The sequence below is a fragment of the Amia ocellicauda genome, chromosome 21, assembly GCF_036373705.1.
Source record: "Amia ocellicauda isolate fAmiCal2 chromosome 21, fAmiCal2.hap1, whole genome shotgun sequence".
Lineage (NCBI taxonomy): Eukaryota > Metazoa > Chordata > Actinopteri > Amiiformes > Amiidae > Amia > Amia ocellicauda.
Window position 1 is genome coordinate 21,730,245 of NC_089870.1, and position 144,179 is coordinate 21,874,423.

Here is a 144,179-nt window from a genome sequence, read left to right on the forward strand (position 1 = left end):
GATTGAAAGAGTCCCAAAAGAAAGCTACAATGATCAAGCAGGTTTCTAGCAAAACAGCATAGCGGGACCTTCGGGGAATATAGCGTATTTCCATTTTGTTGTGACCTTTCTCTCCAATCACCTTAAGTCCCCAAGACACCGAGTCTCTGCTTAACAGACACTTGCTGAAAATCGTTGGTGCAGTGTGTGAGAGTGAAGGGGTGAGGGCAGTGCGGCACGACACACTGCTCTTGCTCAATTAATAAAATAAATCATAATTAAGTCATATTGTCGTAGTGTAAATGTTACTTACAATGATAAAACACTATCATAACCAAAGCGAAAAGTGTGGCACATTAGTCGATTGAATTGAAATGACATGTACAAATACTTCTACTGCAGTGGTTCTCAGTCCTGGTCCTGGGGACCCCCTACCATGCTGGTTTTTATTCCAACTGACCTCTCAATTACTTAATTGATCCTTTTAATTATTTTAAACAGTAAGGCCCTTTAAGTATAAAATTGTATAAGGCATGTACAGTGAGGGAAAAAAGTATTTGATCCCCTGCTGATTTTGTACGTTTGCCCACTGACAAAGAAATGATCAGTGTATAATTTTAATGGTAGGTGTATTTTAACAGTGAGAGACAGAATAACAACAAAAAAATCCAGAACACATTTCAAAAAAGTTATAAATTGATTTGCATGTTAATGAGGGAAATAAGTATTTGATCCCCTATCAATCAGCAAGATTTCTGGCTCCCAGGTGTCTTTTATACAGGTAACGAGCTGAGATTAGGAGCTCTCTCTTAAAGGGACTCTCCTAATCTCAGCTCGTTACCTGTATAAAAGACACCTGTCCACAGAAGCAATCAATCAATCAGATCAAACTCTCCACCATGGCCAAGACCAAAGAGCTGTCCAAGGATGTCAGGGACAAGATTGTAGACCTACACAAGGTTGGAATGGGCTACAAGACCATCGCCAAGCAGCTTGGTGAGAAGGTGACAACAGTTGGTGCGATTATTCGCAAATGAAAGAAACACAAAATAACGGTCAGTCTCCCTCGGTCTGGGGCTCCATGCAAGATCTCACCTCATGGAGTTTCAATGATCATGAGAACGGTGAGGAATCAGCCCAGAACTACACGGGAGGATCTTGTTAATGATCTCAAGGCAGCTGGGACCATAGTCACCAAGAAAACAATTGGTAACACACTACGCCGTGAAGGACTGAAATCCTGCAGCGCCCGCAAAGTCCCCCTGCTCAAGAAAGCACATGTACAGGCCCGTCTGAAGTTTGCCAATGAACATCTGAATGATTCAGAGGAGAACTGGTTGAAAGTGTTGTGGTCAGATGAGACCAAATTCGAGCTCTTTGGCATCAACTCAACTCGCCATGTTTGGAGGAGGAGGAATGCTGCCTATGACCCCAAGAACACCATCCCCACCGTCAAACATGGGGGTGTTTTTCTGCTAAGGGGACAAGACAACTGCACCGCATCAAAGGGACGATGGACGGGGCCATGTACCGTCAAATCTTGGGTGAGAACTTCTTTCCCTCAGCCAGGGCATTGAAAATGGGTCGTGGATGGGTATTCCAGCATGACAATGACCCAAAACACACAGACAAGGCAACAAAGGAGTGGCTCAAGAAGAAGCACATTAAGGTCCTGGAGTGGCCTACCCAGTCTCCAGTCCTTAATCCCATAGAAAATCTGTGGAGGGAGCTGAAGGTTCCAGTTGCTAAACGTCATCCTCGAAACCTTAATGACTTGGAGAGGATCTGCAAAGAGGAGTGGGACAAAATCCCTCCTGAGATGTGTGCAAACCTGGTGGCCAACTACAAGAAACGTCTGACCTCTGTGATTGCCAACAAGGGTTTTGCCACCAAGTACTAAGTCGAAGGGGTCAAATACTTATTTCCCTCATTAACATGCAAATCAATTTATAACTTTTTTGAAATGCGTTTTTCTGGATTTTGTTGTTGTTATTCTGTCTCTCACTGTTAAAATACACCTACCGTTAAAATTATAGACTGATCATTTCTTTGTCAGTGGGCAAACGTACAAAATCAGCAGGGGATCAAATACTTTTTTCCCTCACTGTATATTATTAGCTAAACATTTTTTTTTCAGTTACACCATTTACAAAGTCAGATGTAATTAAGTAATTGGGAGCTCAGTTGGAACAAAAACCAGCAGGGTAAGGGCTCCTCCAAGTATTTTTAACTTGATCTCTAGTGTCAGCTCACTATATAGGTCTACAGCTCTGGAAAAAATTAAGAGACCACTCCAAGTTCAGAAATCAATGTTAAGTGGTCTCAATTTTTTCCAGAGCTGTATACCGACCCCAGTCCAAGCCTGCATACCATTAGTTAGCTATATATTTGAATTAAATCACAATATTGTTTATGTGATTCATTACCTTATTGCATGTTAGTATTGCCTTTCAAGATTTCATTGTTGTTTCTTTTTTGTGCAAATTAGATTAGATTCATATTAATATGTGCCCTCGTATAAAATAACACAGATTGTTGAAGATGCTCCAGAACTCATCGCACTAATATCATTTTCTGAACACAATCTCAGGCCTTGTGGCCCACGGTTCCCCTCCTCTCACTGCTTCATGATCGCGCTGCTGCTCTGACACCCGCTCTCCGGTCGCCTTGGCAACGGTTTTTCCTCTTCTTCTCAGTGAGTCAATTTTCCATCACGCCCCTCTAAAGAGACCGAGTCCTGCCTCCGTCTTGCTGTGTACTTCACACACTGTGCTATAACATTTGTTCGGAGAGAGTAATAAGCTAAGTTCTTCGCAAACAGCAGTGTGTATTTATGGGTTGTGTGCGCGGTGCGTTCCGCGTGTAGAGGCTGGGGTGAGAGAGGAGGAAGGATGTGGAGTTTGAAAAGGAGCAGGTAGGATGATGAGTGTCTGGGACAGGAATTGCTTAGTAGAGTGAAGATATAGTTTTTGGCACTAAAAGGAAACTTACTGGAGGTGATGTCACTATCCTGTGCACATGTGTACTTTTTACAAGCTTTAAAGTGTGGAATTGTATCCCTAACTTGCTTCAGTAAGAAGGATGAGCCAAATTGTTTCACACTAGGAATGGAATTAATTGGAGTCGTTTTTATTTCAAAAGCCTTAGCATTTGACATGTTTCTTCAATATGAAAATCAGTTTTTCTTTTTTACTAACATGACATTCTCTCGAAAAAAAGATTCTGAAACTTAGTTTAAAATTTCCCAAAACTCTTCTGCACTTCGGTTTTGTGGCCTTATAATTGACTACTTAACTGAAAGCCCACTGCATAATCACGTATGGTTCATTTCTTTTTTTAATAACTTCAGTTTAATAGTATGGTATATGAGTCACATTTAAATTAAGCCCCTTTCAAAATCTATTTAATTAAGCCTGCTTGATAGTCAGGGGGTGTTAATTTAATCCACATGAAGTTGTACAGAGCCTCAGACCGGATCTAATAAAATATTTAATTCATGAAGCAGGTTCTTTTTATGCGCCGTTAAATACATTGTAAGGAAACCTGATCTCCGTGCGCTAGTCTCGTATGTCATTAAAGTCTATGGCTCCATATCCCCTCCGTGGAGCTCCCGGTGATGTTCATTGATAAGACAGAAACTAAAATAAATAACATGCCTCACCACAAATTACATTCAAACAAACCTGGAGGAGCGCAGAATGAAAGCTGACAAAACTTCCTATTAGATGTCAACGTGCTGCCGAAGATACTTTTGCATATGGTCAAGGTGACAGTTTAGCGGATGTTAAACAAATAGAGAATAACACAAACTTTTTTGGCGTATGCAGTTTCACGTATTTTGCTTCACCGTTTGTGCCAGATTTCTTCTTAAATTCTATATAGAGATACCACAGAGCTACAGGGTCTGCTGACAGGGCAAAATACACACAGTGCACAAACACCTAGAAAAGTATCTGTAAGTCCTTGACAAGAGTTTATGTTTTTCTGTTCTTTGTTTTTTTGATGTTTTATTTTTTTAAGAGTATGAGGGTAAAAAATTGTTTTATTTAAACTATAAATGTGTAATAAGCACGTGGGTGATGTCTGCCTGGCCACATACATTGAAAATGACTGCCATACAATCTCTGAAGACATTGACAGAGACAAAGATTGCATGCAGAGTTGCAGAAATTCAGATAAATCATTTAATTGCAAATGTACGCTGGAGCCAGCCGGTGTGTTGACAGGAGTTGCAATTTTATGGGTGAATGAGAAGACAATCTGTTCAGTTTTTAAAGGTGAATCTGAAAACGGCGGTTATGGCCAACATTATTTCAATGATGCGTTTGCCCGATCTATTATGACATAGCAAAAGGAGATAGTCTACTGTTTAATTACACTGGCTGTTTTTGGTTGATTGATTCTGTGAAACTGTTTAGGATTATTTAAATGGCTTTATTTCAAACATATTGTTCCTGTGAATGGCTTCTCACAGTTTTGATGTATGTAATGGTTAACTTTGTCACACAGTTATGAGAAAATAACAGTACAGGGGTAGGTTAGAGTTCAGATTTACAAAAGAATTACAATCAGCAACAGTTTGTGCATAAGAATAGATTTATAGGCTAGCGTTACATTTTAGGGTTAGAGATAATGTATGTCCTGTCGAGATTAGGTTTGTGATAGTGTCACCAGGAAGGGATAGATAGTCAGGTTAGGGATTCGTTTCTGATATGTTTGTAGTAGATAAGGGGTGATATGGGCGGCATTAAGATTAGGGGTTATATTTTGGATTGATCAAGGATATGACTGTAATAGGATTTGGGATATGGATTGGGACAGAGAAGTGCAGCGAATATGAGGGTAAGGTATAGGATTGGATGGGATGGGATTAGGTTTGGGATAGCATGTGTATTTGGAGCAGGGTTAGGGTAAGGTTCGGCTGAGGTTGACCATTGGGGCTACCTTGTTGAATTACAGTAGCTATATGGTTGGCACGGGCTACAGTTTTGTTAGGGACAGACTAAGGTTGAGGTTAACGTTAGGGTAGCTTGTGACAGATATAAAATAAGGGATTTATTTTTGTTTTGGTCGGGGTTAGCTATTGAGATAATTGGTTAGGTCTATGGTATGGGTTGGATTAAGGTTTTAAGTTCTAGGGTACTGTACTGTATGTGCAAAGGTTAGAGTTAGGGCTTGGTTGATGTATTAGTCATACAGCAGGGTCAAATTATAGTTTTCTACATTTTTGCAGCTTAAAACAGATTCTACCAGTACAGCCCTAGCATGCTAAAACTGACTTTCCTGCCAAGTTCAGACACTTCTCAGCAGACCTCCCGTTTGTTTGGCGATGTTAAAGCTAGTACTCCAGGTACATCAATGTGATACACTCAATTCTTTACCCTTGATTCCAGTTAAAGACAATTAGATATTGTGTGGGGAGTACTGTATTTATTTCTGTGGTCAGCACAGGGGAAATCAGGGAGGAAAGTGAATTTCCTCAAAGGCGCATAGCCTCCTCTCTGTTCTAACTCAGGCCATTAGCTGAGTACTCCAGCTGCGATTGAAGCCCCGCAATGCAGCAGAGAGAATCTGCATAGAAAGCAGAAATAAAATACTAAATTCTCATAATAAAATGCTCCTGCAGCTATTTCTGCTCTGAACCAAAGGGGGGTGGCCTTAATTAACAGACATGCATCCTGCAAAGATGGACGTGCTTAGTTATTAGTACGTGTTTATTATATAATATATATTTCACATGGATAAAAAACACAATGAATGATACTGCCTGGCACAACTTTCTTGTCCTTTGAGTGGCTCTTCCATCTGTTTTTCTACTCTGCTGAAGTGTCTTAATCTGAGTCGCTTGCCCTTTCCGTATAATACCTCTCTCCTCCCTTTTCTGATCTTTTACTTTTGCCTTCTTAAATGCTTCCTTGTAGTCTACACAATTAACAATTGTGTAGGTTAAATTTGTTGTTAACTTTATACATTGTCTGACTGCACTGAAAGCAGTATGGTAAAATGTTAAAATAATCAGACATGAAAATGACATCCTTATGTGTACAGTCAGCAGTACAGTATATTTTAAAATGTTGGTGATATTTAAACTAATATTTTATTCAGTAATTTAGTCATATATCAGACATGTAAATCAAAATGGACAGGTTGGGTCAGATGTCCGTTTTATAATAATCCATGGTCTAACTGGAGCAAAATGCATTACTGTTGCTAATCTACGGTTCCAACAAAGCTTCTCCCATTTCTTTCCATAAACTATACACAATTAACTTACAGCTTCATCTTTAATATGTATAATTCATACTCCTGTGAGATTGATTGATGTCCCGCTGAATTGTATTCAAATTGTATTATTCCCCCACTCTTTGCAATATAGTAAAATATATTTTCAATACCACCAAATTCCCACAACATGTCTAATTTTAAAACCAAATAAGGACCCCACCTTGTTCTTAAACATTATTAAATCATTATTAAATGTAGACACTGGCATAAAAATTAGAATCTGTAATTCCATACGTAATACATGATGACTGGACTGGATTTATCAAGGGACAGCATTCCTCTGACAATACCAGATGGTTGTTTCATTTAATAATTTTTTTAGGACAAACTGACACTCCCACCGCAGTTGTCTCCCTAGATACAGAGAACATAAGCAGAGTTGATTGAGTTAATTATTTGTTTCTAATACTTGAACAATTTGGATTTGGTGACAGCTCTGTAAAATGGATCAAAATATTGTACGACATCCCACCCACATCAGTCATTAAATATGGAATGATATCACAACGATTTCAGTTATTTAGGTGAACTAGACCTATTATACCTCCTGTGGTTTTCATTCCTTATTGACCCACTAGCAGCCTCCATACGTAAAAATAATTGCTTGACAGGAATTCAAACAGAAACAATACATCATAAAATCAGTCTATAGCTGATACACTTATTTTCATACAAAACCCAGAGGTTTTTTTTGTCATCAGTTTTTAATTTCATCAGTAGTTTTAGCAACATTTCTGGAAATTCAATGAGCTGGTCCAAAACTAAAGCTTAACATGGAAGATTCTCTTGGTTGAAGTTAGAATAACTGTATTAGTGAAATGATAAAGAACCATTTCAATAATCCAGGAATCTCAGAAACTGGAAAAATGGAAACATTTCGGATTTATTAACCACCATTGGGTACTGTGCTACTGTGGTGAAACTGTGGAGCTCGTAGATTCGAATCTCAGGTGGGGCTTCTCTGACCTGCACCTGCTACATTTACATTGACCACTTCATAATACGTTGTCTTGCTATGTGTCAGTTTCCTTTTCTCTAAAGCAGAACAGGCCCAGGAATATTAAGCATGTTCTCTGCCTACTGTTGGAAAAAATCACCCTCCTTTTGGTTATAAGTATTGACTATCGACATTTTGAAGAATTTACATTGTACATTAAAAATGGAACAATAATCCAACACTGTAAAGAAATAGCAGTTATAGGTATCTGCATGCGACTCACATCTTGAAACTCAGCATGGGTGCAGTAATGAATGCAAAAGGCTGTTCCTAATGGCAGAGCAATAAGTGCTGTGGATTGATTGTCGCTAGAAATCAGAGATGACTTTGCTTGCACTTATCCAGAGAATAAAATAATGTGTTTCTCATCACAATGGATAATCTTCCAGCCATCAATCCCTTGAGCAATGGGGATTGCTGGTATTGAGGAGCAATCTGTCATGAAGCAGGAAAGAAAGGAAGAAAGAGGAGAAAAAGAAAGGGGAAAAAATGGAGTATTCATGCCGAAGAATAAGGGGGAGAGAAAGGCAGACATGATTCACATTCCCGGCACTCTGATATGATTCACATCAATCTAATCAAGAGGAGCAGCGGCGTCTCCGAGTGATTTAAAATTCTGTTTGGGTTACCTGTCGAATACAGAAAAAACTAAAACAAACAGAAAAAAACAACTGAACATAACCTTGGTGACAATATAGATCGCCCGTAGGTATAAACGTACACGTCTGTTACAATGTACATGACCTTCATTCACTTATACCTTCTATATCCGATTTCTCTGCTCTATCAGATAAAAATAGACGGAACTTTATGATTCCAAACCAGTTCATCTGCAAAGATGTGCAAGTAGGTTTCCCTATGAGATGTTAGGATACACCCGGTGAGTACTACTTCATTACCTTCAGTCTCCTAGAAGAACGATCCTTGTTTTTGAAAAGCATTTCTTGCCTCTTTAAACCTGAAATCATTTCAGGCAGCTTAAGCAGAGAGGAGTAATTCAATTATTTCAGGTGTGTCCTTCATGCAAGTATTAAGCAGTGACTGCACTTACAATCGCTTTAGTTGGAGGAAAAAAAAAACAGATTGGTTTCTTTTATGATTGGCAAGCCTGCATAGATTTCAATTTCGAATGGGAGAAATGGGCTTGGTTGTCAAACAAAACAGATTCGAGTATCCTTGGTTATTCCTGCACAGACATTCATGGATTGTAGAATTTAGGATGGGCCATTTCAGGGCTCAAAACCCAGTTCTCTAGCTTGAACGCTATCTATTGCAGGGATCATTCACCGAAACTGATTATGACTTATGGACACCGACTACGGGACCACCTGCTTACACTTAATTTCCTCTTTTTCCCGTGGCTTTCCCGGGACACAATTGTCCTATGCCCCTCGAGGTGTCACAAAAAATAAAAATGAAACGCAAAAAACAAATCCAGAACTTAAGTACAAAAGCATTGATTGATTTAAAAATGTTATTGTTGGGATCTTCTGAAGAGGCACCAGTGGGTTGTGCACTTCACTTCAGTAGAAGATTAGTTTTGTGTATTACAAAGCACACAGCTTTGATTACACCAGGCATGAATAATTCCCACAGGGAGGAATACTGTGGAAAGCAACACGCTGTGAAGAATATACACGACTTCCATTTTAATCTAGCTAAGCCATCCCAATATTAGTATTTGTTGACACCCTGTATCAGTTTTAGGATACTGAGTTTTTGCTCAGCTCTTAAGCACTTTTATGGGGTGAACCTAGTATTTCTGCATGACCATTGTTACAAAAGCAACGTGTGTTACAGTGTATGCACATAGCCATTAGCAATGCCCCCCTCTGTGTTAAAAGAGCCATTTCAATACCTATTCGAAAGTACTAATTAGTCTATATAGGAAATAATGAATATCTTCCTACGAAAGCGTATAACTGTAATTAATATAACTCTCATGACATTATACATAAACAAACGCCATTCAAAGTATGTTTGAGCATTAAGTAATGGTCTTAATGAGCCCAAATCAAAGCCTTCAGCAACCTGCAATCACACATCACAATGACAATACTCGACGGATGCTTTTTGTTTGGCAAAGGGTTCTGCCTTTTACATAACCGGAAGACTACAGTTTTGAATTGTGATTAGAAGTAGTTTTAAAGTTTTGATTTGATTCGGGTCTTGGTATAATATTTTCAAGGCTGATTATAAGGTTGATACAAGCCTCTACAGTTTAATTTTCATCAAGGAACCTCCTTTTGATTGTGCAGAGGTGTCTCTCCGAAACACAGGTTCAATGACCTTCAATATTATTCCAGCTGCTTAACTTCCCTCCCGGTGAATGCGGCAGCTCTCTGCTGTTGCCTCCTAACGATTATCAAATTAGTGAATTAGAAGTCAGTCATACACATTATGCGCAGCTTAAAGTGTTTACATGATTGATTGGCAAATCGAAAAACATTCTGACTCAATTTAACTGGCAACAGGGTTATTGCAAATACAACCAATGTACGTTAACTGGCAAACCCAAGACAAGAAACCAGCTTTTTCAACAAAATCTCTAACAATAGAAATAATAGTGATGAATAAATATCAGACCCTGACATTCTATCATCGGATTAATTCATGAATTGAGATCCGTTTATCAAAATAATAGTTTAACTCCAGTTTGTTACATGAGATCCCCATAAACGACTGCATTTGGTTAATGTATACAAAAAATTCCACTGACTTGTTCTAAAATGACCCTGTATAATTGTTACACTTTATATAGTCGCATTATTTAGTTAATTAAAAAAGAGGTTTACTTACGATTGCAATGAATAGGTAATTAGTTCTGTTTCTGCATCTGACTCAATCACCTCTTATGGCTACAGCCTGGCCCCTAAGTAACTAAACACACCTTAGCACACCAATTACAGGCTATAAACCTTTGGTTGTTAATGTCAGTCGGTGCAATTTCAGTAAGGATCTCCTCAAACGTTTTTAAATCTAGGCTAAAAGGAGCGGGAGGTCTAGAATTCAGTATTTTATAAAGTACCTGCATATCGAGACTTCAGAGTTTATGTGGATGACACAAACGGATATAAAAATGTTTGCAAAACAGCCTCACTGTTAGTCCCTAAACACATTTGGCTTCTGAAAGGGCACACAGAGAAGTATGGAATAGAAATGTTAATGTGTATTTTGTAATATCCTAGGTAACTTTGTAATGCAATTCAATAAAATATAAAGCAACCAACTCAAACGTCAAAAGTAATGTAGGAAGCTCTTGAATTATTCAGTAAAACTCAAATATACTGTCTGTGCGTTTGTGCAGTGGAATCTTGGGTTTTGTTCTGCGTTTGTTTTGCACCTCAGCACTGTAAATAACAAAAGCACCATCATTTACATCATCTCCCTGCTTGTGTGTCTGCTTCCCTATGACTCTGCCCACTTAACGAGCCAAGCACCATTGCAACCCCCAACAGAGCCACAATATAGTATACATATATATACAACAGTATATATATATATATACACAGAATATATTGAAAACTAATATTCGCCCTGCTGTATAAACTATGCATGCAAGTTATCAATGTAGAATGTATGTAAAAATCACATTATTATATTAAATTAATTAAAATGCTTCACTTTAACGTTAAGATATCGGAATATTGATTTGTCATGCAAACACGGTAGCTATCCATTATGAGTGAGGAACAGTAGAATAAGATGCTATCTAGGGGGTTTGATTTGCATTTTCCATTTCAACCACCTAATGTGTTTCATTATATATGTTTTTGAACCTGTATCAGTCGTTAATGCGATTCATTTTGCATCCTTGAAGAACATATTTTGCCACTTTACAATCGGCTTATTTTATATTTCCAGTATGAATTTAGCAAATTATATATTAGTTTTATCCCTTCTGACATCCCCCTTTATCTGAAGGATATTAATGAAAATAAAAAGTAAACATCTCTGAGGGAGGAAAAAAAATCAAACAGATCCAATACAGAGGTGATTTCATATTCTGATTGTTATTTACATAATATGCCTGATTTATTGTAGTATGAAATTAGTTTGTTCGTTATGCCGGCTTCCAGCGAGTCTGCAGGGAACTGGCTGAAACAATGCCATCCTTAGGAGAAGCCCATTAGCTCTTGAGGGATGAGAGCTGCTCGGTACTTTGTAGACCGCTATTTCCCAACCCGGCAGGAATAAATAAAGTTCCACTAAGGGCTCAAATGGATTTTAACATTGCATATTAGACTATAGTTTCATTCAAATTAAGTACAGTTCAATCACATCATTGGTCTCTGAGCACAATTTAGTCCTGATGCGAACACTCTGCCCTAGGATAAAATAAAACCTGACAGGAGATGTTCTAGCGTTAGCAACCTGCTGATGAACACAGAGAATATTAATGCAAATCACAGCGAATGGGCTTATTCCACTTGGATTCTCTGCTGAATTCACTCCATCATTTCAACTTCTGGAATTATACACAACCCTCTTCACAAAAAATATTTTTAAAAGGGAAATACCCCTACACCCGTCCACACTTAAAATAATATGTTTTCTAAACTAAAAGACACATTATTTTCCCCTTGCTCACTGAGAATGGCAACAGGAAGGTGTTATATTGTGCTTTATGTCTGCGTAGATCCCACATAACTAAACCATGAGATTACATGGAGTTACTGGAGCTGAAAGGAATTTATAAACCATTCAATTAGACGCTATTGTTCTGTGACACATGTGCAGCAAGTCGGATTATCACATACAATTGATTTTGTTTTAATTGACTAATTAATATCACCTTCCCTTGAGAATCTGTCAATAATGTGATCCAAGTGGGAGAACGCAAACTGGGGTGACAGGATGAGATATAAACAACAGTACCTTGATAATAGCTGAAGGTCCACGATTTAATTGTCGCCAAGTATAGTAATATGATCCAAATTTTATCCTACCATGTGATTCTCTTACTCTGTCCTTAAAATGTCCTTAAAATGTCTACATTGTGTGCGTCTATATTTATCAACATGCGTTAAGTAGAATTGGAGATAAAGTAGCAATATATGCTGTAAAAAACTATGTATTCAATAATTAGTCAGCAAAGGCACAATAAAAGCTTCAATAAAACAGGAAAAGTATAGCCCTTCACTATAAAACCAGAGTGTAGGCCTCTCCTGCCATCACTACCTTCCCATAACGCTATAATTAGCACTGTTTATCCACATCTGTGTCTCAATAAAATGAAAGAGGATTGAAGACAAATCACACCTTTATAGCAATAGTATTCAGTTGAAATGACACTCTTTAAACTTCAGTTGGGTGATACCGGCTAATGAGTGAATATAAGTGTGAAAAAACAAGAGTTGTCGAGAGCTTAGTTGAGTTGTCTTTGTATTTTTGCTCTCTCTGACTCTTTTCACAGGAAGAATTCTGCGTTGGCACAATGACTTGTTACCGACCAGAGGGTACATTGCTCTTTAACACATGATTAAAGTTTAACAAGTATTGATTTAATAGAAAGCGTTCACAAATAACTGCATAGTTCGTCTGATCTGATCTCTCTGATAGAACCAGATATTGCTGAAAACTTTACTGTTGTGTAAAGACAGAGAGTGCCAAAAAAACACTGAAAGATGGTAGCGTTGGGTTCTCCTGACAAATCGGTACCTTGGGACCTCTTTTGCACCATTACAAAGTTGTGCATTTGCTCTTTACGACCAGCTGGCAATCTAAAATCCTCATGTTGAGAATCTGATTACCTGAGTTAGTGGTGGACGATCAAAAAGAATGCTGTACAGGTATGCTGTACCTTGTGCACATGGAAAAAAAATCTTACATATTTTTTACACAAAGGCTTAGAATCATGCCTCACTTCTGTGGATTTATGTATTCTCTCCCAAGTTTATGGTTTAATTAAAGCATCCTGAATACACAAGGGTGCTTGCCATTTATAACACAAGTCTTTAAACTTTCAAATTTCCCATTGCCTGCTTAATATACACATGCTTTAATGATCTTTCCTTGAAATTTCTACCCTTTATTGTTGTGCCTGAAATATTTTAAGTTTCTTGCCTACAGTTGACTAGTTCTGTAAATTATGCAAAGTTTTTTTGACGGCTTTACTTGTTCATCCCGGGATTTTTTTCCCCCTCTTTGTCATCATTCCTGTAGGCTTGCTGGCTCAGCTATTCTTCTTTCTTTCTCTTCTATAAAACTGTCGCTAGGAGCGGTCTTGAAATAAAATGTACATTAGTTCCTTTGTTTCTTTTTGATTCTGTTCTTCATTGCTTTGCCCTTACAGGTCCTCATGGCTTGTAACACATTTGGCATCACTGTGCTTGAAAAAGATCAAACGGTGTCCTTGGGACAATCTTGAATGCAGAAATTAAATACATTGAATTAAAACAAAAGATTAACATTCCAACCATCCCTGTTGCTATATATTATTTTCCCTATCTGTCCAAGCAAAGTTACCAAATTCTTAATTGCTTTGTTAATTATTTAAGATTTAGTTTCAATGCACATCATGGAAAAAATATATATTTATGGTATCATAGAAAAAGTAAACAATCACATTTAAATTATCTATAAAATACGTACTATTGTTGTTGTTATTTATTTTTTACGCGAGTTAAATCGCTTTACCAAGTTTTGAAACAATCATAATTTCCACATTATAGCTACAGTTTATGTAGAAAGGTACTTAATTTGCATTTATTTCCTTTCAGTTGAGTAGACCCTGAATTATCTCCAGTTCCTGTCAAAGGAGAACCAAAATGTGTTGGCGTCATTCCGGAATCATCGGAAAACCTCATGGTGTCCGTTTCTTCGCGTGATGCTAAGCAGGAGGACTATGACACAATGAACACGAGTAATTTGTATCTGAAGTTCCAGGTTTTCAAAGCGGATTCCAACTTTACTGAAAGACGTTCAAAGCTAAAACTCTGAATCGATTCTTCTCCTCAATGCGAAACACAGAAGAGGTAGAGAGTGAAGAATATCTCATCAGTTCAGGAATGAAACAACTTTCTATTCAGATTGATCAATATAAAGAAGCGACATTAGTAAATTGGAACATGGGGAGACTTATGAATAGCAAAAGAGCTCATCTGGCCTTGAAAGTAACAACTAATACGTTATTTGTAGCAACGACTGAATCAGCAATGGCATTTCTAGATGACCCAAGAACAAAATCTTGAATCTGATTAAGTTTTCTAACCTACATTTGCAATGCCAGATAGATCTGAGAAACCATATGTTTTCACAGCATGTGTTTCTCAGTTGTGGCTTAAGAATTTGGGCTCTTCTCTTCCTCAAATGCCACACAACAATGCTGATGTATATTCATGTATTTAACCATTCATTCAGAGCACTTTACATATCTGAAGGGAGCAGACCCAGCTGATTCAGAATAATGTGGCCCATCTGCGTAATCAGTGATCATTCAGAAGTCATAATAGATCTATTTAAATTAATCGTAATTAGGTACAAGTTTGTTAGCTCACTAGGCAAAAAGCAAGACGGCACAAATATTTGAAAACACGTACATATGTTATACAGGGGTGTAAATGTTTAAATTAAATTGTCACTGTAATTAATTTGACAATTTACTGTAAATTAGATGTTTTTAAATCAAAACTATACTTGCGAAGGAAATTAAAGAAACCACACATTTTCTAATATTATATTATTATCTACACTATATTTTTGTACTATACTTTGAATGATATCTGACTAGTGATATGTTTCACAGCCTAAACATTTTGGGCAGATGCAGAGATCCTTTCAGCTTGCACCGTGCATTGAAGGTCATATCTACATCATTGATTAAATCTGCCTTAATTCTATGTGCGTTTTCTTTTTGGTCTTCTCGACCAATCAGCTTGTCTATAGCCTCAATAGTATGTGTGTAGTGTGACTTTAAAATGGCTTAGGTGGGTCGTGAGAATGTGAGACACGACAAAAGCTAAGGGTCAATAAAGTGTAGGGGGTATTATAGTATGCATTAATACAAAGTAAGTGGAAGCCAAATGTTAAGTAGTAGTAGAGGAAAAATCCCCCACACGATCTTGAGAATGTCAGATCTTCCTAGGTGAGCCGGTTTCGACAAATGCCGGCAATTCAGCCTAGATGCGATATGTCATTGTCAGAGCTGGGCCTGCAGCAATGATTGGCATTAGGGAGAGAGTGAACAGTTTAATGTGAAGAAGTTTCCATCTACTTGCACAAACCTGTTAAGAAAAGTACTCTTTTAAATCTGGAATCTCATGTCAATACCCAACACCGATGTTGTGTGTCAGGCAGTTCTCGGCAAACTCTTGTCATTTGTGAAAGAGAGGTACAGTGTACCATTTTAGTTTGAGTGCCTTTAGTTGTTTATAGTTTTACATTTTAAGATGCCATGTGTTTAGGCATTTAAAGAATATATATTTTAGTCAAGTTCTTCCTCACAACATTAAAGCAAAACCTTGTTATTTATTAAAACCATGAAGTTTGAGACAATTTTATATTTGTAGGTTGTCCTTAAAGAACAGTAAATTGTTACAGATCAGTAGTGTAAAAGTTAGATATACAGATATACATCATGAACAGTTATCAGTGAGTCTCTAATCTACTAATGTCATAATGTCATCTGTTTATGTCATCAACTTATGATGTCATCATATTACTCCTCAGCCAAACCACCTCCACTCCTCCATTCCGCATGCCCTCGAGCTGAAACGCAGATGAAGGTGAAAGCAAATTTTAAGGGCAAGGGCATCTTGTACATGTACTTAATTTGAAAATTAAACGAGACACTGTGAAATGACTGCGATAAATGTCGGGGAGAATAAAAACCTCAATATCCTGGTGTGTAAAAATCTAACTAGATGTAAAATCGTTACAATGTTCTCTGCCTAACTTTGTACAACTCTACAACCAGAAACACATCAGGGTTTAATGCTCACTGTTTTCTTAATCAGAAACCATTTTTCTATAACAATTCAACCACATCAAACCAACAGTTTAACATGTAATTTGTACAAGTGCATGTTTTCCCTAAATGGCTGGTGTTTTCAATGTATAACCGTTCTCCCTCTGCAGCCGGGTTATATTGGCCTGTATGTCAGTTGCCTCCTGGAGCTTCGTCTCTTTCAGCTAAGCAGTCGACACATTTGCATTAGGCCTAAATGCTCGAGGTTTCATTCCCACTCACGACACTAGCAACGGCTTCTAATACAGACAGACCCTGGCAAACTTAGGAATCCATCTACAACACAGCCAGCCATGTCTACCATGCTGCATCTGTCAAACCTTTTGTCTAATCCCCATTCACTGTTTGTAACCAATGCATTACAGAAGTTTGCGGTCCATTGTATTCAGTCAAGGTCTTACCCTGTGCTTCACATTTCTTTTTGTTCTGGTTTTCTCTTCTTCTGAAGCGTCTGAATCCCTCGACTTCACTCGACTCGACCAGACAGGCTGTCACCCATACAGATTCCTGTAAAATTCGCGGCAGTAGGAATGTACATGTTTTTTATTTTTGTAAAGGTATCTGAGAAGTCTTATGTGCAGCAGGTACACACATCACTTCCTGATCTCTCTTCTTTCCAAAAGGACACAGTTTAGGGTGCTGGTTTTGTGAAGAGACTTGATGTCTAGCCTTGAGTGGCAGTCGTTGGGATATGTTTGGATTTACTCTCATCATCTTTGCCAGCTGAGTCTACTTGTCTGTATATTTTTATTTCCTCCCTCTGAGGATATTGTTGGATTCAACTTTATATTTCCTTTAGATGCCCTAGGAAGAACACTGGGCAAACAAAAGTCATGATATCCTAAATAGAAACAACTTTGGAAATATGAAATCTCAAGTGCTGTCTACCCTAATTTGGTTATAGATGATCTATAGAGCAGTAATATTATAGTAATAAAAACACATCTAGCACTGATGTAAACCCAGCAAGATTATCTGAAGTTTAGTGCAGGTTTATCCCACTGTATCATTGTGGAGCACCACATAACATCCGCAAAGCTACAACATCTGACAATTCCTGAGGCTTGACAACAGTCTGCCTTTAGTGGCGCAGCTGTCAGTGTGATTGGCAACACGGCGCAGCACACATCGTCTCCTATTAGTGTCACTTGTGTTTAGATTTAAATGGAATTGGAAATTACATGTCACTGGGGCTGAGCACATTTTAAAAGAGGTTCGACAAAAGGTGTTCAGAAATATATTTATGTCTGTGTGTTGTGTGTGTGGCAGCGAAGTCAGGGCCGATACTTGTGCTTGTTGAGTCTAATCATGAGAAGGAGATGTCCACAGGTTTAATAACATGTTTGGAGATTCAAATTGCACTTTATAAGATTAATAATAAACTATAATTAACACCAAATTGTACATTGTTTTAAAATTTTTCTGAGATATTTTTGTTTTCCTCTCAACCCCAGTCTGTTTGAAATTTTTACATAATTAATTGTGTAATGTTGAATTATCCAATCTGAATTTGTAATGTGTGCTAGTTTAAGGTCATGTGATCAATTTCTGCTCTACTGTGCACATGGTACCACAAATATCTTATTATGATGCCCGCTGAGCAAAATGTTGCTCGCTGCTGGGTGGTTAATTCAGAACGAGTATTCCTGTTGCTGTCATAATAAATGCAGATCAACTTTTGCAATGGAAGGCAAGAAAATAGCTCTACTCAGTTAATGTCCAGGCTACGGTGGAGGTAAACGGCGCTAGCAAACTCCAGAGTACAGCTTAATGTTCAACTGTTCCTCTTCTTCTTCTATGTATTGTTTTCACTCCTTCATCTAAATGATTGTGGTCTGGCAAATATCGCAGCACAACTATTCAGATTCCACCTGTTCAACCAGTAAGTCGTTCTTCTGCACTTTGGGAAAGCCGCGACAGGGTTTTCAATAGACATGAGTTTCTCTGACCAGATTGTAATTGAATTCACTCCAGCCCAGGCGACAGCAAGTGAAGGACGTCCACTGTGGGACAAGTCACTTTTTATCTGCACCGTGTATTGTTGGATGCGGGATAGAAACTTGATACACAGCCTTGGCACTTTATTCCATTCCAGTGTGTGCTTGTTAATTATAAATTATCGAGGTGATCTACGGCGGTGATTCACGGCCAGTTTGTCATTAGGCAAGACAGAAGTGTTAAAGAGAAGTCACACACAAAGAAAATGAAAGACTAAACTTCTCATTCGTTTAGATGAATAATGCCCTGCCAGAAATACACAGAGATTGGTGTGCCACGAAATAAGTGCTTTAAGTTTACATTTAGTAGCTGTGCCTTGTTCAGTTAATGCAGGGATGACAAATTATTAACCTAACCTGTCAAAAAGAGTTTAATAAGCTTCATTCTGAAATGTAAATGTATACATATGCCCCCGATTGTGGTTTATAGATAGAAAAGAAACACTAACCTTAATGAAAGCCAAAGTTCACCGGGTCTTTAAGCGTAACCATTCTTACCTTCACATTATAACATTATAACGATAAAGTAGCCATTTTCTTACAACTCGAGTCAATCAGTGCACATTAGATTGCCATGAAATTGCGCCAGTGCTACAGGGATTCGTAGTATAATATATTAAAGGGAGATGATGAATATAATATAAAACCATCCAAGACTTGCTGCAAAGATTAAGCAGAAACTCAGACTTGCTTTTCTTTCTTTTTTCTACAATTTTCCTTTAGTTAAATCCTCGCAGCAGCCTCCGGTCACGCAGGTGATTCATAACGGTTGCACATCGCAGCGCAGGAGGTCCCTGCATGTAGGAGACCTATGAGGTTGATGGTGATTTCCTTCAAATTGGTCCTTTTTCATTACACACTGTTTTGTGCGTCAGGCTTCAGGGATTCTTCTGTCACCTCTTGTCCCTGTCAAATATACGTCGGAATTCCTTATAGCTTTACAATCAAAAAACTAGGCCTCTGTTTAATTCAGCCCAATTAACCCCCAACCAAACTGAAATCCTGTAGCAGAATTATATTGGCTCTGCAGTGTTTTACTGTGACCCATTTATTGCTTTAGATCCGATGTGCTATTTATAGTGCAAGATGCAACACTCAGGAGAAAAATCTCACTCGGCACAGGGTAGCCATTTAACACTACCTATAAAGAGACAGTGGTTTATATCTGTGTGATCACATTTAGTGCCTAAGCTAACATTAGTAAGCAAACTGTTTGAAAGCAATACATACATGCTACACCAGGATGTCTATAACAATGAAGCCATTTTATTTTATTATGTTTTTGATATGCTTGTGTATTATTAATGTAACTATCTGATCTATTGTAGCCAAATACAGAGCACCTTTTTGAAATGGTTATGTTTCTGTAAACTAAATTACTAAATTACTGTAAGGACATTTAAAATAAATTAAAAACAAATAATGTTGATTTTGATGTGTGTGTTTTTCCAGACTGCAAACAATCTGGTCTATGCAGCAATTGCTATATTGAAGAAAATAAAAAGGGAACCAAGTTGAGCAGCACCTATTAGCAGTTAATTTTTACGAGATCTTTATTGTTACTTTGCTTCTGTGTGATTAAGACCATATGCACATTCTTCCAAAACACAGCCCAAGACAAATCACCCTGGCGTTCAGCGAATGAAGCACTCAGTTTGCCAGTTAATGGAAAGGCATTATTCAGTCGAGCAAAAGACGGGTGTGACGCTATGTCTGTTTTAATCTGTCTGTATACTGTGTGTTTACAGCTAGCATGTGTTGTTTGTTCTGATTTTTGAGTTGATAAATGGAAGAAATGTTGCGCACAAGGGTCTGTAATCTGACATCAATGCAGGCTGTTGTGTTGAGTCTGCATGTGCTCAGTGCCTGATTTGATCAAACTGCACTTAGCTTAATTATACAGTGTGTGATAGAAGATATGACTAAAGCTTTTCTTGGTACACACTGTGGAGGGTGATACTGGTCAAGATCAATTACAAGCTTGAAAGTGGATAGTAATGTGAATGCATAATACAGAATGATGCTCGCTTCTCATGGGGAATAACCCAGAAAATACATTTTGCACTTATAACAATAGGAGGCTGTCATCACCTACTTTTGATTTCCACCTATTTTACGTTCGAACATATAACCTCTGATTTATAATAATATGTAAACGTGTGGCATGCCATAACGTGTATTTTTAATATTGATTTGTATTATTAAATAAGAAAGTTAGTTACCAGCAAAGAAACCTTACTTTGTTTCACTACATTAATTAGCAATATCTAAAGCACTGACTCATACATATTGATCTTTAAATAATACATATACTCTATAATTTAGACCAGGGATAAGAACATAAGAACATAAGAAAGTTTACAATTGAGAGGAGGCCATTCGCCCCATCATGCTCATTTGGTGTCCATTAATAACTAAGTGATCAAGGATCCTATCCAGTCTGTTTTTGAATGATCACAAATTGTCTCTTCAGCCACATCGCTGGGGAGTTTTTTCAGATTGTGACGCCTCTCTGTGTGAAGAAGTGTCTCCTGTTTTCTGTCTTGAATGCCTTGAAGCCCAATTTCCATTTGTGTCCCCGGGTGCGTGTGTCCCTGCTGATCTGGAAAAGCTCCTCTGGTTTGATGTGGTCGATGCATTTCATGATTTTGAAGACTTGGATCAAGTCCCCACGTAGTCTCCTCTGTTCCAGGGTGAAAAGGTTCAGTTCCTCAGTCTCTCAGTAGGACATTCCCTTCAGACCTGGAATAAGTCTGGTTGCTCTCCTCTGAACTGCCTCTAGAGCAGCGATATCTTTCTTGAAGTGTGGATCCCAGAACTGTCCACAGTGTCCAGATGAGCTCTAACTAGTGCATTGTACAGTCTGAACATCACTGCCCTTGTTCTCAATTCTACACTTATATACCCTAACACTAACATAATATACCCTAACGCTCTGTTTGCCTTTTTTATTGCTTCCCCTCCTTGTTTGGATGGAGAAAGTGAGGAGTCCATGTAGACTCCTAGGTCTTTCTCTTAATTCATGAGATAATTCATCGAATTGAATTGGTTATTTAAATATTTGACGATTTGTGGGTATTTGATTCATTGTATTAATGACGTATGTTGATGTAATTAGCTTAATGATAGCTTTGATGCTTTGACTTCTTAATGCAAACTAAGTGTTTACATGTCACTATGGTAATGTAGTGAAACGTAGAGAGAATTCTGCAATTTTGGCATTGGACTCATGGGCCGTTTTAGAGTTACGAGCAAATTCCGTGAAAAAATAAATAAGGGGTACGATCCCAACTGACTTTGTTGCATACGTATATATTTACATGAAGGCATCTTGTGGACAAGTCACATATATGTGTGAGAGAGACAGTTTTACAAAGTGCATCATGCCCTAAGCGCCGATTCTGTCACACTTTAATACGGACCAATCAGGCAACGCGATATAGATCTCATGGTTTCGAAAAAAAATGGTGTCAATCATGATTATTGTGAATCTGCTTGAATACAATGAATCAGTTACACTCATAGGTGTATCTATGCTTACACTAATTATATTTTTTGTCATTTGTGCATGTGATGTACGTGTGGGCTTAGATAGAATTTTACGTGTACTAATGGAATTGAAAGTCTTAAATTTTAATCTAGATCTAACAGAACATTCACTAAATTATGATTTGCTTAAGCCCTATTTATGTATTTTATGTATTAACATGAAATACTATTAATTATAATTGTAATACTCAATATACCTTTAAGCCAAAATCTGCTTTTTTTACATATACATTTTATAGTAGATTTGTTTTATTATTTTACAACAGCTTCCTCTTTTGAAAAGTATACATTATTTTTTTAAGGTTCTAATATGTTTCTTGTTACCTTATTGTAGATGCATGGATTTAGAGCCGACATCTTGTAAGACAAGAAATGCATCAAACCGCCAGCCCTGAACTGGGAGTAGTTTTCCATTCTTGAAAAGATTTGAACAAAGAGAAACAACTCTCTGATTAATGTACCTCATTTAAATGTAAATTGATGTCATGTTTTCGTGATGAGTTAATACTTGCTATTTGGATGGAGAACATGAACAGGGTGAAACAACCAAATATATACTGGAGAGTTACTATTGCAGAATATTATCTAGTAAGGGTGCCACTATAAGGACCTAAGGACCTACATATATATATATATACAGTAATTGATTAATTGAATTCAAAAATCGCCCAGCACACCACTAGGATCAATATTCTATTGTCATTCTACCCACAGCCAGTGATATAAAAACAGGATGACACGGGATGGGGACTGAATACGAATCGCTCTCAACCTGCAGTCTGGGTGTTTCAGCCTGTGATGGGTAGAGAAGGAAGAGAAAGGCCTTAAGCAATAGGACTTAAGAAATATTGTAATTAATCTGATTAAGCTTCTCCTCCGGGGCTCAGATGCAGCTGTACTTCTGCTTCAGGGTCCACTTTCATATCTTTGAATGTTCAAAATGAGTTTTGCCGCATCCTTGAATATTACTTCAAGTAGGATTTCTAGTGGGGCCCGGCTGAGAGAGGATAATACCACTCGGAGAAAATCATTTGACCAACCCAGAACCGTCTCAAACCAGATAACACTTCCTGGCACTGTGTGTGTCTCTTGTAGCCACATTTTAGTCACAGAGAGTTCAAGCCTGTGTTAGTCTAGGATATTATTTACATAATTCAGTGTACATTAAGGTCCAGTGGCTGTCTCCATTCTGAAACAAAGTGTGATTCATGTAAATTTCTGAGAATCGAATAAAGACATCTAATAATAAATCAAAGCCGTGGAAGAAACACAAATCTATCTGTTGTATTCAAATACCGTGTCTGTGTTTTACATATATATTGTAATGCTGTAATATATTACAAAATATGAAGTTTTTATAAGGCACATGACTGCACCTTTCAGCCATCCGAGGATTAGGCAACATGTGCTCCAGACCAATTTGTTTTTAATGAGGATTTACCACTTCCATTATCACTGTCAAACCCATTAACAATAATCTTCTTACTTGAGCTTTTTTATGAACTGTTTAAAATGCAAAAAAAAAAAAAACTCTTTTGGAAGCTTTTTGTCATTTGTCCTACTAATACTTAGATGTCTGTTTATTTTTATCCCATAATTATTCCAACCATCTCTCATGTTTTTGCTTTTAATAATTAAACTCTTTTATGTTATTCTCTTATGGCCTCTTTTTTTCTGCTGTACAGATGTAATTACTTTTTTTCCATTTGGTTTATTTTAAAAGTGACACTGACTGTAATGTTTTACTGTATAGAATTTGCTAAAACTGAGGGAAATATTACAGACAGATCAGTATCACATGTTGGCTTTGTCTCTGACCTGTTCACACAATGTTTACTTAAGAACATATATTAGTGACATCATTTTGAAAAGCTGACGACTTTTAAAATCCAGAGCTGTTATATCTGCCTGCCATCTTTCCAAGTTATTTTACAGAATATAAACATAAAGAAAAGAAATTGGTGACACACAGTTTATAGTTTTGCTTAATAGAAGTCCCACAGTTTGTCAGATGGAGGTTTAGATCACAAATTGTATAATTAATCCTCACATGCTAAGTATTCCATATATAGGAAAATATATCAGTATGTTCTTCTCTTTGGAAGGCCGTAGATAAAGTGGGCGGGTTATTAAATTGGAAATTGCACATACTAAATTTAAATCAATAATGTATTGCATCTGTTTCTTCCATGTGTATTTTTAGAATAAGCTCGGAAAGCTTCCCACTCCAAAGACAAAGTGTAATACACAATATGTGTATATTAATATATGCATGTGTGTGGATGGGTGAAAGTATAGTTATTATTGTTTTATTTTTGTTCTGTACCAAATGGTTTTATGTTATTGGACAGCTTTCTAATCTTAGTGTTGATAACAACCTATAACTTTGGTCTAATCACATGATTAGCCTTATCGCCCTTGTGAACGGGTCTCCCATGCTGTGACTAATGGGCTGACCTTTGGCTCGTGTTTAAGAAGGCAGTGTTTACTCAATTAGGCTGCATGGCTCCACCCCATTAAGGCAGATTTAAAGTAACGCTGGAGTCTCGGACATCACTCTCCTGGCTTCCTGGCTGCTTTCAGTCTGGATTGACAAAGATGAGCCCCACGGTGTAGCTGGGCTCTTTCTCTTTTACGGGTCTTGAATGGATGTGTTTACTGCACCTCGGGGGGGTGTGACTCGGGTTTTGTAATGTCAAACGGATTACTGACACACGCAGCTTATTTGATTTGCACAGGTATTCTCTCACGAAGACTGATAGTAACCAGATTCCTCAGCAGAGAAACAAGAATGGTGCAAACAAATCGAATGTATAAACACCCGCTAGTGGATAGGCAGACAAATACCTTCTCTTTGTTCCAATCAGTATGGGAAAGACATTGGGTTGGATACAAGCTGGGGCAGCACAGAATTACCGCCAGAACCAACCTGAATTTCACTGGAAAACCTGGCATGAAAAATCATCCCAATTCAATATGCTTGTGTGGCACAAGTATCATGGATTGAGCTAAAGATCCAGAAAGTTTGACACAGCCTCACTTAAAATAGAAACTTAGGGCTAGCATTGACCTACCTGCATACATAAAGTACAATAAAGTACAAATCTGTACCCTGTTGTGGTTTAATTTATTGTTGGAAGCCATTTTCTACTATTTACAAATCCAAACGCAATAGGGGACAACGCTGTAACTTGTAATTCGCAGGCGGTTTGGATTTGATCCAGCTCTTAGTCTAATGTCTCTTCTGGATGACAGTTTAGCAGCAAGTCCTATGTATAACAGTTTAGATATTTAATCATAATTGTTGCAGCAGAATGCATAAACATGGTATTAACATGGAATACATTAGCTGTACATAATTTTGCCACTGTTAACAGCATTAATTTTGTTAATAAGCAATCCCATGATAAATGGTATTTAAACAACCAATTTACATACTCTGCTAAGCCTTGTTCATGTATGCAAAACAGTCAGAGAAGTCCATTTGCATCCCAGATTGGTGCGTCTGGATGTTTGTTTGCATCACCGTCAAGAGAAGGAACCCCTGTCAAGTCTAACATGGAATAGAGTCATCGATACACATTCTTAAATGATGTCTTTATTTTCGAGGTTTTCATGCAATTCTGAATCTTCTGTCACTGAGGGTTAGTGTGCCAGCATCCGTTGGTTTTACATTGTTGTTCATGGTGAAGTAAGATTGATACGACTGCTCCTCGGCAGCAATTGCAAACATGAAATATACAAATTGGTTTGCACATAAACACAGATGCAGATTGCTTATCAGTCCACTTAAAAACTTCCCTGAAGTATTGAGGCTCTCGCCGTCTGCAGGAATAACGAGAGAAAATGGCAAAATCGCCTGGGAATATGTTAATTTACACAAGGCAACCCAACAACACAAACGTTTGTTTGCTATAACCTCTTTCATGATGAAATATCTCAAGGAGAAAGGAGTGGAATTACATGGTCTGAGAGCATAAATATGCAAGGATACAACTCTCAATTCATTGTATACTCAATGAATCTGTAATTTACAACATGGGGATTCATAAGATATTATACTGCAATGCAGATGGGATCAACTTCAGAAAATGTAATGGTATATATTATTTTGTTGCACTGACAATACAATTGTTTATTGATACACAATTTTTTAATATAAAACACCTATTTTTAGAATAAGATTATAAAAAGTCAGGTGTAGACAGCTTTGAATTTGGCCATTGAGTGGATATAAAACCTGTCCACTTCCCATTTCAAGTGTAATCTTGACATCACTCACGCTGGAAGCACTTTCCCCTGGGGAAGAACTTTTTGCACAAACATGCTGTCAATCAATAGTGGATGCTTGTTTTACCAGATATGAAAAAGAAAAAGAAGACACAAACAGACACGTCATAAAACTGTTTACAATGCAAATATAAATATCTCCTGTAAATAAATTCACTGGAATTTCATTAGTTTAATAAACATGCTCAAGGATTGTCTGGGGGTGTGATGTGTTCATCAGCATTGTTGAATACGGCTGTTCAGATAAAATATTGTTTAATCAATACAGCCTGAAATTAGTGTGACTTTATGCACTTTTTCTGATTCCTGTATAAATACAAATATACATATACATGCTGATTTATAACACAATGCACCCAACACCGAGCGCCTAGCGATTCAATTTCCACATGGAAATTAGAAAATGGTCCTAATCCAGTTCATTTAAAAATCTATAATAATAAATAGACTGAGCAAGGAAACCAAAAACAGAAGTTTCACACAAACCATTTAGCTCCATTATTAGTATTATTTCTTCACAAGGACAATATGCAATTGTCATTATTCTTCATGGAATGATATCTGGATTTAAATTAATTAATTTCACACTATTGCTAGAGCTGAAGGATGCAAATGTAGCTTCAGTTAAAATTCTGTTTTTTGTGATTCTGTGGAGAATGTCTTCTTCAGAGCATGAGATAAATTACATCCATTAAGGGTTTTATAGACATCCAATAACAGGATGATCTAGTCATGCTTGGATATTTAAGATTGTGTTCATGTATCTCAAATACCAATCGCCAGTGGGCGTCGATATTAGAGTGATAGACCTCATTTACACAGTCCTAGTCGTGCAAATTAAACATGTGCCAGTGTGCAGGGATTGGTGGAGCAAACAAAAACCCCAAATACAAAATTCTAAATAATTAAAAAGACACAAGGACGTAGAATCATAGAATTGCTATAAGATAGGAATTAAATATACTTCAAGTTAGCCAACATTGAAATCTAACTCTGTGTTAAAACAATTCAAATAAATGGCAAAGCAATTTTATGTCTATTCCATTGAAACTAAAATGTTATAAATGCATGATGCTTATCTTTTCAAATGATGCAGCGAATCGACTCATTAATTAACAATGCTGTGTCATTTGTGTGCAGAACCAGTTGCCACACATGGAAGAAAAACTTTATTTTTAACCTATAGGCTGAGATTTTGTATTGACAATTGTAGTCAATTGTTTTTTGGCTGTTCCCATTTAATTAATTACTTACTGACACACTGCTAATCACACATTGCAGAAGTTAAACCACGTTTATGCACTAAAATCCATTTAAATTGTAATCTCGATAAACAGATAATGATGGAGAGAACATACATGACTTTCTTGGACCTCCTAGATCCACAAAAGAACTTTAGTTAATGAGTAACCGATGGAAATCTTCAGATACCCTGGTCCTTCTCATCTGACCTTTACCAGCTGTTACTTTAGTAGCGGCTGACATTTGTTTACGCTTGAACAGACTGCCAGGCAATCTAGGACACCCACACCGTTTAAAGAATGCCCTATTATAATCTGCTTTGCTTTATGAAAACGGATATTCGGAAATCAAACATCATCGTCTCGTTGGCAGTAATGGAGGAAGGAGGATAACAATTCATGGTTTTAAAGATGAGATGTGTAGAAATTTAACTGCACCCCAATAGAGAGATAAAGTGGGCTTCTGCTCTAGAAAGGAAGTGTCAAGCAAAACCATAAAAATAAATGTACAGGTACGGCAACCAAATCAAAATCATAGCTTGCGATAAACAATAATAGTTTTGGTGTTTGTAGTTTATGGATAATGATGTACTATCAAGTTTTTATTTACTGGAATTGTTATTTGAGATGTTATTTTCATGTGGGTTTTAATTGTTACTACCAGTGCTGCTTTATATTGCATTAACCTGTTGCAGTGTGTTTGCAGTGTGATAGAGGTATTCAGCTCATTAAAGCCCCTGATTAATTGATTGTGTCTCTTAAGTGGATCAGGTCTGTTTTTCTTGTTTGTTTGTTTGTATTTTTGTAGTGGTATGTGGCAAATAACCCAGCACAGGCAGTTGTGTAGGAAGACTTATCACATTTGCTGACAGAACTGAGTTTGTCCGACTGCTTAAGAGATCATTAATACAGTTAGTAAGGATAAAACAGACTATCACATACATATGTTAAAGTACAAGATATGAGATTAACCCATTATTTATTTCTAATTCACCGTACTGTTCACGATTCCAATAAAATACATCATTACCTCTTACAAACACAAGTAACTCATCACTTACTGCAGATATACTCTCACAATTAGTTTGCTTAAGTTCGATCTCCCTGGGGAGAACAAATGGCATTTATCCAAATAACAAAAACGTTGCGTTAACCACATAATCCAATATCGCATTTGTTGCCCCGAACCAACATCCAACAGACTAGACAATTCATTGACCTTTTGCTTCTCGATAAACTTGACTGTTACTATAAATCACGTATAATTACTTGGTCCAGAATTTGCTTTGAAGATCATTAATGTAATTTTCAAATTAATTACACTGGGTAATATGGATTTCTAAGCTGTTTCTGAGTGCTGTTTCAGAAAATAAATAAAAAACTCTTAATTTCTTTCATTGTAGACTTTAATAAATAACAATTGTGTTGATGGGACCATTATATCCAATAGATAAAAAGAGCAGCAAATATATCTCTTTATATCCTATCAGCAGTAGCTGAGGAGAGAGGTATTATTAATTTATTCCCTGTGGTGTATTTTGTTATATGCCATCCACCCCCCCACCCCCGAAGAAAGGCTAAAAGGGCCACATTTAACACCGAAGTTCATTGCATGTGTAATTAACACCATTTTAAAGATAGGCAAATCAAAACTGTTAATGTTATGCGCTAATAACTATGAATTATACACCCTATTGTGTGTCTAAATTCGAGACCATTAAATCAAAACAGTGCACAAGGAACAGACGAGATCCAGGGAATGAGCTCCGGGAATCGAAAGTGATATTAGTTTGGTAATTATGCAGAGATGATGTAACACCCCCTCAATGCTAGAGGTCTACAGTACTGTCACAGAAACAGAGACAGTACCCGACATAATTGCAGTAAGTAGCCCGACGACGGTGCAAAAAAACACTGACTGAACACAAGGACGGACTGGGCTGAACATTTAATCCAAGCTTCGTTTTTAAAAATGTTCATGCCAAAATAGGCATGAATCAGATCATAGTGGAGGCAGGAGGAAGAAGCAACAGAGAGTCCAGTCCTCCGATTAGCAAAGCAATGCCATGGATGACTCGGGTTGAGAGCGGAGAGTCACGTTTCCAGTCATTCCTCACACGTCTCTTTTCTGTGAGTGTAGGAAGTGTGGCGGCCAGGAGCTTGACAAGTACAGCATGTGTTAATGAAGATCAGAGTTGCTGTTGGTCGCATCCCAGCAGAGCCAGTCCAGGGAACGAGAACTTCATGACTGTAGTGAATTGTAGACTGTGGGTTATGTGCATTGGTTGGCTTTAGTGGTTGGCTTTAATGGCTTTCACAGCAGGTTAAACTCTTGAAGTGTAGATCTAGTTAACTATGATTGAGCACCTCAAAATGTGTTGAGAAATGCAGTGATCTGTGTATGTCTGTATATATAAGGGGGTGTAGACTTTCTATAGGCACTGAATAAATATTTATGTATATTTTGTTTAGTTACCAATTAGCAACTAAGGTTCACTGAGAACCCCAAAGATATTTACATATATTAAGAAAAAAAAACATGGGGCTTAATGCATTGTTAATGTGGTTTGCAGAAGCAACACAACTAAAGTACTTAAACACTTTTTTATTTGAGTAAACTTTGACAGTGTGTGAATCTCATTTATAATGGCTGTGTGTAGTTTTATGTGGATTGTGGGATCAGTTGGATATATTCCTGAGGTATAAATCACAGAAATCACAGTAGGAGCCAAATAAGACAACAACAGATTATTTCCATGTTGTTTCCATTTGAGTCTTAGCTGACATGGTTTTGAAGGGCTTCAATCAGAGAGTGTTGTGTTTTACGTGGACAGGAATGGTTCTTAGTGAGCTACTTCCTGTAAAGCGTCTACAAAGCAGTCAGGGGATAACTTCAATTTGACCAATCCTTCCGCGACTTTGAGTGAACGACTCCTGGGGAATAATAGTGCAATGCTAATGTGTGGGAGCGAACTTCATTAGAAGAAGAGAAACCTCTTTAAAATAACAGGATGTAGAATGACTTTAATCAATTAAATAAATAATGGGGGCATATTGAGACATATTGTCATTATTGAATCAAGTTATCGAGTGGAGTAGTGATAGTTGGATTTGGACAGCTAATGGGATAACAGCTGCCTATCTAAAGAGCTGAGCAGTAATCGATTGTAGACCACAGGGCTTAAATAATTGAATGGGGCACGTTTAAATCACCGCTCAGGCCCATATAATCCATACCAACTGCCCATCGCCTCACTTTTACTAGTAGTCTGGAAGTGTCACATTGTATTGCCCTTGATTCCCTTTACATATCTGTCCTTTGCACGCTAATGTATATTGCACACGCATGGTGGCATATGTTCGCCTGAGAAAGTGGCTCTCTCAGCAGAATGAAAATAAATGCATATTAGGAAAATCTATCCTCAGCAAAGTTCACCCTGTTACCAGCCCGGCCTAATACTAAATATTAGATCAAGCATTGCAAAAGGGGACAGGAAATTGAGATAAACTGCCTTGAAGGTGTTGTGAGGATATCTACTCATGACACGTCCTTAAAAGACAATAGTTTACACCTTAGCACAAGCGCATGACAAACAGCCCTTACGCAAACAGGACCCGCCTCTCCGTATTGTCTGGGAACGCTTGTCATTTATATTTAATGAGGATGTCTGCAGGACCAGGAGAAAATCACGAGCTACCAAGGTCAGGTTGCAGAAATGATAAAACACTGAAATCCAGACAGAGAAATTCAAGGCTGAAATGATAAAATGAAATGGCTGTATTGTCGGGGCCGTAGATCTGGAGACTGGTCACCTACCATTTCACAATTTGTGACTGAGGGCGTGTGTCAACATTGTAACGCTGATTTACCTAACTGTTGCGTGCTTCAAAGAGTCTGGACGCACAATGGTGAGGTAGATAAACTATTCTGGACGAAGGGAAAACAATTCATACATTTTTAACTGTTTGATTTTTCTCTTTAAAGCATAATTAAATTAATGGCATTGTTTGTTATTACAGTATAGAAGTCTGCAACATTCAAATGAGTAATAGTACAGTCCAGTTTATTGACTGTGCCCATAAAAGAAACATCAGCCTGTGTCCTATCACAAAACACAAGGCCAAGGCACCAAATGTGTTTGTGTCTGCTTGTTTTGTGCTTGGTGTTGTGCCAAATGTATTATCTCCAGTTGAAGGCTGTTCATGTACAGCACAAATTTCTCATGATTGATATATTATCATGCTTCTTTTTTGATGACACTGTATTCATTTTCCAGTTGTGGGGGCGGCGTTGCATCATAGCTATTGACTTTAAATCATAATGTAATTATAATGTTCCTTTTCCAGCAATTCACGTAGCTTGGTCATTTTTGAAAGCCTTCGTTCTGTGGTTACCAGAGCAAAGCAAAGTCAGTCACACAAACTTGGTAAATCCTGTTTTTCCCCCTGGTCCAGCAGTACCAGTACCTACATTTCTGCTCACAATGAGACTCACATTATCCTCAGACAGGCAGCTCCAGAAACGCTCTAATCTGCAAAACTGATATTGTCGTCGGTTGCAGGTCTGAATGCACAGAATTCGTTTGATGCACCTGGCAGTTCTGCGTGACTGAACAAGACCGCCGCCTGTTTTAATTGCTGCTGAATCAGTCCAAAAACTAAAGTACCATGTTTCAGGAGAAAACGTAGCCATTTAATAAGTATATATTCTAATTTCATTACCGTCATGCGACACCTTTGGGTCTTGGTTAAGTTAATAAATACTATAATGACTTTGGCAACATCACGTCTGTGCACATGACCCCAGTGGCCACTAGTCATGAAACTCATTGTCCACCCTCCCAGAACATGATCTTTTACAAATGAAGTTCTGGACTGCAGTGGGAGATTCATATTGTGATTTCCTCCACTCAGTTTTCAAAGCAATGTTCCTCTGTATACTCCATTCCCAGAAACAACTAGGGAATCTTGTATTTACTTGATAAAATTCAACGTGTGCCCCAGTCTCCCTAATTTACTTAAATTATGTCAGGTAAATAACATCATATATTAATTCTTTCCTCAAAGGAAGATTGATTGATTCAAGTAGTGTCAGCTCAGTGGTCTGAATACCCTTCCACAACAAAGGAACACAATATTGAGACTTTCTTTAGACTCGGTGGGTCAAGATAACACACACACCAATCACTGTTGTGTGCACACGTCTATGAATAGAACACTCCTTGACTTGGACACAATCTGCATCTAACATTAAGGGAATAATTGAAATAAATTGCCTTGAGCATCAGAAGGTGAGCGGAGGGCATGCTGGGATTTAAATTGAGCATTCAGCATTTCTCTTTGCATGTATCCGCACAGTGGAGAATTGAAGTGCATATAGGATAAACGGATTGTGGAATATAACCTCAAGTACCTTCATCCATCCTCTGAAGCATCAGGAATTGGCAGCATACATTTTTTTTATATGTAGCAGAAAATAATAATTGTGAAGTATTTGATATAAAAGGACCAAATTTTATTGGAGATTGACTCCAAATGGAATTTGGGCACTTTTTTCTAGATGTAACGCTTTCCATAGAAACACTTATTTATTTATTTTTATATTTATATTATTTATTTTGGCTTGTAATTGGGTGTTCATTATGAGAAATTAGTGTGAGTTTTGTTCTGTTAATTAAGAAATATAAAAATGAAATTAGTTGAGCCAATGGGCAGGACTCTTTTATTATCACTTAATCTCACTCCAATATCACAGATTACTTAGCTGTGTCCAAAGTATTTTAAACAGCATATTCCTCTTCACTGCATTTCCATAGTATTAGCCTGAATCAGTGTAATCTACACTTCCAGTTACAATAAATACAATAAATTACTGGATACAAAAATAATCTCTGTTTAATTCTGGGACAATACACGGTTTCCGATTCTCCTTTTGAAAAACTAAGAATAAATCGACACTTTTGTATAGATTTTTGGACTAATAAGCTAATAAATAGGAGTGTGTGTGACAGGAATTAAAGTAAAAGAAAAAACATTTTGTTTTGAACTTTTACGACAGCTAATCTGTAATTAGGCTGGCTGTTAACTCACTGTTTCTGCTAGACTAGAACTATTCACTACTGGAGCTACAGCCAGCTTTAAATCAATCAATTTCATATCACTGATTCTGTCTCGCAATTGATGTTGATCTCTACAACTTGAAAATAAAGTAAAGGATAATTGTGCTGTCAGAGACCAGAACCCTCGAGCTAATAAATAGGTCAAAAAGAAATTAGAGGTTTAATTATTTAGCAGGTTTTCAAAGAAACTCTCTGGGAACCAACCTCTTGTTTCAGTCCCAGATTTCACAGAGACAAACAATCACGGTTTGATTTGATCCCAAACAGTCAATCCTTGCCGACTGTGAATCCAGAAGCATCTCTGTAGTGCGTGCCTTTGAAAGCAGTCAGCATCTTCTGAAGTAGTGCACTTTTATTCCCATTTGAAAATATTTGTGTGCCTTGTTTCTCATAAATCAATTTATTTTATTTTTCTCCGCCCCCCCTTCTTATTAAAGAAAGATATCAGCGCTCTCACTGGGGAAGTTAGTAATCAAAAAATGCTGCGTCTAATTCACACGAACAACATACCGAATGCATTAAACATTTTGATGGGTAAACATAAAGCCATTTTAATATCTGAGATCAAGACTGCGATTAACTATTTATTATCTGCCAATGCTGATGGATGTGGAGATGGGAAAAGGCTTAGGTAAAGAAGTGGAGGTGTAAAGGTTATATAACTACTCATATTTAATCCAACTTTTTTTTTTTGGGTGATTACTACGACTAACATTTAGGTAATCTGGCGTTTGTGTTAAATATGTTTGAGCTGACCTGTATTGCACACAACAGTAAAACTTGGGGGAAAATAATTACTCTGTCCTATAATTTAATAAACTAGTTTGAGCCTCTGGCTTTATACATTCACTTAATCATGCAAAGATATAATGTGGCTACCATTAGTTTCAACTGTGGCCTTAAGGCAGGGAGAAACACAGCTCCATGAGTAACGTCTGGTGAAATGATCGCTTCTCCGCAAAAATCATTCTCAGCCATGCCAATATCAGTAAATTGCTTAATTACCTGCCTGCCTTAAGGCACAGGAATATAAAACCACTATCTCTATGCAACTGAAAACAACCTTGTTACACATCCTTATTTAGCATCAGATAAATAGTAGCCAAAGTAGTAGTGTGTCATTCACCTTTTCCACTTAACATGATATATAGAGTTATATCTGGGCACTTATGCTTCCAAATAATGTCTCTCACCGTACCTGCATCATCTGAGTGTTGTTTTTCTAAGTGTGCATTTCTAAGCAGACTCTGAGCTTTGAATCGTGGTGTTCAATCTATCCAATTCCAAAAAGCAATTACTCTTCTGATGAGAAAAGCTTCACGTTCCCCAATTAAGACACATCAAAGTGTATTATCATGTATATGACAATTATCTCGATAATTAGTGCTTTGTACATGTGGACTGTGTTTGATTAGCTATTGATTATATAATCCTTTATTTCTGCATTTGTAGATGTATGTTGTATGTTATATTTGTGTGTGTTTATACGTGAATATGTTTGAATTAAGCATATTACACCACAGGTTATTTCCAAGTCATGCAAAACCATTGTCTTCAAAGTGCTGCCAAATCGCGTAAACACGTCTAATTCCTTAAAGATCTACGTGACACTTCGCACACACACACACATATATACACTCACCTAAAGGATTATTAGGAACACCTGTTCAATTTCTCATTAATGCAATTATCTAACCAACCAATCACATGGCAGTTGCTTCAATGCATTTAGGGGTGTGGTCCTGGTCAAGACAATCTCCTGAACTCCAAACTGAATGTCTGAATGGGAAAGAAAGGTGATTTAAGCAATTTTGAGCGTGGCATGGTTGTTGGTGCCAGACGGGCCGGTCTGAGTATTTCACAATCTGCTCAGTTACTGGGATTTTCACACACAACCATTTCTAGGGTTTACAAAGAATGGTGTGAAAAGGGAAAAACATCCAGTATGCGGCAGTCCTGTGGGTGAAAATGCCTTGTTGATGCTAGAGGTCAGAGGAGAATGGGCCGACTGATTCAAGCTGATAGAAGAGCAACTTTGACTGAAATAACCACTCGTTACAACCGAGGAATGCAGCAAAGCATTTGTGAAGCCACAACACGTACAACCTTGAGGCGTATGGGCTACAACAGCAGAAGACCCCACCGGGTACCACTCATCTCCACTACAAATAGGAATAAAAGAGGCTACAATTTGCACAAGCTCACCGAAATTGGACAGTTGAAGACGGGAAAATTGTTGCCTGGTCTGATGAGTCTCGATTTCTGTTGAGACATTCAGATGGTAGAGTCAGAATTTGGCGTAAACAGAATGATCCATCATGCCTTGTTACCAATGTGCAGGCTGGTGGTGGTGGTGTAATGGTGTGGGGGATGTTTTCTTGGCACACTTTAGGCCCCTTAGTGCCAATTGGGCATCGTTTAAATGCCACGGCCTACCTGAGCATTGTTTCTGACCATGTCCATCCCTTTATGACCACCATGTACCCATCCTCTGATGGCTACTTCCAGCAGGATAATGCACCATGTCACAAAGGTCCAATCATTTCAAATTGGTTTCTTGAACATGACAATGAGTTCACTGTACTAAACTGGCCCCCACAGTCACCAGATCTCAACCCAATAGAGCATCTTTGGGATGTGGTGGAACGGGAGCTTCGTGCCCTGGATGTGCATCCCACAAATCTCCATCAACTGCAAGATGCTATCCTATCAATATGGGCCAACATTTCTAAAGAATGCTTTCATTACCTTGTTGAATCAATGCCACGTAGAATTAAGGCAGTTCTGAAGGCAAAAGGGGGTCAAACACAGTATTAGTATGGTGTTCCTAATAATCCTTTAGGTGAGTGTATATACACATAATGTAAAAAATGTATAACTATCTTTAGTTTACAGAGAGAGGGCCATACAGATATTATTCTAGCCATAGATTATCACATTATGTACATTCCTGCGGTGGTGTAGTTAGAAACGTACATTTTCATTTTTATTTCCTCTTTACTTTATTAATTGATGCTGATGATATTTGCTGCCTAAAGCTACCTTGATCTTGTTCAATAAGCATGACAATGGCAGCGTACATAACTGCAGCCTTTAAGGTACTTCCTATTCATGGCAAGTGGATAAAAATCAGTTTTTGGAGTCATCCCACTGCAATCACACGACTTAACGTGGACAAATTCGGCGTGTGTGTGGAGACAAACTGCCTGAGCATAGATGAAGCACACACTCACACACACACACACACACACACACACACACGTATGGCCCGCGTTTGTGTTTGCCATTTGTCAGTGGTAATGATGTTTCTATTATTATGTGTTCCATCAGCAAAACATTAAGGCCCAGACAAGGCATCCGCTTGCGTATGGTAATGTCTTTTGTTTCTGCTGAGGAAAAAGAACAGCAACAGCAGATCTGTCAAGCTGCAGAAGATCCCCGAGAAGCCCGATGCTCCACTCAAAGGCTGAGATGGTCTTTGGTGAGTTTCAGAATGATGTAGGCATGCTTTACACGTTTATTTATGGTGACCTGACTCGCTCAGTCACTGACAGGATGTGCTCGGCATGCATGTAGGCCGATCCTGCGAACGTGTTGAATCACTTACGGTCAAAACAATGTTTCGGCGGCCTCGAAGGGACAGATTGGGAAATAAAGTCTGCGGCATCAAGACCCCCTACAGAGAGTGATCGTAATTAATACGTGCAGACAAATGACAGGTTTTTAATGTCAAAAAGAGGATTCATCAGAAACCCCTTCATTCTTTTTAATTTCCAGAAAAATTAAATTGATTTAGAGTGATGTCAACAGCTAATTAATTTATAAAAAGGGTAACCACAAATGTTTTTCTTATTCTAAAACCTGAAATTAACTCATTGGACATGTTAGGCTTTTAAATTCAATGCTGTTTCATGTCCATTTTAACCATGTCTGTCTGTAACAAACCATAGTATATTGTAAACTATATGGAATATTTTGAAATTCACCTTCATGTCATATAATTCAGGTCACAATACCTGAAAGCAATGGTTCGGTCAAACATTGTACACAGACCTTTGTACACAGAGAAAGATTCACTAAAGTATTTATTACTTTTTATCATAATGAGCTGAAGGAGAAATTAACTAAAGGATGCAATTAAAGACCAAGTTTGTGGACATGCCAGTATCAGTAAATTGCTTAATTACCTGCTTGCCTTCAGGCACCACAATATTAAACAACCATCTCGATGCGATTGAAAACAAACTTATTTAGCATCAGAAAAATAGTAGACAAAGTAGTGTGTCAATCACCTTTTCCACTTAACATGATATATAGAGTTATATCTGGGCACTTATGCTTCCAAATAATGTCTCTCACCGTACCTGCATCATCTGAGTGTTGTTTTTCTAAGTGTGCATTTCTAAGCAGACTCTGAGCTTTGAATCGTTGTTTTTAATCTATCCAATTCCAAAAAGCAATTACTCTTCTGATGAGAAAATTTCATGTCCCTGAATTAAGACACGTCATTGTTTATTATTATTGATATGACAATTAACTTGATAATTAGTGCTTGTGGATTGTGGTCTGAAGGAGACATTATCCAAAGGGTGCAATTAAAGACCGAGTTCATGAACACAATGGCTCCCACGCGCCTGTGTTCCCATCTTCATGTGATAACAATACTTCATGTTTGTTTAATATATTCAGAAATAACATGTTCAGATGGTGTACTTTAAGGTGTTTCCAATTAGAGAGAATCCACTGCATGTGAAAACCAGGGACAACAGGTTCCTTCAGTCAAAATAGACACTTGATAATGTTTAACACATTTCAGTTATATAACCAATTATGTAATTTATCATAATAATTCATATTAAAAAGTAAGAGGAACATATGCTACTGTTTCTTAGTTTAAAAATATAAGATGGAATGTTAGTTTCTGGAAATATCTGTCAGGATGAAGGACAGAGAAATGGTCAGCAGAACAAAAACATAATATAAAACTTTACTGACTTAACCTTGGTAGCTGTTTCTCAGAGAGAGTCAATATGTCACAATTTCAAGCTGATATAAATTGTCTTGGTAAAATACTACTAAAATAATACTCACAGATTAGCTATAGATTTGAAAACTGCAGTAGCTAAATTGTGGATTTACAATAGTCATTTAAAATAAAATTCTAACAGAAGTAAAATATTGACTGTGGAAGTGATTTATGTATCATTGAAATTCAAGGTATGATTTTAAACCCAGATGCATTTTCTTGTTATTGCAGACAGGGTATTTATTATCCATAAGCACGATTTTCTGTACAGCTTTTATTTTAATGTACATTTAGTTGTCATAAAACAGCATACATAAATCCAATTAAGAACTAAACATCTCAAAATGCCTTTCAACAACGTTTCTACATTGCATGCATGAATATATGATTATATGTTTTGGGTATCCCATTATGCCACTTAAAAGCAATCTCCCCTGTGGACCCTTTATATCAGCACTGTTTGTTTTGACAATCACCGTAAATGTTGATTAATGGGAAAGTACACAAATGAGTCCCACAATACTATAACTGGTTGCTTTTCATTGCTATCATTCTCAGGTAAATGCCGGTGGTAAATAAAACCAAGAAAACATGAGAATTTGTACATGGGGTTTGCTGAAGACTGCTGCTTGTAAAATATTATTTGTTAGAATGTATTTTTCTATGGGAAATATCTTGCTGTCTGGTTTGATACAGGAAACTGACATCTCACTCTTTTTGCCTAGTTCCTTAGACTCTGAGGGCCCTGCTAGCAGTTAAACTAGAGATAAGAGAAAGCACCCAAAAGAGGCCAAGCAGTTAGGTTTCTTACTGCCATATCAAAATATTTGTATCACACACCCAAACCATGGTGTGATGTTGGCAAAATGTGATTGGCTAAAGAGAAACCTTATAAAAGAAGGAATGGACAAAGAGAAGAAGAAGAGAAGATGGAGACAAGAAGAAGAATAGCAGGAGGAAGAGAGAGAGCTGCCCTGTGAGGAATAGGGGTACTATCCTATCCTTTCTGTAATCCAGCAGAAGCTTAATATTACTTATGTTCAGTAATATAATTAAATTATATTAGTTTTCTATTTTTGTCGCAATAAATGATTATTGCACAACTGTGACTTCCCTCTAAAATGAATCTTAAAAGAGAAACCAATTAACCTATGAGTTTTCAGTCCAACTGTTTATTTAGATTGGCAGAAAAACCGAGTACATGCAATTCTCTTACATGCTGAAGACTGAGATTATATTTTTCCTCAGGCTCAGGTTAAACTAGGTTGTTATAAACAGAACATCTTGATGAGAAACTGTTGAAGATCTTACGTCTGCTCTTTTATACTTTTCAACACATAATGCTTAATTGAAAAGTCTGAGTTTCATTTACCTTACTGATTATGAGATGTGAAGGTCTGTTCTATAATCATTATTCTTTTAAAATCAGCCTGTACCATTTTGTGAATATTGATAATTCATAAATCCCTCTGAGACTCTCAACAGTTCTAAAAAACAATAGCATTTTTTTATTTGATGCCACCTGGTGGTTGAATTACATCCGTGAAACATGCAATATATTACTGTGATTAAGAAATCCCCCAAAACAGATATTTAATATGACCAAAAAACACTCTACCTTATACTTATGTTACTAACATACATTTGACATCATATTTCACTACTCTTCTATTTTAATTATATTTGTTACTCTCACTTGACACCTATTATTATAATTATTATAATTATTATAATTATTATTATTATTATTATTATTATTATTATTATTATTTCTTGGCAGACACCCTTATCCAGGGCAACTTACAACATAAGCGCAATACAAAGTGCAAGAATGCAGTTAAGTAGAAGGCATCAAACATTACAGTATCAAATTTACATTACACAAAGCAATTTCAGATTTTACCAAACCTCCACCGAGGTATGAAAATAAGTTCTCATTATTCATAAGAAGCACGTTCCAATCATTTTATTATTTGGAAGAGTGCTAATTTATTTCTCAGAACACAGTGCTAACACTTAATTTAAGCTAAGCTCTTAGTTTGACGATATAAGACAATAAAGGTTGTGCAAAATGTGAATGGTTTCTATTATTCGCTTCTTACAGTATATGCTGAGTGTTTTATTTCGCTTTTATTCTCTCCATCTGTGTCGATCTCAACTATCAGAGATACCAATCAATTCCATTAACATTTAGAACCCGTGCCTTAGATTATGTAATCGAATTAATCATCAGCTAATCAAACCGTTAAGGGTCTGGCTGGAAAGGTTTGGTATTTGGCTTCTTCCCACCCCCACCCCCCACCCAAACTATGATCTGCCATGCTGAATTACTGCTCCATTACAACAGCTTCTCAGAACACTTTACCGGGCTTCCTGACTGGAGCCTGACCATCCCCATGGGTCCATTTGCAAAGCAGGATTTGTGCAGAATGTTTTTCATACGAGATGTCATGGGGCAAAAGGGTCAGAGTCATGATTTGGTGGTTTCGAGGAAAACAGGTTTGAAAAGCAGCTCGTTCCAAAATTATGCAAATATTGTATATTATAGGATAGTACGCTTGGGATTTAATGTATCTTTAGGTGCATTACCAAGCATTTAAATGTACTAACTCAGATTGCTTGTGGCGTCTCCATATTTGATTCCTCACATCATTCAGCTCTCAGAAACCTTGTTAAATTAAAGTAATTGCAACAACTAATCAATTAAAATGGCCAAGGATATACTTATGAAAACAAATCAGTTTGGTCATACTGAAATGTACTTCAAAGGCACACCAATAGACTAATTATTGAATTGTAAAAGGTTAATAAATGGATAACACCAGCTGCTCCTTTATAGTTGCTTTGCTTTATGTTCCTTTTAGATAATGTATTGCTTGAAAAGAGGCGATACAAGAATGAGAGTGACTGACAACATCTGTGTGCAGATTTAAGGGAAAATAAATAAAACCGCAATTAATCAATTCATTGGCACACTAACTGTGTGGTGACAGTTTGTAGCTTTTGATTCATGGTCTGAGGGTTTTGTCAACCGCCCGTCAAAGAATCAAAGTCCAGCCAGAGAGAGATGTCTGCAACAGGCATTATAAGGACAGCAACAATATATTTCTCAGCTCCATATCAAAGGCCATCTTTGTGAAGGTACCGCGTGCTTAAATGCTGTTTTCCCATGTAAATCAAGGTCTCAAGGTGTTTTCATGCAAATAAATGTAGTGGTATTAACTTCTGTTATTTCAGACTACCCGCACTTTCCTGCCTTAACCACCGAAACACAAGGACGCAAAACAGCTACACAGCTATGCAGATGTGACACACACTTACACAGACGCTCTTTATATTTTAAGTGACGAATTGGCATCAGTGCGCGTGTTGTTTTCCACGCAGCCATTTGCTTCACAGACACACGCATAACCTACATGTTGCTGGGCTGCACCACTCTACCTCTTGTCACACACTATCTCGTCTGACGGTATCTGGGTCTGCACAACTTCAGCTGTGTGAAAACGAGCACTGGTTTCTCCTCCCAGACATATGCTCCGGGTCAGCAAGGAACAGCTGTCTCTCAGGCCTCGTCACAGGCTATGTTCTTGGCAAGAATGTTCTCATTTCCAATTAGCCACGTCACGAAATCTGGTGGCAGAAAACTCATTACGAGAAAAGCTTCACACCACAGTCGCTTGTCTCTATTCAGAAGGCACTCTGCCAGTCTTCTCTCCTTAGTTTCTTTTTTCTTCCTTTCTGCATAGCCTAGCTTGTCCATGAGAGCTTTGTAACTCATCTCCATCCATCATGTTAATGACACTGTCATTATCTCCCTCGGCCAGGAGTTTCAGCTTGGACACATCTTTTTCGAAATATAACACAGACGAGGTCGGGCTGGGCTAACCTGAAACACTGTGCTTAGATGGCTCTGACAAGCTCTCTTTTGCAACGATGGGCATGCCGGAGAATAAATGCCAGTGCCCCCGGATTACAGAATCATTTCATTCTTACTCTGGAGCTCGTGATGCACCCCATCGACAAGGAGCCTGTTTTATGCTGATTTGAGCACCATCAAGTGAGCAACAACTTTGGATCAATTCTGCAAGCCCGTTACATTCATGACTGGAGAGCATTAAACGTTTTAAATGCAGAAAACCTCCCCCCAGTAGCCAGCTCTCGAGAAATGCCATGTTTCAGCTAAAATCACAATGTATTTCACTCCATTTTAGGCTTCCTAGATTTCATCTGGAATAGATAACGAACTTCAAACCCATACGCACATTGTCTTCAGGGTGCTTTGGGGCTTTGAAAAGCCATGATACGAGAGTGTGATTGATCCCATGATAACGTCAGTATTCTGCACTATCATGCTTAGCTCATGTGAGATTTGATCACACTTTTGTACCAATTCACTTCTTCATGTATCCGTAAAATGAAGATATAACCTTTACCACCTGTAATATGTATCGCTCAGATGAAATCACTGGCAATAGATATGTTGTATTGAAACATCCCTGTAATATCAGTATTTTGACAGTATCTCGTTGCTTTCTTGCTACGGTTGTCTAATTCAAACCTGTCGCCAAAGTAAATCGACGCACAATAGTCACAAAGCTTCCGGTGTCTAATTGAGACCCACACCGGAGCCAATGTGATTTAATCTCGACGTGACTGTGGGACTGAAATCTGTATCTTGTTTTTAACTTATAAATATATACACACTTCACTGTGGTTAAACTTTAATGAAATGTTCACCCAAACGTATTCATTTCCACACAAAAGCTAATTAAGAGATTCTGTCTGCTTGTGTGACTCAAAGACTCCTTCTGTCATCCAATTATCAGATGTAACTAATTGATGTGTTATTGTTGCTTTATCTTTACATTTGTGAAGATGCCTTTTTCCAGACAGAAAGAGAGAGTCAGTGAAATGATCATTATTTCACTCCGCCCGCATGATTTATTACTTAACAGTACTATATTACACATCCACTCCAAGAATGTGTTATTATTTATTTAGCCTGATTGTCTGTATTGTGTGTAATACTAAAGTTTCCCCTTTTGCCTAATGCTATACAGTCTCTATAGGCACAGAAGGTTCATATGTCTGTGCCAAATCAACAAACATTAATGTTTAATTGAATTAGAGATTAAATATAGGAGAACATGCCATTTGAAAATGAATAAGGACTCGATATTTCATAAATATTAGATGATATAATGTTTGGGGGTGCGTGCTGTGCAATTTAATATCGCTAAGTGCGCCCGAGAAGGGATTGGACATTTAACACCCCCCCTGTTGTATATGTAGGTGTTGCTGCGGTGCAAATATTACCTGGATGCTACAAGAGCAGTGTCATTAAATTGCTCGGGAGTCGGAGCAGGGATGTTAATGGTGCCATGCTGCATTGCTCCAGGAATGATATTGAAGTGATCTATGGTCATTGTGCTGATGTATAATTGCTAGAGAATACTTGTAATGTGCTGTAGTAAAACTGCCAACAGATAATTAAGGATAGTAATGAGGACAATTATTATTATTATTATTATTATTATTATTATTATTATTATTATTATTATTATTATTATTATTATTATCATCAGTCTGCAGTGCCTTACCTTTATCATTACCTTTCACAATAACTACTGGTACAATATGCCCCTGAAAACGAAAGCAGATAACCTAATTTGCTAAATACATTGGTACCCAAGATTAGATCAATGTTCCTTCTTTCTAACAAGTGGGGAAATGACAATCCACCGAGACAATGCAACGGCAATCGCACAACTCCAGGGATCTGAGAGAGCATGCTTTGAATATTACTGATTTTTACTTCAATACATTTACTCTGGTACCTTACAACCCAGTTGGGACTTCAGATTATTTCCCTAAACATCTGTACTTGTGAAACATCTGCACTTAATAAACTTGAGGAGAGAAACACAACTTCTGTATGTATGTTTATATATTTTAAGATTACCAACCAATGTCTTCTTATTTTACGTGCCCATTTTATCTTAGCTTAATATGAGACATTTGAGACAAAGCCAGCTGTCCCCCAAAAACATCTTCCATGAAACATATATAGCATTAAGCATTGTTTGTTGGTAAACACAGCGATGAATAATAGTCTTACTTCGAGCGAAAATAGCCGCAGCCTCGGCACGATGAATATATGTGAAATTAGCTGGCTTCAAGTCGGAATTCTATTAGCATAATGAATTACCAGGAGTTGGGGGCTTTACTCAGTGGATTCAACGGCTTCATTTGTTGTGATCAAAGCGGTTTTGTAATGAAGGAACAATGTCTCAGCAATCCACTATTAAATTGCAGGGTGCCAGGTACCTTGCAATCTGCAGGGATTTCAAAAACACTTGCATGTCCGCATACAGGAATTAGGCATTTCGTGAATATTAAAACCCAGAGATTAAAGAGAAATATATTTGTCTCAGAATCAACGTGAGTCAGACTGATTGCCTTGACATATATTGCACAATGTTCAATGCAACCATTTCAATAACTGCTTTCTTATAGATTTGCATGACCTGAAGACTTGAAGAGCAATTTGCCACATTTGAAGGGATTGTTCTCTGATAGTTAATTGATGAAAAGGTACACTGTGTGTTGCTTTAATTATGCCAATCTATTTTGATCCACTTTTTTTTTTTTTACTCTGTTTCCAGTTAAATTATCCCAATGGAGGTGAGACGTTCTTGAGATGAAAGGAAACTTTCAAATTGTTGTAGATTGCTACTTAAAGGTCTAATGAAGTATTATTGTGGTCAGGTCACTACAGTACTCTGGACTAATTATTACACAATTAATGTAATAGATGGGTCTAAACACTTTTCTTTTTAAGTTCAAGACATTAAGTTCTACAGATCAAAGTGGCTGAAGCTATTAACATGCAGCGGCTGTGGTTTCTTTCTTATGAAAGCACAGTTATTCATCAAGCCTTTTAAACATTTTGCATATCCCAGGAATCTATATTTAGATCCTGAATAAAAACATTCATAATGTTCACTAGATCAGGAGCACTTGTGTAACTGGCCATTTTTTTAATGTTACTGTTGCAAGGAGCAGTTTCAGGATTCAATTGGGTTGATGATCTTCTTATCTCTACACCGATTGGTGCCAGTCTTTAAGGGTGGCAGGAGAACATCCCCAAGCAAAGATAGTGCTCAAAACACAAAAGTGGATCATATCTATTAGTGTATATGATATGCATGTGTTTGCATGTTTTCTCTTTCCTGTCAATTATAGTTCAAATTCAGATTTACAATTTACATTCAGTGGATAAATTACTGAGTAATTACTTACACTTTGTTTACATATCAATAGTTAATAGGTAAGTAATGTGTAATTATGTATATTGTTATGTAAATAAATATGCTGCTGCGAAATATTAGAAACACTTTACATTGTGTCCTTAATTACTGTGTATTTACAATGTAATTACTTGGTAACTGCCAGTGTAATTATGCCTATTTACACTGTATTTACACTGTAATTGTGGATGGTTACAATGTTTTTACTGTGCTAGTGTAACTTTACATTGTGTCCCTAATTACTGTGTATTTACTTGGTAACTACCACTGTAGTTATGCCTATTTATACTGTACTTACACTGTAACAAGTAATTACAGTGTAAATACACAGTAGTTAGGGACATAATGTAAAGTGTTAAGAAATATATAATGACATAAAATAAAACAACAATCTGTAATGGAAATTGAATGTAAACATCAAAGATTTCGGAAATACAAATGTGTTACTTGTGTTACTTGTTAGTGCTTGTTATGAAGTCACAAGCAACATTGAAATAAATGTAATTAAACTGGTCTGACAGTTTTTCTAATAATTACTTAAAGGATAAAATCAACTTTAAAGCACAGCTGTGTGACTGAATTACATGCGTCTCCGAACTACTAATAAATAGAATTAAGCAGATCCTGTCTGTAGTGGGTCACTTGCTGTGGTCAGAAGATTCATGCAACTATTTTTAATATTTTAATACCTTTTGGGTTCTTCTTCACTGGCTCTGCTCTGCTTAAACCAGAACAGCTCACACTATAGCCTCAAACAAAACAAGAATAGTTATTAATAAAAAAGGGAAAAAAATATTTAAATTAATTTCACACAAGAATTAATTTGCGATATTCCCAGAACTACTCCCTTATCACATAGCTTTGTAAGTCAGTTACAGTAATTAATTTTATTGTATTTTTTTTCTTATTGACTTTAATGCTAGCCCCGGGTATTTTTCAGATCCAACTGAGATCTCAGTGCAGCAAACAACATCTAGGCACCGTTTCACAGACTGGAGACTCTTACAAGTCAGAGCAAAATGGATTTGTTTTTTGTTTTTTTGTTTTAGCCTGGCTTGTCAAATTGGTTATAATTGTACATTGAATCCAGTCCCAGTTGGGGGGGCAGAGAAAATATTGACAGCACAAGCACAGACAACAAAAGACAACAAAGATATAGATTTTAATAAAATCTTTACAGATAATCCCTATAATATTAGTAGAGTAGATACTATAAATATTGTAATTCACACAATGGATGCAACAAGGATGTTTGTGACCCAGGACATGGAACAATAAGTAGTCAGGTTAATGTATTTGTTGGTTTTATACATTTTCTTCAAGGTTTCAATAACTACTTTCAAATGAGTGTCTATGGATAATAAAAGGTGGATGCATAGGATGAAAATGGTCAGTATTATTACTCCGGTTCTCTAAAAGGTAGCTTTGAGATCAATGCTTTATGCTGTAATGTAATGGAAGATATATTTTTATTATAGCTACAATTGTAAGGTTCCAGAGATTGCACTGTAGGTATGGATGGAGTGATACAAGCCCTTCAAAATAATTCTCTGCCCCTTTAATTCTCAGTCAAAACCACCTCTAGCTGCAGATAGTAGATGTGTACCAGAGTAGCTTCCTGGTCAGTGGCGATGACTTGCATTGCATGAGAAATTATTAAATATTAAAGCCTACAGCTGTACCTGACAGTAAACTGAAATAGATACAAAGATACGATTGTTTTTTTTTCATCTATAGCCAAGTCAAATAAAGTGACAGGGAATACCAGTTGAATACTGAACTTGTGGTACATTTTCTAGTCATGGAATTGTGAAAGTGATGCTTTATTTTGGAATATTATAAAGGAATGTGCATTTCTGTCCCATAATAACAGAATAATAGTTTTCATTGGTGCTTGTGTGTTTTATTTCTTAAACATAAACCATATTCTGCTGGACACTGGGAACAATGTTTTGAGTGAGCTAAACAACTCCTGGACCCATTAGAGTTCCCTAAACATATCAATATGAATAAGTTAAGACCCTGTGCTTTAGCAAATAGGGGGTCGTGTTCATTCCCAGTTTCCATCCTTGCAGATGTGCCGGGATGTGACAGTCAGTGGGTTTCAGGCTAGGGTTGAGGTTGTGGTCGCAGGGCAGAGTCTCGTAGACCTTATAATGTGATGTGACTACACCGACAAGAGAAGACAGCATCGGGAGAAGTGTTATACGGCAGGCATTGAAAACAGTGACAATCCCACCGGGAGGAAGAGTCCAGGGGAAGGCAGACAGCACACACTTGTTTGAACTAACTTATATTTTCCCGAAGTGCTTGTGACAATTTGAAACAAATAACAGACTTTGCAGTAATTTAGAATGAAGCCTGGATGCATCAGATGCTGACCTTTTTAACTTGTTAAGTTAACCTTATTTGTAACACAATGGGCCTGTCAGATTTTAATTAGCACTCCCGGGGCCACACTGAATTTGGGATAGCCCTGTAGGCAGGTATATTGAAATTAAGAAAACCGTAATTGTACTGACAAGGAAGTCTGGTCCCAGCTGTTTGTGAGCATGTCAGTCTTCCTTAATGCATAACATGCCTGGCCCACTGTAGAGTACATACGTGTTGCTGTACTCAATTAATTCAGTTCAATTTCTTCTACAATCACATAACCAGGGAACTACTGTTTATGTGAGTTATCAGTCTGTATTTAAAAAGTTCTGTATGGTATACTTATTATAATAGCAGGGCTTTTTCCTCTTTGTGAGCTAGAGGGAAAATATTTGTGACACATTTTCCAAATCATCCATTATTTATAAAACTAAAACATGTTATTGTGGAAAGTCGGCTCTTAAGAGAACAATTTAATTCCTTGTCAATGCAGATATTACTTTCACTGCCAGTAAATGCCTTCATATATTTATTTTATTCTTTTAATATCCATTCTGTTTGACTATCAATTTTGCCGAAATTAATGTATGGGATAGTGACTCAGTTTAGGTGCATCCGACTGTGAAACAACTTCAATTGAACCCCAGTGATTGTAAATTGCTAGTCTGAGAATGCAGGAATCACACTATCATTTCTAAATTTACAAACATTGCAATATATTTAAAAGTACAAGTGACATTCAAACATTATTTTCTTTAAAAAAAGCAGAGTAGAGATTATGTATTCATAGTTTTATTTGAAAGCTAAACGTTTGTGACTTTATATGTTCTGAGGTATGAAAAGGCCGACGCGGTTTGAACATCGTTCTTGTGTTTGTTTAGTTTTATCTTTATTAAAAACACAGCTGTAAGCCTGATCTAGGCTGATTAAAATAGGCCACAAAATGCTGCCATGAAGCATTTAACTTCTCAGTGCATCCATGGAGTGTAAATCTCCCCCAATTTGTGTGTGTAATAGTGGAGCATCTTTTCACTTCAGTGGTACCAGATGTCCAGCCAGCGGGGTTGCAAAGGATAGATTAAACTTTGGACACGTAGAGATACCCGAGAACTGGCCAACAAGAGGCGAGGATTCATTGACTCTCTATCAAATAGAACTAAATTATGGGACCAACAATCTTAATTATTTCCATTAAATCTGATTATTAAGGTTTGCTCTTGTCTGAAGACCCCTAAACTGCCCATAATGGAATAATACGCAGTGTTTTGTACTTTGTGTTATTTATTTCACTATTATTAGAAGTGAAGTTGTATGTTGTATGTTCTTGCTCATGGTTCTTGAAATGTATAGACTATATTTTGTGTATGATGTTTAGGATTGGTCTGCTTATAAATAAATGTATTCTTCTTTTTCTTCTTTTATTATTATTAAACATGTAAACAATATTTTTTTCTACCGAATGTAGATTAGTTCAGGTTATTTTTTAATAATTTATGTGAAAGTAATGAGACACAATAGGCTTGTGCTGGCAAGGCTTGTTTATAGGCGCACAATTACATAGTTGGGAAAATAATGATGTGGAAAAAATTAAATTATTTGGTCACTCAGGCAAGTTAATAATGCAAAACAATTAAACACAGCCAAGAAATAACAAGCAAAGAAATTGCCTGGGTAATATCTACAACAACCTTCAAGCGAACGCAGAAAGGTCATGTTGAATATTCAGATTTAAAACTTTTGCTACTTGAATTTAAAAAAATAAACAAACAAGACAAAACCAAAAAACAAACATTAAAGAAAATAGTTGACCAGTTTACCGTGAGAGCAAGTGTTGCCTTGAGAAATCGTGTAGCAAACACGTGTGCACGTACTTCAATTCTTAACTTCTGTCTCTGTATTATTTCAATTAATCCAGTTAATCCCGGTAAATAATAAATTTGGCAGTGCAAAAAAGTTGTATTAAAGGCTAGGCTCAGCATTTATGACTGTGGTTCGCTTGCTAAAGTGTCAAGGGCGGCTGGTTTCTAGGCAAATACTTTAAAAACACACTAGAAACCAATTGTCAACAGCCTCGCACTCCGGACTCCGAGAGAGCAGGAGCGCGCAGCCTGTGTGTCGGCTGAAAGAGATCCTCTCTCCCGAATTACACCGCTGACGGTAAGCCTGCATTAAAATGATAATGACTCATTTTATTTCCCATGGGTCCTGAGTTACAATCCCCCCCTCCCGCCAATCTTCTTTTAATATGCTGCAAGTCATTCACCCACTGTGAAATGATATGCAAAATCCAAGGATTATCACATCATTGGATGCTTTCAGGACACCCTTTGCCAAAATCCTTGTTTCACTTCTGAAGCACACACACGGGATTACTGGCGAGTCACGCCTCTGGAAAGGGGTTTGAGTGCATGTTCCTTGCGCCCATGAAAGTGCGAAAGCTGCCCTGTTTGTTTCCCCGAACGGAAATGGAAGAAATATATGGTTGAGTTGGCTTTTGAGGACCCCCTCATCATCGGAGAAGCTTCAATCATTAGTAGAACAAAAGAACAAAAAGGAAGGGCAAAGGTGTCATTATTTTCGATATAAAAGCATAAACACAAGTTGTTCATTACTGACATGTTCCAAGATGTGAAGAAAATCACTACATAGCTTTGGGCCATTCATTATTGTGTATTAAATAATAAATTAAGGGTCTAATCCTGCTTTTGAGAAGAAACAAGAGTAGTCTCAATTATTTGGCACGGGAAGTACAAGTTAACCTTCTCACTCTTTTGTTTCCTCTCCTAGTTGGACAAAAAGGATTGTCTGCTGAGAAGCTGTACTGTGACCGCAGTTAGCAGGTCTCTCCTTACCCAACCATGCCAGGGGTTTAGAATAACAGTATCCGATATCCTGTTTGGAAGTGTGTGCATTGCCCTTAGGAGCCAATTAAGGGGCTTGAGATTTGTAACTTGGCATGAGTTATGATTGCTGAAACTGTAGTAGATAGTGTGGTAAACAGTCAGGCAGAGATGCTGAAGTCACAGATCAAAAAGTTCCCCTTCAAACGAACACAGTGCACAGTGCTTCCTCTTCATCATTTTTGCTCTGCTGCGTTAAGATAGAGAAAGAGTGTCTTCAGATTCCGCTTACCGAATACAAATCTCACAAAAGAATGTAAACAATGCTCTTGTGGGTCCAGTTTGATCATTTTGTGTTTTGTTATTGGTACAATTTCAGTGGCAGAACTGGGGCTTTGGGTAGGTCTTCGTTAGGCCTAATGATTTGATGGTGTTGGGGTTGGCAAGGGATCAGGATGGTCCAGAAGGTTTTGAATTTAAGGTGGTAAAGGAAGTGAAGCTCGGTGGGAGATTTCAGCTGGAGTGACGGCTTAGAAGCCCATCCCAACCCCGTGAAGGAATCTGCATGATTACCTACACGATTATCTCTAAACTCATTGCCTCTTAATTAACCCAGTAGAAATGTATGTTTCACTTTTATGTAAGCCTACTGGAATATCTTGCCAAGCTGTACTCCAATTGTATGTAATTTTACAAAGATCAAGCCATGTTGAGAATAGTGATGGTGTAACTGTCATCTCATATAACCAATCAAGGTCACACATGCGATGCGAATGTTCACCTACAAAAGGCCTGCTTCTGCTTCTGTAGCTAGTGTAAGTAATGTGCCTTTCTAATATTGATGGATGAGTTGGTGGAGCGATACAATAAAGCACAATCCTGAAGGCTATAAGACGTTTACAGAGATGATACTATGAAAATGGCCATGACTTATTATGAAGCAATCGTGTATACATGTTAGAGTGTGTTTAGATTACTTTACAGCAGCGTCCATTAATTTACCCATCAGAACGGAGAACGCACCTGAGCTGAGAGTAGGATCTAGCGCTTTATAAATGTAGTCGTTTTCAAACAGAATTTTTTAAATGCACAATGCCTTTGTACCATCTTCAGCTGCATACATGACATGACTTGATTTGCTTTGGAGACGGCAGTAATGCAGGCTCACGGAAAACCTCAGCAGACTTCTTCTGATAGCTTAAACCCCGCATTACTCTCAAATTATTCTTGTCACAATCGTTAGTGAGACATTTATTTTTAAATGGTCTCTTGGGATTTTTGTAAACCGGGAAATTTATATTTGAAAGCACCTGCACCCCCACCCCCCACTAAAAACAAAAACAAAACATAATACGTCTTCTATGGGAAATGTCACTCCTGTTTCAAGTCTGTACTACCAACACATTCTAATTTAAAACCTAATTAGGCATTTGTTTTTTTGAACTAATATATTGGCAGCTTAATGTTCTTGCTAAATCAGAAATTGTATCCCACACTTATTGGAATGAGGTTTTTAAAAATGCACTGGGTTGCAGTAACTGTTCCCACTGACTGACTGTGTCTAGCAATGGCTTTTGACTAAAAATAAATTTAAAGGATGCTGGAGAGTCATATTATTGGCTTTCAACAGTGTTATAGTGCTTTTGAAAAACAGTCCTGATTCCAGATCTTTCTACAGTGAATCAAATACCTATATCCATGTATATATCATATTAATGAAAGGCTTGGGACTTTGTTTGTTTGATTAATAAGCATGCTTAATATCATAGTAATGGTTTAAGAAGTAATTTACATTTAAAGTGTCACAATTAAGACAAATTCATTGCATTCACCTGATTGTTTCGAAGGGTTTAATGTGTAATAAAACTAAAGGCCGAATTGTAACAAGATGAGGATCACATTGTGTCTTGCCAGGAAACCACTGGATTCAATTAACCATTAATTATGGGTTATTACACCTCAGGTGACATTTTAAGAAACAGATTTTGTCACAGTAATACATCTGAGTTACCCATAACTTTTCATTTGACATACTCTGTCCTATTAAATTCAATTTCAGGGGATGGATAAAGATAGTAAGTCAGATAAATAGATAGATACATGAATTAATGAATTGGGTTCTGAAGAATATGTGTGAAAATATGTAGCACGAATAGAGCCAAGTAAATACATTTAATCTCCAAGAAACTGTCTTCTTGTATCTGGGGGATATAATAAGGAATATTCCATTAATACAAAAGTACATTCTGTACAGTTAGAAACATGCATTTACCCCCAAAACAACAGAATCCAAAACCATCAGTTGTGTATTTGTAAGGTTTGCTTGATATGAGCTGTTTTACTTGATGGCCCGCTCTAAATTGAGTAGCACGGTAGGCTGGCTTTTTTTCTTCATTCAGATTACTGAAGTGAAACACTGACTGTTCACTAAATTGAAAAATCCATTCCTAACTGAATTAGTGAAACGCCTTCCCTCTTTTCAAAGAGAACATCTGTTTATGGCTAACGCATATTGATTTCCAAGCATCTAACAGGCTTTGATGGCTTTCGTAGCACTGCAGTGTTCTCCACGTACAATAGAAAATACAGCAAAACTTTATGGCCTTGAACCCGTAATTATTTTTGGCGTACAGCCTAAAAATTAGAGAATAAATCTTCAGAATCTGCTGACTGACTTTTCGTTTGTTTGCCTTGATATTTCTGAGAATTATCTGTACCTGCCAGCTGTTTTCTGCGGGAACAGATTCATACTCCATATCAACACTGTGATATATATTTTATATGTCAGCGTAAAAGTCTATTGATGTCCTTGAAAATTACTTTTGTTTTGTTATTTTTCATAACCGCTTCAAATTTAGCGTAAGAATTTGCATTTTGCACATATAGAGATTGTAATACTCCTAAATATGTATACATGCTAAACATATTGTCCCAGTCCAGGCAAAAAGTTATACAGAATGAATTCAGCACTAAGATGCAATTCTAAAAAGTGGAAACAGCAGGAAAGTGACTGTGTAAATTCCATGCAGGGCTAATTGAAGGAGTCAGCAAATACAATTTTTTTTTTTTAATAAGGTTCTGATCCCCAGATAGAAAACTTTATCAACGATCTGCAGGTTTAATAGAGCCAGATTTATAGATTAATTTAATGACTGTGACATTTAAACAGACTGTACTTTCCGTGGGACGGAGAAATTGGCTACAACATAAATTAAACCATGGATAAATATAACTTAGAACGTAATCAATTGCACTTGTTGGGAAATTACTGTTTTGTAATAAACCTCTAATGGATGCCTGCAGAGCTTTTGAAAGCGAGAACAGTAAAAATGGCAGAACAGCGCCTTGCTGTATCGCTTATTTGTGGTTGTTTTACTTGCTCCAGCGGTTCGGCGGCAAAATACACTTCCTTGAGTTACCCTAAGGTAGCCGGACTTTCATTTTATTGTGCAAATAATTTAGCATGAACTGCAGCTCGTGAATCTGACGAATGGCTCGTTTTACGTGTCTGTGCTCTTTGGGGAATGTTTGTATGAGTTTATTTTGTTTTCTGTAAACTAAACCTGCCTCCTGCCTTGTCATATCAGGACTTTTGGCATATTGTAACTGAAGGCCACTTCTCTGATCTGTCTTTATGGGTGAATACACATATTTTATGATATTGATAATGCTGCTCCTCTGTGGGTGTTTCAGATCCTTGAAATGTATTCTTAAACTGTATTTGTTTTACACTTGAATCTGTTTATATCTGTGTATGGAATAGAAAAAGGTGGGGGCAGGGAGGGAGGCATTAGGTTTAAAAAACTTGATCCCACCACAGGGCTAAAGCAAGCTAAAGAAATGCAAGCAATATTGTCAGTAACCCAGCGGGGGCATTTCTAATTCTGAGAGGTTGATTGGCTGCCATGTAAGAGCTTTGCTGGTTTAAAAACTGGGTTAAAAGTTCATGTGTACTATTTGCTATAACTGAAGTACAATTTTATTTAGAGAACACTTTTCTCGAACCACCAGAGCCTGTTGCACTTCAGCTACAAGTTTTGTAGGCTAAACCACAAAAAGAGAAAATAAATGTATATATTTCCCTATTCTGTATTCATGTATGCATATGAATTGTATCCATGGAAAACGCAGACATTGAAACACCTTGGCAACCCGTCGGGCGATTTGGAATTTGCTCCAAAGTAAAATGTCTAAATCGCACATACATTTAAACCGCACCATTGTAAAGGGTACATCTGTAGTAAACAAATCCTACAAATTGTCCATTTCTATAATTACTATCATTACCTCTCAGTGGCCCTTGTGAAATCCAGCTCCTGAACAATGTCTGAAAGCCTTTGCCTGCAAAGACTAATGAACCCTGGAAGTCTGACTGGAAGGGCTATAATATATAATAGTACTTTGATTGATGTCACATTTCTGTGCTTGCTCAGTTATGCAGCATTTGAAATGTAATTTGCATTTAATATGAACTTAACAAATATTGCACATGTACCTTTTCTTTGAACCAATATTTATTATTGTATTATGAGCATATTAAGTGATATTTTAATACTAATTAATAGTCGACACTGAAACTAATCAATCAATGAATAAAGTCTGCATTCATCAGGAATATTGTGCACTGATTTTATTTATACTAACACTCTGTATGTGTCCACTGAGAAACACTGAGAAAGTAAAATTACTGACTGAACAATACTGACACCGTCTCCCTGCAAATTTCTAATCTAATTGGAGCACCGCTTTAAAATGCACACTCATGTATGAAAACAGCAGAGGTGCTGTTTTTCTTTTTAATTGACAGTGCATTTGTTTATATGTCTTTCACGTCTCCTTGAGTAATTTATCTGATGTGGTGACAACTTCAGTTTTTTGTGTGTATGTGAACAAAAACATCAATTTATCTGCCCAACACGCTTCAGCAATAATGACATCAGTAGAAAATCATCGAGACACAGAATTGACATATTATTTAGATATTGTGCAAGTTCCAGGTAAAACCAAAACCTTAATTGATGAGAATCCCCCAAAATTACACCCTTAATGCCGAGTGGTTTTAAATTTGAAAAACAGGCTTTCTGGTGTCTGTTTTGTACTCACTGAACCTGTAATAATTGCTCGGCAGAGTGTGAAGCCCTTGCTCTCATACTTTTATTTTTTAATCATTCAGTACCACTTGCAACTGAACCGTGAACCTCAAATACATTACGCCGAGGAGAGAGACTGTGCTAGCAGGTTTGTTATGACATTTTATTTTTAATATGTCTAATATTATTGATACCTTTCACCAGGCTAACAAATAATTTCCCCATCTTTGACACAAAAAAAACAGTACGTGTTAGTCAAAACCGTTGTAAGCCAGGCTTTAGCTTACACAAAATCAATGCTCCGTTGAGTAATTAAAATGGAAACACAGTCCAGACGGTGGCCCAAGTGACTTAGACACACTGCTGGAATTAATTGGTTTCTTCAATTTATGCTTACATCACAAGAGGCGTACCTGTTTTGCAGCACTGCATTTTCAAGAGTTATTTTTCCCTTTTGAAATCTGAGCACCTGCTGTTCAGAGTAACCGGGAGATCTTAATTGTAGGGAGACCCAAATCCCATCAAAACCAGTCAATACACAAACTCACACAATAAACATAAGCTGTCATGGTGTAGCTACTGACTGAAGTCACTCAACAAACAGGATGGAAACCATTAATATCATGCACATTCACACATAACAATTCCTGCTTTGTGACTTCTTTATCCTTCCCAAAATGCTTTGCAAACCCTGGTGTAGAAAGGACTTCTGGCTGTACTCCGAGGGATTGCATTACCACAAGAGTGTTAATATTTACAATAAGCACTTGTAGTGGAAATACATCTACAAAATAAATTGCTAATTTAAACGCAAGTACATCGAGTTAAAGAAGTGGGAAATATTTAGCAAATTGGTCCAAAAATGAAGTAGCCTCTCGAAGACTAGCAAAGAGCAGAATCCTTCCTGAGGTACTAAAACGTCGGCTCTAATTTGCTGTCGGCTCGTCTGATGGTATTAGCTGCAATACATTATTTAGTGGAACAATGCAATACTGTCCCATTTCACAGTTGAGTAACTTTGAATTGGGAAGCAATAGCCTTGGAGAAATAAAAGTTAGTCTGAAGTTGGTAAATTGTTGGCCACTCAGAAAGCGATCGCAGACGATATTTATTAGCGCAGTGATGAGTTTCCTGTAATTCATTAGAGGACTGCATGGAGTAATTAAAAGGCACGGAACCTGTGCTCTGCTCACTAAAGAGGGAACAGAAGATGAAGGCAAATACTTTGTCATTATCTTGTTCAATTGGATTGCCCTTGGTCTCGTGTAAAGGCAATAATAATATAGTATGATATTTTAAATGGCATTTGTTCAAACACTCATCAGTCTAAAGTATTAACATTTAGCTATAAATGCTATAAGATATATATAGATATAGATAGATATAGATGCATGCTATACATTAAAACTTGACAGGAATCCCTTCAGGAATTCTGACTATCGCAGGTGTATTGCTGAGATTGCCACCTTGGACCATAGTAGCATCATTTATCTCGATTATGGAGGCATTAGAAACATTTCCCTGAGACACTCAACACCCTGAGCTGCCAGTCTAGTTCAGTATCGTTGAGTATTTAGCTTCTATTTGAAGTATAACTTTTGTGGTACTTTGGAAACTCCTTAGCGAGTCAAACATTCACAATGGATTGAATCGCCGTGAGAGTTTCAGTGGAAGAGGCGATTTATGGGATACGGATTTACGCAAACTGTGAAAGCATTTTTCTACTCGTTGTTTGTGAAAACAAGATAATATTGACATCCATGCTTTTCAAAAGGAATATATAGGGAACTAAATGGCTAATGCATGTTAATGTACACTGTTATGTTGAACATAGCATGCATTGTGCGGTTCATGTTTTGTTATCCTGCCCACCTGCTCCTATATTCAATAATATGAATCATGTTTGCCAATAGGATCTGCTGTTTGTATGTGTTCCTGTTGATCTGAAAGGCAAATTAGGACACGAACCATGGGAAGGCAGAATTAATCCTGCGCAAACACACGGATACCAATGGTAGTCATGGAGATTGTATTCCCGAAAGAGCATAAATCATAAAACATTGTTTATTTTAAATACTGTTGGTGTAAATTGGTCCCGTCAATTATTGTGATGATTCATAAGCTGAGACATGGCAACACATGGTATAAGAAATAGTAGTTGTTCTTTGTGTTTGTTTGTTTGTTTGTTTGGTTTTTCCACCAAAAGAGGCTGCATTTTATATTGAAACATTGTCGTGTGAAGGAATATTTTTCAGACAATACAGCACTAATGCATTTTCCTCCCTTGTGGAAATGTAATTACCACAATCACAACTCCCTTTAAAACTTTTGCCGGAAAAATAATGCCACTTTTAATGTAGCTATGTTTTAAAATGAAATCCCATTGTTCCTAAACATCACATAGTTGTGAAAGAGTGCAGGGGGCAATAATTCACAGCCGTATCCACACACACTGACAGCTGTGAGCGCTTCTCACCATCCTACCAATATGCTTCAGCACTAACCTGGAGGGGCAGCCTTCTCGCACATGGTGTCTGAGGTCAGGCTGTATGTCTCTAATGTTTGCCCTTTTCCAACAGACGGTCAGACGAAATGCCAGGCCGTGACACCCTCAAAGGCAGGTGATCTGAGGGTTACTTTCATCTTTCAAACGCTGCATCTAGGCTTGCTTAGCATACATCTACCCCCTCGAGATTAAAATGTTAGAAACTGCTCTTCAGCAATGGTTTTCGGGGCAGCGTGTTGGTTCCTACTCGTGGAGCTCTTCTGAAATGGACAGATCCATTGACAGAAGCTCAATGGTAATAAGTAAAACATGGGTCAAACAACGGCACAACAGCCACCCCTGAAATGTGTCGGGGGTCTGGGAGCCGACAGTGTTAGCAGTGGGAGCTGTATCCGAACTCCACGGGATGCTGGATGCAAGTCTGACAGGAAGGCAAGGTGCTCTCTGTGCACTTAAAGGAGGAATATGTCTGCATGCCAATACAGGGGGGCAAAGGGGTCCAATTTTAAGGGGAAGAAATACATTGTTACGCCCATCAACAACGAAGAGCTACATTTCTATTTCACTACAGCTCCTCTGCTCAACATTTATCTTCTCATTGTTTCTCTGCCCCTCAACGTGTTATGACACGCAAGGAACCATGTCAGACATTAATACACTTGCTTTCGAAGCCATGTCATGGCCTTTTCTTCCATAAATTAAAAGATGCAATAAGCTTACCGTTAGTGTGACCAGAAACTGTGATATCGTAGTGTCATCGGTGTGACTTCCGATTGAATATCGCACTGGCTGATGCTTCGGGTACATTTCACTGCGTCTGATATATAAGGCGTAAAATGTTAAACCCAAGGGTAAAGGTTGTGTTGATCATAACATAAAACATAGAAAAAAGGGGATTTCATAAAATATTCTTTGCGTAGGTTAATCTGTTCGACACAGGAGGTGAATTCGAATGCGTTCTTCACCAACGCAGAACTATTTGTTAATAAGGAAAAAGGAGTTAATTATTTGTTGTGTTTTATCGTGCTCACACTTCCGGGTATTTAAAGCAAACACACTGGCTGTATAAAGTCATCGAGTGCGTGCGCCACGTGGTGTTTATGCTTGAACAAGGCACATTTATATGCTAATTGCTCTGTTACGGTCCATCCATGCCCACTGTGTTGTAAATACTAATACATAATTAACTTTAATAATTAATGCTTTATTAAGATAGCCATTAGATTTTTTTTTCCTCATTGTTTGCTTTGCTAATTAGATTATAAGCTCCGGCTTGATCTGTTATATCTGTGTGGTTTAAGTCTCTTGTATCTACCAGCTCACACCACGTCATAATCAGTAACAAGTTACTGAGTTGAGACTCAACTGAACATCAAAAGGGGGAGGAATATTTTGAAACGCACAACACTTTGGATACACTAGCATAGGGTTAAACCAGGGTACAAAACAGCGTCTTGGCTGGGATGATTGAAAGGCAATAGCATCCTGCCAGTGGTCTTTTGTAAAAGCAAATATAGCTTCTCATCTGAACACACATTTACTTAATAATAATAACAACAACTCACTAGTTATTTAAACAAAAGAGACCTGTTATTACAAGGTTGTGTTGTTCCCCAGCCAGCCAGAAGGAAGGGATAAAGTTAGTTGGTTAGTTAGTAACCTTACTTGAAAGCACTGGTTATAACCAATGAGATATTATTACTATTAAATATTCGGGGCAGTGCTAAACAATACTCAATCTCTGCATTGACACAAGGGGCATGGAAAAATGTCTTTGCAGCCATCCACAATTTTTTATGTCTAACCCTGCTGGTGTCACTTTAAATCAGCCGTCAGCGACACAACTCTGTATGTTTGACATATTCTCCTTTGAGTTCCCTGGACTTTCACAGAGCATCATCATCCTGGATCACCCATCCCCTGTGGTCTCTGGACAGACCTTGTCAAAATGCATAGGCCTATGCAAAAATGAGACGCAACGCTGGAGTCTGACTGACAGAATTGCCACTGCAACTCGAGAATATCTGATATAACAGTAGGAATCCAACATTATTTGAACTATATGTGGTGTAGGTTTGTGTATAGCAGTAAGTGACACGTTTATTCATAATTAGATGTGTTTGTAAAAGATATTGATAAAAATACAAGTAACTGGTTTAAAAAGCTTTAGCATTTTCGGTATGCAGTTACACACCCACAGATCACATTGGATTCAATTTATCCTTGCTTAAAGACAAGTGAAAGCAGAGTTTTACAAGATCCTTGTCAAGGAGGTTCACAGCTATTGTATTTTCTTATACTCACATTGTTTTTATTTCACCATAATTCTGCTTATCTTTTCTTCACCAGACAACTCTAAAGAAGATTCCTCCAGCTTTTCTTCCCCATTGCATTTGTTCTGACACAAATAGTCACATCACTGTCATGCGTTGTGTGTTATTGTGAAGATGTTTCGCGAGGAAATCAAACGCTCCATTCTCAGAAAATGCCTTCATGTGACAAGATGTCAACCTGTTTGTCAAAGTTTCCTCATGAATCGCTGAAGCTTTGTTGGAATTCTCCAAAACTAAACTGGATTATAAATACATAGAACAATAGTCTGAAAAATCCGTACTCCATTAATAACTGAGGGATTCAGAGGGATTTATATGAATTTGTTTAATTTAGAACTGCATATGAATGCCAATACCAGTAATAAAAACGGTGTGAGTTAACAAATCAGAAAATCTATCCAAATTATGTGACCAATTATATTTCCCGGCATTCAGACAACCCCAAGAGATGCATTTAGTAGAAGATAAATAGAGTTTATTCTCCTGGTTTTTGCTTGAACACCAACATAAAAGGGCAATGTATCCAGTTCTTTCAAACTTCATGGGTCATGTGATTAAGGTTGAAGCATTTCCAGTCATTAAAAAACAGCACTGGGGCGGATAAGATGAATGAAAGAAACATAGCAAATGACAGTAGAAAAATAAGTGTAATACACTGCCAGAAGGTGCTGAGTGGACTTTGCCAAGAAAACATGTACACTTGACCAGGAGACTAGCTGTGATTCTCGGCTACTGTGTATCATCGGCTTGTTGAGACTTTATTCCAATGTTTGTGATGTTTAAACACAGCCTTTGAATGCAAAACGCCATCCCTATCAATACGAAAGCCCATCGATATGTCAGGAAAGGGAAATTGATATTAAATAGAACGGTCGTTTTTATTCACCAATAAATATATCCATATCTTCGCCCTGAGTGTGCAGAATAGCAGAAAGATACAAATTACATAAATTAGGCTTTCATTACTCCAACTAATCTTTTTCTACCGTAAAGTGCTTGGATTTAAATGCCCCATCAGCAAGGTTTAGGTTGATGAGCCATGAAAGGTGATGTTTTATCCTTTGTAGTATTCTGAATCAGGGTGACTACAAAGTGAGTAATTGCCCATAAGTTTATTTAATGCATGGGGTGCCAAAAGTTAATGAACTTGCTGACGAAGAGAGAAATGTGTCTCTTTCAGTTTAAACGACCATTTTTCCCCACAACTTCTTCAGTATTGTATCCTGATCTAATTTTCCTGAGAGAAAAATCAATCGCTTTTGCAGAGGGATTCAAGCTTCCTCAGGTGTATGAGATGGGGAGAGAAAAAGTGTTTCTCTTTCAAGGCATCAGCTCAAATAATTGTGACCAATACGAGGGAAACAGCATTCACATGGGATTGGCCATATATAAAAGTCACATCAATCTATATCTAATTAAAAGTGTAATCACTCTTATTTGGCTCAGATTCTGAACGTTCTTTGAACTCTTTCTTGCCTCTGTCCTCGATTACCCTGACAAAAACGTGTAGGTCAAGACTTACTGTCTCTTAACATGCACGTATACTCTTCCTACTAGGATAACCTTCAATTAAGAACATATTTAACTATAAATCTGCTGGTTTGCTCATTAATAAAGTTGAGTGTTTGGTTTCTTTCCTGTTTTCATCAATACTATCCAAATTATGTAAATCCTTTTATGAGCACTCAAGTCTATTACGGACTTACAGACCCTTTTTTGCAAGTATGCATTCAAATCTATGCAGACCACACCAATCAATTCAGAAACGGGAAGCCAAAGTACAACTGCAAGTTCCAGATAAAAACCTGATTAGGATCCAGTCATGGCACGCCGAGAGAAGGTTACATAGTCTCGGGAGATCTGTCCACCATAATGACCGTAAAAGGTAAATGTCAGCCGATATTAAATACAAATGTTGCTATAAATATTCATTTTTTTTAATTATTATTATTTTCCTCACTTTTAAGTATAATGAAGAAATTGAAAGGTCAGAGCACTGCATGTTTAAATTAAAAAGAGCCATTATTATTGTGTATTACTGGGGCTCCCAGACCCCCTAGGTATCAAGTCAAAAATCTAATCTGGAGACTATATTACTGTATAGGAAATCCCATACCTGTTTCCTGATATAGAGAGTTTATACAGACTGATTTATACACTACCAAAAATGTTGGTACACATTTCTCTTTTCAGTAATAGATTTTTCCACCATTTATAACAACCATCTGCAACTTGTTACAGCCGGTTTCTGTCATGGTATGTGGACCACAGCTGACAGCGTTTTAATTTGAAACAGTTTGATGCTGTGTTACAGCCTCAGACTGATATGACTCATTATTTTTTTATATTACACACGTGTACGTTTGAAATTATTTGTATTACGCTGCACGATTACATTTTCTGCAAATCTAGTTGAATAAATGCGATATATATACAAACCTGAATATAAAATTACTGGCCCGCCCGTCTGTGGTTGTGAGTGTTTGTGTCTATGTATGTGCAGGAGAGGAGACTTGAACATGGATGTTGCGAACAGCCAGAAGGGTAACAGATCTGCAGTGTCTGTGACAAATATTGAGCTGATCGAATGAGACGAAATTATATGAACAGATCGAGTTTGCTGGGCGCTGATGGGTGGGAGTTATTGAATGTGTTTGTGTAAAGATACATAATTAATAAAGATGTTGTGGTTTGGATACATAATTCAAGTTATGTGCTGTTTTCTTTTGTGTTGCACAATCTTTGCTGAGTATGTATTTATTCATTTGTTTTCACTTATTTGCACTGCACACTTTTGAAGGTAGAACAAGGGCAGTAATGTTCAGACTGTACAATGCACTAGTTAGAGCTCATCTGGATACTGTGGACAGTTCTGGGCTCCACACTTCAAGAAAGATATCGCTGCTCTAGAGGCAGTTCAGAGGAGAGCAACCAGACTTATTCCAGGTCTGAAGGGAATGTCCTACTGAGAGACTGAGGACCTGAACCTTTTCACCCTGGAACAGAGGAGACTACGTGGGGACTTGATCCAAGTCTTCAAAATCATGAAAGGCATCGACCACATCAAACCAGAGGAGCTTTTCCAGATCAGCAGGGACACACGCACCCGGGGACACAAATGGAAATTGAGCTTCAAGGCATTCAAGACAGAAAACAGGAGACACTTCTTCACACAGAGAGGCGTCACAATCTGAACAAACTCCCCAGCGATGTGGCTGAAGAGACAATGTGGGAACATTCAAAAACAGACTGGATAGGATCCTTGATCACTTAGTTATTAATGGACACCAAACGAGCACGATGCGGCGAATGGCCTCCTCTCGATTGGACACTTTCTTATGTTCTTAAGACGTACCCTAATTAATTAACATGATCCTGTTATGTTTGTTTGTATGGGTAAACTCAGTTCGTATTCCTCCATGGACTTTCTGAATAAATTCTAAAAACTTGTATATTTCAATTTGATTCCGTATTGTATTGTGTTCAATTGCGTTGGACATGGAAGAATCTTAACCTTGATTTACAATATATATATATATATATATATATATATATATAATAAGAAGAAATAAGCGCAAAACACTGGACCAGAATTACTTAGATTAATCTTGCCATTTGTCTTTTCTCAAACCCAATCTGATTCAAGACGTCCACCAAACAAAGTTTCAATTCAGAGTGTTTGATTGGGTTTCCTGAATCCCTGATGATTTTCACTGGGTTGCGCCCTTCAAGTGAAATCTGATCTCAGGACCTTCGCCATTGGGCAGGAAAACTTTAATGATTGAACATGTTTCTGAAGTCTTTCCTGCGGCTAAATATTAAATAGCTTATGTGGACTGACATTAATAGTACACAAAGGCAAAGGTGAAGTTCAAACCAACACACCGATCCATCCACCAGCACAGAGTCTGAATTCCAGGACTTTGTGGAGATGCTCGCTAGTTTGATTTTCCTCCTTCTTCCCAATTCAAACCCACCATCAAGCTTTTACTCTGATTGGCGGGTGGGTGGGACTGTTGATTTAGACTACCATCTTCCCCCACTTCCAACATCTTCCTGAGATTGAAGAAGGCACTCTTTGAAAACCAAGAGAACCATAATTAAATTAAAATGATAGGAGATTAGAAAAAGAAGAAAAAAAAACAGGCATACTTAATGGAGTTTAAAAAAAAGAGCAGCCGATGCATAATTTATTGAATTCAAAATGGGTACTGTGCATTTTTTTGTTTGTTTTCTGTGCCATGGGGGACATTTAAAAACAAAATGTAAGAATCTGAAATTAAATGGGCAACCCTGAGTCACGTACTCGTACTAGCTCCCCAGGCACAACCACTTACACCGGCCGAGACATTCACAGAATATGAAGTTTTGCCTTCATCCTGGTATGATAGCGTTCCCATATCTTTTCGTGTTAGCAGGGAATTGCTTATATCAAAAATAGCATGCCATGTTAACTGTGCTGCCGTGCCAGGAATTTCAAACAGGCCGAGCTGCAGAGCCGGATCACAGGAGCTGTAGTTTCTCATTTCCACACCTAACAAGCATGTTTGATGCTGATAATAAAAGAGCCGCACAACACAAAGCCGATTCCAAAAGCAGGTTTCAGGAGAGAATCCTAATGGCTCTTACTGTGCCGTCCACCCAGCTGAAATCTCCATCTTCTTCTGAAGATACCAGAGTCACCCTCAAGACAAGGAAGAAGCATAATACCTCATCCATTGTGCCACCCAGTGACCCGAGCAAACATTACAACACCCACAAAACCCTTCTGTTCTAATTTGAGTACAAAACGTTACTTGTATCTTCCAAAACTTTGATCTGTACAAAGACATAAATTGTGTCACAGTAGATGAACTACTTTAGACTTAACAAGGATTTCCATCATGACTGAACTTTAAATATTACTAAATCATACACCTAGAAAAAGAGAGACAAAAGGATATGTTGTGGTTCTGCTTCAGCATTTGTCGACTGTTCATATGAGAAAGTCTTCTGGCTGCCTTTCCATCAGTCCTTCCATCAGTCTTCCTCGGACCAGTGGGCGCACTGCAGTTAGTTACAGCTAAGTACCTGTTGTTTTTCCTTGTCTGTTTATTAATTGCATCATTTGTGTTAATTAACTTAGCACAGCGTCTGTCGTTTCACATTGATTTACACCAGTGCTGTAGTGGTTGGTATAGTTTAATACCAAATTTCTGTGCTAGCGTTTTTTTTACCTAGGGGGTGGGTGGATGCTTGCAGTTCGTCGAACGGGGAATGGCAAACGAAGGACAGAATTCATTATAGGAATTATAGGAGGGTATACGCAAAGTCTTTGTATTTATACGACAAATTACGTGGGCATACGCAAAGTTCACTTCAAGTTCACCTTTATTTTTGTATCAAGAAGTGGCTTGAATTGAGTAGGGCATGATATGAATTATATACGCATGTAGGCTGTAGTAATAGCTTGTTGTCTGCGAATCATGGGAGCTGCATATCACCTTCTACACTTAGATATGGTTTCATTGCGTATTAGCGTGTTTCTTTTGGGCTCCTGTCCAGAGCAACTGTGTGTTTGGTGGCTTTCTCCGCAATCAGAAAAGGCTGTTAATTGTGTTATCATTCCTGGCATTCCAGATCACTTAAGTTTTTCTGCAATCTCTCTATAATAACTCTAAACTATCAGAAAAGGCTAAGCAGAGAATCCATTCATGATGATCTTAGATCCAGTGAATGCATGATTTGAGTTGAGCTTGCCATATATATGTATCTATATTTAGTGAAAATACAATATTACCTTTAATATTCATTGCAGCTTTATAACTAATGCAATGAGTCACCAAAATTCTGGTTAGAAAATGATTCATAGTGTCGGTGCATCAATTCCCAGGTACAGCAGGCTTCAGTCACACACAACTAGCTGGGTTCGGAAATTGAATTTATCTCTGTAATTACTGCCACTTTGCTTCAGTTTAATTTCCCTTTTTGTTAAAAATCTAAGTTGACACCCAGCTAAACCACATGAACACACGGGGGAAATTGATGGTGACCGTTAGTGAGAAAACATACTGTAGCTCACAATAAATCAATGTGTTTGAAGAACAGCCGCTCACTGTCTCGCTGTCTCCCGCTGAGATGAAGAAGTGCATCGCGACTGTCATGTGAAATGATGCTGTCAGTCGGCAGTCTAATTTAAAGGAGTTGTCAAAGACAACATGAACCAATATAGCAACCTTGAAACATCTAATGGAATTACTGTTAACCTGTATATACATATATATAGTATCACAACATAACCAATGACTATTTTACTAGGGATCTGAAATGGAAACACGGGTTTAAAGGTCAATATTTCACTTATACTTTCAGGACAAGGAGAATAAGAAATCAGTGCAATGGCTATCGGATCAGTTCTTTATAATTACAGTTCTTTTTGCAACTGTTGCAAAACTCTCAACTACACGAGAGCTGAATTGTTGAATTAGATCAAACTAACAGCGCCGTGGCATTGATTTCCTTTAGAAAACAGCTTTAAGCCCAATCATCCATATTTGCCGCTGCCAAAAGTAAGTCTACAGTGGAAAACGTTTAAACTAATTATTGTTTTATTACACCCAGTCACCAGTACATTCCATACCAATGCTGTTGCTCTCTCTAGATACCACAGATTTCTTACCTCCCTGTTGTTTCAATTATAAAGCATGTTTGTGGAGATAATACTGTACAGAAGAGAACAAACAGAAACAGAAACAGAAGAGGGGAAAGATAGTGGAAAAGGGATTGGAAACTATTGTGCTTTATATCTTGTATTGTATGTACTGAAACCTTGATCTAACCAGGAAGTGATCAGAATGAATTAGTTCGATTTTTAAATAGAATTTGACCCACTCTCATATGCAATCTTTCTTCTTAAAGGTTTTTAAAGATGAGCTTAGAGATCAACACAGGAAGCTCCCTGCATTGTGTCCAAGCTGTGTCCTCTGTAGTTATGGACCATACACGTCAGGTTGTGGTGCAAAAATTAGGCAACATGTTCAATACAGACTATAAATCACACGTAGCATCAAAGAACGGGTAGTTTACAAGCAAGGTAACACACCAAACATCCCCACGCACGGAGCTCAGACTCTTTGAGAATCCGTTTCAGCCCTCATGGTAAATACAGCCTGGAGATAAGTTAGTTGTTTGCCTCCCATAGCCTCCGTGAAAGGACTCCTAGTTCTTGGAAATTTCCGAGTGTTGAGTGAACAAATCTGCTTTGTTAACAACTCCATGGAGATGCTTCTTCCTAAAAGGTTCTTGACCCAAGAAACTCTCCACTAATACCCTGAAGAAGATTTACTTCCCAGGCCCAGAATCAGAAGCAAGGGAAGTAACCTCCATAGGCAGTCACAGAACACTTTCTGAACACTAGGTGAAAAAAGCATGGCTGTCCAGAGACAGACCGTCATCATAAATTCACTGACGGGCTCTGACTCCTAATTCAAGCATGAGTCTCCGGAAAAGAGGCAATGTGTGTATATATAGAGAACAAAATATCTTTATCTATCCTTATACAGATTTAAAAGAAATCTAGAAGTCGTGCCTGTGATTTATTGGCCTTAACAGCTGTTCCTTATAATCACAATCTCTTCCACGCAAGGATGTGGTATTGATCTTCTTCAGTGTGTGTCAGTCATGCAGATTCATCAGACTGGAAACAGTGGGAAATTCATTCAGACTGCGAAATGAAAAGTTAAAAGCAAAGCGATTATGAGAGAGAGAAGGATCATTGTTAAAAACTGTTGTTAAGTGACACATGCAAGGTATGTGATCTTGTGATTTTCCTCCATGGAAATTTGAAAATGTAAAGAACCATTGACAGTTGTGTGTACTGAGAAAAAATGTACACACCTGAAATGCCAAACCCTGTTGCTGAACACAGTCCCCAAATCTTGGGAGAGATCTTATTTGGGTATTTGGGAAGAAATTGTGCGCCACCCACACTATAACTTTATTGAACACGTTTTAATTTGCTGCAGTATTTTATTTCACCCTATTTCAACTATATTTTTGTGTAAACTATTTCTGACACATATATTAATGGTAATATACACATCATTTATTCCATTTTAGAATCATCAAAGACGGGGGTCTGAGTGTTTAAACCGCTCGCTGCACCACAGACCCATAATGCAACAGGTGACTTGCATAACGATTAGGCTGACTGTAATAACGGAAAGTTTCCCTGGTTAAGTGTGGTAATGATGACCATGCTGCTCTGAGGAGACAGGTAAGTGCTAGAAGGAGCACATGCTGTCTCCTCTTCTCTCTTATCCTCTCGTGTGATGACACTCACTTTGGCAGCGGATCCAGCAGCCTGTTTTGCAGCCTTACCAATTACAGCGTCTGGAGTCCAGAGAGAAAATCAGAACCTAATATATTGATATATCGAAAACTAATTGGAGTTCCATTTTAATATCTATTATTAAATCCTAAAGAGTATTACATATGCATATACACACCACAGTTATTTATTAAAACTGCATAATTTTTGATAGAAAGATCCATTTACATGTGATGTAATGGAGATGCTTTTTTGTATTCGTTCAGAGTCAGTAGGAATCTTTAAGTACCCTTATGGAAATGTGGCATTTGGTGGAAAATGGAGTAGAATATCATTATATACAAAAAGGTGGTGAGTTTGATAGTAATTATAATCACCTTTGCAGAAAAGGTAATTAATATAAACCTCTTTAAAATAAATACACCAATTTATAAAGTAACATTACATTACTTTGTATCCATTAAATATGCATTAGTACTAATTAAAAGCTAAGTGAATTAGTCTTCTTTCTGAGAAATTATAATTTAGCCATGTTGCTGGTAGCTGATTGGAGATTTTAAAATATATACATGGTAAAAGCCAAGTGTTTGCTGAGGCAGTAAGAATTGTAATTGTAGGTGTGAGTAATAAAGGCAGAGTCGACTGTGTTTTGTACACATGTCACAGAAGAAGGATTTTCCAGAAAGTAGCAGAATAGTTTAATTGTGTTTGGTGTGCAGCTCCAATTAATAACAGCTTTTAGAAAATAAAAAGAATAAAAGAATAAAGCTCACCCAGCTGGGATAAAACAGACAGTATACTCTTCATATTGTATCCATACAAAATGTTTGTATAAATTGACCATATTATAGTAAAAATAATTCAATAGCAATTCACAATTAAAACGTATGATTTGCATACATTTTATGTAGATTTGTTTGGCTCTACTCACGACCTTCACGAGAACTCATACTGTTATCTGTGATTGCTGATATAGTATTTAGCATATGGATAGTCTCAATAATGAATACATATAGATCCCATTGATCACAGCTGTGAGTTTGTCCGTTTTGTTTTGCAGTGCTGAGTTTCGTTCGGCTCTGGGGTTTTATCTAGAGTCAACATTTTGTGACTTTCTTTAGAACACCTGTTGAATTTGTATTTCATTTTAAAACAGATTTCTATTCCACAGAGATCATCAAAGTATTTTATTTTCCATTTTTATAATATAATCTGAGAATTAATGTGGAAATCCCAGTCATTCCCTATTATTTTAATTACACATTGCTTCAAAATGTGCTCTTTTTTCTTCAACGGAAAGCGAACTTTTACCGATGGAGAAATGCAATGATATTCGTATCATTGCATTATTGCCAGCAGTAACGCACGTTCTAGTCTAGTCGCCAAAACCTAATCTTTGAAATAAGGTCTGTTGATGCCTGTAGTTACTACTGAAAATAATTATGGAAAGGGTTTTTAATTTAACTGTTTTTGGTGATTTAATTACTATGAAAATCCCCCCAAAAGACTGTCAGTAGGATAATCATCACATTTTTGTGTTGGCTTTAAGCTTGATTAACTGGGCAAGAGCATCCACAGTGTTATAAAGAAGGGGTTATGTGTTTCAGCAGTGGTGCAATATTTACAGCTACTTTACATAATATCCATTTGCAGCATCATAAATGCAGCAGTGTGATATGAGTAAACTGTTTAAAACAGCAATTCACATCACATATCCTAGTTTAAATAACCCTGTGCAAAAGCATATAATAGAATAACTGTCACACTGAACACATTTTCCAAAAACAGCTCTTTGGATCTATAACCACTGTATGATTCCGGCTCAGCATCTCGTGTCGGCCATTGGTCTGTAAGTGCAGATGATAATGGATGATAAATAGATCAGTAACACAGGTGGACAGATGAACAGACTTTCAGACTCTGAGCTGTGCCAAGTAAGCAGACCATGCGTGTTCGAGGCAAATGCACAGCTGGCCAACGAGCCAGACTTTCAAGGTAACATGGAGATTTAGCAAACAGACCAGAACAGAAAATAACACCAAGGCTAAGAACTAAAATTGAAACACTGTTTGCTTTGAGCAATATATATACATATATATACATATATATATATATATACACATATATATATATATATATATATATATATATACACTCACCTAAAGGATTATTAGGAACACCTGTTCAATTTCTCATTAATGCAATTATCTAATCAACTAATCACATGGCAGTTGCTTCAATGCATTTAGGGGTGTGGTCCTGGTCAAGACAATCTCCTGAACTCCAAACTGAATGTCTGAATGGGAAAGAAAGGTGATTTAAGCAATTTTGAGAGTGGCATGGTTGTTGGTGCCAGATGGGCCGGTCTGAGTATTTCACAATCTGCTCAGTTACTGGGATTTTCACGCACAACCATTTCTAGGATTTACAAAGAATGGTGTGAAAAGGGAAAAACATCCAGTATGCGGCAGTCCTGTGGGCGAAAATGCCTTGTTGATGCTAGAGGTCAGAGGAGAATGGGCCGACTGATTCAAGCTGATAGAAGAGCAACTTTGACTGAAATAAGCACTCGTTACAACCGAGGTATGCAGCAAAGCATTTGTGAAGCCACAACACGTACAACCTTGAGGCGGATGGGCTACAACAGCAGAAGACCCCACCGGGTACCACTCATCTCCACTACAAATAGGAAAAAGAGGCTACAATTTGCACAAGCTCACCAAAATTGGACAGTTGAAGACTGGAAAAATGTTGCCTGGTCTGATGAGTCTCGATTTCTGTTGAGACATTCAGATGGTAGAGTCAGAATTTGGCGTAAACAGAATGAGAACATGGATCCATCATGCCTTGTTACCACTGTGCAGGCTGCTGGTGGTGGTGTAATGGTGTGGGGGATGTTTTCTTGGCACACTTTAGGCCCCTTAGTGCCAATTGGGCATCGTTTAAATGCCACGGCCTACCTGAGCATTGTTTCTGACCATGTCCATCCCTTTATGACCACCATGTACCCATCCTCTGATGGCTACTTCCAGCAGGATAATGCACCATGTCACAAAGGTCGAATCATTTCAAATTGGTTTCTTGAACATGACAATGAGTTCACTGTACTAAACTGGCCCCCACAGTCACCAGATCTCAACCCAGTAGAGCATCTTTGGGATGTGGTGGAACGGGAGCTTCGTGCCCTGGATGTGCTTCCCACAAATCTCCATCAACTGCAAGATGCTATCCTATCAATATGGGCCAACATTTCTAAAGAATGCTTTCAGCACCTTGTTGAATCAATGCCACGTAGAATTAAGGCAGTTCTGAAGGCGAAAGGGGGTCAAACACAGTATTAGTATGGTGTTCCTAATAATCCTTTAGGTGAGTGTATATACTATATGTTCGCGAGTCTGTGCATATCTGTGGAAAGACAATGTCAAAGAGAATATGATTGTATATGATACTAAGGAGGTGTCATTAACACTGTGTAATGCATATGGCGCGTCTGCCTCAGCAACCTTTACTGTGCCATTAAACTGAATGTATAAAATTGAAGTTGTTTCACAAAGGAGTCAATACGCCAGTCAATGTGACCTGGCAATGCGTTTGGTCTCCGCTATGACTGAATTAATTGTGTAGTAAAGATGTAAAGCTATGAATGTCGAATGTTCGAAGGAATCCAAGAATAACCTGAATTAACACTTCAATCAAACATTCATGATTCTACGATTAGGAAAGCAAGAATACAGAGAACTGTCGGCAGAAATGACAAGTGATGAGTGCATGATTCATTTAAATGAGTGCACGCTAAGCAACTAGTATATATGAAAATGAATCAGTTTGAGGCTGAGGTGGAGTGCAGAATGGAGCTTTACATTAAAACTGAGTGATCGAAACATTTATTTTCATCCTTGAGAGAATCCATTCTGAGCGCCAGTGAAGAAGGTAAATATAGCCAGTAAAGCAGCAGTAATGGTAAAAAACACAAGGATGTATTCAGAAAGCAGGTGAAGATATGAGGTGCCAGCGGTCAGTTGAATAAATCCTCCATATTGGAAAGAAAAGAAGCAAAAATCACTTTCCCAAATAATTCGTTTTCTTAAACAATACAAAGGAAGAAGATAAAACATAATGAGCTCCCTCTTGGTTTACACCTTTATTTAGAGTCTAACAGCTCTTTCAAATTGAAGTTTCTGTCTATAACAGGATATTTCTCTCCACTGGATCGGTCCAAATTACAAATGTGTTAGGTAAGCTTACCCCATTGAAATACATATCATTATAATTGTAACTTACAATCACCTACATATAAAATACCATTTTACATATTAAATATACATACGTTACAAACCTTTTTCAGAACCAAATATGGAAGCAGGTACTTTCAAACAATTCCCCCTGCTTACAAATAATGGTTTGCTCCACCCCCTGAAAGCTACCTCTGCCAAACTCGCTGCAACAAGTTTTAATTTTAAAGCATGAACCCATTTCGTCAACTAGAAAAGAGATTGCAGGAGTCATCACTCCGTGGGCTACAAATAACAACAAACAAACAAAACAAACATCAAATAATGGTAATGCGCCTTGTGGTCAAAAATAAATACTTTAAAAAATGTCTGCAACCTGAGTAGATCCTACAGGGTAAGGTAGGTAATGTATTCCCCCAACTTTAATTCTATGACAATGTGCACAAGTCTCGCTTTATCAGCTCACAATGGGGAGGCACATATCAAAATCTACACCACAACATCACAATGTCTCTGATTAACCATTTGCTACTGCTACTATAGTACTGATCACTGTTTTGTGTTAGAACATAAGAACATAAGAAAGTTTACAAATGAGAGGGGGCCATTCGACCCATCGTGATCCAAGGATCCTATCCAGACTATTTTTAAATGTTCCCAAACTTTCAGCTTCAACCACATCGCTGGGTAGTTTATTCCAGATTGTGACGCCTCTCTGTGTGAAGAAGTGTCTCCTGTTTTCCGTTTTGAATGCCTTGAAGCCCAATTTCCATTTGTGTCCCCGGGTGCGTGTGTCCCTGCTGATCTGGAAAAGCTCCTCTGGTTTGATGTGGTCGATGCCTTTCATGATTTTGAAGACTTGGATCAAGTCCCCACGTAGTCTCCTCTGTTCCAGGGTGAAAAGGTTCAGGTCCTCAGTCTCTCAGTAGGACATTCCCTTCAGACCTGGAATAAGTCTGGTTGCTCTCCTCTGAACTGCCTCTAGAGCAGCGATATCTTTCTTGAAGTGTGGAGCCCAGAACTGTCCACAGTATCCAGATGAGCTCTAACATTGCATTGTACAGTCTGAACATCACTGTCCTTGTTTTAAATTCTATACTTTTGACAATATACCCTAGCATTTTGTTTGCCTTTTGTATTGCTTCCCCACATTGCTTGGATGGAGAAAGTGAGGAGTCCACATAGACTCCTAGGTCTTTCTCATGCGTTACTTCATCTAGATCTGTACCTCCCATAGTTTAATTATAGTGGACATTTTTGTTATCTGCATGTATTACCTTGCACTTGTCCACAATGAATTTCATTTGCCAGGTGTCGCCCACAACTGAATATTATCTAAGTCCCTCTGAATAGCCTGAGCTGACGAGATTGTATCTGCTGAGCCACCTATTTTAGTATCATCTGCAAATTTGACAAGTTTGCTAACTATCCCAGAGTCCAGATCATTAATATAGATTAGAAAAAGCACAGGCCCTAGTACTGATCCCTGTGGAACTCCACTAACAACCTCACTCCAGTTAGAAGCGACTCCTCTAATCGACACCCTCTGTTTCCTACACATCAACCAGTTCATAATCCATCTACTGACATTACCCTGAATGCCTACAGCTTCCAATTTGAGGATCAGTCTTTGGTGTGGAACCTTATCAAAAGCTTTTTGGAAATCTAAGTATATCATATCATATGCTTTCACGTGATCTACAGCTGCAGTTGCATGTTCAGATTTTTTTAATAAATTAGTAAGACATTATCTGCCTCGTCTAAACCCATGTTGACTATCTCCAAGAATATGGTTTTCATTGAGATGCTCCTCTATTTTCTGTCTAATAATTTTTCCCAACATTTTACAGGTGATGCAGGTGAGACTGATTGGTCTGTAATTTCCTGGCTCAGTTTTGTCCCCTTTCTTGTGGATTGGTATGACATTTGCTGTCTTCCAGTCAGTTGGCACATCCCCTGTTCTAAGTGTCATTTGTTGCACAGGTGTGATAATTTACGACCCTCTGCTGGAAGAAAGCGTCCCCAAGATCTTCCCACTTGTTTCCTGTCCAGGTCACTTACACAATGCTTTTGATCTCAACCTTCCAATCTCCTCAATTTGCTTTTCCATTTAATGCATTGTATTCAAATCAGGTGAAGGCCGTGTGACAGGTGCTGCCATTATTACCAAAGCCGTTTCCAGCACCGCAATCCAGCCTTGAGGGCTACAACTGTTGGCCTGTAAAATGAAGCCATAATGCTTAAAAATATGATAAATGGTTCTGCTAAAGTCACGCTGCATTGAATTTTCATGTTAGAGTTATAAATAAATGTGTTGAGCATAACATGGAAATAAAGATAGTGGGGAATAATTGAATAACAAATACGACTCTGTATACATAACCCTAAACACCTGCTTTATATACAGGATTACAAAATATATATGTGCACTGAATAGCTTGTTTATGCATTCATAACCTTATCGCTATTTGCTGTCATGTGTAGAGCAACATTGCATATGGAAATGTCCCACAATCCAGTATTTTACAACTGTAATTGTATACGTGACAAACTGGGGGGCATTAACACAACCATTCCATTGTCTGAGAGCTCAGTCACAGTTTAATCCCCCCATACTGCGGTTTTCTTCTCCACCTCAAAGTGCTTTTTCCTGCACAGTTCTGCAATGCAAGCCCTAATCCTGCTTACATCCCAACTCTTGTCCTGCGTACTCATCCCTGTCCATCACCGGGCCGGCTTAGCAGTCTGATTGAGTTCAGGGTCTCCTCAACACAGAGGGCAATTCCGCTCGGCTCTCCAGAAGAAGGCTGAACCCCCCAGAGAAGGAGCTCCAGACGATCTCGAAATGCTAAGCTTCAAGGGCCAGCGTAGTGAAAAGGGGCAGGATGCCATTAAATCACTGATGGGGAAGGGGCTGAGGGGATTTATGAATCTTTCATTTGGGCTGTGATAGATTGCAGTCCTCAGGGGAAGACCTGTGAACATCCACTCAAATACAGTGCAGCTGACCACGGCACGATGCCATAATGCCTGGTTACCAACTCTCAAATGGCTCCCAACACCAGGAAAGGGTCAGTCTTAAGGTCTCCAATCTAATAAGAGATGTGAGATTTTGGATCGTTATCTTTTATTAAATTTTAGGTCTTGTCCTGGCAACAAACACCTGAACACTACGTGGTGCTTTTCTGTTCAATACAGGAAGTGATAACTATTTTCCAAGGCCTGCTTTTTATAAATCTGTTTCCTCCACAACGTAATACCAACTGTAATTATTTTGGTCTGCGCCGTTCCTAAAAAAGCAGCTTGTTCCACAGAGAGAGGGAGAAAGATGGCAAACATAATTAGCTCTCTTTACTCTTCTTTCTGTTATGCTTCTCAAAGTCTCATTTGAGATCAAACGAGAGGGCCAACGATGTATTACATTTCACCATGAAAGCCCGTTGCTCTCAGTATAAGTTAGTGCTTATTTTTTAACATTTGCAGAGTGAAGGAAAGTTCTTTGAAGTAACTATAAGATTGGATGGGTAGAGAGTAATTAGCACGGCATTCTTATCTTCTGCGGGATAATAAGGCTAATGAAAGCTGGTGTCTTAACAGTGGGAATTAATTGGCGTAATAGCTTCGGCAATTAAGGATGTGTGGTGGAAATTCAAATGTAATTTTTAAAACCGTCTGTCAGGGTTGTGATGTCACACTGTTTCAAAGGAGCTTCCTGCTAGGTCTGACTCACTTCCTGCCAAACAAAAGCTTCCTACACATCCTTAGCCGCCTTAGTAGTATTGCAGCTGAAACTCGAGTGCCACCTGATGATGAAAGCTGGTGGTGATGTCGCTAATCTGCCAGTAATAATGTCAAGGCACTTCAGTGGAGACATGCAAGTGTATTAAGGTTAATTCTGCCACAGTGTGTATTCTGATGCTTGAACACTTACAGTATAACCCTCAGATCGGCGTTCGGGCCCGGATAAAACGGGCGTAGTTTTACAATCTCGGCAGCGCACGTTATACAAGAGTCTTTAAGAACTGGATACTCAGTTATGGGCTGACATATAGGCAATTCAATTCACTTTGGGTAAGTGCAGGGGCTTACATGTGGGCATTAAAAACATCCGCTATAAATATCAAATGTGGCAAGTGTAGAGCAAGGAGAAGCGATGCCTGCCGAAGATCCCTTGTAGAGGGTGCTTGAGCTTGTCCGACCTCTCTATGAGTCGCCCAAATGGCAAATTCACATGTCCCTTTCCTCCCTGCTTGATGCCGTGCATGTCTGCTCTGTTTCGGCACATTTTGATGAGAATAGGGACCATTGCCTCTAACCTGTGGGTGAACCCTGAAAGCGGTATTACTCTTATGTTTTGTGTTGAATAAAGCAGATCTATTTACTGCTGATCTCAAGGTTTCATTAGCATCAATGGTGACACATCAGAAGCAGCCAGTATGCTTTTTATGTCCTAGAGGATAACGCAAGGGAAGTTTCTAAACATAGTTATATATATTCACTGATTAACATTATGACCACCTGCCTAATATTGTGTAGGTCCCCCTTTTGCAACCAAAACAGCCCTGACGCGTCGAGGCATGGACTCCACTAGACCTCTGAAGGTGTGCTGTGGTATCTGACACCAAGATGTTAGCAGCAGATCCTTTAAGTCCTGTAAGTTGCGAGGTGGGGCCTCCATGGATCGGACTTGTTTGGCCAGCACATCCCACAGATGCTCGATTGGATTGAGATCTGGGGAATTTGGAGGCCAAGTCAACACCTTGAACTCGTGATTCATCAGACCAGGCCACCTTCTTCCATTGTTCCGTGGTCCAGTTCTGATGCTCATGTGCCCATTGTAGGCGCTTTCAGCAGTGGACAGGGGTCAGCATGGGCACCCTGACTGGTCTGCGGCTACGCAGCCCCATATGCAACAAACTGTGATGCACTGTGTGTTCTGACACCTTTCTATCAGAACCAGCATTCACTTTTTCAGCAATTTGAGCTACAGTAGCTCCTCTGCTGGATCGGACCACACGGGCCAGCCTTCGCTCCCCACGTGCATCAATGAGCCTTGGCCGCCCATGACCCTGTTGCCAGTTCCTTCCTTGGACCACTTTTGATAGGTACTGACCACTGCAGACCAGGAACACCCCACAAGAGCTGCAGTTTTGGAGATGCTCTGACCCAGTCGTCTAGCCATCACAGTTTGGCCCTTGTCAAAGTCGCTCAGATCCTTACGCTGCCCATTTTTCTTGCTTCTATCAAATCAACTTTGAGGACAAAATGTTCACTTGCTGCCTAATATATCCCACCCACTGACAGGTGCCATGATAACGAGATTATCAGTGTCATTCACTTCACCTGTCAGTGGTCATAATGTTATGGCTGATCGGTGTATATATATATATATATATATATATATATATATATCATCAGTTTTCCTACTTTAAATAATGAGCCTTGGGATTTTAAAGTGGTCGCGGACAATGGCACAAATTCATTTTACATAAATGCAACAGTTTCCTGCTGGAGCCTGGTAACCCGCAGAAGTCCCCGTTGTGAGCAGCAAGCTGAGGTTTCCATAATGATTGGTACCTGTGGACAAGCCTCCTCATGTGTCCAATTCATCCACATCTCTTGGTCTCCTCAGGTTCACTGCCAGGCAGGGGGTCCGGCTGGGATTTATAACGGATCTCCAGCTCATTCTGCCCTCCAGGGCGTAGTCTATGTGAACCCTAATTCGACATGTTTATTTTAATGTCGCTCCCTGTATAGCCAAATTCATTCATTCATTCATTAACTCATCAGCTGTAACTGGTGTTAACTAACACAGTTTTACTGACCACGTCCAGGAGAAAGTGGATCTCAAGGACATCTTCAAATTAATATTTTAATTCTGTACATTTCTCGAGAATGAGTGTCTCATTTTTTGTGGATTCATTATTTTCTTCCATGAAAGCTATGAGAGGAAGAAAATGCATTCACCTATTTTGGGAAAGCAGGCCTTTAACCAATTTGGCTTGCATCTTGCTGAGTGCTTAAAATGTCTAGTAAGTACTAAAGTGTGTATGAAAGACATACATACACTGGCTATAGGAAGTATTCACCTCCCTGGGACCACAATCCCATTCAAATCCCATCACAATTTCAGGTTGTATCACAACGAAATGTGAGCATTTCCTACAGCCCCTGTATATCGAAAGATCTATCTGAGCCAAAATCCCATGCTTTTGCTCCGGTTTAACCAAACATAAAGGACCCAGTGGGCATGAACTCGCAGTGTACAGAGAGGAATGAGCAATAATGAGCCACCGTACAGGAATAAAAACCATAAAAACCGTAAAACTGCTGTGAGCTCTGAGCAGGCCGTTACCGAGTGCAAGGGCTCGTCAGCGCATCGCTCGGTCATTTACTTTGTTTGCAGAACATTAGACAAAGTAGCAAATATATTGACAAGTTGCTTAATTAACTGACACAACTGAGCGATAACAAAATGAATTGCTTTTTGCCATCTCCACATTAATATGGCTAATGATGTCATTTTTATTACCATTTAGAAACACAGTCCACATATTCTAATGTATTAACTACACACTGCCTGCGCACACATCTGTACAATCCTGTTGAGGCTTAATTCAAGAAGCCTCCTTTTATAACAGAAATGGGATAACAAAATTTTTGTGGTTGTATTTTTTTAAATACACAGAGACTTTACATTATGGTTTCTAACTGAAAAATATATAAACAAAAAGGAATCATCTTTAGAATGTCGTTTAAATATTTTCTAATTTAGAATCTGTTGTTCCTTTCTATTTTTTTATTTCACTATAAAAAATACTGATGTTAAATTATGTAATGTCAGTTCCCCTGAAGGGTATTGGAGAGGAGGCAATACAATTTATACATTTAACCCAACAAATGCAACAGCCATAACTTAATTGTGCATTATGGATGCTTTCCGGATTTTTTATTTCATTTTTAAAGCTCTGCAGAGAACTATAACACTTATTATGCAAACCACTCAACTAAGGCCATGTATCATGAAAGTAAAAACAAGCATTTTTAAAGAGGGAAAAAAATAAATCCATCTCTTTTTACCGTTTAATTTATAACCTTTTCAGATGTGGATACGCCGATATGGACTGAAGCGTAAGACAATCGCGAAAGTTGGCAAATTAATGCGGAAACATGTCCTAGCCTGGGAGGGTTCAGACAAGCTGAGCTCCAAGGATGGAAACTGCAGTGAACCATATATCTCAAAGAAAAAGACTGATTAGAATAAATAATTCAGTGCACAATGTCATATTGCATTGTGTGCATCTCTGTGTATCTATCTTTCTGTATATCCTCATATGAAAATTTGAAACAGGTCAAATAGCCTGCTGCCGGTTACCGTACGACTCAGTGACATCCATCGGTGGCGTCTTCTTCACCGCTCGGCAGGACAAGTGGAAGAGAATAATTCAAAGCTAATAGGCTTGCGCTTCTGCTCTACAAAGCATTGGTTCTTCGAAGTTTTATTTTGTTATTTAATTGTGTTGTACTAATGACTGCGGGCATCTCTCCAGAGCAGTGCCTAATTAATTTGAAGATTATTAAAAGATTAAATTTGAGGTTGCTTGGAGCGCCGTTCAATTTGTGGCCTCTCGACATACGTTGCGTCCTCTCATCCATACGGGGATCATTTAACGAGCTCACATAACGATGTGCGTGGAGTCGAAATGACAGACTACAGGTAGATGCCACGAGAGCGTCCATACATCGTGAGGGGTCATGGAAATAACCATTTAGAAAACCTTGTTGGTGTTCATTTCATTTGTTCCTGTATCACTTTTATTAGTATGATAAGACTTGGTGGGTTCTGGATGAGACAGAGCTTTCTTAGTGAGACGTGTTGGGGTGTGCAATCAGACTGTTTGCTTGGAAAAAGAACATTGCGTTATATACTTTTATTATTCTATTGCACCTGCTGCTGGGTTTGTATGTCTAAGCTTTGTTTTGGGTTACGGTCAGACTCCAAATCCTAGTAAAATCCTGTCCTTGAAATCTTCCAAAGGGATGAGGCTCTCCTGCTTTCTTTATTGTGTGCTAGGACTGGTATTGAAGCACGTTTACTGTATTTTGACTACCCTTTTTTCTCTTCACAAAAAAATATATATATATATTGTGTTGAATAATAATCTCTTCTTTGACCTCTAGCAATGTATGTCATTTCGCTATATAAATAAAACAGAGTGATAAGAGGACCAGAGAAATACTCCTGGGAAGTTGGCAAATATATTTATAATGCCCGAGGATAGCGAGAATATTTGCAAAGAAGAACCTTGTAATGGATTTAGTTGCTGTGGGTTCATTGTGTAACAGATTAGATGATGCTTTGGAACACAACTATTCCTGAAGATCTTATGGAGTGATCTCAATTCAAACCGTTCTGTTTGCCCTTGTGTTTTCTTGAAGGATGCTATATGGGTGTTGGTGTGTTAGGCCAACGCTAGGGACGTATAGCTGTAACTAATCCCAAATTTCACCTAACTCAACTTGCCCTGAACAATTCAACTTTATATAGAACTCTTGGATAGAGTCTCTGTGACTCTTAGTTGCACTCTTAGTTTAGTTATTTTTGTGCCTGCCCTAAGTTCAATCATACTCTTATACAATATAGAAAAGTCTGACAATAAGACAATGCATTGAGTTTGCTAAGAAAATGCTATATTGCTACATTATTACATCCTTAAAGTAAACAGTTTGTGTTTGTCTGGTAATATCACCAATAAATGTTGTGCTGATATGAGAGACTTAAATTAAAATCGGTGTATGAATAATTTTCACAGAAACTAAAAAGTAGCAATGATATGCATTTTATAAGGTGAAATACTGCAGATCTAGAAAGCCATTTTATTTAGACTCCTAACATCTCACTTTAGTATTCACCATTCAGTAATAAATATGACTGCTATGAAGTTTAAATACTCTTAGGCAGTGTCAGCAAGATCATTTTGTTTAGTTCTGCAAGGCTGCATGGTAATTGTCAGCTCTCCCGCAGAACTGTGCAATTCGTCTTTTACGAGTTGTGTTGCCACACACGCTCCAAACTAATCAATACAAATTTTTCATTCAACTTTACTTGCATGTCTAATGCGAGATTTGTTTTTACCCATTCAATACTCACACTGTTCTTAATTTCTTCAATGCAGAAGCTGTAAATGTCCCTGAACAACCTCAGTATAATCATTTCTTATGAGCATTTAAAGGAGGCATTTCCTTCATATATATATATATATATATATATATATATATATATATATAAAACTAGTAATGGTCCATGCCTTTGTGTTTTGCTTTTGTCTTTGGTCTTGATACCCATGCGCATTATAACATTTAGTTCCACTGAGGTCTCCCGATTGTAAATGTTGAACTGTCAATATCTATTCTGCACAATCTGGGAAAGACAATTCTCAGCTCTAAACTGTTCACTGAGCTGTACAAGGCCAAGTACATTTACATGATGCAGTGCCCATTGGTGCCTATCATTCATCATTCCTCACAGGAAGGAGTTCTTATTCTGTATTGTGTTTACATTCGTGAGACTGGATACTGCAGCTCATTTTTAGTTTTTTTTTTTATATATAAATAACTCCTGCAGCTTACCAAGCACCAGCAGGAAACTGTTGCATGGGAGCACGTCAATTCATCCCAGACAATTCCTGATCTGTACTAGTTATTTTCTTATGTGTACATTATTATACCCCTGTTGCATGTATGTAAAACGAATTCATGCCATTGTCCACGACCACTTTAAATGTCCAAAGACTCATTATTGAAAAAAACTATATATTGTGATCGAGTGTACATGTCCCAAATGTTAATTTGGAGGCTCTAGGACCTTGGGAAGGGAGGCTGAAGTGAAGGCGGCCATGTTGGTAGAGCCTCTTCAGGGTGTAATTGATGGTTGTGCAGTGGGTTTAATACAATGATTGGAGACACTTTGTCACACTCACGGGGAACAATGGGAAAAGAGACGAGGGAGAACAAAACGTTTAGCTGATGTTTGTATAGTTGAGGACTATACAAACACACCAAGTTGTTTCACCCTTTACCTGTGTGTGCTTCTGGGGTTAGAAGAAAGTGAAAGGCTTGAAAAGCAATTGGCTACAAGTTTAGTCAGTACATGGAAGCAGATCCATCACAATATATACACCGATCAGCCATAACATTATGACCACTGACAGGTGAAGTGAATAACACTGATAATCTTGTTATCATGGCACCTGTCAGTGGGTGGGATATATTAGGCAGCAAGTGAACATTTTGTCCTCAAAGTTGATGTGTTAGAAGCAGGAAAAATGGGCAAGCGTAAGGATCTGAGCGACTTTGACAAGGGCCAAACTGTGATGGCTAGACGACTGGGTCAGAGCATCTCCAAAACTGCAGCTCTTGTGGGGTGTTCCCGGTCTGCAGTGGTCAGTACCTATCAAAAGTGGTCTAAGGAAGGAACTGGCAACAGGGTCATGGGCGGCCAAGGCTCATTGATGCACGTGGGTAGCGAAGGCTGGCCCGTGTGGTCCGATCCAGCAGAGGAGCTACTGTAGCTCAAATTGCTGAAAAAGTGAATGCTGGTTCTGATAGAAAGGTGTCAGAACACACAGTGCATCGCAGTTTGTTGCGTATGGGGCTGTGTAGCCACAGACCAGTCAGGGTGCTCATGCTGACCCCTGTCCACTGCCGAAAGCACCTACAATGGGCAGGACTTAAAGGATCTGCTGCTAACGTCTTGGTGCCAGATACCACAGCACACTTTCAGAGGTCTAGTGGAGTCCATGCCTCGACGGGTCAGGGCTGTTTTGGAAGCAAAAGGGGGACCTACACAATATTAGGCAGGTGGTCATAATGTTATGGCTGATCGGTGTATATTTAATAATCACACAGAACTACTGTGCCTATGCCAGTTATTTACAAAGCCAGTTTATTCTCCTCTGCTAGACCCAAGGATGTCCAGGGGCAAATGTGAAATGTTTGCTCCCGACAGGTGTCACGAAGACAACAGTTTAATCGCCTTTCCTTGTGTGGCAGTCTCTCAACAGGTGATTATAAAATATTTAAGGATTTCAAACCAGTGCATCGTGACAGCACCTTGTGTTGATCTCAGCTGTGGTAGTCAACATGGCATAGAAACAACCTCCAGGCCTGAAATTAAGGTAGTCTTTGAGAAAGCTCTCTGGGTGAGAATGTATTCTTTCCTAGTATGACACTGTTCTACTGGTGATATTATGCAACTGATCGTTTTATGGAGGCTGTCAAATAAAATCTGCAGTGCCTGTCCTCAGCCTTACACTAGATAATGTGTGTGCAGAGAAGTAATTAATCTATAGTAGCCGAGGTACTGTATATTATATTAAAGCGTAAAGATCGCAGTGTTGGAGACACAGCTTGCCTACGAAACTAATGCAAACGACTTCTAGGTGTACAGTGCACACCACCAAGTGCAAACAGTATTGAAGGGAGAGATGAAAACAGTACCTAATATACACCGATCAGCCATAACATTATGACCACCTGCCTAATATTGTGTAGGTCCCCCTTTTGCCGCCAAAACAGCCCTGACCCGTCGAGGCATGGACTCCACTAGACCTCTGAAGGTGTGCTGTGGTATCTGGCACCAAGACGTTAGCAGCAGATCCTTTAAGTCCTGCCCATTGTAGGTGCTTTTGGCAGTGGACAGGGTTCAGCATGGGCACCCTGACTGGTCTGCGGCTACGCAGCCCCATACGCAACAAACTGCGATGCACTGTGTGTTCTGACACCTTTCTATCAGAACCAGCATTCACTTTTTCAGCAATTTGAGCTACAGTATCTCGTCTGCTGGATCGGACCACACGGGCCAGCCTTCGCTGCCCACGTGCATCAATGAGCCTTGGCCGCCCATGACACTGTCGCCGGTTCACCGCTTTTCCTTCCTTGGACCACTTTTGATAGGTACTGACCACTGCAGACCGGGAAAACCCCACAAGAACCGCAGTTTTGGAGATGCTCTGACCCAGTCGTCTAGCCATCATAATTTGGCCCTTGTCAAAGTCGCTCAGATCCTTACGCTTGCCCATTTTTCCTGCTTCTAACACATCAACTTTGAGGACAAAATGTTCACTTGCTGCCTAATATATCCCACCCACTGTGCCATGATAATGAGATTATCAGTGTTATTCACTTCACCTGTCAGCGGTCATAATGTTATGGCTGATCGGTGTAGAGCACAGACCTGAATACTATTGCTTAGATGGACTGCCATGGCTACACACACGAACACACACTGTAGCAGTTATCCAGAGCACAAACACAGACCCACAGAGTCTTTTGTTGATCAAATTACCACTGGTTACAAAAAGACAAAAGCAAGAATGTCCATCCTCTCCGAATTACACAATTACACAAAAGGTCTAAGCAACACCTGAGCGGGGATGGTCCTCCCTCTTTGAAATATCAACTCAGGTTGCTAAGTAACTTGGCTTAAAATAGAAAGTCACACCAAGCGCACATTCCTTATCAAACAGCACAAGAACCTCAATGCTCAGCCTTCAGACATGACACCGAGCAATGGCACTGACTCAACAGCAGCCCGGGCACAGAAGAGAGCACGTTATTTTAAGCATTACCTTTCGGCATATGATGCACCAGAGATCGTCTGTGCCTGAGCAACACTTCAAGAAACGCAGAGAAGTCACTCATTTTGCAAATTCCTCAAGTGTCATGGATAAATAGCTAAATACGTAGCCTAATATATGGTGTTTAAAACTGTAAAGTGGTGCTTACAAAACAAACACATAATACTCAATAAGTGTATGTAAGCATGATCTCGTTAAGCGATTGATGGTCACAAGTAAATGCCGAATAAGTAATGTGTTAAATTAATACACACTGTCCTCTTATTGTCCTGACACCATTTGCATATCAGCCTAACTAGATAATGCAGTTAAAAGGACAAGGCCATTTCCAGTATTGATAATATTTCATTGCTGTTGACTGGTGACATCTGTACCAGTGTGTTATACTGAACCCTCTGACAGGTTTATAAAGCTGCTGTTCTTTACAGTATCTTTCGGCCTCACGGCCCTTTCTTCAAGGCGTATTCCTTTCATGGTTAACTTGTACATCCCATGCCTGGACTTAAAAGAGATTTATTTTTCCTTTATCACCTATACAAGCTGGCAGAATCTTCTCCAAATATTTGCAGGTCTGCAAAGAGGTCTCATGCCCCTGAAACAGACCGAATCTCATTCTTTATTCAATCGAATTTATGACTCCAGACATATAAGCTGTAAATAAGCCTCCATCTTAGTGTTTTTTCAAGTACAAATCAACTCGCCTGTACCCTGACCTGCTGGTATTAGCCAGAATGTTTTCATTAGGAGTGAAGCCGGCGTCTTTTTGTCAGCGGCCCATGGAATAAAACAATACCATCAGGACTAGCTGATAAGTGCCTTAATGCCGTGTGCTGGTGTCACAATGCTTTTGTATTATTAGCATTCTTTCTTAGAATTCTTAAAACAAATTAATTACTATCTAAATAATCATGTCATCAAAAACAGAATACAATACATCCTATGGATTAAAGGAATGTTTTATCAAAATATTCAATTTATTACAAAATAAAAAAAAGGATCTACAGATATTCATTTTTATGTACAATCACTTTTTTGTTTTAGCTTAAAAACAAATTTTGTTTTTGGGGGGTGGTAAAAATATTGTCTCAAACAGAATCTCAAATGATGATATATATATATATATATATATATATAGTGAAGGATCAGCTTCCCTGTACTGCCAAAACCCGGAAACACACAGGTATATTTTGTAATGCTGTTGCATGTATTTATTGTAAATAAAAAACAAACAAAAACCTAACATTTCTCTGGGTCCTCAAATATACAAAAATGATATAACTTCACCAGGAACAGCTACATCTGTTTACCCTGAAAATAAAACCCTGTTTCTTTTCTCTCTTTCCCCTTTATTCTCCCTTTGTGCTGCATGCCCCCCCCCACTCATGTGCTTTTAAATAATTCTCACCAAGTGCATCCAATTATCCCATTAAGCCCATCCCACAACAACCAATTACATACTGAAGAGGCTCTACCAACATGGCCACCTTGGCTTCAGCCTCCTTTCCCAAGATGGAGTGTACATCCCTCAACCCCCAGGGTCCCAGAGCCTTCAAGTTCACCTCTGGGAATATACACTCACTATATATATACACTCACCTAAAGGATTATTAGGAACACCATACTAATACTGTGTTTGACCACCTTTCGCCTTCAGAACTGCCTTAATTCTACGTGGCATTGATTCAACAAGGTGCTGAAAGCATTCTTTAGAAATGTTGGCCCATATTGATAGGATAGCATCTTGCAGTTGATGGAGATTTGTGGGATGCACATCCAGGGCACGAAGCTCCCGTTCCACCACATCCCAAAGATGCTCTATTGGGTTGAGATCTGGTGACTGTGGGGGCCAGTTTAGTACAGTGAACTCATTGTCATGTTCAAGAAACCAATTTGAAATGATTCAACCTTTGTGACATGGTGCATTATCCTGCTGGAAGTAGCCATCAGAGGATGGGTACATGGTGGTCATAAAGGGATGGACATGGTCAGAAACAATGCTCAGGTAGGCCGTGGCATTTAAACGATGCCCAATTGGCACTAAGGGGCCTAAAGTGTGCCAAGAAAACATCCCCCACACCATTACACCATCACCACCAGCCTGCACAGTGGTAACAAGGCATGATGGATCCATGTTCTCATTCTGTTTACGCCAAATTCTGACTCTACCATCTGAATGTCTCAACAGAAATCGAGACTCATCAGACCAGGCAACATTTTTCCAGTCTTCAACTGTCCAATTTTGGTGAGCTTGTGCAAATTGTAGCCTCTTTTTCCTATTTGTAGTGGAGATGAGTGGTACCCGGTGGGGTCTTCTGCTGTTGTAGCCCATCCGCCTCAAGGTTGTACGTGTTGTGGCTTCACAAATGCTTTGCTGCATACCTTGGTTGTAACGAGTGGTTATTTCAGTCAAAGTTGCTCTTCTATCAGCTTGAATCAGTCGGCCCATTCTCCTCTGACCTCTAGCATCAACAAGGCATTTTCGCCCATAGGACTGCCGCATACTGGATGTTTTTCCCTTTTCACACCATTCTTTGTAAACCCTAGAAATGGTTGTGCGTGAAAATCCCAGTAACTGAGCAGATTGTGAAATACTCAGACCGGCCCGTCTGGCACCAACAACCATGCCACGCTCAAAATTGCTTAAATCACCTTTCTTTCCCATTCAGACATTGAGTTTGGAGTTCAGGAGATTGTCTTGACCAGGACCACACCCCTAAATGCATTGAAGCAACTGCCATGTGATTGGTTGGTTAGATAATTGCATTAATGAGAAATTGAACAGGTGTTCCTAATAATCCTTTAGGTGAGTGTATATATATATATATATATATATATATGAGCTTGTTCACATTGACCTAGACCCACAAAAACTTGAACCACCTGTAGATAGCAAGTAACAAATGTCTAACCAATCACAGTTCGTTTTATTGTCTTGTGTTTGGAAACAACTTTGTAGTTCACGATTAGTCCAAGTTTTGATTTGGTCTCAGCCTAAGTTGGTAGCTTTGTTTCCTGTTGCTATCACTGGGATCCACCAAATGATTGAACTTGTCTGAATCCTACCTCTCAGCCACAGTTACAATATTTGGTCTGCCAGCGCCGGACTGAGTCTCATGACTAGATAGACAGACTGATAGACAGATCAATAAATACATCTTTGTTAGATGGTCTCAAATCACAACCTGTGCAGCTCCAATCAGATCAAACCACTCCTCCCCGACATAAATATAAACATATACAATATATACATTAGCTGGACTGAAATACTCCATGTAAAGTGTTGAGATTGATATTGTAATGTTCATGTGCAGAAGGCCATACTAAGGAGTCTTTGGCTTTAAATGATCAACCCCCAAAAATGAAATTTAAAAATGCTGTCAGGCAGTACATAAGCATTTTAAAACCAATTAGTTGATCTGACATATTTAAGAATAGATGAACAAGACGCAGTGGAATAGAAACAGACCTTGAAGAAATATGTAAAAATTGCATTGGTTCCTGTTCAGGGCGTTAATGGAGTTGTCATCTTGCATAGCTAATTTAGTTTGGTGTAATTTTCAGACACCTACATTGGATTTAGATTAAAGGCACATGAGTGATACTTCTTAAAGCTACAGGGCTGTTTTTATATGCAAGTGAGGAATTGAGGAAGCATCTAGAAAATCAAACTGGCCGGCCCCTAATAGTGCTATAGAGTAGTTGTGGTCTTTCCTTTACTTAGATGAGCAATAATTACTCATTTTCAGATACATGATATATAAAACCAGATAGGCTTCTTGGAAAATTGCATGATGTAGTAATAGTATAGATTAAGGGTGAAATAATCGCAGTGCCATTAGAGTAATTGCCTGGATTGAAAGCTCCTTCTGTGTAAAATAACCTATTTAAAATTACATCATAGACTGTTGTGCGATGAGGCAGAGAAAAGCAATCAAGACCAATTCACTACCATCGCTCGTTACAAGTGTGTAACCTCAGAGCCTCCCATACTTTGGGCGCTAATCAATACCAAGGAGATCTGCAAGGTTATTGTCAGAGAAAGTAATGCTGATGTTTAATACAACCTCTCTCTGTAGGTTCAGATCATAAATTGCCCAGAGTGGCTCACGCTGGGGAGGCAGGTGAATTATTTAAGAGCCTCACTAAGACGCTAGCTTTCCCTTTTGAAGTGAGAACACATAGTGATGAGACAAAGCCGCTGCATCGTGGCGTGCTTACAAACAGACCCCAGATGGCGATGGTAACGACCGAAAATAGAAAAAGACAATGAGTGCTAAAGGAGGCTGAAACAGAAGGGGAGAGACACCAGATTTGACCTGATCGCATGAGGGGAAAAATACCATATGCAAGGATATAGTTGGACAAAAGTAGGCATGCGCATATTGTGTGTTTTTCTTTGCTCGGTTTTTCGGTGATCGAGTGAACAAGGCAGAATGATGTTGATTCAATCAGTCGTCCATTTTGAAACTGGCGCACTCAGAGCATGTCAAAATCATGAAACGCATTGGAGGAGCCAACAGCCAAAACCAGAGGAGCTGGGGGACACAAATGGAAACTGGGCTTCAAGGCATTCAAGACAGAAAACAGGAGACACTTCTTCACACAGAGAGGCGTCACAATCTGAACAAACTCCCCAGCGATGTGTCTGAAGAGACAATTTGGGAACATTCAAAAACAGACTGGATAGGATCCTTGATCACTTAGTTATTAATGGACACCAAACGAGCACGATGGGGTGAATGGCCTCCTCTCAATTGGACACTGAATTATGTTCTTATGTTCTTATGTTCTCCACCAACAATCCCCCATTTAATATTGACCAATTTCAAATCGTAGTGCCCCTGCTGGGGGTTATGTCATTACAAATCCGATATCATTCACAGGCAATATATGTTCCAGGGATGGTGAGAAGGAGGTGATGACCCCCATCTTGAATCCCAAATGAGATCGATAGTACCTCCGCAAAGTTAAAATGCCATGTCAATGATTGCACATCTATTCTCAATTATCTCCATTCCATCATACCCCGTGGATGTGTTTATATGTGTGATCAACCCACTTTTGCCCAGAGAAGACAAAGTAATTTGCCTTTTAAAGAAACATAGATTGTGTGATTAGCAATTTCATTGTAGAACTCTGTGTTTATCCTATTTTTTTAAAAGGTGTCAAACTGTAAAGAGGCCAACTTCATCTGCCTGAAGGTTGTATTATAAAACCTGAATGTGTTTTATGAAGTTGCAAAATAGGTTTGTTTATTTGTTTTTTAACAATGCTGAGGAAATCTTGGAAATAATAACTGTATGACTCACACATACATGCATTGATTATAATGGAGAAGAAACAACCCAGATATTTTTAAACCAAAATTAATAGGCAGGCAATGGAAAGTTGAATTCACCCTGAACTCCGCTTAGAAAACAACAATATCCTCACTTTCTCAAGAGCTTTTACAATGTGCAATTCAAGGTCAGCACAACTAAATGGTTTACAGAGTGTTCTCTACATGCAGCAGAACATTTTATGTAACATTATCTTGAGCAAAAGGTGCACACATTTGCTTCCACTTGGATTTTTATTCCTCCTGTTGGTGCCGAGTGTATCTCATGAATGCTTTCCACATGTTTAGCTCTGAAGAGCCCGAGTGAATCAGTCTGACAGATATTTCCCAGTAGGGGGTTCCACTAGCGCTGACGAGGCAACGCCATCTGAATTTCAAAGGAGTGTGTTTGTTTCTTTAAATGTGCCGGCTAAGAACAGGTGTCAACTGAGAGCGTCTTTAAAAACTGTCAGCAAAAGACCACTGTATATAGAGTACTTAAGCCATAATTCATTACATTTCTTTAAAAGCATTGGAAACTACAAGAAGCTAGTTTGGAAAGGGTGGACAAGTGGTGTCAATTGTTTTCTTTCCTTCAAGTGGACAGGATAGAGAAGTGATTATTAAGAATAAGGTCCAAAACCTGACCCTGCAAGAGATCTAAGTAAAAGAAGGCTTTCCATGTTGTCAACAAATTACAATATCTTTTGAGGTCCTTGTACCTTTAGGGCATGCCACCAGCACAGATGCAGTATAATCACATCAAAGACCAGTTTGACGTCTATATGTAAAGAAGAGTCTGTATCCCTTTTAAATGCTTGATGGGGAACAAAACTGTGAGACCTAATAACGGTGCAAAGATTGTACCAACAACCTGAGATTAGACTCCATCTTTGTGAGTTTTCGAGGCCGGAGACTCAACAAAGCACAGGCTGCAGGATTAGCACTATTTAGACATTCGCTACCCCTGGATGTGAAAAGCAGTCAGCTTGTCGTGTCCATTCACATGATGGATCAACTTGGCAGTAACTTCCCTCCTTTTTCCAGCATGTTGTGTAAGTGACATTAATAGGATGTGTCAACAACATTGCAAGGCTAATAAGACGTGCCATCTGTTTCATGTACTTTATTGCTCAACTAATTGATATACAGGGAGAAAAAAAATCAGAAGTGGTGCTGTTATATTTACTTTTAACTGTATTTTAATATTGGTGAAATCACCTGAAACCATGGTGTATTGAACTACATGAACGTCTTTCTCCATTTTCTGTCCATTTGAGCTGGAATTTGTAGGCTGTGCATCTTTTCCATTATTCACTTGCTCAGGTAGCATTAAAGAGTACCTCTGAATTTGTTTGTCTAAAAACGAAGGAACAGATGGTTTCATGTGTGCAGACTCATGCAGAGAGATGACAAGTCTGATGTGTCTCTAATGGCTCAACTACAGACCAACTGGGAAATTGAAATGATATGCTTAGAACAATCATAATGTATTACTTTGGTAAATAAAAGCATGCCTAATGAAGGCAGAATTAATATATATATATATATATATATATATATATATATATATATATATATATATATATATATATATATATATATATATATATGAGCTTGTTCACATTGACCTAGACCCACAAAAACTTGAACCACCTGTAGATAGCAAGTAACAAATGTCTAACCAATCACAGTTCGTTTTATTGTCTTGTGTTTGGAAACAACTTTGTAGTTCACGATTAGTCCAAGTTTTGATTTGGTCTCAGCCTAAGTTGGTAGCTTTGTTTCCTGTTGCTATCACTGGGATCCACCAAACGATTGAACTTGTCTGAATCCTACCTCTCAGCCACAGTTACAATATTTGGTCTGCCAGCGCCGGACTGAGTCTCATGAGCATCAGATTTAAATGATTTGAACAAGGGTGTCTGGCAAGCCCAAGGCCCATGCTGCAGAAAAATATGCTGCATATAAAAACACTATCCTGTCCCCCGAAGACCTTGATTTCTATTTGGTTAATTTTTTTAATGATCTAAATGTTTATTCCCATGAGGCCTCGGACCTCCATGCCAGTGAAGAACCGTGCTACCAGGCTTTCAAATGTCACCTTTTTCAGTATTGTAGAAATAACACACCGCACACATTTTTTCTCACAAAGAAGTTATTTATTTATTTTTCTGCGGACTTTGGGAAAATTTTTTGCTGAGCTCAAATGTTGAATCCCAATGAAGACGGTTGGCTGTCTAGCTTGATCGGTAGGTAATGGCTTGAACCGTCTTCTGTAAAAGTGAATTGAATGTTTGCGTTTTATTATATGAATGTAACTTCTGATATCTCCGAAATCACTGAACAGAGTAAATTGTGAAGAGATGTGTCATTTGTCTCAGCTGTGGTGTGACATGACTGTATACAAATGTCAAAATCGTGCAAAGTTTGTCCGACTCCAGAATGATCTCTGAAAAGTCTCCAAAGGCTAGTTAATATTCTAGTGATGCAGACCAGTATTCAAATACAGAGGAACCAAATTTATATTGATAGGATGATGTGCATCAAAGAAAGTACACTTTCATTTAATGATGCTGATGGGAACGGGCCATTTCATCCGTGTGTGGTGATGAGGTTGACTTTTGAACTGCATGAAATCTCCCCTCTCAAACCCCCTCTCAAACTCAAATATAGAGTTCGAACGGCTTCCGAAAGCAGACTTTCCAAATTTGAAGAATATGAATTTACAGCTTCATATAGTCATCGATAGACAGAGGGATAGAGTGCGTGTTCTTATATGTAGATGCTGCATTACCAGAAGTGTCAGGTTTACTATATGTACCAAAATAAACCTTAGTAGTATTTCATGACTCATATTTCTTAACTATGTTCTGATTTTTAAGGCAAGAAGTATAAGAGGAAATGGAAACTGCAGAAATATAACATATAGGTAGAATCAGCTTCACACACAAAGTGAAAGACCTGAAATGTTTGTGCTTTCAATACTGTGAGTTTGCTTTTTGAAAATTACGGCAGATATCATATTGGTATGCATATAATTGTGTATGTTCAACTGTTACAAATGTTACAAACACAATTGTTTTGAAGTATATTCCTAAAAGGCCAAAAAACAAACATTAAATAACTGTTTTTGTGTTTGTGTTTTAACAAAGAAATGTATTCATTCTTTCAGCCTGTCAATACCTCCCTGATGTCTCTGGCTATTTGCAGGTAAGCTGCATTTATTTTCCTGTGCAAAGTTGGTGCCTCTTTATTCCTCGTACAGGCGTGTTACACAAAAGAATATCCCAATACTACATGCTCCTGCAAAATCCCACCACCTGTCACAGTGGAATATAACAAGCTGTAAGACTATGAGAGAGAGTGCATCATATAGCACACACTTTTACAATATTTACACCAGGAACGGCTTTGCATTCTCAAGTGCCGCCCAACTTTGGGTATTTTAAAGTTACACTCAGCGTCACATATTTGTGCAGAACGTTTGTGTTGCATTATTAAAATGCATGTAGATCTCTGATACTGACCTGTATGCTAATTAGCCCATGAGATGTGAATGTAATTATGGAAAAATGTATTTTAAGCTGCATTCTCAGGAGATCCATGTTCCTAGAAAAACTCTCCATTCATTTACTTTAAAAATGTAGGCAATCTCAGTAGGAATAGGCAGAGTATAAAAGAGCCAGCAGCTACAGAGAACCTTGTGAATAAATGCAAATGATCCTCACACCAGCAAGGGCACGTTTTGGGAAACATAATATTGAGTCATTTAAGATGATCAAAATATTTCTTATTGAGTTGCCTTTATTCCCGTTCTGGTGGTGTAAGCTGTATTTAATGAGAGCTTTGGTATGTAAATGTATTTTAATAACTTGTATGATGTTTGGTATCAACAGCCTGTAAAGACATCTTCTACAACATTTCAATTTCACGTTACAGTAACTGCATGCTGCACATTGAGGTTAATTGCTTGTGATAATTAATCTTTGCATAAACCTCACATACCTGAGCTATATGTTCAAGGAAGTGAGTTATAAGTCACAGAGACGATATGTGTTTGTTCTCGCTTAGATATACACTCACCTAAAGGATTATTAGGAACACCTGTTCAATTTCTCATTAATGCAATTATCTAACCAACCAATCACATGGCAGTTGCTTCAATGCATTTAGGGGTGTGGTCCTGGTCAAGAAAATCTCCTAAACTCCAAACTGAATGTCTGAATGGGAAAGAAAGGTGATTTAAGCAATTTTGAGCGTGGCATGGTTGTTGGTGCCAGACTGAGTATTTCACAATCTGCTCAGTTACTGGGATTTTCATGCACAACCATTTCTAGGGTTTACAAAGAATGGTGTGAAAAGGGAAAAACATCCAGTATGCGGCAGTCCTGTGGGCGAAAATGCCTTGTTGATGCTAGAGGTCAGAGGAGAATGGGCCTACTGTTTCAAGCTGATAGAAGAGCAACTTTGACTGAAATAACCACTCGTTACAACCGAGGTATGCAGCAAAGCATTTGTGAAGCCACAACACGTACAACCTTGAGGCGGATGGGCTACAACAGCAGAAGACCCCACCGGGTACCACTCATCTCCACTACAAATAGGAAAAAGAGGCTACAATTTGCACAAGCTCACCAAAATTGGACAGTTGAAGACTGGAAAAATGTTGCCTGGTCTGATGAGTCTCGATTTCTGTTGAGACATTCAGATGGTAGAGTCAGAATTTGGCGTAAACAGAATGAGAACATGGATCCATCATGCCTTGTTACCACTGTGCAGGCTGGTGGTGGTGGTGTAATGGTGTGGGGGATGTTTTCTTGGCACACTTTAGGCCCTTCAGTGCCAATTGGGCATCGTTTAAATGCCACGGCCTACCTGAGCATTGTTTCTGACCATGTCCATCCCTTTATGACCACCATGTACCCATCCTCTGATGGCTACTTCCAGCAGGATAATGCACCATGTCACAAAGGTCGAATCATTTCAAATTGGTTTCTTGAACATGACAATGAGTTCACTGTACTAAACTGGCCCCCACAGTCACCAGATCTCAACCCAATAGAGCATCTTTGGGATGTGGTGGAACGGGAGCTTCGTGCCCTGGATGTGCATCCCACAAATCTCCATCAACTGCAATATGCTATCCTATCAATATGGGCCAACATTTCTAAAGAATGCTTTCAGCACCTTGTTGAATCAATGCCACGTAGAATTAAGGCAGTTCTGAAGGCGAAAGGGGGTCAAACACAGTATTAGTATGGTGTTCCTAATAATCCTTTAGGTGAGTGTATTATGCAATGTACAATAAAATGATTTGTTCTCTGATCTTTTTTGTTCTGATTTTGGTGTATCGGCAATCTCACACTAATTCAATTATATATAAAACAAATGTGCTTTAACAGTGGCCTTCTCAGTAGGGAATATTTAGAATTCATGTGGGTGAGTTCCATATTTCAAGGACTAAAATTAAGCATTCTCAAAGCTACCCTGTCATCTTTTGTCGTGTATTGCACATTCAGGGCCATTTGTCATTTTACTCACAATCATGAATTTTTATTGGCCGCCGGGTCCGCCCTGAAATCCCTGTCTAAATGCATTTCCTGGCTCCGGCGCTAGCACTCCAACTGAGACGCTCAAAGGACATATTGTATATTCATTCAACAGCAATTTTAATTATTTTAAATTGGTGTGTAACGGGCTTGATGTGGATTTTGTTTGTGCCTCCTGATAATACTCGGAGGCTTCGATTGCTGGCCGCAATTTTGAGCACAGACGTTGTGAAAGCACCTGGAGTGGCTCGCCTTTCCCATGAAATGCACATTTGTCTCTGTTCATCACCTGTAGTTAAAATCAACGTTCAAATAATGCCTGAGGTGGAATCTTCTCTCTCAGGTTATTGTTGTTGTGCCCCTGATCAGCGACATGGAAGAATCGGGCGCAGACCCTTCGCCTGGTTATAATTCACTGAATGGAGTTGGATCTAGATGATTGCATTTATACAGGAATCTTATAAATAAAAAATAAATAAACACTTATAATAAATGTAATGCAGAGATGTCAGTGCATCCAGTGGAGATGTAAATTGAAATAAATACCCCCTCAGATGTAGGACCACGCTCGAGCACGGGCAGTACAGTCATGTAGAATGTTAATTGCGTTCATCTTTGTTAATGAAACGACATTTAATTGATTTTATTGCAATGATGTAATCAGATATGTTCAAACACAGCAAATTCTCAATAGGCATCAACGGAAGTCAACATATACTGAAATTAAACTGAATATTTGAGTTGCTCTCGATATGTAGTACATATTTTTCATCCCATCTAAATGATGAAAACTTTTCCCTGATAAATACTCTTTGATTTTGGGTGGTCTTCCTAATCCGTGCATTAGAGATATGCCTGAAACAGGTCAAAGCACTTGGGGCCAAGTGATGCCTGTTTTATTTATATGTATGAATACATCAATACGCTAAATCCAGCAGGGGTTGAAATGGATGTACTTCATTTATTTTTCATTTGCAGTAAAATTTCTGGTGCATTTCATTTAAGTTGTGGTGGCTTTCTTTTCCCATCAGTGAATTAAGTAATTATACAAAGGAAGGATGATTTCTGAAGAATCATATGCATAAAATCCAATCAACAGTGGGCTTGTGTCTGCAAATAGTTTGAAATAGAGACCAAGGTGTGTTGCTGTCATGGTTTGGTTTCGATCCGGCTGCGCAAGAAGAAAAACATTTTAGTCATGAACGTAATGTAGTGCATTACCTCACCTTAACATTCATAAATAACACAGACCCCTACATCGTGAACTAACTGAAACACTGAACACATGTCAGACAGTATGCTCAGCTAATGAGCCATGGACAAGCTTACCTTTCTTTCCGGAGGTGGCTTCTCAGAAATAAGATGTTTCTTTGGACATTTCTCCCAGGGCCTTTTCCTGAATCCCCAGAATGAAAGTACCCATTGCTACATAACTTTCTGATTTATTTTATTTGTAAATTGCCCATTTACTGACCTGTAGTGTAGGATATGTTCTCATGAACTCAAGAAACACATTCTTCGCATAATTGGCTTTTCCCAGCATTTTTCTCTGCATTCACAGCCAATCACATTGTAATTCTATACTTTGAAGGCATTTTATGAGATTATAGGAAATGACAAGTGGGGTATAAATTATGTTTTATTACAATATTGGGAACAGGTTGGCATTCACTTGAAATGCCCCGAGTCTCGCTGTGACATCACAAGTGTCGGTGTCAGACGGTACACACACTGCACTTGACAACCCGAGTCAGGCAGTCACGTCTTGTAATGAATCAGAGGTCAGTTTGTATGAAGAAGAGGAACCGTCTGAATGATAATCATCCGGAAATGACAGGGATTTTTTTATTTTCTCATTTGTATAGCAATTTTGCAACTCAAAATCTAATTTGCATAGCATTCTATAAATGTGCAATGAAATGTTATTATCGTTGTTGGATCTCTAAGTGCTGTGTGATATTGCCCATTTCCATTCCTGTAGCTGGGTGTTATTATCATATATTTATAGTGTAGTCTTAGTGCTTTATTACCTTAATTAAGACGTCTGTATTTTCTTAAATAATAACCCAGCTATAGGAATTTCCAGCTGCTAAACCATTATAATGTTTTCTGTAATGCAACTGATCATAACGAATTGTTTTACTATATTTATTAAATGTTAGTAGGAAAAAATGCCTGAAGAAAACAATGATTTTCCCGGGCATTAATATGTTTTTGTTCAAACTCATTTCACATCCAATCTTGTTTTGGTGACACTGGGACAGCTAACCGCTCCTAATCGCGTTCTGTTTACCTCGTATGATAACAGATGGGCATTGCTTTCCATGTTCTACTCATATTGTGAAGTATCCCCAACTTCATTAGAAGATTTCTGAGATGTTGTACCTTCCCTTTCTCCATCTGTCGGAAATAATGTAGCCATTTCTATGCAGCGGCGTCTCCACAGTTAGTAATTTCTGCTCCAGGGGCTGAGTAATATCCATGATTGATAAGACAATGTTTGACAAGCATTTCCCTGCACTCCTTAGCATTTGCTCTCTTGACCCGTATGGATGATAAGGGGTGTGCTATAAACAATTAGGCCTATGGTTTGCAAGACAACCAGTCACTACTCGGCATGATTATGGACAGTAAAATTGATTGCCGTTCTGACTAAATCTTCCTCAAAGTGCCTTGGGGTTGACGCGGCCACGGACCTTGTGATCAATTATGTACACAGATTGGTTTCGACTCAGTGGACCAGAAGAGAGGAAAAAGAGAACTGTAACTTTCATAAAGTTGAACAAAACTTATAAAAATTTGAGTCCAAACAGTGCATATCACCAGCTTAATTGAAACAGCTGTGCTGGAAAAGTTAGATTACTGATCTGATGAGCTTGTTATCCAGTCGAACCAGGAGTTATGCGGGGGATACATTCGTGAAAAACACTGTCATTAATTGGATGGAAAATAGGGGTATAGGGACCTGCAAGCAAGATTTGATAACCTTCATAATAAAAAGTTTTAAAACATTTAAATAATTGAATTAATAGCCTTAAAACCTTTACTCACAAAGTACAGCCAACCCCTGTTTCAGTTAAAATCTTGGTGTCAGTTAAACTCCCAGCTACGTTTTCCAGTAAGTATATTTCTGATTTAATTTTAGATTTATTACAAGGCTTTAGTAAAATAATCTCTTGCCAGCTCCCTGCACTCTGGAATTGACTTATTTAAGCATGAGAATAAGCATGGAGTCATGTATATATGAGAGAGACACGTATTTTAAAGTCCGTTTAAAAATTGCATTAACGCGGAAATTACTTAACTCAAAATCGTAGTTGCTGTGTATATAAACGCCTTCATTATAGGTGTCACCAGAAAACAGATCATTCTAGATATTTGTTTTTCAGTTTGTGTTTGCTTCTGTTCCTTCTGCACTTAATTGAACAGAAAAACATATATATGTGCATAAAATATCTATTTTCTCTTATTTCTGTGGAACAATATGGGCATAGTTGCTATTTTATTTTGTATGTAAGATGTGAGGAGGTATTGATGCATATTCTGTGATACATTACCTTATATTTTAAATAAATGAATTAACTATTTTGTGAGAAGTATGCCATGCGGGACTGAGATGTTTGTAATGTCTCCTATTTGCACACATTTGTGTCGTTTACGGTCGGATGCAGTCTGCCACTGAGTAAGCAAATGTCAATGTGAAATAATGTAAATATTTTGTAACAATAAACTGTCAATTGTCGACATCTAGTCTGATCTTTTTATTGTAGTATTTATTGTGCCTTCCCTCTCACTCTCAGCACCAGCAACACTGAATGCATTCAGTAATCATGTATCGTCTACAATTTACAAATTTTCCTTCCATGGGAGAGAACTCTGATCACACTTACAGGATCCCCCCCTCTTTGGTTCAGCTCTGTTTTTGGTTTTGTGTTTGTTTGTTTTACAAAATGGCCTGATTTTGCCACCTTTTTCAGTTTTTTATCTAATACCCTTGTCCTACTTTACATTCCCATGATGCAGCGGTGGAAGCTGCCTGTTTTCTGTTTGTGTACCGTGAGTAAAAACACTTGCCTGGCTGTGATCATCTGCAGCTCAGTCATTAATGAAGAAAAAACCCAGAATCTTTTAATGTAATTTGGAAATAGATGGTCTATTTTAGATTCCTGTATTTGCCTTTTTTAAATATGAACAGAGCACAATGTAAACAAGTTGAAAGTGAATTTTCTTCCTTTAATATCATTCCTGAAGTAAAATCCTGTAAGGAATCACATTATAATAAAAAGAAAGATAGCTTTCATGTTCATTCATGGGAGGTCCTAATTTTTATTGAGCCCTACTTCAAATCAATGAGCTATGCTCCGCTAGTAAAGAGTTTTAAAATCCTTCACAAGAAACTTTGCAATAGCCAATTAATCACATAGACTCACATAGATACTGGATATGTGCTAATTAAAAGTAATTGATAATGCTTAATTAAAATCTACTAAAGTGAAACCTTGAGAATAATTAAAAATAGAATCCTGAATATCTTTGAAGATATAACATGTTGTAAAAATGTTTATATGAAGGTTTATTGCTAGAGTTTAGCCTCTAAAATATCCAAACTTCTACCAACCTTTGTGATCATATTTTCACAATAAATGACATTATTACATCAGAATTGTTTTTTAAATACCCATACCTGGTGTTGTCGATTGACAACGCATAGATACTGAGGCCCAATTATTTTCAGATGGGTTTAAAAAAAGAAAAAGCAACATAGCTGCCTGCCCTGGAAAACACATCCGCTTGATGATAAAAGCCTGCCGTTTGAATGTGAATGCAGGTGTATGGGGGTCTATAAAGGTGCGTAACCCAGGTCTGCATGTGATACAGCACACGGATGCTTTTGTCCTTTACAGTCACGGAAAGTCGGTGCACAGTGTGTGTATGAGAGGAGGCCTCACTGCCGAGTGATTCGAGCTCAGAGCTGGCTGCCTGTGACCGACGCCTCCCACGCACTGCAGTCATCAACAACACACTGAGCGCTATCTGTAATAAGCTCTTGTTAACACAATTAGCCACATGCCTAGTAATTCGGTTATGTTAATAACTCTGATTAGGTGGGGTGTTTCTTCCTGAGAAAAATTAATCAAATTGTATCTAAACATTGATGAACATGGATTTGCTGATTGTACTAACTTTTACACAATCTACTACATGTGCGTGTGTGTGTTTCTGTGTGTATGTTTCTCGCAGGAGGTCAGAGATAGTGTGACACAGATTAGTATATCCACCTTTTTTCTTTTAATCCTGTTGAAGCCCAGTTATGCAGATTGTGCTCGCATCCTCAACGTGCCCAAACCGATCTACTAGCGCGATAATAACAAAAAAAAAACGTCCAAGGATAATCAACCCCCAACTATTCTCACTGAAATCGTCTTAACAAGATGACAGATTAGGAATGAAAGCTTTTGATTATCTCCAACGTCTCCCTCATTAATTCCCATTGAATCTGCAGTTTGCGGGGAAATCAGACATTATTTATGGTCTTATTCTGAATCCAGGCGCAGAAATGCCTTTTGAATAATGGATTAATGGGTATAGGTAAACTGTTGAATCATTTATCCCTCCGACACCTATTTGAGAGCCATTTCGCCGCGTCTTTGTTCTGCGAGAGGTTACCTCAGCCTTCACTTACAATCCCACCGGTTCTGAGAGAGTAAACACGCTCCGTCTCACGTTTCGTTCGGTGGCAGATTCTAGCTGACGAGGCTTAGCAGAAGAAAGTCTGTTCTAACTGAGCAATCTGTGCTCTCGGAGCTATGAAGCAAGCAGGATTGAAAAATGAATCTTGTCAGCTGGCCCAGTTATTTCCATCTTGTTTTTCATATAGGAGTGCTGAGGAAGCGAAGGACTGTCAGCTGCAGAGGTACTGTTAGACAGTGGCCTCCATTACAATTACCTTCCCTGAGAAGCGGCTGGCCTCATGAATGTGTTTTTCTTTCTATCGAAGACATGCGCTCAAAGATACTTTCTTGAACATTAAAGCCATTGACAGGGAAATTATAATGGCCAGTACCTACAATACAAGGAATCATTGTTATAGTATGTTTCTACGATTCAATTGCTCTCTAAAAACACTACATGCCATAGCCTACTTGGTTCGGCACCTCAGTACCTCAAATATGGTGGAATGCGAGGAAAAAGGGAAAAAAAGTTAAAATTAATATTTTATTCTCCAGTAATTAGTCTTAAAATATTCCAGCCCACGAACGTTCTCCGAAAAGGCTACTTTTGTATTATTCATGTTGCACTTTTCTTTGCAAGATGATAAATTAGGGCAGAAAAGTATCTTAACCGTTGTAGCAGAGCAGAACTCAAGGTCAGAGAGGCGATGCTCGGCGCGGATTCTCTTCAGGGGCTCCTGCAACACGTTTAGCAATGAGAGCAATGATACACAAGACATATAGGTCATCGACTGTTTGCACACTGCCATCTCTTGTTATAGAGGAGTTTAAGTCCAGGAAGAGATTATTTTACATACATGACTTTGAAATTAGCTCGTTCCAGTTGCTTTGCAGTTGCATGTTTGTGTTGTTGTTGATTTCTTTTTTTTTTTTTAACCCAATTAAACCTAAAGGTCAATTTTCAGACAACCGAATCAATATCTTTTGCCAGCTCTTAATGAAAACAACAGTGACCTGGCCCACGCTTCGATGCCGTGCCAATCCCAGGACAATTTCAAGCACAATACCTATGGCATAGCCTCAATTTTAAGCTTTTCTGACCTCTGCGCAATAAAAAACATGCCCAATGTTAAAAGAGAGAGTGGTGATACAATAATTGTCGGTTTTAAGCAGAAAAATAAGTCCCCTGTTACTGTTATCTCCAGCCCCCGGATAACCCACCTACAGGATATAAATGTTCTTCATTAGAGACCAGACAGGAGCAAAAACAAAGTGAAAAGGAAAACTTGATTCTTTCGGCGGTTTGTTGTAGTTTCACGTTGCATTTACCCCAGTGGCCCTTCTCCCCATGCTGAATCATGCAGGTCCTGGTAGGCTCTTATTATCTCTCCTGAGTCGTGGGTAAACAAGGGTCTGTGCATGCCAAAGTGTGTATTGATCTTTGAGAGAAGTAAATGAAAAAAGTGTCTGACTGATAAACGTGTAGTTCAAGGATGATTTCTATATGCGTGTGTGTATGTTGCAGGCAGAAGACCCCCGAAGAGTCTGTGAATTGTCCGTGCTGAGATCAGTTGGGCCGAGAGGAAAGCCGTGGATGTGGTAAGGTGACAATTTAAGATTATTATGTGACACCCTTTTACGATGAGATTGCAAGTAGTGCTGGGGACTGGGGTTCAGGGTTGTTTCTCTCTCTCTCATCATACAGATGTATCAGTAAGGGATTATAACCTTAGACAGAAAAAGGCACAAATGAGAATGTGTTGTTCCCTCCCCTCTTTTAAAACCATGTTTGAACTTTGACATGTTGAACCCATCAATACATTGCTAATTGTTGAATGTGTTCAAGAGGTTGTTGTTTTTTAAATCTACTGTCAAAAGATGCATGAGCCTCCTCTTGTCCTTTTAGTCCATGATGGTTACTTTATGCTTCGGAGGTCGGGCTTAAGGGATGCTGTAAATCAATACATCCATTTTTAGAAAGCAGCAGTGCTCTTTAAGAACAAAAAAACACACGTCACGGGCGGGGTGTGACGGGCAATATCTCACTTAATTGATTAATTATATTATTCTTTCACTTATTTATTTAGGTGTGTGCACTTATTCACAGTTGTCTTTTTACTCATAAAGTATGTTTTTTGCTTCCTTATTTTGTTGTATCACCTTTCTTTTTGTACAATTTGTTTATTGGGTTCAGATTGATTTACACTGCACCTGGAGAAAGAAAGTATTTTGGATTAGACACTAAAGTTTGCGGTGGTTATTCAGCTCACATCCTACCTGAGGTTTCACTGCCACTGGGTCAACTGAAGAAGCCCCACTGAGGCAGACTGAAACCGGGGCTGTAGCTAGTTTTCTATATTAACTATTCTTTTTGTTTTCCAGCCTGCCGGTGTCCGTTTGGCCAACTGGGCCCTGGCTGGGCTCCTGGATAGAGAAAGCACGGGAGATCCACCTCACTTACCTGTGCGGGTCGAACACTGATCGTACCTGTGAAAGAGAGTTATTAGTGTCTTTGCGTGTTTGTGTTATAGTTGTATGGAAATAGTAGTTTTATTATATTTTACTGGCTTCCTTTTCTTATTTTCTGTTATTTTTGGGTAGGGTGTTTAGTGTTTTAAGTGCTCAGGGATTAAAGGCGGTTTTAGCTGGGTTTTATTTATAATTCATGTTTACATTTGCTTCTGTACAACTTGTGATATCCAGGACAGTCTCTGTGCCCTTACTGGAATTTCATTTAATAAACATTGATATTCCTTTTACCTGTGCATGTGGAGATTGTCTTGTGGTGCTGTCGAGCCTGCCGGGGGGGAGAGAGAGAGTGGGCAGTACGAGTTCCTCTCTCGTAAATCAAAGGAGGTGGCGTAGTCTTGTAGTCGCCCCTATTTACCAACTAGGCGGTGACCCCCCACCCCCACACACACACACACAAATAAACTCCAACTGGAACAGCATGATGACTTGGCAATCAACGCCTTTCACGTGCATTGGTCACAGACCTAAGATAATGCGTCAGACCAGTGTTGGTTGACTAGGAAATAAAGTGTAGCAACACTAAATAGGCTCTTTAAACTGGAATGAGTCAATTGTACAATTAAATCAGCATGTCATTTTCTCCTTCTTGTGTCTCCAGCCTACGCTCGCAAGCAGATTAGTTAAATCATTCAGGACCAGTCCTAGTAAGGTCACATTGTGAGGCATGCCTGGCACAGACTTCTCTCCTATCAACGGTTTCTGCGTCTGAATCTTTAACTTCAGTGTGAAGCATGTTATGAGACGTTTGTTTTCGTTGTGCAGTAATGATCTCTTGTTGTTATACTGTTATTTAATGTATGAATTGTCTTGCTCTGTCCTGTTTGATACCATGACGACTCAAATAGAAGTCAGATGAATCCATTTTCCTGTTTGTGCGTGTGTGCTAAAACTGGAGGCTCATTAATGATTCAGAGAGTGTTGTCTCCTGCTATTTTCAGGTCTTAATTTGTAATTAGTGTGAGAGACGAGTAATGGGAAGTCTGTCTCCCTCTGATTAAACCAATCAACACATACTTTAAGGTTGTTGCCTTTTTTGTGTGTCCGCATTTTACTTTTGCTTTTCCTTAAAAATTAAAAGCCTTCATCTCTGTCCCTTTATGAATCTAACCAAATAAATGAAACGACATTATGTTTTAATGAATTCTGTTGAAGAAAATGGCCGCTGATTTCAGCCCTGCTGTTTAGTGGCTGCTGCGATCACTGTTCTGTGCCCTGTATTATGCACTCCTCTGATCTCTAGTATTCAAATGTAATCTTTTCTACTTTGTTTCATCCAGCTTGCTGCTTTGGCCCCAAGCATGTCTGCTGGAGGGGACAAAGGAGTTTTGTTTTCTGACGAGGCTCGAAGAATTGTTGTACAGTTAAATAAACGGCGTAAATAAAAATCGTTATTTGAGCGTTTATTCGTTTTCTGGGTTTTGCCCTCTCTTTGGAGTAAGCCTTTATACTCACACCGAACTGTGTGTCACAGTTTAATAAAAACACTAAAGAGAGCAATGTTTTGTTTTGTAACCTCTATGGTGTGCATGATTTTATTACATTAAAATATGAAGCGATAGAAAATCAGAGATTCCACTTTACTACAGCAGTGCATCAACCTACAATTGTCATCACAAATGTGTCTAAACTGGAAATGGGAAGAAAAGGCTAAATTGCAGAAAACTGTGGTATTCCTCTTCTGAGGACCACAGTGACAGCCTCCCGTCGGATTTATCGCCAGACCTCTGTGGTAGTGGTTAGCATTGGAACAGCAAATATATTCAGGACTATATTGCTAATGAGGGAATCCCTACATGTGATATTACTAAAATGAAATTCAAATGACAATGTTAAGAAATATTACCTTTCATTTTTACTCCCACTCTTTCTCATCCATGTAGTTAATTTTGAAGGCTGAGACCTTCATTTTTACATTACTACAGCTTCATAAGTCACTGCTTTTCAGGTTTCTATATTGCTGTTTTTTAATTATAAGCACTTACTGACTCACACGATTGTATCTGCAACTGTCTCTTCTTCATGTGTTTGTATACGAGATACGTATATTGTAGACATGAAGACAAAAGTAAAATATAGTATTATTTGAGTCATTTAAGAATCTTGCCATTTTTCAACTGGAATAAATGTGTCTATCAATCCTGTGACTATCCCTAAGTACTGTTCCCCACATTATTTAGCATATTTAATTAACTCCCTTTCTAATACTTAAAGATAGCAGGTAAAGTGCCAGTGGTTAGAAAGTAGTTCTGCTTTTCAGATTGATTGAAAGAAAAGCTTACAAAGGCCCAACTGCAAGCCATGGAGAATGATTGGAGGCAACTTGCTGAGGTTTGATCTATTATTTATACTTAATATTTACTATATATACTATATATATACTTAATATAAGTCGGCTGTTTCCATTTCAGTTTTCTACAGTTAAGTTTTAAATATATAAAATGTGATGCTGCTGTTTATCATTATTATGGGTTTGAAGGACAAAAGGACCTGATAACAAATTACAGATGCAATCTTTCATTTCCCAAAGAGACACTTTTGGTGATAAACAGTAGAGATTACTACTAGATTTGTTTCTACAAAAGATCCATCAAACCCTTTTTCAATAATAATATAGATTTTAATAAATGACGCACTTATTAACCTCACAGTGTACAAAATGTACTATCATTTATTTTACTTTATTTTCTGAAGCGCCATCTAAGGAGCATGAAATATACGAACGTGCATTCAGTACATTTTAATGACCATGGAAAATGTAATCCTTTCTGTGGAGTTTTTATTATAGATTATTATGGAATTTTAAATCAGAAAAAATGCTTGATTGTTTAAAAAGCCTAATAGCTATATCTTCTCCCAAAGGGGTGGGTGAACGGACAATGGTATTTAGGCTATAGTACTTGCATTAAATCTTCATATCCCACTTAATATGTCTGAAGGGAATGGTACCACAAATTAATTTTCTTTAACATAGAAAAACCTTTGAACATCCCTTTTGACAACAGCTTTGTAATTAGTTAACAGGTTTTTCAAAGTAATTAAAAACTGAACGTGATACTATTGCTGCGTTTCATGTCCCATTAATGGCCGTTCTGCATCCGCCTGCATAGCGTTTCAGTTTGCTGTACCCACCTTTATTGGGAAAGTAAGAATACATCAAGGCTGGGGAGGGGAAACTTGACTTTAAGTATGCACTTTCCCCATATCAAATTTAATCATAATAAACAAATACAAATAAAATAAATCTTTGTATGTAGCTAATTATAATGTATATTTAAGGGAGCCATTATAGCATTAATGCTTTATCATAAGTAGGAAAACACAAGAAGTCTTCTTGAATTTTCACATTCACAATCATGCGACAGATTGCTAAGAATATATTTATAAATTGAATATATGTGGATCTTGATGGAAAAAAATGTTTTTATTAAAAATGATGACAATACATCCTTTGCTGCATTTCCTTTGAGACTGCCAGTGTGTGTACATATACACAAAAACAACACACTCACACTCACACTCACACACACACACATATGTGTATATATATATATATATATATATATATATATAGAGAGAGAGAGAGAGAGAGAGAGAGAGAGAGAGAGAGAGAAGATTCTTGCAAAACTTTAAACAAAGTGTCTCAAAATAAAACAGATGTCTTCACAAGAAAGGAGACTTTGATAGGAAATACTATAGGCCCATACGTCTATTGATTGTTGACTGCAAGACAGCATTGGATTCAGTATATATATATATATATATATATATATATATATATATATATATACTGAATCCAATATATATATATATATATATATATATATATATATATATATATATATCATCAGGTTTCTAAAAAATCTAAACATAATTTTCAATAACATCACTTTAAATTCACCCTATATAATCCATGTTTTAGTATTATTTTTGACAATCATTTAGAATATCATGATCTCTTTAAAGTATTTAATTTGCAGATATTTAGTTATTTATTTGTGACTAACCACCCCTTAACAAAACAAAAAAAATCAGCATGACTAAGAATAAGTGCATACAGTAAGATTTTGTTTTAAGCACCACTTATTATATTACTATTAATTAATAGCTAACACGATTAAATACAAAATTCAACCCAATTCCTAGTGAAGAATCTAAACCATTGCCTCTGGCAAACACAAAGCCACCACTCACTACGTGACATGTTTGTAATTTGGAGTTGGAGGGTATGTTAAAGTCTTGATTTAATTTAAGTGAACACTTCATATTGCAGATTCGATTCTCAGGATTCAATAAGTGCTACAAATAAATGTACAACAGAAGATAATAGTTGAGCATTTAAAAAGTAAATCAAGTAAATAGTAAACAGTTTTTGAAGTGATGGAATTATTTCCTGTAAATGCATTTTATCTAATATTGTAAAAAAAAGCACTTAGGGGGAAAAGAAGAAGAAATGCAGTAAATAAAGCTCCCATGGGTAACAATCATTTAGTAAGAAAGGTATAACTCCACAGCAGCTGCTGGAGGGAAATTCCAATATGTGTTTTGTTTAGCTTTATTATTTGGTAACAGCAACTCTTCTCCTTAACTTCCTGTTCTTCCATTTCAGTCCCAAACAGGAATCTCAATCATCTCAGATAAGAAAACATCTTATTATGTGAGAGTCACATATTCTCTTTTCTTCTTCTTCTTTATCCTTTGGTGCCTGAACTGACAGCTAATCAATCGAAACAGTTTTTTTAATCAAGCTGATCCCATCAGATGCAGCTATGAAATCATTCAGTCGTTAAATCTGGCCAAAAGACTGATTCCTCATCACTTTCCAAAGACATCCTCTAAGACAATGTCAGTTGGCCTTTTCTGGGGAGGTTTAACCCCTAATCTAAACCTCTTACAATACACTCAAAACATCTGAAACTATTGAGTCTTGAACTGTCTATTTCAGAGGTCTCTTAAGTTGGCAATGTGTGTGTTGTTTTAATTCTATTAAAATTGATAAAGCTCCACTGTGTATTGAAACATTGCTTAAATAAAAATACTTGTCAGTGGATCTGATACTGCAGTTTGCAGCTATCCTGTACAAAATACTCTTTAACTATTTTCCAAAATAGCTGGAAGTAAACTATATTTTTTAGGCGTCACCACATGTATATTTTTCTGTTTTGTTATCAGTGTTAGGAATCAGATGGTAGCTGTGCCCCTTTCCTCTCTTACTGTCCAAGTGAACCCACGCTCGCCACACGGAGGACATCCACAAGTCCAAGCACCCCTGCCTAGTTCTGCCGTCTGTAGAAATGCACAATATTATAAATTCTCTCTAACATTCTCACATCTGGGAAACGCTTTCATAGCTAAATTACTGGTGTTAACAAAGCTATTTTAATTAAAACTAACTCCAATACCTTCGGCAATAGCCATTACCACACAGAAGTATTATCTAATTGGAAAAACAATTCCTAACACAATAAAATATGCAAATTGCCCTCGCAAAAGACGGCACATCAAAATCAAGTACTTTTTCACTGAAATATATTTCCCTACGCATTACTTGGTGTTAGATTCCTTTTAACAAGCTTATAAATACTGAAACACAACAAATAAGACAATTGCATGCACAGACCTCCTGACGATAGTAATCAACAAAGATGTAGTGTATATATTTGTGTGTATTTCTAAACAATGAAACACTGTTTTGCCTAAAAGATTTGGTGATATTTACCTTATAACATTTGCTTGTCCATTCTTAGGATTATGAGTTGAAATATATATTTACTGTGATAATTTTATACTTGTTGTCTTTTATATTGAAACTTACCTTGTGTCTTAAACATACACATCCTCCTTTCTTCCAGATATAACAATTAATTAGCACCTTAACACCTAAATAATATTCAGACTTTATTCTGAACTGTGACGCTGCAATGCCGTGTGGAAAAGAGAGACACTCACCCCGAGCTTCACTTTTCAATAAAAAGGAGCTCAGACACACAGAAGTCCTTTTCATTTGGTGTTCAGTTTCCCAAAGATGTTTCAATAGTGTAAAATTGCTACAAGGTCACACTGTTGTCGAATTGTGGAGGAGAAGAAGCTACAAGCATTGTTAGTCCCTGGGGTAGTTAAGGACATCCCCTGGTGGTTTGGCGGGACCCACTTTATGTTTATAATGTTGTTATCCGAGCACCAGTGCCTCAGAGCAGCGGTGATATGGAAAAGCCCATCGTTGTGAAGGTAGACATTGGGGAATTGAGTAAAGAATCCCCAGAAACAAAACAGTGCAATGTTGACCCAAATCTCCACATGCTTGCTTAAGAATTTAGGCATGTAGGAGTCATGTAACATCAAATAAATGTGACCCCAGGCTTTTTAACTGTAATGCAATTGCCATAGCACTTTCAATATTGCATCCATATTACAACCTTCTACTATCTCTGTTAAAAGGTGTTGCAATGCATATTTGTAGTCAAGGATACAAACTGCATCTTTCAGATATTCATGTATGTTCATTCCAGTCTTTTCAAATCCTTCCAGCTTTAACCCTAACACTTACCACTAACTCTCACTCTCCTCTTAAACCTCACCCAGCTTTAGCATTATCCCTAGCTTTTACCTTCATCCATAACATCTAGTTTTAGCTATTCAACTCAACTCAGCTGTGTCCAGCTTCATCTAAAGTGGAATGACACAATGATCTTTCATATGAGAACAAATGCAAATATTAATTACAACTGTAACTTTACTGCAAGTCTGAATTAATACAATAGATGATGCACCTTTACCAGAAATTAAACATGATCACATTGTCAGTAAACACGCTCACATTATTTTCCTACTCACCATGCCATTGGTCGAACAGTGTTTGAAGGTTATATTTGATTACTGCCACTTGGGGAATGAATCGATTACCATTTCCCACAGCATAATCTTTGACATGACATGACATGACATGTATTCCTAATATTGCATATAATAAATGACTAGGAGTATGAGAAAACACAAGTGAGTGAGTAATATTGCATTTTAATGGTGAGTGAGGCGGCCCTTGAAAACATCTCCAATGAGCAACTGAGTGAGGGGTTTGAGAAATGCTGTCAGGAATGAAACAACTGTAGATGATACGTGTGACCAGGCAGGCAAAGGTTTATGGAGGTCTGTGGACGTCTGAGGACTTCTGTGAACATAATCAGAAGTTTACCACGATCGAATCATTTGGTAATTGTACAGTTTTCCCACATTTCCCCATGCTTATATATTATCTTTGTTCTATCATGGTTTCTAACAGGTTGTATCATGGTTAACACTACATTTCCTTGCTTCCCTGTGGTTTTTTCGCTATACCTTACTGCACTTTAAAGCACTGTTATCAATGTGGATCAGTGGATCTTTTGTACAGAAGCTGAACTTGCAGTGAGTTCGTAGTAAAGATTTTGAGTGACAGTTAGAACTGGGATTAAGGTCAAAATCCTGTACCTTTCATGAATATTACATTTTTTAAGGTATACTAAACATAAAAAGACACAGACCATCCAATATATATGTCTATTTTCATACTATAAAATGTGTGACTTTTTATGTAACCAAGAATCATTCAAAATTGTAAACAAAACAAAATAAATGTGTATATATATGGATTTTTGGAAAGTACTGCCACTTTAATATCTTTGTCCTCTCTGCCTTCTCTAGTACTTTTCTTAAATTGTGTAATTTAAATTGATTGGATCCTGGCAATGTCCTCTCCCTCCGTCTCTCAGAGGATCCCCCAGCCCAGCTTTAGCCATGAGCAATAATTAGTGCCTCACAACACACATTTTGTTTTATATTCTTTTAAGCTGGCAAGCCATTATCTTATGTAATTTTCAATCATTTGTGTGGTTTTCAATCTTAAATGACGGCTGATCTCTATAATCTCTTAAATATGCGAGATGTAAAGGAGATAATCAACTTAACAGTGTGATTACATAAAATGTTCTTTCTTTACCCAGAATTCCCTGCAAATGTGGAAGGGTGTGCGTTTGGTGCCTTTGTTCTTTTGAGATCTTGGTTCAGCGAGACCCGCGTTCATCTACTCTTCATCGACATCTAAAAAATGAGATGAAACAACATCTTTTAAAAGGCAATATTCTCTTAACTTTTTGGTAGACAGCTGTCGCAGATGAAGCATGTTTACCTTTTTCTTGTTTTGAACATTTTCTGTATGAACTGATAAACTGACAGTATTTTCTCAAAGCTTTATTCTTTGATAATAGTATCTGGCATAGATTATATATTGCAGAGATACTCAAGTACACTTAGAGCTACAGTATAGGTTTTGGCTTTATGTTATTTGTAGAAAATGCTAAATATTATTCACATGCTTGACTCTCTGAATGAAATGAATGAAATCTTTAGACAAAGCTCCAACCTTTAAGGGTTAAAAAGCTCACTTCTTCACATGCAACTTGAGTAATGACCTTCAAAGCTGAATTAACTCAACCGACATTGAGAGATGTCCATCACTTCAACCTCATTGCCTCATGGCCTCTCTATCTGGGAAAGATCACATTCACAGTTGGTGGGGTGACACATTGAATGTCCAAGTACAAAAGTGTGTTGGCACCTCCGGTTCAACCCCACATGCACACGCAAAGGTCCCCAATGCTGTTCAGATAACAGTTTGAGTACAGACTGAATCCCCTGCCTCGAACCACCCTTGTGTCATATATTAATGCTCTCGATTAAGACAAGAAATTATATTGTTCCTCTTCAAAGCAAAAGCATTTAAGATCATTTGAACATGTTGACTATCTCTTTCTTTATGCAGACTGAACACGCAGTATGAGACACACATTCTTTCTCCTTTCAAGATAGCTGTTCAATGTTCTGAGAGAACTTGTTTGACTGTTTAAATCTGCGCTGATTGGAGACGTTGCGTTGGTCTCGTCACAATGAATGCCAAGATTATGAAGTCATTAGTTCAGCTTCGGCTCCGTTCATTGTCATTTCCATAAAAGATTCGCAGAGAATCTCATGCATGTTACATAATGACTCCTAAACTATTGGAGAATAATCTCGAGAACAGTTTCTGATATATCCTCCCGAAGAAATCATCTATACGGGATGCTGTAGGAATTGTTTTCCATGAGATTTCATTTCTATTATCTAATGCTCCCTGGAGGAAACCTCAAGGCCTTGCTGATGTTAATATCAACAGCAGTGAGCATGGGTCAGCTGAGCCACATGAATGTCACGCTAACGGCGCTCAGATGCTATCTTGAATTTATTTAATGTGAGTTTTAAAAGATGTCAAGTTGTTTGTGACTGTTTCCCCTGCCTCTGGGGTCTTTCTTAGATATTATCCTAGAAGCTTCCTGTTTATGCCGAAGTCGCTCATAACATGTCCCTGCACACAACACAATATATAATCTGGCACCAGGCCACTCCGCTTGCCATTCCTGATTTTGACAATGTAATTGCAGTTTCATTGTTGCTCTGATCATGTTTTTTTGTCCCTAAAAATAAAAAAGCGGGCGAGGTCTTCAGGGCTTGCTCCCATTTGTTTTATAACCTGGGGGAAAGATTGCAGTTTAGCAATACAGATTGAAGTTTTTTTTTAGCGGTATTCGTGGAAAGTAAGGCTTCAACATACCTCCCACAAAATATGTCTGAGCATGAGAGGCAGTATTTCAGAGTATATGCAAAGATTTTTCTCCTTGACGTAAATCCTGTAAGACGGGCTGTCTGCACACCCTCCTCCGGGTCTATCATACTTCTTAGGTTAAACTTCAAATAGAATATCCCTCAGACTCATTTATTGTATTTAGAGAGTTCGGAACTACAAGTTTCCATTACCTCATATGTAGCATCAAATATTGAAGCTGTTCGTGATGCCTGCCTCTTCTCCGGCATGCTAGTGTCTCGGGGAGAAACTGGGGACCCCATGGGCTTTCTCATCGTATCAATGATTTAGATTCAGTTCTACATATTTTAAAAGTAATCATCTTTTTATTTATTTACAACCCTAATATTTAAATTTCATAAATAGACTGAATACATGCATTCAGTTAACTGGATTTCGCGAATGAGGGCTAGAGAGTCGAGCAAAACTTTGATGAAAGGAATGCAGTCTCTGGGTTTAGTTTTCCTAAGAAAGATAGCAGATTATGTAATTTAATGGTTTACTGTACAGTTGTTTTGTTGATTGATTGATTGATTGATTGATTGATTGATTGATTGATTGAAAAATGCATAAACAAACCATGATGCAGTATACTAAACATGTCCCAGAGACATTAATCATGGTATATGCTGATATTCTTATGGTCCAGTGTAGGAAAATACAGTGGACAGGTTGATACCAATGTCAAACTATGTTAAAAACACAGTAAAATCCAAAAATACTATGGTAAATTAATCAAGGTAAACTTATAAAGGTAGTACTTTGAGTGAATGGATTTTAGTATTCCTTGTGGCAGGATGGAAGTGTAAAGTGCCCTCTGTGCCCAGGCATCTGGGCTGCCCTGCCCCCAATTGACCACGAGGCAGGACTGCCATCTCCCAGCCGAGGTCTGATTGGCATGAGATTGCAGGTGCGTGCTCAGCTCATTTGACCTCTCAGATGTCCAGTTTATAGCGATTAACCAGGACATCTTTCAATAATTAATACCTATTCAGCTGCAGATCTGTAATGATGTGTGTCCGAAAGATCGTCTTGGTTTTCCGTGCCTTGGTGATTCCTTTCAGCCGTCAGGTATGACACTGAACTTTCAAATTCAGAAACACATCAGCGCTCACTTTCAGTAACATCTGTAAACGTTCTTTTTCTCGTTGACTTGACTCGTACTTCCTAATATAACGTATGGGCGACACTGTTGTCGGTATTGACCTTCTATGAAATATTTTATTTCAATTTCATTGTGACTTGGCTTTTTACTGAATAATTTGTGCACAATTGAATAAGCTGTCACTTTAGGCTAAGAGGGTTGAAATTAAATTCCTACTGTTGTCTTCTAGGTTAATATAAAATCACTTTTCTTCTCTGCCATCTCCACTGTGTTAATTAACACCTTCCTGACAAAAAATAATTCTTGAACTGAGGTGTATTAACATGGTTTGTAAGTTAAGATTTTTTGTTTTGCTTTATTAATGTGTGTGTGTGTGCCATTCTGTATATTGTCCTACATTTCCATTCCTGTAATAACATTGTTGTGTGTTTTAATTAAGTTGTTTGTGTTGAATATTCAACCAATGGTTTGTATCATGGCGAGAAGAAGTCTAAACACACGTAGGATAAAGAGTACACTGACTGATGAGACATACACTGAACAATTAAATGTATAAATAAGTGTACATTTACCCAGATTCAGTGTACGTATTTCATAAATCTATCTTGCAAAATTAGGACTGATCAGACACATACATTTAACTATTAATAACTCGTGGGGTATGGCAGGGAACAAATTCACCTATTCCCCCCGGGAATTTGTGTCTTTCCTAGCTGATAAATGCCTTATGTCTGAAGTATTAAGGAGCAACACAAGGTCACAGACCTACATTCTATTTAAGCTATATATACACAAAGTGCCGTGCTCAGCAGTTTCTTCTTCCTGTAAGGGATTCTCCTTGGAGACTATAGTTCACATTCACATGTGGAGAGAACAAAAGGACAGGGGAGGAATGCACCATATTGTCGAGGTGGAAATTGAGCTGTTTGTTTAAATTAGATTTAAGGCTTGCTTTGCTGTCTTTTAAATAGCTCTGTGTCCATTTATTTGCACCAGTCTCGCATATCTGAGGACAACTAGAATATGATAATATTGTAGATTTAATTGTCTTCAAATTCATAGCCTATATCCTGTTTTGTTCAGTTATATTTAAATGCATGCACATACTTTATTTGTCTCCTAACCTTTTTGGCTCTGTCTCGGTTTGTGCCAGAGTTTGCAAAGCGTCCGTGATGATGTGATGACAGCCTGTCAGTCAAACACAGGCTGGACTGGGCGGTGGGTCAGGGGTGACTTGGTGCTGGTGTATTACCAGGCAGTGGTTGTCTTCGCAGTTGATGTCAAAATGCTTCATAGTAAACAATGTGTGTCTTACGCTATATTACGCGAATGTCACAGATATGTGCTGTGTGTAGTAATATCCGGATGATGGAAACTAGTTACTGAAGAGTTTGAGATCATACTGATTATGTTGTTCAGGATATCTGGCTGTATCCCACACTTGCTAAACCCTGGGTTACCAAGGAGATGTGGTATAGGTGCCACAGACGCACATACTTAACAACTCGAGTGAGCGAGTCAGTGCGCTGCCAGTCTGCTGATTCGAATGGCTCCCATACTTGCTATTCTGGAAATTCAATCTCAGCCGCTGCTTAGAGAGACACATCGCATCGCCGCAGAAGAGAAAATCCCACTTTAGCAGGATTGCAGGTTTGTCATCAGTGTGTCTTTATACCTCTCTGGACAGCAGGGGCCTTACAAATACTCATTCGCTGTAATCAATGGGGAACTTTGAACTGTGCAGCATCAATTTAATATGACCCACTATAATTGTGTAGTGGAATGAGGTTTACAGCTGAGTTTATCATTTATCACTGGGGCCGTTTCAAAGATAGACAGTTGTACCACATGTGGCATTTAATTAACTACATGCAATGTCACCCGTCACACATTTAATCTTTATTAATGAAATGTCACACATGGGCATTTTTAATAATATTCATTTCAATAAAAACAAAAATGCAATGTATTTCCCATCAGATTTCCAGGTCCTACATGTAATTATACAGTGTGTCTGCCATGTCACGTACGCCATCAATACCTATTACTGTGAACTTTGATTTTATTAAATACTGAATCCATTCATGTGGAAAAAAACATTTCAAACTCTCACTGCATCTCCCCCCCCCCCCCCCCTTGAGACATAAGGTTATACTGGCACAGCAATTAGGAAAAAAAACAAAAGACACGTTCAAAAGAAAATGTGCCAGTAATAACCATGCAGTTGAGTACCAAAGAGAGCGTTGCATGATATATGTCATATAAGCCCTTTTAAAGGAGTTTATTAAGGACATTTTTCAGATGACTTTGCCTCTTATTTTGCCCCATTTGAAAATGATGCAATTTCTGTCAATGTACCGTGACCTTCCTACACGTTCCCTGCTTGCAGAACCAGAACATCAAGTATCCATTATAAACAGTCTATTAACATGTTATTAATTATGTTACTAATTGTTATATGTGATTATTACTTAAAATAAAGTGTTACCATTCAAGCAGTCAGGAAAGTAGCCCATCAGACCAAAAGCTATTCCCTGTAAAACCAAATTGAGTCTGGATAGGATATATTATTTTTTCAATTAATTAACTGATCTTACATGTATTTAACTGTGTAATGTTAAATGCAAGGTATTAGAGGTACTACAGATATGTTTGTATAACTGACGTTAAGTATGGAATAATACATTCATATTACTACACAATTTTAAGAAATAAATGACACTCTGGAATAAAAATACATATAATAATGGCTTTTTAATTTGTATGCTTATTTGTGAAGCACAGTATTTCACTTATACACTACTTATTTCCTTTTTTAAAAAACAAACTTCATCAGAGGCACCACAGAGTACAGATCTTCAGTTATTCTGCTTTAAAGTATCTGTCAAGGTTTTGATTAAAACCATAAAACATATAATCACATGTTGAAGCACTGCTTACAGAACAAAGTGGCTTATCCTAAATCAGCAGGTCTGCAGAACCACAAAACCAATCAGCATAACAAGAATGAAACTTCAGTCGTCTAATGAATAATTTAAAACCATATCCCTTGGCTTCTGTGAATGTCATCACCTGCTTTTGAGTAATTTTTGGAGAGAATTGAGTGACTGGGGGCAGTACATGTTCCAGCTATGAGCACAGATTAATCCAAGTCACTTGCTTGTGAATATTTAATCCTGAGCTGCAGCAGAAAACATAGCTTTCTCCCTACAGGGTTTTCCATGAAGTATAATCCAAATAATACAGGACACACACCAAAATAAAATTTATCAGTTGCCTCGATCTACATTAATTTATAATTCCTGCAGTTGTATAACACTCTGTTTCACCTGTATTACTTTGAAGAGGATATTTTGGGGAGTGGTTAAGGTTGACTTTTTTTATGTGCCGATACACAATAAACAGTTTATTATCAGTATCAGTTTTTTCATAAGCGGGAAAGTTCATTTTATCAAGTGTCACTATTTCCTTAAATTTGTCTGTCCCCCTTCTAATTAATTTACCATTCTGTGTGTTTTAATCCTTCCCTATTACTCGCCGAAGTGAAACTTATTGGGCTTCTCACAGGTTTCGTTAAATGTATAATTACATAAAGCAACTGGCTCAGAAATAATCAATTAGCAACCCAAGGGAATCTAAAAATACCTGCAATCTTTGCCATCTACGATGAGATGCGCAAGGAATTACTTAATATGTGGAGCATTTTAGAAATGTGAAGCTGCTACATCGTGTTGCTTGTTCACTAATTAATTCTGATTAATTAGAGGAAGCACGTTTGTGATCCATGCATGCATGCCTGTGTGAGCTCGGGCTGGATAATTGTAACTCCTTATGTATTAAAGATTAAAATATAATGCATGCCACTCTGAAACTATTTTTTCCCTCCATTGTAATTCTGATTTGCAAAATTGTTTGGTGTGCCCCCTCATCATTTACAAAACACTCCCTCTCTTATTTTCAGTTTCTCCTTCTCCTCTGTTATCTAATCATCCATCTCTTACTCTGATGTGGTGGTGGCGGCAACGGCCTCTCCTTACTTAAAAATGACTAATTGCTGCACAGTGCAATTTAAATGCTGAAGCAACCCAATAATTCACACGCAGGGCGAGCCTTCAGCTTGTGTGCCTAAGTACACACTGCCAGTCACTGCGAACAAAGCTCAACGTGCCGCGGTATTAGGCTGCCACCTGGAGAATATCTAGGCATGCTAAAGTGAAGTCTTCGTGCTTGCCACAAATGTTATTTTAGCAAGCAGTCTCTCTATGATTTTAATTTGGCTTGCTGTGTTCAACCCATGAGTATCAAAAGCACAGACAGAAGACCTAGGCTTTTGTCATTTTATTGTATCTTCTATTTCATACAGAGCATGCAGGGTTGATTTGTAAGCTATCTTTCTCCAGACAAAACAAATGTCCTTTGCCATTTTCCAGCAGTGACTTCAAAGCAAGTTAAAGCTGTAAATCCACTGAGAGAAAGGACAAAACCGATGTGGAGAATACCAGACGTTAATATGTTCTTTGCACTTATCTGATGCAAGAAAAAAGTGGAGCCAGTTTCACATGGGAGCACAAAGCTTTGAAAGTCATCGTGTGAATGTCTGCAACATGGCGCTGATTGATGTTGACCCGTGGAGCAGGTACAGCCAGGGAGTGGGTCATCTGAGGACTGCTGCGAGGGAATGGATTTCTAAAACTGATAAATTGATTTAAGGAAATAAGTAATCGTTCAAATTAAAGACTGCTATTAGGTCTAAAAGAAGATAAACCATAGATAGATCTGTAATAATGTGGGTTACTGGTGAAGCTTGTTAGTGCTGGTGTATTAATGTTTTTAGGAGTACGGTACAAAATAAAAAATAAATGGATAAATAAACATATAAATGGGGCAAGCTTCCTTTGTTTATACTTTCATTTGTATTGGTCTTGTCTTCTTTTGTTTAACATTAGTATCAATTAACTTCCCACTTTCCACTGTTTCCTTGCACAGCCAATTACTAACGGCAGTCAAAACCCAGCAGAAGCAATGCTGGCATCAGCATTGTAAAAGACTGCTTACCAGATTCAACAATCTTAAACACCCTTAATCTCAGACTAATGAATGTGCCACAATTAGCAGAAACGAGGATCTATAAATCTCTCAGTGCCTTCCTTGCATTAGGCTTTGCGTGATCTTTCACTTGGCATCTCCAGCACTTTCTGCTTCTTATCAAGTTAGTCCAAATGTCCCTGTTCCTGAGTTTCAGTTATGACACATTTTTATATCTTTCTCTGCTACAACAAGAATTGTTCCTCACACAGATTACAAAGACATGACTTAACTGCGTATGTATCAGTCAGTGCCCTGCTTTGTTACATCATGTCTATTATAATGACAGGTTTTAAACCACAGTCTGCAATTTAAGATCTCTTTTGAGGTCTTCTACGTCCTCCAGCTGTACATAAAGAAATCCAGAGAGCACTACAGTTGGAAAGTAGGAACCTTTACTGCTTTAAGCATGAATACATTATTTAAATCTGTATAAATATGCTTATTGCTGAATGTGTATATATTGTGAAGGATCAGCTTCCCTGTACTACCAAAACCCTGAAACACACGCACACAGGTATATGCTGAAATGCCGTGGTGTGTATTTATTGTAAACAAAAACAAACAAGCCAAAACCTAACCCATCTCTGGGTCCTCAAATATACACAAATGACAAACTCAAAGGTTTTTATTTTTCCTCAGATCCTTCTCCCTTCTCCCTTCTCCCTCCCCACAAGTGCTTTTAAATAATTATCACCAAGTGCATCCAATTATTCCATTTAGCCCATCCCACAGCAATCAATTACATCCAGGCAACTGGAAGGTTGTGGGTTCAAATCCTGGGTGGGGAAGTGCAGTTGTACCCTTGAGCAAGGTACTTCACTTAGATTGCTCCAGTACAATGCCCAGCTGTATAAATGGGTACAAATGTAAGTCACCCTGGATAAGAGTGTCAGCTAAATGACAAAAATAATAATAATAATAATCCTCTACCAACATGGCTGCCTTGACATCAGCCTCCTTTCCCAAGATGGAGTGTACCTCCCTCAACCCCCAGGGTCCCAGAGCCTCCCAGTTCACCTCTGGGAATATACATTCCCTCACAATATACATCCAATATGTATTTCTATTTCCTTTACCAATCACATATTGTTTTGTAAAGACACAGAATGTAAAATGACATTATGGAAAAATTCAGTGAAATGCAATAAATGTCCAGGAACCAACAGAGCAACTGTATGATTAAAGTAATAAGCATTTTGTAAAATCACAGAAACAACGTAAACACTTTAGTATGAAGTCTGATAAACACACAAAAAATGTAAAGAGAACATAAACTGAATATATGTAAGTGTAGGGAATATAACACTGAAAAAAACCCTTGCAGAAAACACTTCCATTTTCCTTTGTGACCCTGATTCAGCTTGCCGATTCACAATATGTCACTTAATGGCAGCTTCCTGTCTCTTGTGTCCGCTCATTGGAAATCAATTATTTAATTTCCAATTTCCAATTTGCTGCTTGTGTTGTAATTCTGATTTTATCTCGACCAATGTGAAAGCAAGACAAAGAAGGAAAAACACAATCTTTGCACCTGAGTTAAACTTCATAAACCTTTTTTCTTGCCTTGTTCTGCAATTCACACCAGGCTGATGTCTTACATAATTTGTGCAGATCACTCTTGAAAAGTGGCATTTAATGAATGTAAGCTATTAAAGCAAAAGAGAAGGTTGTAATACAGATGCTAAGCTTAAGCTGTAGGAAGACACTCTGATAATGAAACCCCACAATTATCTCTGTTGCAAGATTTATATATAACCATACTGGGGTCACTTCAGCAGGTAGCATTCATGTGTTTTTGTCAGAGTATGATTAATGATGATCTCAGTGGGGGTCACAAAAGCATGTGGTTGAATAATTGCCATGATCAAGGAAAAGTCTTGCTTACCTGAAATACGGCCAGTTGCTTTATTGTTTTGCATAATGTACTTTCTCTTGGCAAGTGATCAGAATTAATTACTTATATATTTCTCAGGAAAAGCCATTAAGCTCGCAGGTTCCTGGTTACCTAACAAAATGGTTCTCATCCTTCCCCCGGCTGTAAGATTGTAACCATCTGTGAATTTCATTTGTTTCTGGCCTTGTATGATTTAAAGCCAAGCGCTGATGTACTTGTTCTAATCAGAATGGATGTTTTTGCTTGTTTGCTTGTTTTTTGGATTAAATTGTACTTACCCCACAGAAATAGCATTCTTCCCAAGCAATGGGATGTTATGTTGATTTAAAGTGACACATTGTCCGTGTACGAGCAGAGTGTTGTACTGCAAGTGTGATGATCCTATCATAGGCTGAGTGTAAGGTTTGCCAGGAAACAGGAAAGAGCTGCTGGAATTTAAATTACAGGCAGATCAAAGTAGGAAATGAGCTGAATATTAGCATATGAATGTGACAAGGCTGTGACCATTGCTAGCGGACAAACCACATCCGTAACTAGTCCTGCTCTGGATAACTTAAAGTTACTAGTGCTTGACAAATCCTGGTTAGAGGGAAGCATGTCCTTTTATTGGTAGAGGCATATCTGAGTCCTATTGAGGATGTGTGACGCAACAGCCCTGTTTGGATGATGTTTTATCACAGAACCTGCTCACCTTGCATTATTATTGCATCATATCTGCTCACATATCTGGATTCAGTACAGTACATACAATATCCAAACCTCTCTGTGTTGGCCTGCCCGCCCCTGTCAGCTAATTGCGTGTCTTTCATTGAACCCTCTTCAGCAGGGAAGTCCGTCCTTCAACCTGTTGTCATCGCACATCCAAAATAATGCTCTTTGGATGCGTCAGCCGCAGTGAGGTTTCACTCGGGTCGGAGTAATTGCTCAGTGAGTGCTGTGTGTTAATTATTGCACCAGAAAAACAGGAGTAAACGGTACAGTGTCCCAGCAGTATGCATAACACCTTTTTTGTATCTTATATTGAATTAAATATTACATCTGGAACCTTTTATCCGTGGATTATCCCCAAATAAAGACTTGAGGTGCTTTGTGTTTGTATTGTTCCCTATAAGAATTGGCAATATGCGAAAGGGTGAATTATATTTAATCTTACTTTGTGTACCATTGTTAGTTAAGCTATTTCAGATCCATGATTCCAATAGTGACTTTTTATTTTCCAATCATGAACATGTATTCATAATGTAGCAAATTCCATTAGCAGTAACTATAGGGGCATGGGCTTTAAAACCTACATCTAAACAGACTCTACTGAGTTGCAGAATAGACTGAATTAAAAGGTGGAAATGCATAATAAACCCTGAGAGTGAGGTCAACTCTGCTGCAATGAATTTCCAAAGCGACTCGGAGACTTTAGACTCAGCAAGCAGGCTTGTTACAATTCTCTGCTGAATATAAAACATAGAGATGCAAGTAGAATACATTAATAATCATAATAATCATAATGAAAGTGGCATTGGTGTATTTGCATATTGTAATATTTAATTGTTAAACAAATAATGACTCTCTCATGTTCCAATAGTGAAAACATCGCCCACAAAATGCAAGTTTTCCCCAAATAAAATAATAAGGCATCTTTATGTATGCTTCAATCTTGTATATTCGGATGTATGACAATGCAATGGATACATATTAGCTTTTAGTCACCTTTTTGTCAGTTTCCAAAATGTGAAGAACAATCCCGTCTCCCCCAGAGTGCCTGGTTTACTGACAGCAATTATATCTGCTTTCATTCCAGCCCTACAGTAGAAATACCCTGAGAAATAAAGTCTAAAACTTCCGTCTCCAAGTTTAAATAAAGCAATCATAAAAAAACAAAAATAAAAAACTCCTTTGCAAGGCGTTATGCTCGGTCCTGCCAAAGCAACATCACAATTACCTTGACTTTATTTATGTACTTGAAATGCAGCGCTAGTTTGTGCCATCCAAGGATGCGTTTGTCCCACAAATCTGTCACTCTGTCTCGGAGACTTGTCACAGCTACAGACTGGTTGATAATGTGAGGAAAAAGTGTGAATGTGCTATAGGCCATAATGTAGAGCCAGTCTAATTTAGTACTAATGAATTCAGGAGAGACTGCCAGGCGCTGTTTGTTAGACAGAAAATACAGTCACCTTCTTCAGCTCTCAGCTATGCCTAGGGAGCCAGAAAAACGGCGGACGTTTGTTAATTAAACGATTTGTTTTATTTGGAACGGAGGAGGCAGTGTGTACTTTAAGATGGGGACAAGCTACACACGGATTATAGTTAGGAATAAAAGTGTAACAACAATTAAAAACATGCAACATTTCAGCCCTCAGTCTGTGATGCAGTTGCTGAACTCCAGTGATCATTAAAGTGACGAAAGATAAAGCACTTTAGGAGTGGAGATCTGTATTGATCTTTCGTAGCAGACCCTGGCGTGCCGGACAGCAGCTAACTCAGCGCCTCCATGTTTATTTCCATCGAGAGAGAAAGTGCGGAGGAAAGAATTACAGCTGGCTTCGCAGGGGGGACTTCTGCAGGCTGTGACACTTCTGGATGATTTCAGGTTCATTGACAGGCCAAGTAACTTTACTACGCCGCAATGAAACATGCCTTTGTGTAATTTCAAAAGGTATAAAAATGTCCTGGATATATTGTCCACGTGTCCCCTTTACAGAGGTCTCCTAATTGTTATGTCTTGTTTTCCCTCAGCAGAAACATTTTGAGGCTCACACTGCTGGGAATAAAAAGGGAATCCATTAAATAAGAACTATAAATAAGAATGTAGGTCTTTGGTTATGTTTAACATCAACAAGGTAAAGATACATTGATTTTAGTTTCTTTTTTAATGTGGGACAATAAGTGATTAAAAATAGGTTGGTTTCTAAATTACACACGCTGGTAAAAACATAACACCATATCTCAAAATGTGATACAATATGCATCAGATGAGTACAGTTTGCCTATAAGAGATTTGCCTCATTTCTATCTTGATACGTTATACAATAATAAGAAATAGAATGTGTTCAAAGCTTTTATCTCTTTTTTTCCCTCGTTTTAAATTAAATGGGCAAAAATGTGTTCGCTGCCTCGTCATGCATTTTTACTTTACAGCACAGAAAGATCCTTAAGTGCATACAATTAAATTGCTTTATGAGATTGGTTTGGTTTCCTCGTTAGTTGTGTACACCAAGTCCTGTGAGTCTTATTTTGCTTCTGTACTTCAGTGATTTCCTACGCTGGCAATCCTCTTCGGATTTAAACTCCATGAATGTTGACCAGAACATAATCTTCACAACCTGGTGTGAGCGGTAAGTGATTAATTACAAAGACACATCAGTGACGACAGTGTTTTAATTAGAGCAAAATTGAGCATGACCAGTTTTATTTTTTCAGTGTAAAGAGCTGGCACAGAGTAGGTTTCAGTTCAGAAAACAACTTGGTATTGTGATAACTTTGGAGGAAAGTGTAAATATATCCTGGCACTGTAGCACATTCTGTCTGCTGTACAGTTAGTCTTTCTCGAATTACTGTACTCTGTGAGTGACAGCCTGTAATGGAGATAATGGTTAGAGTGCGGGATCAATATATGACAAGTAGACATCACACAATAACCTTTATACAACTGCTAAAGGGGTTTGTGGTGGAAAGACAATCAACGCAATATGTGGTTCTGTGTTAAAATAGCCTTTGGAGCTAGTATAAGCTGTTTTTTGATGTTTGTAAGTCAGGGTTTTCCAATTAATATCTGTCAATTCTATCCTGAATGATATGCAGCATGTCATGCATAATTTATGCAGTTTAAAAAGTAAAAAATACTGTGGTGGTTGTTGTTGCAGGGGTGTCCTTTATTCCAGCATTGTGTAAGACCAGAGTAAACAAAACAAAGAAGTAAGCAATAATGCAGTCCTGGAAGTTTCATTTTTGGTTAATAGTTTTTATCACTCCTTATGCACTGTATTGCCTATACATTTGTACATCCTTCACAGCCTTTTATCACCGATGTTCGTATTTTGTGCCATTGCATTACGAGACCTATCAAGGCTTTGATTTTATATTCAGTATAAGCAAGTCCATCATATCCCTTATGTCAGGGGTAGTCAATTATTTTGTGTACAAACTGACGCTCTTGCCCCAGACCAGAATGTGTACAGAGACGCCCGAACGGGGAATCTGCGAGCAATCAACTACCACAAGCTCTATATAGGACATCCCTTATTAATACGTAACATCCTACTGGCTAATAACTGCTACTAGGTTCCACACAATAACAAGCGCTGAGTGCAACAAACCTCCGTAACATTACATACAAAAAAATAATAATAATCAATCATGATAATGAGTTGATTTAAATTATTCTCGCGGATTTGGGCCACTGTCCGCCTATTGACTACCCCTGCCTTATGTTATAAAGCACAAGTTATTAATTTAATATAGTCCCTTTTGTCTAAGTAAATTAAAATACAGCTTACTAAATAACCAAATTAACCACATTTTACAGCATCTAGACAAGGTCAGTATTCATTTGAATCAAAATGTTTTTTCTTTTTTCAGAGAGTAGAGAGACACGTTCTCTTCTCAAATCAAAGGGAATCTAAACTGGACCATTTTAGTCAAAGTATTGCAATACGCTGCTCTTAGCAAAAACAAAAGATGGAGATGAGAGAAAAGATCGAGCGTCAGCACTGATGAAGTTTCACCAGAGGAATGCACAGCGTGAACTCATCCTTTGAACTGCTTATTGTGTCACAAGAGTTTTTCAATGATATATGATATATAGTCAACATTTAAGAGTCATCTGCCTATATTCTAGCAATACATCGAATGCCTAAATATACACTAATTTAAAATAACTGTAAAACATTGTGTGCTGTTTTATTTACATAATTGATTGTCTGTAAGTGTGTTAATTAGGTCTGAAATGCAATGCCACTATCCCCCATCCCCTAATTCTAAACAGACTTTCACACTTTTGCTATTAATTTCCATGACTTAATAACCATGGTCAAGCAATGTTGTAGGACTTCATTAGGTCTTTCCTTGGTACTACTGATCCGTGGCCAATCTTTTGTACAGCTTCACATCTGACTCTGAATTTGAAGGACATGTTAAAGCTGATAAGAAATAAAGATGCTATTAGTCACAGTTGGGGGTGAAGGAAAAACCTGATTTACCATTTTAATTGAAAATCTGGACTTTGGTGTCAAGAAGGGGTGATGTGGACAATTGAGAACATTTTTAAGTAATTCTCATTAATTTCAAATGTTTCATGAAAACTAGTAAATATGAAATCGACAAACAGTAACTCAGAATGATCTTTTCTCGGTTTAAACAGACCCCAGGTGCCCCCATATGTTTGCCTCCTTTGTTTGATCTTGTATATTAAAGAATCATTCAATTTACAGATGTGCACTTGAATACTTATTTTATTTGAAAAGGGGAAATTATACAGATCGACACAGTGCAGTTAAGTACACTTTAAGTATTCCGACATATACTATAATACTATAAGTACACTTACTATAAGTGCTTCACCGGTCTTCCTTTTCATGGGTTAACTGTTGCCTTGATTAAATATGTTATGACAGAAAATGATGAGACTAATTCAGAAAATATAATATGCAAGCTGTACGAATAAATACATAACTATGTCGCATAATCAATGCATGTCTTTACACTCATATAGGTGATTTTTTGTTTTGTTTGCAAATTATTTTTTAAAGAGAAATATTACTGGATTCATACTTTCCACGACAAAATGAAGATAGGAAGATAAAGTCAGATGTAGAAAACAACAGCACTGCCAGCGACATTGCGCACTGAATTTTGGAATCAGTCCGTTTGGCTGAACACCTCGATAGCTACAAGCAAGACTTACGTTTGTGTTGGTTTATTTAAGAGTACGGAGAGTAGCATCCATTATAGCAAGCTGTTGCACGGTGATGTGAGAAGAGCATGCTACTGAGACAACAGGGTGAGCATGTGAACACCAGCATCAGTACTATGAACATCAGTAATGATCTGAGATGACCAATGTACCGCCAGCAAGCCGGCTGCACTCACGACTGTAATTATTATTATTTCCCCGCTCGCTGGTCACGCTAAGTCTGCTAACTCGCCGCACGGTCCCACTGATCAAGGTACTACAGCTGAGAAGAAGCATCGTGGAGAGCTTTAAATGAATATGTATGGCGGCTCAGCATCTCAGGCCTGGCTTTCATGAAGGACTAGAATGGTGCGGAGAGCTGAGGGCATGAATATTTCATGCGAGGGTTAACATGTTGGATTCATGATCAAAAACAACAGGAAAGGTGGGATAACTAGCAGCCATAAAAGTTGTAAACATGAGATATAAAACCCCTACTTAGTGACCTGGATGTAATTGGGACTTTCAGCTGTATCCGCCATTAAAAACAAAAGTGTTTCTCTGAGTATTGTGAATTATTATTGCGTAACGGTTCCATTGTGTGTCTTTTATGTAACGCACACCCCAAAGCGATGACTTTCAGGCAAGATTAAAATGTGTAGCAGTGTATAGGATTGTGTTTGTCTTCTTTCTCCTCAGATTGGTTGCTCCATTACAATATCCACACGGCTTTTGAATGTGTTTGTACATTTTGGCGTACGGCGCGCTAAAAGTGCAAATTGGCAAGAAATGAAGCTTGTATATTTAATATATGCAGACAATGTTGAAAATGCATCTTGTTCCTGTTGTAAATCAAGAGAAAGGGTATAAATAATTGTCAGGGAGAAGCATGTTCATCACCAGCATAGAAACCTGCTTGATTTGTTGTGCTGAGCGATATTTTAGACTTCATTTTTGATGTCGTTGTTGTTGTTGATGATGTTTTTATGTTTTGTTTCCCCCCATTTCAATCAGACATGCCCTTGGGTCCAAGTGATTTAACACCGCACGGCTCTTTATTGGCCAGGATATCAAGCCATGTGTGTTTAAACTGATGTGATTGAAACAGTTCCCTGCTGCTTGTAATAGAGGATGTTTAATTCTCCATCAAACAGCCTGCTCACCTCTCCCACTATTCTCTATGTGCCAGAGAGGCGCTCTTTGGAAATCCACACAAAATTGCCACCTAGATAAAATAACCGGTAACCGGAGAGAATGAACAGAATTAGTCGAGCTCCTGTGATAGGTGGGTCTAATCATCATTACTCAGTCAGGCTAAGCAGCAGTGGCTGGAGCTGCTGTACAGATGATAAGCAGTAAACCACCTTGTGTGAGACGAGAGGTGTAAGGAATTTCAGCACCCGTTGTTAAGTAAAACTAAAACGGTGCCATAACAAATTCAGAGCCTGTTAGGAGTCTGAAGACTGCCATTTCTCATGTTTTGTAATGTCACACTGCAAACCCCCAGGGCTGATTGTTGTATATTCATGTTGGAGTTCAACCGAAATAACTACGGTCAGGAGACGCCAGTTTCTGTTTTGTCGCTGAAAAAACGAGAGAGACAGGAGATTAAAATGATCCGTGCGCTGGAGATTGTTTTGGGACACATAAACTGTGTGCTGTGATCAGATGTATAATAATGCCGTCCCTCCACTGTAGTTATAGCACATGCATTCGGTGACGTTTATCAGACCACATGGACTTGCAGTATGAATTGAGTGAGAGATACATCATTACAGATGGCCAGTTGAGTTCATTAAAGCTTGGTGCTTGGAGACTTTGTGATCTCTCACTCCTCTCAGATGTTTTGCAGGGTGTCCATTCATAGTATTACCTTGACAGTGCGCCTATAGTGCTTCCATCTGTATTTCAGACTGGTAATTAAACCATTGAGCTATTCATGCACAAACCTCCGAAGCACCGTTCAAAGGTTTGTGGGCAGTGTCAGGTCGACGGTTAATCCATGGAAAATTCGTGGTAGAATTACAAATATGAAACACGAAGGACTCCCTTCGGCATAGCTATGATAAGCCCGTGGTGCCAAACAAGGTACTCTTATCGTTTGCATTTAAGAGCCTGGAACTATTCAGACCCACTGACACGAATGATAACAGTTGTGAAGATGTGAAAAGGCTGAGCAATGCAACGACGACCGCACGCCGAATCTGTTCAGCTGAGGCGTATTGATTGACATTGCGCTCTTCTGCCGGGACCTCAGGGACTGACTGGCTGCTCATCCCGTGTCGTCCTCGCATGCACACGGAGATGCACATTCTCCTGAGACCATTCAGCCATGTGTAATAACCGTGCGACAACTTGTCTTTTCCCAAGCAACTCTCAGGAAACCCCTATTACTCCAAGCCCTTGAGAAACTGACACACTTTGTTGACTTCTATCCCAAGCAACAGCGTAAAATAAATCATGTCACATACTGGTCCTCTTTCCTAGTATAGACTCCTCAGGGCTAGACTTTAAATGGTTGTCCACAAAACATTAAGTTGTAAGAAAATGGAAATTCATGCATATAACCAGAATGCAATATTCACAAAGCAACCCATTGGCATGCACAGAAACAGCCGACTGTGTCCGAATAAGCTGTAAACATCTTGTTTCAAATCGAAAAGAAAGAAAATATATTATCATCTATCTCATGTCTCGATTCATAATGACTTTAAAAAGATAAAATATCAAATGTATTATCCTGTTCCATCCCAAACTTTCATAAATGCGTCGTATTGAATGTATAAATATGCGAATTCATCCTTTTTTGTTTTGTTTTCCAGACATCTTTTCTTTGACCTCCAGAGTCACAAACTCAAAGGCAATCTAGCACAGTTCAATATAGTCAATGAAGTGTATGCCTTTTGATATTCTTCCCTGGCATTTATATATCATAAAATATTTATTTCAATAGCTTCTCGGTCAGCAGGTCACTGGAGAGGTAATTGGATTGTTGTTTGTGGTTCAAATGTAGGGGGAAAAAATGCTTTTCAAAAGTCAAGAAATTGTCTTTTATTGATGACTCTGTGAATGACTCTAGAGAAATGGAAATGTATTGGAAGTCACTCATGTCTCAAAGACAAGATAATCCATATCAGAGTCTGTAGGCAAGTGAAGTTCATACACAGAACGAGTATTTAGCATTAAATAGTCATTGTGGAGAATTGTAGCATGTTAATAAATATTGAAAACATGTGAGTGTGGTTTCTGACCACAGAGACAACACATAACATAACAAATGTTAAATCTATTACATTAATCATACTTTTTGAAAGTCACACAGCAGAACGATTAATTTCCCTCCTTTTTGTGACATGCAAAGACAGCTTTATGCATTTCTGTTATACTTATATTTCAGCCCTGCTTCCTATGTCTTCAGTTCTCTTATTCAATCTCCACTGTGACAAAAAAAGGCCAGATTGACTTGTTTTAAGAGGACGACAAATGTGAAACAATTTTCTGGAACCTCATTGAGACATCACAGCACACCCGTTAGCCGAGGTGTACGGTGTCACAGGAACCTAAGAAGAACTGACTGACCTGCGCTTCATCTTCAGAAATAAATAAAATGGTGTCAGTCTGTTGTTGGCACTTCTAACGCACTTGACAGATATCCCGGAGAATACAGGCAATGCTGCGAAATGGAAGAGCTGATCGTGGGGGGAGGTGTAAGCAGGGGTTGTGTTTGTCTTTTCAGGGTTTCCACTGAAGCAGATAAAATGCAGAATGTACTCAGCTGACCATAACCATGCCAGTCTATGAAGAGAAAACATTTGAGGAAATTGGGAGGCTGAACAGAAGGGAAAGAAGCCGAGCAAGTATTAGAGCAGTGCATCTAAATTGGGGAGTTCTCAGCAGAGTGATTAATTACTCAGACAGGAAGAGACGAGGTGTGCCATCTCACCGAGCTTTTATGACTTTCTAAAAACGGAAATGTAAGTTAATGGTCTTTGCATTTGAACTGAAGAGGAAAAAACAGACAATAGGAATAAAGTTCTCAGTCTTTAAAGTGGAGCAGTGTCCCTGTGCTGAGGACCATGTTTTAAAGTAAATGTTTGCACTGTTTGAATGTTTATACATTTCTGTCTGTACATTGTGTTTGTATTTATTTATTGATTGATTGATTGGTTGGTTGATTGATATGTTTGTTTGTTTGTTTGTTTGTTTGTTTGCATGTTGCTGCATGTTTGTTACTGTGTTACTGTGTCATTATTCTGTATCTGTGTGTTGCACTTTATGGCCAAAGTATGGAGATCATATTTTCAGTATTACATTGCCCATATTGTTTTGTAATCAGACCTGCGATCACTGATGGGTGGAAGCAATGCTCACAGGTTTGGAGTTTATATACAGTACTGTGCAAAAGTTTTAGGCAGGCGTGAAAAAATGCTGTAAATTAAGAATGCTAATGATCATCAACTCAATATGTAGGTTGAAACACAATCATTAACTGAAACAGAAACAGCTGTGTAGGAGGAATAAAACTGGGTGAGTAACAGCCAAACTCAGCTAACAAGGTGAGGCTGCTGAAGACAGTTTACAGTCAAAAGTCACACACCATGGCAAGACTGAGAACAGCAACAAGACACAAGGTAGTTCTACTGCATCAGCAAGGTCTCTCCCAGGCAGACATTTCAAGGCAGACAGGGGTTTCCAGATGTGCTGTCCAAGCTCTTTTGAAGAAGCACAAAGAAATGGGCAATGTTGAGGACTGTAGATGCAGTGGTTGGCCAAGGAAACTTACTGCAGCAGATGAAAGACACATCACAGTGGGACCCTGGTACACCCATCTACTGTCCAGAGAAGTCTGGTCAGAAGTGGCCCTCATGGAAGACTTGCGGGCAAAAAGCCATACCTCCAACGTGGCAACAAGGCCATGCGACTCAACTATGCACGAAAACACAGGAGCTGGGGTGCAGAAAAATGGCAGCAGGTGCTCTGGACTGATGAGTCAAAATTTGAAATATTTGGCTGTGGCAGAAGGCAGTTTGTTCCCGAAGGGCTGGAGAGCGGCACACGAATGAGGGTCTGCAGGCAACAGTGAAGCATGGTGGAGGTTCCTTGCAAGTTTGGGGCTACATTTCTGCAAATGGAGTTGGGGATTTGGTCAGAATGAATGGTCTCCTCAATGCTGAGAGATACTTATCCATCATGCAATACCATCAGGGAGGCATCTGATTGGCCCCAAATGTATTCTACAGCATGACAACTACCCCAAACATACAGAGACAGTCATTAAAACTATCTTCAGCGTAAAGAAGAACATGGAGTCCTGGAAGTGATGGTATGGCACCACAGAGCCCTGATCTCAACATCGAGTCTGTCTGGGATTACATGAAGAGAGAGAAGCAGTTGAGGCTGCCTAAATCCACAGAAGAGCTGTGGTTAGTTCTCCAAGATGTTTGGGCCGACCTACCTGCCAAGTTCCTACAAAAACTGGGTGCAAGTGTACCTAGAAGAATTGATGTTGTTTTTAAGGCAAAGGGTGGTCACACCAAATATGGATTTGATGTAGATTTTTCTTCTGTTCACTGACTTTGCATTTAGTTAATTGATAAATATAATCTATTATCGTCTATTTTTGTAAGCATTCTTACTTTACAGCATTTTGTTACACCTGCCTAAAATCTTTGCACAGTACTGTGTGTGTGTATGTATACATATATATATATATATATATATATATATATATATATATATATATATATATATATATATATGTATATATATATGTATATGTATATATACACACACACATTATCCACCATAGTTTTAACTCCCAAGAGGGAAAAGATCTAACTGAAATATCCTATTCCACTGCTCTAAAAGGCTATCACAAAATTAGACATTTACTGCCACAGAGTAAGGCTTTACAAGGAGATGCCTTTATTGAGCAAACCCTTTATTGGTGACCAATAACCTCTTAATAAGATCTTAATTAATGTTAATATTGTCTTCACTTCGGAATAAGGTCTTTATTGGGGACCAATAACCTTTGTATGTTTGCCTATGGGACATTTTCTGCAATTGGTTGTTTAATTACTACTTTAAATGGTCTTTACTTTATAGTGGTTGTAAATACTTTATTGACACACAATTAGCAATTAATAAAGGGCAGGTGTATATATATGTCCTTGTAAAGCCTTATTCTATACCAATCAATGTCTTATTTTGTGATCATTAGTGATCAGTTCATAGCTTATACATGCATAGTGGATGAACTAGTGGATAATTTTAGAATTATGTACGTATATAATTTTAAAAAGTGTAAGAGTATTATGCTTGCAGATCAAGAATTAAGATCTGACAGAAACTGACTTTCTTGTGCTCAGTCTGTTTGTTTTAATTGAACTATTTGTCTGATCCATCCGTATTCTGTGTTGAACTTTGTTTAATGATCTTGATGTACTCTTTATCTTCTGCTTGATTATGCAGACTTTGTCTCTTCCATTCTAGTAATTGAACTCAGGATTGGAGTTAATCTCCAGAAAATTATCCTGTGTGATGTGGGGAAAAAAAATCATTATTTTATCCTAAAGATCAGTATAGTTGCCTCCATTGATGGCTTTCGCTGATGAGCAATTGAAAGCACCTATTAGGAATCACATTTTCATTTAATCATGCCCATGCATTTTAAGTATCAGAATTAAAAAATGATTTAGTGGCGCTACCTTAAGGTTAAAAAGGTGACTCTGACAGTTACCCAACACTCAAATCAAACAAGCCGCTCTTTGAAGAAGATCTGCAAAATCCTAGAAGGTCTGTACATATGTATATAGATTTTAACATTTGAAAGCCTAGATGTTTTTAGCTAACCAGCCAATGTTTCAAATAGTAATAGTAATATAAAACAATTTGGATGATATCTTTAGCCTTGCTGGAGTGAGAGTATTATATTCCCCCTTCACTTCAACAACCACGCAGAAATTAATGTGTAAGACAATTCATAGTTACATGTCAATTGTGTATCATACCAATTGTACATCTAAGGACAAAGATCTTTTGTTGAAATTGAAGGGATATTCCGACCTACCATCTCATTGCATCAGTAATGAATACGGTTGGGGTTCTCTGCTGCATCTCATGCTAAACAAATGGAAAATACCCGGCATTTAAAAATGAAAACTCAACATTTTTCACAAAGGTTAATTGTATTCAGTTCATGAGAGCAACAGTGATTACGGCGCTGCTTGTATTTAATTATGTATTTTAACAGATTATGTATATTCATTATAATTATATCGCATGCATAAATTCAGTGTCAAATTAAAGACACTTAAGGAAAATGTGTAGCATAGCCAGTCATCGGTATTCATTTAGGTTGTTGCAACTTGAAAAATATGTCCACATTCAACTTTGATAGCTGCTTTTATATAACCATGTATTTCATAATATATATATATATATATATATATATATATATATATATATATATATATATATTTAAGAGACCATATATATCTGGTATGTGTTTTAATGAGATGCAGGATCTTTCATGTATTTTGTGTCCCAATAATTGTCTCACTTGAATGTGAATGAAGTCTTACTTTGCTGTGATGTCCCACAAGACTTGCTATCAAGTAATGACAAGATGAATGTATAATATTCAGACCTGTGAACGCTCTGTTATGAGCTGTTGTGTCACCAATGCATTAAAACAGATTGTGAATATTATCAATGGTTTATTGTCCTAGACTAGTGCTTCTCAGGGTTTGTTAAAACAGACACATTATCCTCAAATACAATGTGCAACTCCAACCCACTGCACACACACTAGTTATGAATTAATAAGAATGTTCAAATCAATGCAGCACCTAAACATGTTCTGGTTTACTGTTTGCTTATTTGTCTTTTTCTGTGTTTGCAGAAAAAAAAAACACCCTTCACACTATTGAATCAATATGAAGGTTTGGGTCCATACAAGAGCAGAACCTGGAGATTCAAAAGGTTGACATTTCTTATGGGTACATGAAGTACTTAGCGGTGCCCCAAGCGGATTCTGTGCTTTACGCAGTTCGGTGTTTTATCCAGCTGTTGTTTGTAATCGGTGTGCAAAAGATAATACAAGAAAAGAAGACAAGGAGTTGGGCCACCTGTGTATTCTGTCACATGAAGGTCCGAGTCTCCGTGACTAGTCCCACGGAGGCAAGTCACAAATTGTAGTTCAGCTGAAATCTATATGTATATAAATACACTCCAACATTATGTATAGTAGTTATATATAGGTATTTAGACAATCTGGAAGTTGTAGCCGAAACACAGATTGCAGCTCACATTCATTCAGCATCAGAAAGTTTGCTCAATCTGACAGAAACCAACAGGAATCTGTGACGAGGAAAACAAACTCCAAGCAGCTCTGTCTGCCGCAGGAGAAATGCGTTCTGGCAGAAACGGCACCGTTTTCCTGTGGCCATTTATCAAAGGATTGTGGAAAGTGTCCCTTTAGGATTACAGCAGTCATTAGGGCCAAGGGGGCGTCTAAACCCGATTAAATACATTGTGAACAGCTGTCTTTAGTTTTATTTGTCTGTAGCCCCAAAACTTTCAGGACACATGTGCGTGCATAAACAGGTTGCACAGCAGTGCCTCGTAGACTGAGAGTGTTGTCAGAATGTCACTCTCAATCAGCACAATTGTCATTCAGATGCATACAATTCCCTGTGCCAAAGCATGTCTTACCTTCACTCCAGCATTATTACCACTGCTTTGTTGTGGGTGAACTTTATGGCAAACAACAGCCTCCTAGCATTGAGCAATCTGCCACAGCAGACCTTAAATAAGATCACCTTACTTTCACTACACTAACTGAGATTACTATTGCATGATGAGCCATCACTTATTCAGGGCATTGAATTGATATTACAAAGAATCTAAGTCATACCTCAAGTAGTACAGTATCTTAAATGTTGACCTTTTATCATACTTTTTATATATAATTGCCTTCCTTTCACTGTTTACTTTCACTGGTCTCCTAAGACTTGTTTATTCAGATCTCCCTTGACATCACTTCTAGGTGTTCCCGCCGAGCTGTTGGAAGAAATCATGTTTATCCGTATTGCTGACTGAAACCTAACCCTGGGCGACAGCTTGCTTTGTTGCTCAGAGTACAAGTAATATTTAATGTGCAGCGCTTTTCTTCTCATCCTGCACAAGATGTTTCTGTGCATGAGATGAAAAGTGCAAGAGTGATAGCAGTCGTCTCCTCCCCTGGAAGATCATCACCAGAGCAGGTCCAACAACCTGGGAGTGACGGCTCCTTGGGGTCGTCTTGTGTGTCGGACTAATTATATTTCTTTACCAACAGGACGTCCCTTTCCAGTCTCATATCTTCTAATGCTGGCGTCAAGTTGGCTGCTGCTGTTGGGAACTACAAGCCCAGTCTCTGAATTGTCTCAGAGTTTTGATTTGTGATATCAAAGTAAAAAAATTACACACAAGATGGATAGGGCTTTACAGGTGATACAATATTGTTGTGCTGATAAACACATTTTTGCACTTATTTTTGTTTGATGCATAGATTTCTTCCTTCTTGCGTATAACCTGTATACAAAACTCTCTTACTGGAATCACATACATATTTATGTGCACTGAAGGAATATTATTTCCGACCTAGAGAAATGTTTATTTATTTTTTTCTTCTTAATAATTTGTACGAGGCGGTGGAGCAGTAAGGTCATGCGATGCAACAAAACAAATTGTACAACATTAGTAATCCCAGTCTGCAGCAGAGAAAGAGCAATCACCTGTATTTTATTATGTTTTGAAGAAAGCCCAGTAAACCCGGATGCATCTGCTTTTCTGGAAGGACACCACTAACATCAGCACTATCATATCTACCTTTGACAACTCAGACTCAGACTCGGTTGATCGACAGCTGAGGTTTCATTTCGATTTGTTTTCTTTTCGGTATAATCATCTGGCTCTGGTTGATACGCATGCAGGTGCAACAACATGCATTTGTATTTATATTATTGCCATGATGTATAAAAATAGCAATAGCATACATGCAATTATCATCTGATTTATAGTGATCATCCCCAAGCAATTTCATGTTCAGCCGTGATTTACAGGAAAAATTAAAGAAGGCATTTGTCACTCTGCCATCCCATGTACAAGACCAATGTAAATAACTCGAATGCTGTGGAATCGGTCCCAGGATTTAAACAGCTTTTTCGTCCTCAGGGGATGCCAAGACATTATTATTTTTTACCTGTAGGCACTGCTTTAGCAAAACTGTTCATATACTATAAAAAAGACCTGTTTAGCTACCAGTAAAAATTGTCTGATGTGTCAGGATAACGAATGACTAATACTAGACAAGGGCTTTTGCATATGTTCACATGGAAGTGTGCTATTTAAAAAAAGGTGCAGTCATCATCTTCAGATTTGTCTTTTTTTTTGGTTGCTAAAGCTTTCTTGAGGTTTGTATCAGACATCGAAGTCTTTCCTTGCTCGCTGTGATGAAGACTGAGTTTGTAAGAGAAAGCATAGGCACAAAATAGAAGTTGGGATTTAGTTTACAGAACAACTTTTTTGTTTTCCTTGTAAGTAACATAGCTGTTGCTCTTAGCCTGGTACAGCATTGTACAGTGATTGAAGTATGAATGTTCAGGCATTCCATTAAAAAAAGAGCTCATCTGGACACTGTGGACAGTTCTGGGCTCCACACTTCAAGAAGGATATCGCTGCTCTAGAGGCAGTTCAGAGGAGAGCAACCAGACTTATTCCAGGTCTGAAGGGAATGTCCTACTGAGAGACTGAGGACCTGAACCTTTTCACCCTGGAACAGAGGAGACTACGTGGGGACTTGATCCAAGTCTTCAAAATCATGAAAGGCATCGACCACATCAAACCAGAGGAGCTTTTCCAGATCAGCAGGGACACACGCACCCGGGGACACAAATGGAAATTGGGCTTCAAGGCATTCAAGACAGAAAACAGGAGACACTTCTTCACACAGAGAGGCGTCACAATCTGAACAAACTCCCAGCGATGTGGCTGAAGAGACAATGTGGGAACATTCAGAAATAGACTGGATAGGATCCTTGATCACTTAGTTATTAATGGACACCAAACGAGCACGATGGGGCGAATGGCCTCCTCTCGACTGGACACTTTATGTTCTTAAAAGTACTCCTCTTCATAAAAATGATTTAAATGAATTGCACTGACCAAACTGATGATCAATTTATCCGTTTACCTCCTGGTAATAACGAGAGGAGTACATTATCTCTTTTGTGTTTAATTAGTAACCGGTCTCAGGAAACATGGATTGCATTAACAAGGTCAATGGTATTGATTTTTAAAAGTATTTGATTCAAGTAAATTAGTTATTAATTGAATTAATGGAGCAGCACGCCATTTCCTTGTCACTTTGCTATCAACACTGCTGACAAGCTGAGCTCATTCTTTTACAAGTAATGTCTTGAATAACAATATTTAATCAGATATTTCAAAACTGTCTGCCAGTTTGGAATATGGTTTAGTTTGTAACGACCTGTTGATAACTCTTGCACCATAAGTTACATCATCGCCTGAGCTTCAAATTAGATATAATGGACATCCAATTGTGCTATGATAGCTTTTAAAGGAGCTTCATACATCACCTCTGTCAGCTCTCAGAGAAACAGCCACGGATCTGTTGCTGTTTTGAAAGTCCTCCTTTGATATTCTTACATTGAAACCTAATGATTTGGAAAAGCGTTATCGTGTCTGGATTCTAATTATGATTATCATCTAACAAGGTTTATTTATAGACTCAGATGCTTATCGGTGGTGTTCAATTTCTTTTGCTGTGCCATCGCGGGTCATCTGGTGCACTTACATTTGCATTTAAATCACAAACTTGTGTTCTTGAAGAAACTACTCAGTTGGATTAAACAGACACAATGATCACCGCTTTCTTGGCCGTGTCCGTAGCAACTGACATTTGTATTCAATTAAAATTATTACCTTCATCGCTGTACTCCGAAGCTTGTGACAAGACTAACAGTACTATTGAACACAAAATGCACACATACGCTGATTCCTTCTGGCTGTGCATACTTTTTTAGTGTCAGAGACCTAAATAAACCCGTGGGGGAGTTATGATTATGTTTTATGAGAAGAATATAACCTGGCCACTATCTTAGTTCCCCACAATCTGACGTTTATATAAAACTTCAGCACTTCAGAAATATGAATGACACTTATGACACTATGTATATACTTATTCTTCCTGTTTTCTTGTTGCTTGCTTCTAACATGAAAAATCTCAACAGCTGCTTCGTACTAAATCAACAGAAGAGCAACATTATGTGTGAATGATATAGATTGTGATTTCCACTGCCTGTCTAAATGTGACGGTTAATAGCTTATACTGTCTCCTGTATTTACTCATAAAATCCAATTTTGTTCATTCAGTTGCGAAGAAATAAGACTTTTATGGCATTCAGAAAGTGTTTACTAAACAAAATGTAAATGGCAGGTCAAACAAACTATTGGACCTGTACCGCGTTTCTCTCAAATGACAACTGTTGGACTCACAGTGAGATGCAACTGTAATTTCTTTCTTTCTTCCGCCACTCAATATGGATTTCACTTTCGGAGGCACTTGAATGCTCATTTTGCTGTAGCAAGGCATCACGACATGCAGTTGGGCGATAAGTACGCCTTTCTGAAACTTTTAAAACTCGACTGAGTTGTCACTGCAGATTCATTACTCCTCTCTGTGGGTAATGCAATCCTTCAAACCTCCCTGTTTTGTTGCGGCCGCCTTCCAGAAGCTTATTGTAAAGTAAATTGTTTTTGAGAAATGTGAAACAAAGCTGTCTCAAAATGAAACAATTAGTCTTGACTGCAGCTAAACCTGAGGCCCGAGACAGCTTCAATAAAATTGTGTTTTCCTTCTGCAAAAATGTCTCTCTCCAATAACATAATAGCATTGCAGAGTTTATTTTTATGACCTCTGGAATTTTTCATGGCAGTAAATCTACATCATCTTTTACTGAATTAGATAGGATATCACTTCACATTGGGGTAATTCATTCTGGTGTGCCGTGCTCCTGTGCACTGATTTTCCACCAGATTTAGGTCAAGGTTTTTGGCAGATGATAGAAGGACAGTGATGGTCACTGGAAACAGAAAATACTGATCCCTTTCACCACAAGCCTGCTTTTAATCTTTTTCATTGTATTGATACTTTAAAATATGTTAGGGTTGAATTTGATTCCCACAGTAACTGCTGGTATTCCCTGAAATTGTGCTTGAATGCTGACATGAGCTTTGGGAATAAACTGATCCAAAAAGGCATTGAATTAAATATAATCATAAGAATATCTGAATTGAGCTAATGTATGAAGTTATTTTCACCGTGCTTCAAATGCTTTAGTCTAAAACAGGCTGTTGGGGGGGGGGGGGGTCCAAAGCATGGGGGTTGCAGACAACTTTCTGGAACAAATTATTTAGATGTTTCAAATTATCTGAACCCTTTGTGCACCAAAATTACCTTGTGTTACCAAAATCGTAGGGAAGAACATCTAATTTTGCATCCTCTTCATGCAAAACTGGTGAGAATTCTCAATTAATGCACTTTATAGATTGAAATAGTATGATATTATTGGTAGTATGATATTGATAGCTCGAGTCTTCTTTTGCCCAACCAACTTTTCCCAGCTTTCGCCACTGTACCGGAGCAGCGGAGTTAACATGTTAAGTGTTCCCTGGAACAGGACTCCATTTTCAAAGCGCAGCAGCAGGGCTGTGGGCTGATTACTGCATGACCAGGAGCCAGGCATCAGCCCGATCTGTAGAAACTGGAGAATTACAATCCCCACAGATTTGCAAGAGAACAACAGAAAGACATAATTATGCTCAGTAAGGAGTGAATTGGAATTCAAATAATTAATGTAAAAAAACTAATGTTTTATTTCTACTAAAATCATCCAGTGTAAATAAACATTGAAGTGAAGATGTGAATTATAATAAATAATTATCTGCACCATATATTATTGTCTGTGTTATGTGTCTCAAATGTTTATTATATGTATATCTTGTGGTGACACTTAACAGTAATGGGCGCCAATTCCTAATTAATTAATGTATGAATCCCACATATGAATGCCTCATGCTCTTCCACTGAGTCCTGACCCCAAACCCAGTGTGTCACCCTGTGTTCAGAGGCCGGGCTGGACACACCTAATGTTTATGTGTAAATGAAAGGATTAATCCAGTCAAAGAAACGGAGAGTGATTAATCCACACAATGACTGTCGCCTGTGGGCCCGAGGGCAGACATAACTGTTAGCTGTGCCGCCTCCAAATTACCATGATGACTGTTTTCCCGTGTCAACACTGAGGCTTCGTAACGCAAAACCTTGTAAGCGAGTGATTTGAATTGTTATGAACTTGGGAGCTGCAGTCACATACTGGGAAGCGCATCTCCTGCCCCAAGGTGCTGGGGAAGTAACCCAGATGCTTCACAAGTGACAGAAACCTCGGCTCCTGGCTCTCTGGAAGTGACACAAACCATATGGGCCGGGTGGGAGAGACAGAAGAGGTTAGCTACAAATAGCTCAGATCATTAGAGGAAGAAATCGTTCCCTTTCATTTGAAGATATTATTTCTGTTTTGTTGTCTGCATCTTTATTCATAATTTATCATTGTTGTGCAGAAAATGTGTTTCTGGACTCGTGTGGACATAAACAACATGTTTTTCTTTCTTCTGCACTTGATCTCCTCAAAAAATGAAGGAATTAATGCGTCATTTGAATCTAGCTCTGAGAGAAATTGAATAATTTAGTTTTTACGAATAACAAACGTGTTATTTATGTGGGATTTTCAGAGGTATGTGATTTCCTTATATTTATTGGCACTATTTAATGCATTGTATAGCTAAAAACTTCATTTTCAAGTTTTCTTTAACATTACTTGTGTTTTGTCTAAAGACGACAACAATAACAGCAGCAATGATGATACAATTAAGATCACTATAACAGAAAAGTTATATATAGACATATAAACAAGTCTTCATATAATATTCTGTGATTAAATCAATTCAGAGAATGAGCCGGCATGTAGAATTTGTTGTTGTTTCATGTCTGATGTTGGGCATTTGATTTGTTTATTGCTTGACATAAAACATTTATTACATGACCCTGCACCAATTAATTTCCACAGCTAAATGAGATTGAGAAAACGTGATTAATAGAAGGTAGGGACTATTGTTGTAACTCGGGAAATATGTTGGCTAGATACCAAGGGTGACTGTGCTGTATTCTTTGAGTGCCCGCTACTTTAATGTCCGCTGACATCCGTCTTTGTTTAACCCACCAGTAAGCCACTTAGGGACGCCGTGCCAGTCGCCCCGTGTTTAATTTATCGGAGC